The sequence below is a fragment of the Martes martes genome (assembly GCF_963455335.1).
Source record: "Martes martes genome assembly, chromosome: 3".
Classification (NCBI taxonomy): Eukaryota; Metazoa; Chordata; class Mammalia; order Carnivora; family Mustelidae; genus Martes; species Martes martes.
The window spans coordinates 183,296,613-183,418,508 of NC_137890.1; the positions used below are offsets into that span (position 1 = coordinate 183,296,613).

At 38.3% G+C, this 121,896-nt stretch overlaps 3 protein-coding genes across 14 annotated transcripts in view; 1 reads left to right on the forward strand and 2 right to left on the reverse strand.

Moving 5' to 3' along the window:
* CFLAR (CASP8 and FADD like apoptosis regulator) overlaps positions 1-12,670 on the reverse strand; it is a 59,150-nt gene extending 46,480 nt beyond the window's left edge. Inside the window, exon 1 of the mRNA XM_080799295.1 lies at positions 12,478-12,670. The gene's annotated coding sequence lies outside the window, so the exon portion shown is untranslated. The remainder of the gene's footprint in view (positions 1-12,477) is intronic.
* A 26,841-nt stretch (positions 12,671-39,511) lies between these two features.
* NDUFB3 (NADH:ubiquinone oxidoreductase subunit B3) lies at positions 39,512-48,037 on the reverse strand. Of its 10 annotated transcripts, none has more exons than XM_080798903.1 (4): positions 47,979-48,033; positions 46,869-46,966; positions 42,437-42,578; positions 39,512-40,402 (listed from the first exon to the last, which is right to left on the reverse strand). In XM_080798903.1, the coding sequence occupies exons 2-4, from the start codon at positions 46,894-46,896 to the stop codon at positions 40,246-40,248; spliced, it is 327 nt and encodes a 108-aa protein (XP_080655029.1). In that variant the 5' UTR covers positions 46,897-46,966; positions 47,979-48,033; the 3' UTR covers positions 39,512-40,245. The 10 variants fall into 10 exon arrangements, with proteins under 10 accessions (XP_080655029.1, XP_080655022.1, XP_080655027.1 ...); XM_080798896.1 differs by having other exon boundaries at positions 46,848-46,966; XM_080798901.1 differs by having other exon boundaries at positions 46,869-46,969.
* Positions 48,038-48,392: 355 nt separating this feature from the next.
* On the forward strand, positions 48,393-118,470 carry HYCC2 (hyccin PI4KA lipid kinase complex subunit 2). Of its 3 annotated transcripts, XM_080798908.1 has the most exons (14): positions 48,409-48,435; positions 49,196-49,229; positions 73,536-73,635; positions 82,131-82,208; positions 82,940-83,041; positions 88,107-88,286; positions 92,787-92,867; positions 94,465-94,580; positions 99,662-99,757; positions 103,751-103,867; positions 107,730-107,817; positions 110,789-110,948; positions 111,696-111,863; positions 116,149-118,470. In XM_080798908.1, exons 4-14 carry the CDS (start codon positions 82,158-82,160, stop codon positions 116,745-116,747), a joined length of 1,758 nt encoding a protein of 585 aa, XP_080655034.1. In that variant the 5' UTR covers positions 48,409-48,435; positions 49,196-49,229; positions 73,536-73,635; positions 82,131-82,157; the 3' UTR covers positions 116,748-118,470. The 3 variants fall into 3 exon arrangements, with proteins under 3 accessions (XP_080655032.1, XP_080655034.1, XP_080655033.1); XM_080798906.1 differs by lacking the exon at positions 111,696-111,863 and having other exon boundaries at positions 48,393-48,435; XM_080798907.1 differs by lacking the exons at positions 103,751-103,867; positions 111,696-111,863.
* The last annotated feature ends 3,426 nt before the right edge of the window (positions 118,471-121,896 follow it).

Genomic DNA, 121,896 nt, shown 5'->3' on the forward strand with positions numbered 1-121,896 from the left:
AAAACTTGCTGTAATAGACACTCAAATGAATTTATAAATTTACTAGAAGTCCAATCAAAAACTTAAAAATAATTTGCCATGGACTGTGGCAAGCTGATTTTAAACCTAGGTGAAGGAGGAGGAGAAGGTTCAAAATAGCCAATACAAGTTTGTGTTTTTTTTTTAAGATTTTATTTATTTATTTGACAGAGATCACAACAAGTAGGCAGAGAGGCAGGCAGAGAGAGAGGAAGGGAAGCAGGCTCTCCACTGAGCAGAGAGCCCGATGTGGGCCTCGATCCCAGGACCCTGGGATCACGACCTGAGCCGAAGGCAGAGGCTTTAACCCACTGAGCCACCCAGGCGCTCCGCCAATACAAGTTTTAAGAACAACCAGTTGGAGGAAGTTGCCTTACCAGACATGAAGGTTTTATAGAAATATAATATGGTACTGGCATACATAATATAGCAGCCAATACACAGGTGAGAACTCAGAAATCAGCCCACACACAGAGGACTGAGGGTGTCCTACCAATCAACAGAGAAAGGACACTGACATTCAGAAATGGTGCTGGGACAACTGCTTATTCAATACATATAGGGGGGAAATAGGGATCCTTTCCTCACATCATTTATAAGTTAATTCCACTTGTACTAAAGCTCTGGATATGGAAGTCTAAGTGAAAATCTATAACCTCCAATTACGAAAAGATTTTGTAAGACGTAAAAAGCAGGCATCCTTTTAAAAATGAAAGAGATTAAGGGGCGCCTGGGTGGTTCAGTGGGTTAAGGCTCTGCCTTCAGCTCAGGTCATGATCTCAGGGTCCTGGGATCGAGCCCCGCATTGGGCTCTCTGCTCGGCAGGGAGCCTGCTTCTTCCTCTCTCTCTGCCTGCCTCTCTGCCTATTGTGATCTGTGTCTGTCAAATAAATAAATAAAATATTTTTAAAAAAGAAAAGAAAACAAAACAAAAATAAATCAAACAGGAACCTTGTCATTTCCTTTTTATTTTCTTTTTTTTTTAAAGATTTTATTTATTTGACAGACAGAGATCACAAGTAGGCAGAGAGGCAGGCAGAGAGAGAGAGGGGAAGCAGGCTCCCCGCTGAGCAGAGAGCCCGATGTGGGGCTCGATCCCAGGACCCTGGGATCATGGCCCAAGCAGAAGGCAGAGGCTTTAACCCACTGAGCAACCCAAGTGCCCCATCCTTTTTATTTTCTTTTAAAGATTTTATTTATTTATTTGAGAGAGAGAGAGAACACAAGCAAGGAGGGGCAGAAGGAGAAGAAGCAGACTTTCTGATAAGCAGGAAGCCAGACATGGGGCTTGAACCCGAGATTTCAGGGTCATGACCTGAGCCAAGGGCAGACGCTTAACCAACTGAGCCACCCAGACACCCCACCCTATGGGTTTTCAAACTAAGAAATTTAACTTGTTTCTTCCACACTCAGTCTTCACCAGTTCAGTTAACAAGTACTGTATAAAGAAAATACAAGTGTGTGGGAGAAGGGGAGAGGCAGAGCATGTCCAAGAAAGCCTAGAGGCATCCCAAAGTTATCCTCCAAAAGAACACATCAGATTTTATTTAACATGGTTCATGGGGCAGAGTGGGTTAGCAGGGGGTGGCAGGCAGAAAGAGTTCTTTAGAAGTTCTGAGAAAAGAGGGTGTTTGCCACTTCCCAGCACCCCCTCCCTGAGCTGCCCAGCTCCGCACTCCACTCACCTCCTCAGAATTCACTTGCTTCACCTCCCTCCGCTGAAGGACAAAGGGGTAATCCAAGCCCAACTCTTTCTTTCTTGCTTTCAAATACCCAGTCCTCCTGACTGATCAATATTCTGTCAGTTGTATTTCACTCTACTGTTTTAAGCAGTTCACCTTCCCTCACCAGATAAAACTGGCATCTGGGTATGTTTTCTAAAATTTGTAAGCAATTCCCCTTTCCTTTCCTGCCCTCACTGGAAAATTCTAGTTTGATAATTGTCTCCCTTTTCTTCTCCACACCCACACAAACTCTCCACAGTGCTTCAAACTGTCCCCAATCTTCACAGGCAAAGCAACTAAACCCAAGACCAGTTCTAGTTTCATTTCTCAAGTAGAAGTCATGGAACAGTTGCTATTTAACACCAAACAAAGACAATGTCATCAGCGTTAGTATCCACGACACTGTCTAATAAAGGAGCCGTGTCAGGTTCTAGAAACAGAAAGCACTCCAGGTATTTTCAACAGAAATAAATTTAATATGGATGCCTACAAAACTGTTCCAAGGGCTGGGTAGAAAGTGTTCTTCCCTGGGCTTCTGAGAAAAGCTCCTACGGTACCCTGAAAGATCTCGTCTCAGCCAGGGCAATGGGGAGTGCACTGGGAGTGCTGGGCTCACCTGCATAAAGTGACCCAGAGATCAGAGAGCCGTCGACCATCCCACCTGCTTCCAACCTCTCCAAAGCTGGTGACTGGACACCGTAACACCACTGCCCAAATCCCTACCTCACCGCCATCACACCTTTCAACAGAGAAACTAAGAAAAGCGGTCAGCTCTTGGCCTCTACCTCACTTCTGTGTACAAATCTTACCTGAGTGCACGTAGTTGGCAGAACTTAGGTCACATGTCAGCTGCGACAGAGTCTAGGAAATGCAGTTTGTACCTTTCCATCCTCTAGACAGAGATGAGAATGGGTCCTGAGCACAGGCTGACCTTAACCACCAAAGAAGGATAATCTACGCAATTCCTGTTCAAGGACCCCAGGGCCTGACTCACAGCTGGTATTTCATCAGTATTTACTGAATGAATCAATGAATAAATGGAGTTTCACAAGTTGCTACCAGATAATGACCTCACTTCCTTTTCACGCCAGGCTAGACCTGGAGCACGTGGGAACTCTCTCTGACCAGCGTCTGCAATGGTCTTGCCCTTTGCCTCCTGACCACCAACTCTGCAAACACCTCCAGCACAGGACTGGTCCTGGCTTGCCAGAAGTCCTGTCTGTGTTCTCAGGACACTCCTCGGTCCCAGGAGTCTCAGGATGGTTGGCCACCCCAGCATCCCACCTCTGGATGCTGAGCCTCCACCACTCATACACTGAGAGTAGCAAGTCATGCCGAGGAGAGGGAGAAAGATCACACCAAACGCTGGTGGCCTTCAAGCTGAGCTGGCCCCTTATCACTACTCCACAATGGCTTTTACAGGACCTTGGTCAGCTCCTTCCCATGTCTGCCTGACCGCTCCAACCTTCATGGCTTTTGTGTACCTTCCCGGGGCCATTTCTCATGGGTTGAACTTGCCATTTATCAGAAGTAAGTTCCCACAATCTCGCACCTTCCTACCGTGGGGCCAGCACCTGCTGCTCCTCACCTTGCCAGGACCATCCCCTCCCCGTGTGCCCTCCTGTCTCCATGAGCCCCTACAACCACTGTTTCATCAACCCCTCTCTACCTCCAGCTTATCAACATGTTCAAGTCTCTCCTCTCTTAAAAAAAGAAATAGAACGAAAAAAAGGAAAAAAAAAAAAAAAAAACGCTTAAGCCTGAGATCCCGAGGCCAACCACCCTTTCACTTTATTTCGCTTCACATAAAGCTGGAACCTCATGAAGGAAGAGTCTGCACTCAGTGCCTCAACTCTTACAATTCTGATTCATTCAATATGCCCTTACTGTATCCTCCCTCTCCCCGTACCCCTTACAAAACGACACTCAGTACGCAGCCATACTGGCACTGAGGCCAAAGAAACATCTGTAAACTGATACTGTGTCTATTTTAAATTTTGATGGTTCCTTTATTGTGAATTTTTTGTATGAATGTCAATTTTTTTCAAAATATTGCACTAAAATATTATTTGTCCTGATTACTGAGTTGAGCACCCCCTTAAATGCTCTGCCTAAGGTGAGTGCCTCACTCTGCTCACCCTGGTGTCCCAGTCCTGCCAACAGTGCTCTTGTAGGGGACTTGGTGACCTAGTGGCCTCATCCAAGTTACTTGGCAGTTCTCTTTTACCTAGGCACTCTATGCCATCCGATGCTGCTGATTAATCCCTGCTGGAAACTCCTTTGGCTCACCTCACACCACCATATCCTACACAGTCCGTCCCTAACCTTCTCTGACTCCTCAGCACCCTCCTTCTGAACCTGTTCCCTAAATGAGGGTGTACCCTAGCATCTATCTCTCACCCAGACTTTTCTCCTGGCCCTTCTGTTTTTCCTGCCTATGGTCTCATCCCCTCCAAATCAACCTTCTATCAGAATGAACTTTCTGAAGTCCATACTTGAACTAAGCCATTTTCCTAACGCAAACCTTCCAACGATTTCTCATCTCCCCTTGCAGGTTCCAATTTTCTTTGCATTCAAGCCTCTCGTGGTCCAGCACCTGCCCTCATCTCTCATTAACACACACTTTGCACATTTAGTTTCAACCTAACCTCAATACAGAGTTCTTTCCCATGCCTCTATGCCTTTGCTGGGACGACCCTCTTCCACTTACCTGTCCAGAAAAACCCTTCTCAGCTTTTAGGGCCAGCTGAAGCATCTCCTACTGTGTAAAGCTTCCCTGGGAAGAGTCTACACAGACTTGGCCAGTAACTTCCTTGTATCATCACAGTATGATGGCCATACCTCCCTGGGAGCTGGCATCGGCCCCAACAGGTGACCGTAAAATGCGGTTGACGGAAGTCGGGTTTCTCAGTCTTTCTCACACAATGTCAACTTTGCCTCCAAACCATCTGGTATCCAAAAGCACATGACAGTCTCTGTAATCAGTAACACAGCCACCAGCATGACTAGTTCCCGTCACACCTCAACTACTCAAAGATATATTCAACTGCCCATCCTTTGTGTTGCTTCTCTACCTGAAGCAAAGTCACGGGGTGGAAGGAAAAACAAGCATGGCTATGGTATGAAAGCCAAGGTAACTTTCCAGGACACCACCCAACTCGGGGGTGACGGAGGACAGCCTGTCTCACCAGCTGCAGGAAGCATCAGGCGAAGCTGGAACTTTCAGGTGCCTGGAAATCCCCCCTGAGACACGAGGATCAAGTCCCTCAGAGAGTCGCCCAGGAGACTCTGAAAGGATCAAGGAGAAGGAGTTATGCGATCCTGGGCAAAGAGGATGTGGCTGTCTCACAGGAATTCCATGAAGTCATCCCGAACCTAAGAAAAGCCACCTTCCTCCTCCACGCATGTACAGAATCAGTGGAGGTGGGCTGTGCGTGTAACGATGCAAGCAGCTAATAGAATGAACCCGTCTTTCCTCTTCCACCTGAGTGAGGCATTTTAAACCTAAAAGGGTACATGAAGTGCCATTTGACATAACACCCCCCAACACACACACACACACACATATTTAACGTGAGGTTTATAAATAATCGGTCTATAAATAATAGATCATCCTGTGGCTCCTGATTTCCGGAATGCTGCAGATACCTACTCAAACGTAGTCTAGATGACTGTGTACCAAGGCTGAGCCATAAACACTTTCCAACTGGAGGTGTTACTGACCATTACTATGCACTGGGAGCTAAAAATAGACATTAAAACCTTATTTGGCCTCACAAGCCATGCATTTCAATTGTAGCAAATTGCCCACAAACAACAGATAATCTCAATTATAAAGTGACATCAAATTTGAAGATATTTTTATGAAGTTCTTTAATGGGGCTTGGTCCCATGACTCTCAGGGTAGCTCCCACAAATGCCAATGTAACATCACCTCCTATCCCTTCCCTGGTTTGTAACAGTTGCATAGAGGTGGCAGAAAATGAGGGGATGAAAAGAACCACAGACCAAGAAATGATCTAGATGGAGAGGAGAGTATGAATCATCTAATTAGATACAACAACGTAAACAGAATCACCAAGGCCAATAAAAGTAAACCCATTCAATGCAATAGCCCACTCCATCTTTTTTTTTTTTAATTTTATTTATTCATTCATGAGAGACACAGAGAGAGAGGCAGAGGGAGAAGCAGGACCCTCGCGGAGCAGGGAGCCCAATGTGGGACTCGATCCTAGGATCCTGGGATCACCACCCAGTCAGAAGACAGAGGCTTAACCAACCGAGCCACCCAGGCACCCAATCTTTTTTTTTTTTTTTTAAGCCTTTATTTATTTATTTATTTATTTATTTGGGAGAGAAAGAGAGAGCACGAGCAGGAGGAGAGGTAGAGAGAGAGGAAGAAGCAGACTCCCGGGTAAGCAGGGAGCCCGACACAGGGCTTGATCCCACGCCCCTGGGATCCTGACCTGAGCCAAATGCAGACACTTAATCGACTGAGCCAGCCAGGCACCCCATGGTCCATTCCACCTGAACCAAAGTTCAATTTCCACGAGGGCAAACTTCCCCTACCTAGCCCAAGTATCTAAGAGTATCTCCCCAAGAAGACCTAAGAGTTCTCCCCAACTCGTGATTTAACTCATGACAGATATCTCACTGTTCTCTGGACAGGGCTTTTCTGTCCCAATCTCTCTGCTCAAGCATTTGCCTCCCTTTGAAAAGCTCCTTCCCTCTTCCCAGTCTCTGCCCATCAAAATTCGATCCCAACTTTCAAGGCTTCTCTTCCTTAAGCTTATCTTGATCCCTAAGTCAGGGTCATTTCCCACTGCTTTCCGGCACTGTTTTTACTTTCTTCTGACATTTATCTTACTCTAGTTGGGTATCTATCCTAGGGAGTAAGGTCCCTGAAACCAGGTAGGTTCTCACCCATCTTCATTAGGCTGTGGTGAGCCCTGGTCAGGCCTGCCAAGTCCACCGTCCCAAGAACAGCCTGGCCCTCATTACACAACTCCAGCAGGCCCACACATGTGTGATACCTACTCATCCTTTCGTAAGCTACGATGAAGCAAGATGGAGCTGGCGTAGATATCATACCAGGAACCCGGTTGTTAGATCCAGGAAACAGATTGTGAAAGGAAGGTTTTGCAAACATAAAGGATAACAACGCTGTTGTTTAAGACTGGCTTACACTGGGATTGTAGGAGGCCTGGTGCTCCTCCATGAAGGGCTTCCTAAGAGCCAGCGCGACCGCATCTTGAAAAAGCGGAATACAACGTCTCGAGCCAAACTCAGTGGACATCCCCTGGCCTTTTAACATAAGGACCATCTCACCGTACCTTTAGCTCAAAATTTATAAAACTCTAACATTTACGCATCAGGATTTTCATTTTTGCCAAACCTCTAGGCCAGTCCTCTGCATGTGGTATAATTCTCTCAGGACGGCCTCAAAATTGCCTAAATTTAAAGAATTACTGCATCCAATAAGACATCATCAAAATTACTGACACCTTGTATGAGACGGTGTACGTTTAAGACACAACTAACTGTCTATGAGCTAGCAACATATTCACTCATGTGACTGAGAAATGGGCATAGGACAGTGTGAAGCGTTTATTGGATTTATCACTTTACTCTGAGGTTTCAATTTCCTCAACAACAAAAAGCAACAAGCTGAGTTTTAATGCTGCAGCAAAGCCTGAGTTCAAACACGAGATCTTAGTTCCAAGTAAAGCAAAGGAGGGCTGTGACTTAGCATCGGTCCTTTGTGGTGATGTCATCTTTATCACCAGGCAACCACAATAGGAAAATACACAATCCTCCTGCTCAAGGTTTTCATCAAAAGAATCCTAACGGTCTCAAGAAACAACCCTATCTCGGGGCGCCTGGGTGGCTCAGTGGGTTAATGCCTCTGCTTTCGGCTCAGGTCATGGTCCCGGGGTCCTGGGATCGAGCCCCACATCGGGCTCTCTGCTCAGCAGGGAGCCTGCTTCCTCCTCTCTCTCTGTCTGCCTCTCTGCCTACTTGTGATCTCTGTCTGTCAAATAAACAAGTAAAATCTTTAAAAAAAAAAAAAAAAAAAAAAAAAAGAAACAACCCTATCTGTCCAAGGTATCCATTATGCCACACTAAAATAAAATATTTAGCAGACATTTCTCTGCACTGAAGTCCATTTATACAAGATGAGCTTGAACTAAAAAGTCAACCTAGCAAGTCTATTTGCTCAGTTCATACAATGGATTCTCCAAGGTTGGCCCATTAGGAGACAGTCTTGTTCAAAATCAGGAGTTGTACATAAAACTGGAGATAAAAAGCCCTTGCCATTCTTTCTGTATAGCATTCTTTTTTCTAATTATTAAAGCATGCTATAGGAAAATCTGGAGAATGGAGAAAAGTAAAGAAGAAAATAAAAATCCCCCATTTGCCTCAGCCCCATCACATTCTCTGGCACCGATTTAACTGTTCTGATCTCCTTCCCACTCCCTCTTTCTTGGCTCTTTGACATTATTGTTGACAATCCAGCTGAAAAAGATAGACTCCATAAACGCAGATGCTCAGTACATGCTGAATGAAAGGATTCACTTATTACTGAATTATTTTACTCAACTCTGAATCAAGCTTTGGTCATTCTTGCAAGGAATTTGGTTCATTCACCAGATAGTATCCAAGCCAGATTTGTCATGTGTCTACTCTTTAAAACAAAAGTCACTGATTTTAAAAACTATACTTTTTGAAAGCTTCAAGTAAAATCTAAAACCAAAAACAAACAAAAGAGCTATAGTAAGCTAAAGGGAAGATCCAAAAGATTTTTAAGAAAGAAAAGAAAGCTCAAGAATTTAACAAGTAGATAAGGAAGCTTTGGTTCCCACTTGTAAAATCAGATGATAGACTGAAGCCATTAGCCTGAGGAATATTTTAAACCTTGGAGCAAGTAGCTGCAAGGGAATTTTTAAAATTATACTGAAAAAATTAAGTATATAGATATTAACGTAAATAAAATGGGTTAATTTCTCCAACTGGAGAAGACACGAACCATCCTGAATATACAGATGAAAGTGGTATCCCATGGGTGAAGGTTCGTTCTTTCATAAGCGCTGAATTACCAAAGATGACACCCAACCCAATGTAGAGAGTAAGAGGAGAACAATGAAGAAGCCATTGGTCTTTTTTGCACAAAAACTTAAATGGCCAAATAAAGACAAAGTGGCTAAAAGCAGAGACCAACAGAGAAAGAAGCAGTTTTATCTGGAAAGAAAATTATATATATATACATATATTCATATGTACGTGGCGTCAAAGAAGAACTGAGGGAGAAAAAACATTGGAAATATATAAACAAGCAAATGAATTAAGTGTAAATTGTGGATACACACATTCTCAAAAACAAGAAAAGTGGTCATTAGGAAAAAAAATCTTTCATTAGAAACACTGACACCAGAGGGGAGCAAAATTCCAGCTAAGAAAACAAGAGATGTTAATAGGAAAAAATAAACATTGCTGAGATGCAACTGAAGAAACAGCATCATACAAAATAGGAATATATATATATATATATATATATAAACATTTCAAAGTCTGTATTTGTGTGCATAAAATGTCTGGAAAAAACATTAAACTTCAACCTTCCATTATTTTAGGGAATGGGGGACTCCTAAGGGCTTTCTCTATTTACTTGGCATATATTTTAACACAGATAATTATATTACAACTTAACTGAAAAGTTTTTGAAGAAAAGCATTACAATACAGGGTTATTTATGGTAAGTGTAAAGACAGCCACCAAGTGCATGAAAGTAGAGAGGAAGGGAACGTATGGTGGTCCAGGGTTATGAAGTCTTCCTAGAGTAAGTGGCAGGAGCTGAACATAAAGGAGAAATAGGGCATTGCCCTAATGATAGTTTCTTAACCTCACTGATGTATATAGTAAGGAAAGCAAAAATGAGCGTGAGTACACGCTGCTTGTTACCTGTCATTACTTCTCCAACGTGGTCTTCCTTTCATTCTTGGCCGTCACTGGCCCCTGTCTAGGCTGCCTTGAATCTAAGTTACCCGCGGAAGTAACTTTGCTCATCTTCCCCAACCACTCTGTGGGCTTCTGGGGGAAGGAATCAAGTTCAGAAGCATCTCTATGTCCCCAGCACCCAGAACTCAGCCTGGCCCATAGGAGCTCAAGAAATGTTGGCAGGATTACACTGAATCAAAGGAAAGGAGGCAGTTCAGTCCATAAACAGAGTTTAATTAGCCTTGGCGGCCCTACAAGGAAGAAATAATCAAACGGAGTCCATTCCTGAGATTGAACAAGTGACACCCCTGGTGACTCGGGACTGCTGTAGGCAAGTCCCCCAGGGAGCCAGAAGGGCTAAAAGCGGCTCAATCCATTTCTGGCGGTGAGGGGAGGGAGGATCAGGACCAGTGCCCTTACACCCCGGGAGCCCAGGTGACTGCAGCACGGGGCGCAGGTGGAGAAAAGAGAGACGGACAGGATTCTCAGTCTACTCACGCCCGGGCAGCCCCGGCTCTTCCCGCTGGATCACGGGCGGGAGCGAGACCCACCCGCGAGGGACCTGCAGCTCCGGGAAACCGGCGTTGCCAGTACTCTGGAAACGGGACGGGAGCGTGGCACCCATCAACCAGTGGACTCTCCACGTGGCTTCCGGGACCCTCCTCCTGCTAAGCCCGGGGCGCCTCTTCCAGGCAGCCCACCGGAGACTTAAGGTTTGAGAACCCTCCGCCCCCGCACCTAAAAAACACTCCGGAACAGTACACCCACGACACTCCCGAAACTCCCCCTCGGGTAAGCAAAGGACCACGTGGAGCTCGGGGGAATTACGTGCTGCCGGCGGAGAATGAGTGGGCGCTGGGACTGCACCCCACCTCCGCGCTGCGGGCGAAGCTGTGACTCCAGCGCGCCGCAGAGACCAAACCTATTTCCGCCGCGGCTTCTAGCAGGGCCCCCGGCGCGGCGGACGGCGGACCGCGGACCGCGGAGACTACGCTCCCGCCCGAGGCCCACCGCGGTGGTGCGCGACTCCCGGACCGCAAGGGGCCCCCCCCACGGCTGCAGACTCATCTTCGAAAGCGGGTGCCAGCTAGTAAGTAATGCAGTGTTAAAGAGAAGTGCAAATGTCAGTTAAAAACAGAAAATAGAAAAAGGTTTAGTCGTTAGAAAAAGCCATTTTAATCAGGACGCCCATCCTAGAAGCTGTAAGAAAGACAGGTGTTAACATGAAAACTCCTCTGCGGCAAACGTTCAAAATTCCCCTCCAGTCCTGAGGCTTTTCTCTTTTTTTCTTTGTAATTCTGGAGTTAAGCCAAATTTTCTCCCAATGAAACTTTTTTTTTTTTTTAAGATTTTATTTATTTGACACAGAGAGACACAGCGAGAGAGGGAACACAAGCAGGGGGAGTGGGAGAGGGAGAAAAGCAGGCTCTCCGCTGAGCAGGGAGCCGGATACGGGCTCGATCCCAAGGCTCTCCCAGGACTCTGGGATCATGACCTCAGCCAAAGGCAGACGCTTAAGGACTGGGCCACCCAGGCGCCCCCAATGAAACTTTTTTGTAAAATTATTTAGGGGAACCAGTAGAGGGAAAATACCAAAAATTCTGTCCCTCTTCTTTGAAATATCTTACCTAAAGTAGGTCAAGCCCACCAGAGCCCAGTCTTAGTTTTAGATTATCCAGGTTTGTCCGTGTCCAAAACGCGCAACATAGCTCTCTCCCTATTGGGACTGAAGTCTCAGAACATAAATGAATTTCAAATGTCAACAAATGAAAATAACTGGAGAGGGCTTTAGAGCCCTTACTAACCCACGCCCTACTCATTTCCTGTTCCCTAGAACAAAAACAGACCTCCCTGGCCTTTGTTCTACTGCATTCCCCTGTTAATGTTTAAAAAGAACATGTCCTGTCCAAATCCGGACACCATCGAGCAGAACATCTTGGAATCAACTTAAGGTTTCCCCGGTTTTTCAGTTTTTGTTTTGGGGTTTTTTGTTTTTGTGTTTGTTTTGAAGGAGAAAGGCTGGGAGCCAGGAACGAGTCCGTGTTAAGGCTTTACAAAACTCTTACCAGTCATTCCAAACTGTAGCAAAGTTTCCCTGCAGTTTGCTGAAATACATCTTACACTGCTGTGCAAAACAACCCGGCACTATTTCGCCCGGCTCCCGCAGTAGAGTAAAAATTGCAGGCCTGGCCAGCTACCACCGTGGAGCAGCAACAGTCTTCCTTCTCATCAGCTTTTCGAAAGGCCGCTGCCGAACCTTTGCACAGTTTGCCCCAGGACGTGAGGGCGCCCCAGGAACTCTCAGGGTGATTTTAAGCAACGTTTACACGTCCTCCGGAGCTGCGGTGTGGGGCAAAACCCGGTGCGCGGGGGCGCGCTGGACAGCACCCAGGCTTCCTGCTGCCTCCTGGGGCCCACCTGAAATCTGGGGTGGGGGGAGCCTGTTTGTCTGGAGGTTTGTCCCGGGGCCGCCCCTCCCTACGCCTGCACCTCTCCCTGCCCCACAAACAGCAAATGAGGACCCTAGGGACTGAGTCATCATCTCCTGGAAAGCCCACTTCTCCCCAACCCCTGCCTGGCACGGCCCGCCCCAGGCCAGTTCCGGAAGAGTTCCTGCCCGAGAAGCTGGGAGGGGCGGCAGAGGCGACGCCAGGGCCCCTCCGCGAAGGTTCTGGGATCGGGGGGACGGTTGGGAGGGGAGCCAAGGGGGCAAGTCTGGACACATACCGGTCCTACTCACCGCGGGGCTCTTCTTTAGCTTCGCCGACAGTGACGCCTGAAAATCCCCGGCAGGATGGGGAAAAGGAAACTGAAAGCCTAAGCCTGCTACGGGACGTGGCGCCTTCTAGCCCAGTCCCGCCTCCCTCGGTCTTTCTCATTTAAGACTTCTCTCCGGGTTCACGCTGAGAAACGTTGATGACCAACCCTTCACTGTGTCAGGCCCAGAGATCGCCCCCCACCTCCTGATGAGGGAGGAGAAGGCTAGCTGAGGACAAAGTAGAAGGCGACACCCTTTACCCCCTTCCCCAGATGGGATTTTTGTGACGTTACTCAGACTCCTGGGTGCCCTGAAGATAAGGAAAGGAAAAACCAATAGTTGACTTATAGAGATCACAATTCTGCTAGACAGGAGTCTCCCTCACTTTACAGATGTCTTAGCAATTTACAAGAACAAAGCACTTCTACCAATAACCTAGTTTCTGCAAGGAAATGTAGGTGCAATTAAATGTCCGCATAACCTGTACCCCATTGGCAGATACTTGAAGCGGGCGGGGCAGAGTGTACTGTTCCGCCAGGAACCTCCCCAACCTTCTTCCTGTTACTGCCTCGCTAGAGGGAAAAACAACCTTGACTCGACAATGGCAAGGCCTCCGGTTATCCTGGGAGTCTTCTTTAGCGTAGGAAAATCCTTTTAAAACCCTCCTTTTTCTTAGTATAGTGTGAGCTCACCAAGCTCATAGTATATAATCAGCCACCCCTCACAACCCCGGGACAGCACCTCTCTCTGCTCACGGGGTCCTGTCCCCGGCTTTAATAAAACCACCATTTTGCTCCAAAGACGTCTCAAGAATTCTTTCTTGGCCCTGGGTTCCAGACCCACACTCTGCTGAACCTCATCTACATTCCAAAACCCCATCCCTCCCACTCACCGCATGAGTCCCTTTGAGTTAAAACACTCCTGTGCCACAGCCTCTCTACTATGTAGGAAAGAACCCGAAAATGTGTCCTTTTGGCATGTGGATTACTTTAGGTGATTTTTTTTAAAAATTTAATTATTTTTTATTTTTATTTTTTGGCTCTGAACATTTTATGTCCCTGTAACTGTGTAGAAGAACATAGGTCTAGGACCTGCTCTGGGCAGGAAGGTGTCTGACCATAGTCAACTAAAGTATAATATGAACTAGGTGTTTTAGACAGGGAAGAATTTAGCAAAGTCTATTTGTTAAAATTCCTCTCTAGGTCCCATTGTTTCTGTGCAACCAGCAAACATTTGTTTACCAAACATTTACTCTTTCAACTTCCTGTGAACCGGCTTCCTTCCCTTTGAAGTCCCAGACCTCTGACCCCTTCTCCTGACCTCTGGATAGCAGATAAGCCTCAAATGTATGATTGCCTGATAGGTAGGCAAATAAATTTTATATTCTCCTGTTAATCTGTCATGTGTCAATTTAATTCCTACACCAGACAAAAGAACCCCGAAGGGTAAAGTGAAATTGTCCTCTTTCTCAGTAACTGGATATGCTCTGAACTCAGGACGTTTGTTTGAAGTAGTTGTGGTTGTCAGGCAAGCACTGCTAGTGTTTGTTATCAATGCATGGGAATAAGAATAAATAGCAAAAAGGGGCGCCTGGGTGGCTCAGTGGGTTAAGGCCTCTGCCTTCAGCTCAGGTCATGATCTCAGGGTCCTGGGATCGAGCCCTGCATCAGGCTCTCTGCTTAGCGAGGAGCCTGTTCCTCCTCTCTCTGCCCGCCTCTCTGCCTACATGTAATCTCTGTCTGTCAAATAAAATCTTAAAAAAAAAAATTAAAAAAAGAATAAATAGCAAATGTAAAAGCACTTTACATTTTAATCTATTTATTCCTAATAACCATTTTCTTGCCTTTTTAAAAAATTTCTTAACTTTTCAATTCAATTTAAGCTTACGGGAAAGTTACAAGAATACTGCCAAGAGATTAACTACGGGCATGACAGCATGAGGAGCTCAGGTGACCTACTCCCTAGTGAAACTGATGAAAATTATTTGTTTTTTATTTTTTATTTTATTTTTTTAAAGATTTTATTCATTTATTTATTTATTTGGCAGACAGAGATCACAAGAAGGCAGAGAGGTAGGCAGAGAGAGGGGGGTGTCTGAGCAGGGGAGCCCCGCTGAGCAGAGAGCCCGATGCGGGGCTCCATCCCAGGACCCTGGGATCATGAGCTGAGGGGAAGGCAGAGGCTTTAACCCACTGAGCCACTCAGGCGCCCCTGTTTTTTAATTTTTAGAGCCAGAGCTTGCATATGCGTGGGGTCGGAGTGGGTAGAGGGAGAGAGAGAACCCCAAGAGAGAGACCCATCTTGGGGCCCCATCTCATGATGCCGACTGAGGTCATGACCTGAGCCAAAATCAAGAGTCCTACTACACTCTACCAACTAAACCACCCAGATGCTCCTGATGAAGATCATTCTAAAACAAGCAAGCAAGCAACAATCATTTAAAGCCTTAGAAATAGTCCTAGGAGAGAAGAGCAAACGAAAAAAACATCTATTCAAGAAAATCTATGAACATTTGATAAGAAAAGTGAGTGAGAATCTGTGGTATTTCGATCAAGACCACCTGACACACACACACACACACACCACCTCAGCAGAGACCCGTCCGCTACAATTAAGAACACAGGGCCTCCTCTCCCCACAATCCCAGTGGGAGAAGCAGGATGTCCGCAATTCTCACCCTGCCCCTAGCCGCCTGATACTAAGGCTAAATCCAAGGTTAAGTGCGGTTCAGAGATGGAAGATCCTTTTTCGCAGAGGACCTACCTTGGCCAAGAGTGCTGGCATACTAGGGTCCTAAATCACCCTTAACTCGGCTTCTGAGGTGGTAGTTCTGTTGCAGGATTTCTTTTCCTTTGGTGCCCTACGTTCTTGCTCCTGCCGATTGGAAGAATAAAGAGCTAGACCAGGGGAAGAGCAGTGGGCAGCAAAGCCAAGTTTATTGACAGTAGGAAGCTCACGAATAGGGAGGAAACCTGAGAACTCTTTGGTATTGGCTATTTTGATCTGATAAGCCCCCCCCACACACACACTCCTGTCACCCAATCAGGCTTTTATCCACGTGCCCATCTACCTATCAGGTAGATGTTCACGTGAGAAAAGGTAACGGGCTCCTCCCAGACCTGTGTTTGGTAGCCTGGGGGACCAAGAGGGCTGTAGGCCCCCAGATCTAGCTCCTTATTTAAGTATCCCACGGCTATTGAGCTGCTCCCCCCACCCCCCACCTGGGTTAAAAGGAACCTGGGTGACTCAGTCAGTTAAGTGTGTCTGCCTTTGGCTCAGGTCATGATCCCAGAGTCCTGGGATCGAGCCCCGCGTTCTGGGATCTAGCCCCACGTTGGGCTCCCTGCTCAGCAGGAATCCTGCTTCTCCCTCTGCTCCTCTCCCCGCTCCTGCTCCCTCTCTCATAAATAAATGAAACCTTAAAAAAATAAAATAGCCTAGGAAAAACATCCGTTTCCTAAAGCTACAAATAGGAATGGCTCACCAAACCCTGCAGTTGTATCCTGATACTAGATGGTATCTGTCTTGCGTATCCTAAACTGGTTTAAGTAAAACAGCTCTATGGTCCCAAAGGCACCACTGCCAATATTACACGTGCTGCCGCTGCTCTTCAAACCAGATGTGCATTCACTGGGTGTTAGAAAACTCCTGATTCCTTCCCCCGAACCCAACATGCCTAGTCCATCCTTTTTTCTCCAGTCACAACCTGGGATCCAATGCATAAATTTAATATTGCATCCATTGTACCGAACTGGGCTAAAGGATCTGATTCTGTGTACTATCTATGTCAGAATACAGTGTATATTGCCATATAATGTAACAAAACTATACAACCAATTATCTAAGTATCATACCAGCTAAAATACCAAATAAACTATGAACAGTGAAAAAAAATAGAAATACCGTAATATCCAGGAATTCCACTGCTGGGTAGTTACTTAAAGAAAATGAAAACACTAATTCAAAAAGAGATATATATTTATATATATTTATTGCAGCATTATTTACAATAGTGAAGATATGGAAGCAACTCAAGTGTCCATCAATACATGAATGGATAAAGAAGATGTGATACACATATATACATGCATACATATATACACGTTTATACACAAAATGGAATACTACTAAATCATAACAAAAGAATGAAATCTTACCATCCGGAACAACATAGATGGACATAGAGGGTATTATGCTGACATAACTCAGATGGTAAATATGCTTATCATGGTGAGCGTTTCATAATGCATATGATTGTCAAGTCACTATGTTGTACACCTGAAACAAATATAATATTGTATGTAAGCTATAATTCGATTAAAAACAGAAAATAAAAATAGAGAAAGCAAAAACAGTATAAATTATTTTTCTCTTCCTTCTAATGGATTTGAGAAGTAATTGCATACAGTAATATAATTGTTGTGACTATAACAATAGAAATTAAAGTATGTGAAATATATCTGCCCATAATAGCACAAAGGAGGTGGGTAGAAGCCAAAATATACCGGGATAAGGAAATTACTACAGATGCTAAAGCAATAATTGTACCAATGTACTTTGGCATGTGTAACATTAATTGATGCAATACATATAACAAAATACCACAAAGGGGGGAAAGAAGAAATAGAGCTCCGTAGGAGTAACATTTCTACGTATCATTGGAACTATCTAGTTCTAAACCCCAGCTACTTCTGATAAGTTAAGATGTGTATGGTATATCCTAGAGAAATCACTAAAACAATAACTCAAAAACATATGTTGAAAAATCATTAAAGAAATTAAGATGCTGCATTAAAAAATGTTCACTTAATGCAAAAGGAGGCAGTAAAAGAAAAATTGAGGGACAGAAAAGACACAAGGCATATAGAAAACAAAAAGTAAAAGTAAAATGCACATGCAAATCCAGCTGTACCAATAAATCGAAATGCATTAAATAATCCAGTCAAAAGGAAAGCTTGCTGGACTGGACTAAGACTCCAACTAGAACTGTCTATAGGGAAAACACTTCAGATTTGAAGATACAAGTAGACTGAAAATAAAAATATGGAAAAACCATAGACCAGGGGAAAATATTTCCAATATAGATCTCACCATGGACATAAAACTTGAATATATGAACAATAATAATAAAATAAATAACCCATTTTTTAAATGTGCCAAATATTTGAACAGACACATCACAAAATAGGATACACAGTGGCCAACAAGTACAGGAAATGATACGTGATATTAATAGTTATTAGCGAAATGCATCCAGGGCACCTGGATGGCTCAGTAGGTTAAGCATCCGCCTTCTGCTCAGGTCATGATCCCAGGGTTCTGGGATCAAGCCCCAGGTTTGGCTCCCTGCTTGGCGGTAAGCCTGCTTCTCCTTCTTCCCACTGCCCCTGCTTGTGTTCCCTTTCTCGCTGTCTCTTGTCAAATAAGTAAATAAAATCTTTAAAATAAATAAATAAATGAAAGCCTACTGGAATGGCTAAAATCAAAAGAACTGACAATATAAGATATCAGTGAGAATAGAGATCAAACGCAACTTTTTTTTTTTTAAGATTTTATTTATTTATTTGATATAGAGAGATCACAAGTAGGAAGAAAGGAAGGCAGAGAGAGAGGGAGAAGCAGGCTCCCCGCTGAGCAGAGAGCCCGATGTGGGGCTCGATCCCAGGACCCTAAGATCATGACCTGAGCCAAAGGCAGAGGCTTAACCCACTGAGCCATCCAGGTGCCTCAGATCAACTGCAACTTTAAAACAGTGCTAGCAGAAATGCAAAATGGTACCACCTGGGAAACAGTTTGGCTATTTATCATAACGTATACTTACCGTATGACCCAACATATGTACTCTTCAGTACTTACTCAAAATAAATGAAAGCATATATCTCTACAAGACTTGTATATGAACGTTCATAGCAGCTTTACTCATAATAACCCCAAACTGGGAATAACTTAAACATCCATCAACAGGTAAATGGATAAACCACTGTGGTATATCCATGCAATGGAATACTACTCGGTGGTAAAAAGGAACAAGCAACAGATTTAAGCAATAACATGGATAATTAGGTCTGATATGCATGCTGAAGTATTTAGTACTGAGGTCTTTAAAATACATAAAAAAATAAGATGGGTTGATAAAGGACACAAGGATGTATGAAAGCAAGGATAGTAGAATCTAATACAGTAAACCCTCAAACAACACCTTTGAACTGTGCAAGTTCACTCTTATGCTGAGTTTTTACAGTACTATAAATGTATTTCTCTTCCTTATGATTTTCTTAATAACATTTTCTTTTCTCTAGCTTACTTTTTAGAAAGAATGCAGCCTATAACATATATAACATACAAACTCTGTGTTAATCACTATTTATGCTATTAGTAAGGCCTCTGGTCAGCAGTAGACTATTAGTAGTTAAGCTTTTGGGGAGTCAAAAGTTATACATGGGGGCACCTGGCTGGCTAAGCTGGTGGAGCATGTGAATCTTGATCTCAGGGTTGTGGGTTCGAGCCCCATGGTGGGTATAGAGATTACTTTTAAAAAAAAAATAAAGTCTTTAAGAAAAGAAGTTGTACGTGGATTTTTGACTGTACAGGTGATTGGCATCCCTAATCCCCCACATTGTTCAAGGGTCAGCTGTAGTATAATCTAGCGGTAATTATATGGGTGTTTACTATAAAATTCGTTCAGTTTTGTTCTATGATTGAACATTTTTATAACTAAAGGCTTGGGAAGAAAACATAGTGCTGAGTGAAAGAATCCAGACACACAAAAAGTACAAATATAGTTTATTTTACAGTACACAAAGTACTGTATAGTTTATTTATATGACATTCTAGAACACAAAACTAATCTATAGTGACAGAGAGTAAACCGGTGTTTGCCTGAGAAGAAAGTGTTGATTGTAAAGGGGCATAAGAAAAATTTTGGGGTGAGGGAAATATTCTGTACACTGATTAGATGGTAGTTACATGGACGTATATATTTGTCAAAAGTCACTGAACCGTACACTTTAAATGTTTGCATTTATGTATGCAAATTATACATTGATAAAGTTGTTTTTAAAACAAACAGGCAGGGACACTCCGTTGGTTAAACATCTGCCTTTGGCTCAGGTCATGATCCCAGGATCCTGGGATTGAGTCCCACATCAGGCTCCTTGCTTAGTGGGGAGCCTGCTTGTCCTCTCTGTCTCTCTGCCAAATAAATAAAATATTTTTAAAAATAAAATAAAATTTAAAATTTTTTAAAATAATTTTTAAAAAACAAAAACAAAACAAAAAACAGGCAAACAAAAGTGGAGTGGAAGCTTTGACCTTCTAAATAGGTCTAATCCATTCTGAACATCTCAGGGGAGGATCTGGTTGAGCTACTTCCTAGGGGAAACTCCGTTGTCAGTACGTTCAGTTTTCCTTTAAATTGTTCAGATTTATCAGGGATGACTCTTTTAACCTCCCACCTGCAGAAGAAAGGCCTGGCTGCCACAGCTCCCCAAGTGGAACAGAAAAAGCTGGATGAGGTTTCCTAATCTGATAGGCAGACCTCATCTTAGTTGGTCACATTTGATCTTCCCCCCTTCCCACTTATTGAAACCCTTTGTTCCTTTCTTTCCCTTTGTTCCTTTCCTTTTTCTTCCTTTCTTTCCCCCTTTCTTTCCTTTCTTCCTTTGCTTCTAGGAGCCAACTCTCTCCAGATTAACTTCCCATCTCTCTGGTCACTCCTGGTCTCTTTATAGATAGACTTCCTTTCTTTTGTTTGCTCCTTAAGTATTGGCTCAGTCCTTGACCCTCTCCTTTTTGTTAACCAGGATTTAATTGTCTTTTGCTGCAGTGATCATGCAACCCTCTACCGTGTTTCACTAGTTTCCATGTCCATCTGATTTCTCCTTTGGTCCGTTGGAGTTCTATATGTTATCTGCCTTCATGAAGGACTAAAGGAATATGTTGAGTACAGAGTGTGACAGAGTAAGACAGTCAAGGGCAGAGGAAAGAGAATCATCAGAGCCCGAGGCCACCAGCTGGTTCAGTGATGTCCCAGGCCTGGAGGGAGATGCTGACATGACACAGATGGGGGCCAAGCCAAGGTACAGATGTGGCTATTTCCATGCTGCTGTTCCTTACTTGCGATGACCTACTTCCATGTTGTTGTCCCACAGTGAGGAGCCCTTTCCCAACACAAAGTAAATGTTTGGACACTCTGGTTTTCCTTTTTTATGAATGAACATTTTATGACAAAATGTTAGGAAGCAAAACATTATGCTAAGTGCAAGAACTCAGACATCGATGAGTACACACAGTTTCAGGGCCTAACACTGAAGTTAAAAATAGGACTAGCCCCCATGGCTCAGAGCAGACTCCAGTGGAGAAACTGACATGCCCATATGCCCTCCTGGGGCCTGCAAAATTACTTTGACAAGGGGAGCTGCTACTTGAAAATAGACATGCAGTATGTGATAGCTATAATTTTATCCTGGGCACACTAATATGCTCTTTATACACATCAATTCGTGTAATTCTATGTCGGAACCATTGTCCTCATTCTATTAATCAAAATAACAGAGGCGTAGAGAGGTGGAATGAGTAAGTAACCAGAGTTCAAACAATTGGCAGTGCTTTTGTTCAAAAGCAGGGAGTCTAACTCTAGAGCCCAGGCGGTCAGGCTTGTTGACTGTTGCTAACTAGAGGTAGCTACGTTGACAACAGAATGCCTTCTCCTCCCACTTTGTATGGAGATAGTACTACCACTGGTCTACCAGCTCCATAGTTTTGTCCTTTCTAGAATGTCACATATTTGGGATCATACAGTATACAGTCATTTCAGATTGGCTTCCTTCACTTAGTAATATGCAGTTAAGTTTCCTGCATGTCTTTTCATGACTTGATAGCTCATTTCTTTTTAGCACAGAAAAATATCCCCTTGTCCAGATGTACCACAGTTTACTTATCCATTCATCTACCGAAGAACACGTTGTTAGTTCCAAGTTTTGGCAACTACAAATAAAGCTGTTATGGACATCTATGTGCAGGTTTTTGTGTGGATATAAAATTTCAACTCCTTTGAGTAAATACCAAGAAACAGGATTTCTGGATTGTATGGCAGGAGTATGTTTAGTTTTATAAGAAGCCACCAAACTGTCTTCCAAATTGCTGGTATCTTGCATTCCCACCGGCAATGTATGTGAGTTTCCGTTGCTTCACATCCTTGCCAACATTTGGTGTTGTCATTGCTTCAGATTTTGGCCATTCTAATCAAAGTGTAGTGGCATCTCTTTGTTGTCTTAATTTGCATTTCCCTGATGACATATGTTGTAGAGCATCTTTTCATGTACTTATTTCCATCTGTATGCCATCTTTGATAAGATGTCCTTGAAGGACTTTGGCCCATTTTTAAATGAGATGGTTTTCTTTTTAAGTTTTAAATTTTCCTTTTCTTTTTTTTTTTTAAGATTTTATTTATTTATTTGACAGAGAGAGAGAGAGAGAGAGAGATCACAAGTAGGCAGAGAGGCAGGCAGAGAGAGAGCGGGAAGCAGGCTTCCCACTTAGCAGGGAGCCCGACATGGGACTCGATCCCAGGACCCCGAGATCATGACCTGAGCCAAAGGCAGAGGCTTAACCTACTGAGCCACTCAGGTGCTCCAAGTTTTAAGATTTCTTTTTTACATTTTGAATAAAAGTATTTTATCAGATGTGGGTGTTTTTTTTTTTGCAAGTATTTTCTCTCATTCTGTGACTTCTCTTCTTGGTCTCCTGGCATTGCTTTTCACAGGAAGAAATTTTTAATTTTAGTGAAGTTCATCTTATCATTTATTTATTTTATAAACTGTGTCTTTGGTCTTGTATGTAAAAAGTGATTGCCAAACCCAGTGTCACCTAAGTTTTCTCTGATGTTTTCTTCTAGGAGTTTCATAATTTTGCATTTTACATTTAAGTCTATGATCCATCTTGAGTTAATTTTTGTGAACAGTGTAAGATCTGTGTCTAGACTTAATTTTTGCCTGTATATGATCCAGTTATCTCAGCATCATTTGTTGAAAGGACTAACTGATCCATTGCATTATCTTTACTCCTTTGTCAACAATCAGTTGACTGTCTTTTTTTTAAAGATATTATTTGTTTGTTTGTTTGTTTATTTATTTGAGAGAGAGCGAGCGAGAGAGGGAACATAGGCAGGGGGAGTGGGAGAGGGAGAAGCAAGCTTCCCACTTAGCAGGGAGCCGATGCAGGGCTTGATCCCAGGAACCTGCGATCATGACCTGAGCAGAAGGCAGACACTTAATGACTGAGCCACCCAGGAACTCCCAGTTGACTGTCTTTATGGGGGTTTGTTTCTGGGCTCTCTATTCTGTTCCATTGATCTATTATTGCCAATACCACACTGTATTGATTACTGTGGCTTTATAGTAAGTCTTGAAGTCAGATAACATCAGTCTCCCAACTTTGTTCTTCTTCAATATTTTGTTGGCTATTCTGTGTCTTTTGGCTCCCCATATGAACTTTAGAATCAGCTTATCAATATCTGTAAAGTAATATGAGCTGAGATTTTGCTTGAAATTGCACAGAGTCTATGAATTAAGTTAAGATTTGTTTAGTTTTGGAGAGGACTTATAATTATTGGGGAGCAGAAGTATTGTTTTGGAGATAAAGGGATAATAAATAAGTTAATAAAAATCAGCTATAGGCAAATGGGATTTTAGCATAGGTCGTACATGAGATAATATTGTGTGTTTATCTTAAATTTCTTGGGTGTGATAGTGGTATTATGATCATGTAGGAAAATGTTCTTGTTCGTAGGAGGTAAATACTGAAGAATTTAGGGATAAAGTATCATCATGCCTGCAAATTACTTTCAAATGGTTCAGCAAAGTGTGTGTGTGTGTGTGTGTGTGTGTGTGTGTTCTCACACACGCCTGCATGTATAGAAAGAGAGATATAACAAATATGTCTGATTGTTACCAGTTGGTCACTCTGGATGAAGGTACGTGTGTTCTTTAAACTTTTCTGGTCCTCAGACTTGAAATGTTTGAAAATTAAAAGTTGAAAAAAAATCTATTTATGATTCTGATATTTTACCAATTGTATTTAAAATAAAATGCAGGATATTTTATACACATCATTTTGTTTTAAAATGTATTGTGGGTATTATGGAGGGCACATATTGCATGGAGAACTGGGTGTGGTGCATAAACAATGAATTCTGGAACACTGAAAGGAAATTTAAAAAAAATAAATAAAAATTTAAAAATATTGAGTTTGGAGGAAGGATATAAATATAAACATTTCCTATACAAATATTAGTTAAACACTGTATCAAGGGGAAAATATGTTCTCTGAAGTTTGGTTATTAAAAAGCAAGATACAGGGTGCTGGGTGGCTCAGTCATTAGGTGACTGCTTTCAGCTCGGGTCATGATCCTGGGGTCCTGGGATCAAGCCCTGCATGGGGCTCCCTGCTCAGCAAGAGGCCTGCTTCTCCCTCTCCCACTCCCCCTGCTTGTGTTTCCTCTCTTGCTGTCTCTCTCTCTCTTTCTGTCAAATAAATAAATAAAATCTTAAAAAAAAAATCAAGATATATTCTACAGGGAAGACAGGAATCAGGGAGGTGTTTTGCAGGAAGTGACTGTATATATAACTTTTTTTTCAAGATTTTATTTATTTATTTGAGAGAGAGAGACAGTGAGAGAGAGCATGATCAAGGAGAAGGTCAGAGGGAGAAGCAGACTCCCTGTGGAGCTGGGAGCCCGATGCGGGACTCGATTCCGAGACTCCGGTATCATGACCTGAGCGGAAGGCAGTTGTCCAACCAACTGAGCCACCCAGGCGTCCCGTGACTGTATATATATATATTTTTTTTTTCTTGTTTATTTTTATCCTTCATGACTAACTTTTAAAACTCATGAACCAAGGGGTGCGTGGGTGGCTCAGTGGGTTAAAGCCTCTGCCTTCGGCTCGGGTCATGATCTCAGGGTCCTGGGATTGAGCCCCGCATCGGGCTCTCTGCTCAGCGGGGAGCCTGCTTCCTCTTCTCTCTCTCTGCCTGCCTCTCTGCCTACTTGTGATCTCTGTCTGTTAAATAAATAAATTTTTAAAAATCTTTTTAAAAAATTAAAAAAAAAAAAAAGACTCATGAACCAGGGACACCTGGGTGGCTCAGTCGGTTAAGTGTCTGCCTTCAGCTCAGGTCATGATCCCTGAGTCCTGGGATCAACTCCAGCATCAGGCTCTGCTCAGCAGGGAGCCTGCTTCTCCCTCTGCCTGCCATTTCCCCTGCTTGTGAACACACTCTCTCTCCTGACAAGTAAATTAAAAAAAAAAAAAATCTTAAAAAAATAAAATAAATAAAATAAAAAAATAAAAAGACTCATGAACCAGGCACCATGGTTCCTTTGCTTCTCATCATACATCCAGCACTTAGCACGGTGCTTGGCATATAGTGGGTCCCTGTCTAAGCTAGGTAACACTCACTGCTTTAACGAAGTAGTCCCAAAATAGTAGTGGTTTAGTACCATCAAAATTTACTTCGTCATCCCCTTGCTAAACAACGCAGGTATTTCTGGCAGGCAGGGTCCTGCCAGGCAGTGATTTCAGAGACTAAGACTGAGACTCCTTTCATATTTTGGCTTCATCATTCCCAAGGGATTTGTTATCCTCAGCAGCCAGTCAGTAGAAGGGGGAAGAGTGTGAAGAAGGCATACCTGCTTCTTAAGATCCTTGTCCTAGAAATCATACACCTCATTTTCACTCACGTTCCCTTGGTGAATACTAAACATATGGCCATACTGAGAGGCAAGATGTGTGTGTCTATGGGTGGAGGGTAGGGGGTGTCTGGAAAACCACAGTGCCTGAGCTGGCAACCACTTCCCAAGGACAATTCTATAATACGGAAAGGAAGTGGATTTTAGTAGACAGCTAACCATCTCTGCCATTGTGTTTGAATGTTTGTTGAGTGAATGAATAATGTTTCCTGGACTGCGTTATTCTTGCCAATATACGACCATCTAAATCTCAGAATGTGGAGAAATTCAGATGCAGTTCAAGCAACCCCTGCTGGTTCTGTTGATTTTATAGTTCTTCTCTGGCAAGATGTAGTAGGAAGGCCTAGAGTACCCTCCCGTCTGAAACAACTTGAAAACCAGAAGAACAGGGGTGCCTGGGTGGCTCAGTGGGTTAAAGTCTCTGCCTTCGGCTCGGGTCATGATCTTGGGGTCCTGGGATCGAGCCCCGCATCGGGCTCTCTGCTCAGCAGGGAGCCTGCTTCCTCCTCTCTCTCTGCCTGTCAAATAAATAAATAAAATCTTAAAAAAACAAAAACCAAAAAACCAGGCGAACAAAATGTGTGAGACAATAGTGCAGACACTGAACATCAAACAGTGTAGGACAGCGATCTTTGAGAGAGGTGAGCCCTATGATTTTCCGAGCTTGCTGCCTGGAAAGAGTTTCCAGGTTGTGGCACAGGGAGAGAGAAGTCAGGCAAAGCCTAGTCATCTCCTCAAACTGTGGAGGCACAGTTTTGGGAGGCTAACGTGGTTCGAGTTTGCAGAGCACAGTACCAGAGGTGAGAGCAATGCACAGACAGCTCTAGGGGTCTTTAGAGAGTTCCCCTGAAGTTTTTTCCCCTGAAGTTTCCAGCTAACTCCTAATCAGTGCACATGAGGGGAGAAATCATCCAAGTGTGAAGAACTACCTGAAAGAAGCAGAAGAAACAATTCTCAAAGTTCACCCAGAGACAAGGATGAATCAAGTTTGTACCAGACAGTAGAAAATCTTGTGATTCATGGATCACTGAGTGGTGGAGGAATATTAGCTCTACACTGAAAGCTGCTCTGGATTCATATAAGTCAAGGGCAAGCCTCAAAAAGACTGAACTGCTTATAATACTTTAACAGCATCTCAGGGGGAGCCTGGGTGGCTCAGTGGGTTAAAGCCTCTGCCTTTGGCTCAGGTCATGATCTCAGGATCCTGGGATCAGGGCCCACATCGGCTCTCTGCTCAGCGGGGAGCCTGCCTCCTCCTCTCTCTCTCTCTGCCTGCCTCTCTGCCTACTTGTGATCTCTGTCTGTCAAGTAAATAAATAAAACCTTTAAAAAAAACTGCAAATGCATAAAGAACCAGGACAATACAACCCATAATGAGGATAGCAATCAATCAATAGAATAACTTCAGAAATGTCACAGATGATAGAATTAGTAGACAAGTATATTAAGATGAAACTATAACCATATTTCATATGTCCAAAAAGACAGAGGTAAGCTTGAGCATATTAAGCCAAAACATGAAAGATATACAAAGATCCACAATAAATTCTAGAGGAAAACTTCAACATCCGAGGTGAAAAATGTACTGTATGAGGGTAGCAGTAGATTAGCTACTGAAGAAGAAAAGACCACTGAATTCGAAGACATAGCAATAGAAACTAGGCTAAATGAAACACAGAGAGGAAAAACACCAAAAGAAAAAAATAAACACAATCAGGAAAACTTTTTAAAAAAATTTTATTTATTTATTTGACAGGAGAAGCGGGCTTCCCATCGAGCAGGGAACCAGATGCAGGGCTCAATCCCAGGATCCTGGGATCGTGACCTGAGCCGAAGGCAGGTGCTTAACAACTGGGCCACCCAGGTGCCCCCATCAGGAAAACTTTGATATAATTTTAATCAGTCTGGCATACATGTCATTGGAGTCCCTGGAGAAATATGTAATGGACAGAAGAAAGTACTTGAAGAAATAATGGCTGAAAACTCCAAACTAAATAAAAACTACAAATCCATAGATGGAAGAAGCTCAATGAACCCCAAGTACAAGAAGCATGATAAAAGTACACAAAATACAGTTGCTTGGGTGGCTTAGTCATTAAGCGCCTGCCTTTGGCTCAGATCATGATCCCAGGGTCGTGGGATCAAGCCCCGCATCGGGTTCCCTGCTCAGTGGGAAGCCTGCTTCTCCCTCTCCCACTCCCCCTACTTGTGTTCCCTCCCTCTCTATGTCTCTCTCTCTGTCAAATAAATAAATAAATAAAATCTTTTTAAAAATACATAAAATAACATGATAAATTGCCTAAAACCAGTGACATGCTCCTGGATACGACTGACCTCTCAATCTGTCCCATAACTTGCCCTTTGGACAGGAACTGAGCTAAAGACACAGTATCTCTAGAACATTGCCAGAATATGAAGTCTAGTATCTTCTCCATTCCAGAATCCTTAAATGCATCAGAACAGCCCTAAAATGTGAGATCCAGCCCCAGGCGATACCAGCTGTCACTAGCGTTCTTCTAGATAGCAGCCATTTACTGCCCAGAATTGTTTCATTTATCTTCTTTGCCTACCTGGCTTGGTGGTTCCCTTGAGTTTTAATCTATCCTCACATCGTTTTTACTTGCACAATTCATTTGGACAGGATTTTTTGGCTTTGGCTTTCAGTACTCCTTTCAGACCTGATTGGGTAAATACCCTCTGCCCCAGCCCTTAGGGCTAGATAGATCAAATGTCAACCTACCAGTTTTCCTGTGAACATTTCAAAGAGTAGATCTTAAAATTTCTCATCACCAGAAAAAAAAATTAGCTATGTGATACGATGATTCTGGTGATCATTTTGCAATATAAACAGATTCTGGTGATCATTTTACAATATATGCATATTGTAAATCATTATTTCATATGCTTAAAAAAATACCATGTTGTGTATCAACTATATCTCAGTTAAAAATTTTTCCAAAGGTAACTTAAACTTTCTGACTATGTGGTCAAACTCTAGGTAAAGTTGGGATCTACCTGCATGCTATGAAAGTTTTATCAAGTTGAAAATTGAGAATTTCAATTGTGTAAATATGCAGTCTGAATTAAAATAGGCCTTCACATCAATTATGTTTTAAGACAAATAGTTATATTCTTACTGCCTCAGTCAAAATTGAGTGATAACTACCATGGTTAATGACACAAATACTAACTCTATAACAAGATGTTTTTATGTAAATAAAGTTGAATAAAGTTTTCTTTTTAAGGTTTTTTTACTTATTTATTTGACACAGAGAGATCGCAAGTAGGCAGAGAGGCAGGCAGAGAGAGAGGAAGGGAAGCAGGCTCTCCGCTGAGCAGAGAGCCTGATGTGGGGCTCAATCCCAGGACCCTGAGATCATGACCTGAGCCAAAGGCAGAGGCTTAACCCACTGAGGCACCCAGGCACCCCGAACAAAGTATTTTTTGATATCTTTTGTATTACTGTAAAAATTTAATTTTGGAGGGATTGTTTGCTTGAAAAACTAACCTACATACATGGCTATCAGATCATATTGTTCTTTGTTAAAAACACTGGGACACTCTTTTGCTGTACAAACAATGTTCAAGTATTATTGTAGAGTTGTATGTGGCTTATGTGTACAATCCTAATATAAACCAGAATGGATGGAGTGAAAAGGAATGTGGGAATTCAGAGAATATAGCCTGGACTTCAACAAGTTGCTAGATGGTGAGCTTTGGAATTCTTATGGCATTGCAGCTAAACCTATGTGATTTGTGGGTTAGTCAATGGATGTAATTATGCACAAGAAGTTTAAATGAAGATTCATACTCTTCATTTTTTTTAAAGATTTTATTTATTTATTTGATAGAGAGAGATCACAAGTAGGCAAAGAGGCAGGCAGAGAGAGTGAGAGGGAAGCAGGCTCCCTGCTGAGCAGAGAACCTGATGCGGGACTCGATCCCAGGACCCTGAGATCATGACCTGAGCCGAAGGCAGCGGTTTAACCCACTGAGCCACCCAGGTGCCCCCATACTCTTTATTTAAAAAGCAAAACTGATGCATAAACATTTTTTAAAGAAGACATACAGATGGCCAACGGGTACATGAAAAGATGCCCAACATCGCTAATCATCAAGGAAATGCAAACCAAAACTACAGTGAGAAATCCACCTCATATCTGCTAGAAAGGCTATTGTCCAAAAGACCAAAGGTAACAAGTGTTGGTGAGAATGCTATATTCCCACTGTTGGTGGGAATATAGATTGGTGCAACCACTATGGAAAACGATATGGAGGTTTCTCAAAAAACTGCAAGTAGAACTACCATATGATCCAGGAATTCCCCTTCTGGGTGTTTGAAGAAAATGAAAACACAACTTTTGTGCACCCCCATGTTCATTACAGCCTTATGTACAATAGCCAAGGTGTACAAACAACCTTTGTCCATCAGCAGATGAATGGATAAAGAAGATGTGAGGGGGGTGTGTGTGTGTGTGTGTGTATTTAAATAATTCACTAAATATTTAAGTGAGTGAACAGAATTAAAAAAAATGAAACTGAGATATCTGCCTCTTTTTTGTTGCAACTCTTGTTGACTTGGATCTTCAAGGAAGCTTGGACTAGAATCCCCCATTATTTGCACTCAGGAGTTCTGTTTCTTGTGATTCTGACAAAAGAAATCAAATGACCATTATGTTAAAGGAGAAATGTTTATTCCATGCAATGGCCAGAGAATAATTTGGTTGCAAGCAGCAGAAATTGGTCTTGATCTCTGATGGTTAATATTTGTATCACCAACTCAACAAATAAGAAAAGATTATATAGCATGTGTCAGAAAGCTTAGCCCTAGCTTAGTTCTAAGGTCCTTGCCATGGGTTTGGGGAAGGGACTTCTGATCCCAGAACACCATGCCTAGGTCACCATCACAGGTTTCTTGTAAATAATGTGAGATTTCTGATAGGCAGCTGGAATCCTGGAAGCCTCTTAGACATTGGAAAATAGGTGGGTCTCCCCATTCTTCATTCCCTAAACCTTTATAGATTCATAAATGAGGTGTTACTCTGTGACGAATCTCTCCTATCACATCACTTGTATTTTTGGATCTCTAATGAATTCATTCACTCGATAGATATTTCCCAAACACCTGTCACACAGGTATAGTCCTTGTCTTCAAGGAGGCCATGGTTTAATGAGGGAGTCAGGCAAGTAAATGAATAATTATGATGCATTATAAGTGCTATGATAGAAGTATGCATAGGGTTTAGGCTATGAAAGATTTCTTTCATTGTCATAAATTTAGAAATTGATAGACTAGACTTATAATTCCTGATAAACCCAGATGAAATATAAGGAAGCATTTACAGGTTATGAATTAAGGAATTAATACCTTGAGTTTAATCCCTGTATTGTTAAATATATGGATTGTTGTTGGGTTTGGCCAGCAAACCCTGAGGCAGTGAATGAAAAGATTACTCCAGACATCTAAGTAGGAGAAAGGAGAAGGTGAGGGGGGACCAGATGCTCTAGTGGAAAAAGGTCGTCTGCCCTACTTTGCCTCCACTTTCATTGTGAATGTTATCAGTACCACAAGGGAAAAAGAAAAGCAAAAGGAGGGTGCCTGGGTGGCTCAGTTGGTTAAGCAATTGCCTCCGGCTCAGGTCATGACCCTGGAGTACCAGGATTGAGCCCCACATTGGGCTCCCAGCTCGACGGGGAGCCTGCTTCTCCCTCTGACCTCTTGCTCTCTCATGCTCTCGCACACTGTCTCTCTCTCAAATAAATAAATAAAATCTTAAAAAAAAAACAAAAACAAAAAGGAGGGAGAGGCCTTAATAATCAGGACAGTGACAGAGGGAGTAAAGTACGATTGGAGCAAGCTGTGCTCATGACACGTGTGCAGGCAAGGGAGTACATGTTGTACATGATGGCCCAAGATAAATGTTTCTCCCCTGGATGAGTACATTGGGCCATTATGAGGTCCTGTTTTCAGACCAGAAATGACAAAGGAGGCCCTGTTCTCTGGATACTCCTTCTTGGCTTTTCAATTAGTCTCATCCAGGGAGGCATGTGTTTATTAAATCTTATTTAGCCGGGCATTATGAATTCCAAAAAATTGTGAAATGTTTCTTTGTTAGAATTTAATCAGCATCTACAGATAAGAGTTTCAGTTTTAATTTTGTTTCACTAGGAAGTTCGGTCTCCACATAAGATCTAATTTTAAGACTTTATATCTGTGTTAAACCCTCACGCTTGTATGTTACTGTGATGCGGGATTCCCAGCCCTAGGTGCTACCACTGTCTGTGGACCTGATTCTTCCTCGGTGAAATGATCCCATGTGTGCTACCACAGGGATTCTTTATTTTCAGGACTCTTAGAGTTACTGTGAACCACAAAGTTGGCCTTCAGTATTACATCCCTGAACAGTTAGTATTTCCCACGGAAATTAGCAATAAATAAAATAAAATATACCATACGTATAGCACAAGAAGAGCTACAATCACACGACATTCGCTTAGTTGTGTAATTCATTGAAGTGGATAATGCAGGGGCACCTGGGCACCTGGGCACCTCGGTTGGAAGGTGTTGGGGTTGTGAGTTCCAGCCCCATGTTGGGTGTAGAGATTACGTAAATAAAACTTTAAAAAATTAATGTATGAAGCAAACATTTTTCCCCCAATCTCTTTGCTCTTTTACAATAAGGTAAAAATATCTAATTAATGTATTTAAATAACTAAATTTAGAGAGATGTTGGATTATTACCAGATCAACAGGAAGATGTAGGCTTAATGCCCTTATTATTTCCAAATCCAGTTTGGGAATTGAGTAATTAAAATTAGAGTAGGTGGAACATTTGTAGGAGGTATAAATGCTTTATTTATAATGAAATTTAATTAATTTACAACTAATGTAATTGGTAAAAATCTAAAAGCAAAATATTTCTTTTAGCCATAATTTGCTTTGAAGAGAACTGTTTGGAATATTACTAAAAATTATTCCTGGTGTGCTGGCTGGCTTAGTCAGTAGAGTCTGAACTCTTGATCTTGGGGTTATGATGTTAGAGCCCCATGTTAGGGGTGGAGTTTACTAGAAAAAAAAATTATTCTTTCAGCTTTAAAACACAGGATGAAAATGTGCGAATTTTCCAAACGGCAGAAAACCTGATTTACACTACATTTGAAGTGTATATAGTCTCCTGATTTTGTAATAAATTCTCAGAAACAGAAGTCTTTTGCAAAGACCAAAATTCTTTTCAGTTAGTTTTGTAATTTGGGGGCACATTTCAAGAGTTACTTCATTTTCCTTTTCCTTCCTTCTTTCTTTCTTTCTTTCTTCCATGCAAGATTAAGCAGAAAAACACACAGACCTTGAGACAAGAGTTTTTTTTGTCTTTTTTCTAAGATTTATTTATTTACTTTATCTTTTTTTTTTAAAGACTTTATTTATTTATTTATTTATCTGATTTATCTGACAGAGAGAGAGAGAGAAAGAAAGCATAAGCAAGGGGAGCAGGAGAGGGACAAGCAGGTTCTCTGCTGAGCAGAGAGCCTGAAGTAGGGCTCAACCCCAGGACCCCAAGATCATGATCCGAGCCAAAGGCAGAAGCTTAACTGGCAGAGCAACCCAGGTGGCTCTTATTTATTTACTTTAGAGAGATAGAGAAAGAGAGAGAAAGCAGGGGGAGGAGCAGAGGAAGAGACAAGAGAATCTGAAGCTAACTTGTCTCTGAGCAAGGAGCTGAGGTGGGGCTGGATCTCAGGACACTAAGGTCACGTTCCAAGCCAAAATCAAGAGTCAGACACTTAATGGACTGAGCCACCCAGGTGCCCTGATTTTGTCTTTTTTTTTTTAAATAACTGAAGCTATGATTTAAATTACATGTATCAAAGGTAATTCAATCTAAGACGATACACAGCATTTAATAATTTAATCTGTATCTGAGTTAACACTTTGAATATTTTATTATATATAATATTTATAATATATAATAATGTAATACAACGTAAAAATAAAATATTATATACTTTTACATATAATGCAATATATAAAATTAAGGTAAAGCTTGTCTCTGCATTATATCCTTTCTGATAGAATCATTGGCAAGTTAAGTGTATTTTCCATTAGGTGTTCTAGTCTCTTAGTTTCTGAAGCTGATTTTCCAACACAAAAAAAATTTTTTTTAAAGCAAAAAAACCCTCCAATACCAAACCCTCTTCCCCCACTTTCCAAACTGATATTGGAGGTAAGCCAAAACTCACTAGGAGGATTCCACTTCCATTAGCATAGTTATTTGAATTTAAATACCTTGCAACTCTAGGGATTTTGAAGATCTCCAGGATTATATCAAATTTTGAAGCTCATGTTGCCAACCGAATGAGAGCCATCATGAAATAACATTCAATTTTTGTTGTAAACTACCTGGGTTTTATGTAATAAGCTGTACCTTGAAAAATACTTTAAAAATTGGTGAATTTTTTGAATGCTATTTTTTTTTAAGATTTTATTTATTTATTTGTCAGAGAGAGAGAGCGAGCACAGGCAGACAGAGTGGCTGGCAGAGGCAGAGGGAGAAGCAGACTCCCTGCCGAGCAAGGAGCCTGATGTGGGACTCGATCCTAAGACGCTGGGATCATGACCTGAGCGGAAGGCAGCCGCTTAACCAACTGAGCCACCCAGGCGTCCCTGAATGCTATTTTTTAATGACAATGACTATTATAAGGAGAAATCACATTAAACGCCAATCTTTGTCTTAACATCTTATGCGTAATATGTAAATATTATCATCTATGTACTTTAAAAATACACAAATGTAGAAGTTAAAGTTAAGGCAAAGATCGGGGCACCTGGGTGGCTCGGTTGGTTATGTGTCTGCCTTAGGCTCAGGTCATGATCCCAGGGTCGTGGGATCGAGCCCCACTTTGGGCTCCCTGCTTAGCTGGGAACCTGCTTCTCTCTCTGCCCCTCTCCCCGACTCATTCTCTGTCTGAAATAAATAATTTTTTTAAATAAAAGATTAAGCATTTAAAAATATGTGCTTATCACGATGACTATGTGTTATCATTAGTTAATGTATCAGATCAGAGTACTCTTCACGTTTCAAGTTTTTACTTAAATTTTAGTTGGTTAACATATAGTGCAATATTAGTTTCAGGAATAGAATTTAGTGATTCATTACTTACGTACAACACCCGGTGTTCATTACGACAAGTGCCCTCCCTAATACCCATCACCCATTTAGCTCATCCCCCTGCGTCTCCCCTCCACAACCCTCATTTTGTTCTCTACAGTTAAGAGTCTCTTATACTCTGCCTTCTTCCCTCTCCCTCTCTCTCTTTTCTTCTTTCAGATCGATGTACTGTTAGGGCAAGGTCCATTGTACTGATAGTGGGTCCAAGTCCATATTTTAGTCTTCTTGCTTTTTTTTTTTTTTTTTCCTGGTTGGCTGTTTTCATGGTTAGATCATTGTATTTACCTAGTAATGCTGCTGACAAGAGTTCATAGCTCTGTTATTTTCTTCTTGTCTCTTGTTTCTGCATTATCGGTATTAGCTTCAATCAGCACTTTCTTTGTAAAAATCTTTCTAAGCCACTTATCTACTTCATGAAGATTAGTTTAGTTAAAACTAGTAGATAATAAATTCCACAAACCAAGCACATAAAACGTACAGTCTGTAGCAAGTTGGTGAAAAGTTCCTTTATTCTCTCCTTTGGAGGGTAGAGCTCCTGCTTTCCCTTCAAGATACCCTATTTACTATAAATTCTATGTGACCACTTGGAATCCACCAAATAAGGGAAAATCTCACTGTCAATCTGTACAATAAACTTCAGCAAAATTGAATTCATTTTTATTAAACATGAAAAAAATATATATGTAAGTTTAAATATTTTCTCTTCTCTCCCTGAGTTGTATGCCTCCCATTTGGGGGGCCATCATGTTAGAAAATGAGTCTATTCTCTGATAACCAAATTTTTAAAGGAAAAATGGTAAATATTACCAGAAACAGGGAAGAGAAAGAGAAAAATGAAGGGTAGGACTCAAATTATTTTTCCTGGAATACTTCTCTCTACCCCCTAATTAAGTGGGCCTTGCCAATGTTTTATATCTCTATGAAGCTAAACAAATTTACTTTCATATGCAGACTGCACGTTTTCTTTAAAACCCAATATAAAGCATCTTCCTTTGGGGGCGCCTGGGTGACTCAGTTAGTTAAGGATCCGACTCTTGATTCCTGCTCTGGTCATAATCTCAGGGTCATGAGATTGAGCCTGGCCTCAGGCTCCGCACCAGTGTTGGAGTCCCCTAGAGATTCTCTCCCTCTCCTCCTGCCCGTCCCCCATTCACATGCGCTCACCCTCTAAAATTAAAAACAAAAACAAAAAAGGAAAGCATCTTCCTTTCCACAGTATCATTAAAATCTACATTTGACTGAAGCAGCAAGTGGATACTGTAAATACACCCTATGGCTGTAAATACACACTGAAGTCTAGGTTCTGCTTGTCTCTACTGCTTCCATCATGCTGATATGCTGTAACCCCTTCTTTTCCTTTTTTGTTTTCTTCTAATTTGTTTCTTCTATCATATTGACCATTCACATGTATAAATACTAATTGTTCCCATGTTTTTGTCTTTACGCACATTTTCTACCCCACCTTGTCCCCTGACGTCCTCTATGTTACTTTTCTTCCTCTCATGTTTTTAAAAAATGTACGAATCTGTTTCAGTAGGTTTATCAAAATAGTTTTGTTCAAAGTACAGAAAGACTATGAAATTACTGTAAAATTACTTAGTTTTGACATAAGATCTAAAAGAATAATTTTATGGCATCTTATAGTACTTATGACATACAACATGTTAGGTAACTCAATATGGTGGTTACTATGGAGTCAGCCCTGGATTGAAAATCTAACTCTGGAATTTACTAGCTGTGCCATCTTAAGATTTGTTACTTTACCAAGGACTTGCCCTACATACAAAACGGAGCTAATAATATTTTTACATGTAATCACCTACAGTGTTTATTTATGAGGCCAGCAAACACATAATTAACATTATTTCCAATTGTACTTCGGTCATACATTTTAAGAATGAATATTACATTTAACTGGTTCTAATCCAAGTAATGGCAAGAGCTAAGATGACAGTGGTTTGTATTCTCTGCAGCTCCCAAGGAATTCAGGCAATAGTTTTCAAATAAAGAAAATATAAGGAAAAACTTAACTCCTTGCTTCCAGAAAAAATGATGATGGATAAGAAATACTCTAAAATAGAAGAGAAAAATTATTGTTATTCTCTGTTATAAATATGTCAAGCACTGCACTTTCCATCTTTTTTTCACCTAACCCGACAAATGAGTTTACTTATGGGTATTTAGAATATCTACTGTTTTTATTTAATGTTTTAACTAAGTTCTGTACCTAATGTGAGGCTTAAATTCATGACTCTGAGATCAAGAGTCACACTCTGCTGACTGAGTCAGCCAGGCAGCCCGGGTTATCTACTTCTTGAGTGAGCTTTGGTAGTTTTGTCTTTCTAAGGCCATTGTCAATTTCATCAAAATTTATTCACATAAAGTTGTTTGCAAAATCCTTTTTTTTTTAATGTCTCTAGGATCTGTAATAATGTCTCTACTTTCATTACTAACTTTTTTTTTTTTTATCAGTTTGGGTAGAGGTTAAGTCTTATTAGTTGCATCCCACACATTTTGGTATTCGTGTTTTCACTTTATTCAGTTAAGAATTTCTAAATTCCTGAGATGCCTGGGCGGCTCAGTCAGTTAAGCGTCTGCCTTTGGCTCAGGTCATAATCCTAGGGTTCTGGGGATCAGTCCCACATGGGGCTTCCTGCATCACTGGGAGCCTGCTTCTCCCTTTGCCCCTCCCTCTCCACTCTTGCACTCCTGCTCTCTTTCTCTCAAATCAATAAAAAAAAAAAAGATCTTAAAAAAAAAAGGAAAAAAAGAATTTCTAGTTTCCCTAGACCTCTTTTTTGAGCAGGGGGTATTACAAGTGTGCCATCCAATTTCCAAATACGGATGGGTTTTTCAGATACTTTTAGCCTAATTTCTTTGCGATCTGAGAATATGTTTTGTGTAAATTCAGCCTCCTAATTATATTGTTTTATGACCCAGAATATAGTCTGTTGTGATAAATGGTCCATGTGCCCTTGAAAAGAATGTATGCTCTGTTTTGGAGCAGAGTGGTCTATAAATATTACATCAAGCTATAGTGTTATCCTATATTTCTATAGGCTCGATAATTTTCTACTTTTTCCATCAATTACTGAGAAAGGAGTGTTGAAATTGTCTACTTAATTGTGGATTTGCCTATTTCTCCCTATAGTTCTATTTGTTTCATATAATTTAAAGCTCTGTGCAACTTCAGGAACCCCTTCTATCTTTTACTTCAAAATTCCTGTTGGCTGTCATACTTTATTGTAATGGCCTGGTTTCAGATCACTAATAAACAAATCTGGACATATTTAAAAAAAAATAAAGCTCTGTGCATATACATTTCTGATTTTTATGTCTTAATGGACTGAATCCTCCATTATTGAGTGAGAATAGTCTTTATTCTGAAATTTATTTTGTCAATATTCTTTTTTTTAAAAGATTTTTATTTATTTATTTATTTGAGAGAGAGAGAGAGAGAAGGAGAAAGCTTGAGATGGGAGAAGGTCAGAGGGAGAAGCAGACTCCCCACGGAGCTGGGAGCCTGATGTGGGACTCGATCCTGGGACTCCAGGATCATGACCTGAGCAGAAGGCAGTCGCTTAACCAACTGAGCCACCCAGGCGCCCTATTTTGTCAATATTCTTTTCATTACTGTTCGCACAGTGTATTTTTTCTATTACCCTATGTTTTAAAGTTTTCATGTAAACGGCTTATAGTTGGGTCTTACTTTTTTGCCCAAGCTGAAAATTTGTTTTAATTGAAAGATTTTAGAGTTTCACTTTTAGACCATTCCATATTTAATGTAATTATTCATATGATCAAATTTAAATCTAGCATCTTGCTATTTGTATTTTCATATTGTTCTTTATCGCATGTTAAACACTTTATCTTCTGCAGTCTTTTTTATTATTCCATTTTACCATATCCCATTTACCACTATTAGGAATTCTTGTCTCATGTATTTAGCGATTTCTCAAGTTTATGTTTACAAAGAAGAAATTTATAAAGAAAAAAAATCACTCTAGAGTTTTGTATTAACTTTGTTATTCAAGCAATAATATCACCACTTCACGAAGTTGATTTTATGCCTCAACTTAACTTATAAATTAATCAAAATTTAAAAACTTGGGGCAAGTAGGTGGCTCAGTCAGTTAAGCCTTCAGCTCAGGTAATAATATCAGGGTCCTGGGATAGGATCCCACACTGGGCTCTCTGCTCAGCAGGGATCCTGCTTCTCCCTCCCTCTCTGCCCTTCCCCCCTGCTTGTCCTCACACTCACTCTCTCTATTAAATAAATACCAAAAATCTTTTTAAGTTTTATTTATTTATTTGACAGAGAGATCATAAGCAGGCAGAGAGGCAGGCAGAGAGAGAGAGGGAAGCAGGCTCCCTGCTGAGGAGAGAGCCTGATGCCCACAGATCCCAGGACCCTGAGATCATGACCTGAGCCAAAGGCAGAGGCTTAACCCACTCAGCCCCCCTGGCGCCCCCCAAAAATCTTTTTTAAAAAATTTAAAAATTCAATGTGGGAAGAATGTGTAGTTTGTTGTTAGAGATACAGAAAAAAATGTCAAACTTTTCAAATCATTAGGATAATGAGGACTTTAAGGTAAGAGTAGATAGTATCACAATAAAGACAAATGAACATGATGTATGGATATGTCAGAACCGGGCAGCAAGTGTTTTACAGCATAATCTAAAAGACTTGCAGAGGATGGTTAAAAACAGCAAGGCTAATTCCCATTTAAAACTCAAGAGTACACCTATGTTCATAGTAGCATTATTCACAATAGTTAAAATGTGGAAGCAAACCAAGTGGTCACCAATGGATGAATGGAAAGACAAAACGTAGTATATATATACAATGGAATACTATTCAGATTTAATAAGAAATTCTGGCCATGCTACAGTATGGATGAAACTTGAGGATATTGTGATAAGTACAATAAGCCAGTCACAGAGAGACAAATACTGTATGATTCCATTTATATGAGGTACTTTTGAGTAGCCAAAATCAGAGAAAGAAAGTAGAATGGTGGCTGCCAAGGGCTGGGAGAAGAGGTAATGAGGACTTATTGTTTAATGGCATAGACTTTCAGGTTTTTTTGTTTTTTTTTTTAAAGATTTTATTTATTTATTTGACAGAGAGAGAGAGAGATCACAAGTAGGAAGAGAGGCAGGCAGAGAGAGAGGAGGAAGCAGGCTTCCCGCTGAGCAGAGAGCCCGATGGAGGGCTCGATCCCAGGACCCTGCGACCATGACCTGAGCCGAAGGCAGAGGCTTTAACCCGCTGAGCCACCCAGGCGCCCCTAGACTTTCAGTTTTAAAAGATAAAACGAGTTATGGGGATGAACGGTGGTGATGGTTGCACATTTGAATGTATTTAGTACCACAGACTGCACACTTAAAAACAGTTAAGATGACAAACTTTACCACACTAAAAAACTTGAAAAAGTAAACAAAACCTTTTTGAACATATCCATTTGTTCAAATATATGCTGGCTTTCTGCCATATGTAGAATGCACTACCGCTGGTACTCAGTCTCCCCACATATTTCAAACCAAATCTCATATGGCTTAACACATTTTTTAAAAAAGTAATCCCCACAGCTAACATGGGGCTTGAACGCATGACCCCACGATCAAGAGTCTCATGCTCTGCCAACTGAGCCAGCCATGTGCCCCGAGACATTTTTTTTTAAAAGAATGATAAAAACAGACTAGCACATGTATTCTTACTTTATTAAATCTTACTTGTATTTTTAAGGGAAAAACACACAGAGTAGGCTACATTGAAGAAAGCTTATTTTTATGAGAGTTAAGAAGCCTTTAAGATACTTCCAGGTACTATCTTCAGTGATGCTTCTTCTCTTTATTCTTGGACTCCAGGTAATATTCAGCCCCTACAGCTACCACAAATGCTGCAAATCCCCATCTGAATCCTTTTAATAATGCACCAACAAAGGAAACATTGTGTGCAAAGCCACCCATGTATCTCCAAGCTTCATTGCTAGAGGGGAAAAAAAAGGGAAAAATTATAATCACATACAAATTACATACATTCACTAAAACAGATTTAATTTTCATCTTTCTAATAGACTTAAATGCAACCTTATATAAGATAATCTAAGTGGATCATAGTACAAATCTTTCTGTGACATAAGATAATTAGGTCTATATGCCCACATTTCACACATAAACAGAAGAAAAAGACTTGATGATTTCACAGTCATTAATACCTAGGATTTTACAGAATTCCTAAATGCAAGACTCACTTCAGGCTACTCATGAGAGGTCAGCTGTGTGACTTTGCCCGTACCAGTCATTACAGCATCATTTAAAGAAGAGGTTAGAAACTTGGGTATTTAACCTTGCTCTGTCACTTAACATGCACAACTTTTTAGGGTAGTCAAATTACTTAACCTGTCAGGGCTTGCTTCCTCTTTTACTCAATGGTGATTACTATCTACCTTATAGTGTTGTTATAAAGATTCAACAGGGTAATGTATATTTGGCAAAGAAGAGTATGTAACACTTAATATTACTATTCTTCCAGAGAATCAAGGGCTTTTCCCTGTCATAGCTGCCTGAGTTTTAGGAGACTTCTTAATAAAAAAAAAAAGAGGACTGACTTTCTGCTCTGGCAATCATTCTTCCGAGTATCCTGAACAGAGAAGTAAACAGAGTTCAGAGAGCTGTAGTAAAAAAAAAAAGTCTACTCTCACAGGTAGGGATAAATGAGTGGAAAAAATTATGTTCTATGGAAAACCCCCCACTTAACTCTAAAAATTGACTTACTAGAAAATATGAGAGTTAATCAAATCTAATTCAGATACCAAAAGCAAAGACATTAGAAGAAAACCACAGGGTAATATCCTTCATGAACACAGATATAAATATTCTCAATAGAATTTTAGAAAATTGATTCTAGCAACATATAAAAGGATAATATATTATGATGAAGGGTTTCCCTTAGGAATGCAAGACTGAAAAAAAAAGGAATGCAAGATTGGTTTGATATTTTAAAATCAGTAAGAGTAATTCATCATATTAACAGAATGAAAAAACTATGTGAGCATCTCAATAGATGCAGAAAAAGCATTTAAAAAAATTCAACACTCAAGAGAAACTCCACAACGCCCTACAACGAATATACTTAGTCGTGAAAGACTGAATGCTTTCCCCCAATTAGGAACGAGGCAAGGGCTCCTGGCTGGATTGATCAGTTGGTAGAGCATGTGACTTTTGATCTCAAGGTCCCACATTGGGAGCAGAGATTACTTAAAGAGAGAAATTAAAAAAAAAAAAAAGGAACAAGGCATGGATGTCAGCTAATGCTTTTATCCAACATTATACTAGTAGTGTATAGTAATAGTAGCCAGTGTAATAATGCAAGAAAGAAAAAGCTTATGAATTGAAAAGGAAGAACCCTGATTTTAGACAAAATGATCATCTATTAAGTAAATTCTAAGAAATTTGTAAAAAAAAATCTGCTAGAACAAAAATGTGAATTTAACCAAGTAACAAGATACAAAGTAGATGTATAGAACTCCATTGTATTTTCACATATTAGCAGAGAAAATTGGCAATCTAACACTACCATTTACAATAGCATAAAATATGGAATAATTCGGGATAAATTTAACAAAATAGATTGGTTTTTTAAAGCAATAAAACACTACTGAGAAAATTCAACAGAATCTAAACTGTCCATAGACTGGAAGAGTCAATATTGTTAAAACGTGAATTGTTTTAAGTTTTTATTTAAATTCCAGTTAGTTAACATACAGTGTAATATTAGTTGCAGATATATAATATAATGATCTAACTTGTTAAGACATCAATTATCCTCAGTTCGGCTCTGAGTTAATGTGATCCTAATTAAAATTTGAGCAGCTTTTTTGCAGAAACTGAAAAGCTTGTTTTAACATTCAAATGTAAATACAAAAAGCCTAGAATAGCTAAAACAATTAAAAAAAAAAAAAGGAACATAGATACTGATCCTTTAGAATAAATTCTATCTAAATTATTTAATTATTCTTACCGGCCCCATGGGTCCCTTAGCCCTCGTGCAGCCAGCCTCTCCTGGACAGTTTCTAATGGTGTCCCTTCTATCTTCCATTGTCTATAATCTGGAAGTTCCAGTTTACTATGGCCATGTTCATGCCCATGTCCGTGGGCCATGTCTAAAGGATAAGATTAACACAAAAGAAAACTATGCCAATCGTAGATATTAAATACCCAAACACTGTTAATGTTTTAAAAGGAGAGCCAATATAAATACTTGAAGATTCTGAGTTAACAGGTTTTATGAAACAGTATACTATTACATAACTAGTGTATATTCACAGAGAATATACATATACAAAATACAAAAAAGAAAAAAAAATCAATAATCCTACCACTTGGGACACCTGGGTGGGTCAGTTGGTTAAACATCCGCCTTTGGCTCAGGTCATGATCCCAGTGTCCCGGAATTGAGTCCCACATGGGGCTCCTTGCTCAGCAGGGAGCCTGCTTCTCCCTCTACCTGCCTCTTCCCCTGCTTGTGTTCTGTCTCCTTCTGACAAATAAATAAAATCTTTTAAAAAAATAATTCCACCACTCAGAGATAACCATTTACTATGTTGTTCCTTTCTTCATTATAAGAACAACTAATATTTATTGTGCCCTATGTGCCAGGTGCACCAAAGGCTTTAACATGTATTAAATCCATTACTCCTAAAACAACTCTTTGAACTTTTAAATTACAGTTATTATCACCATTTTACATATGAAGACAATAAAGCTCTAACATGGTAAGGAACTTTCTGAAGGTAACAAAAAGAGTAAATGGTACAATTGGTTTTGAACTTTGTAGTTTGGTTTCAGATCCCTTGCTCCTAACTTCTTTTCTCCCCAAAGATTCTATTTATTTATTTATTTGGCAGAGAGAAAGACAGAAAGCAACCACAAGCAGGGGGAGGAGCAGGTAGAGGCAGAGAGAGAAGCAGACTCCCCAATGAGCAGGGAGCCCAATGTGGGGCTCCATCCCAGGACCCTGAGATCATGACCCAAGCCTAAGGCAGACTTGTAACCGACTGAGCCACCCAGGCGCACCTGCTCCTAACTTCTAAGCAATACTGTTTCCTTCGCTTTAGTCCTTTCACAATGTATAAATATGCATAATGAAAATGTACATACTATTTTCTTGCCTGCATTGTTAGAAGATTCTTTTAAAATGCAGTGTTACTGTGTTTAAATATTTATGATCACAAGACCTTTTTCTGTAAAGAGCCAGATAGTAAATATCTTGGGCTTTGTGGACCAGGACGTAAAATCAAGGATATCTTGTAGGTAGTTATATAACAAGACAAAAAAACTTTACTGATAAATTCAAGATATAATAACGAGTACAATTTTTTTGTGATATAGGTCAGATGAAATGCCCTTTTCTGGGGATAACGTTTTGCTTAACTGGGGCTCAAAGTTAGGGTTCCTTAGTTAGCAAATTCATTCCAAATGTTCATCTGTAAAAACCATTCTTAGCTCATGGGCAGTATAAAAACAGACAATATGCTGGATTTAGCCAGCAGGCTATGGTTTGCTGACTCCTGAACTATACCAACAGAGACCTTAGGACCCCTAAAGATCCTTAAATAAAATATGCCTGTAATGGTTATAATAAAGACTTCTGTTTTACTAAGTGCTATTTTTTAAAGTTTATTTATTTATAATCTCTACATCCAACATGGGGCTTGAACTCACAACCCAGGGATCAAGAGTTACATGCTCTACTGAGCCAGCCAGGCACCCCACTAGTGTTATTTGCACAGATAATGTAAAAGTAAATTTCAGTTCAGTCCTGAGTTAAATTGCTATGAATTTCAAATTAAGGAGGTATGAATTAAACCCCTTTTGTATAAGGTTAGCAGTAGCAAGTCTATAATCACTGCTCTCCAGAAATAAAACCAAACCAAATAATTATTACCATTATGTCTGCATTTGTAACTCTGAGCAGGCCCAATAATAATAAGGCAGGGCTCTTACACTGCATTTTAGAAGACAGAGGTAATTATTAGACAATGTATACTAAAGATACATCATGTGAAATGTTCATTCCATTAAACAATAGTTCCCAGAATATTGGAGGGGGGGTTATACATAGTAATTCTGACAAATTAACCAACACTTTATATTTAAATATATTAAGATAATCACAAAACATTATTTTGATGTTTCTTACATTTAAAAAAGAATGAAAACCAATTCTCACCAAACACAAGTTAAAACAACATTCACAGTTTCAGTGAAACATTTGATTATTATTTGGTGGATTCAATAATAGAGGGAAAAAAATTACCATTTCAGATTTCAAGCTGATTTTGAGATTCAATACATTATTATAAAAGAAATACTTTAAGAAGTGTTTAATTAGGATATCTTGGTTTCTTCAAACCATGTTTTCAAAAAAAAATTTTTTTCATGTTTCATTCCAAAAATCTTTAAAGAGATTACAAGACAAACCCTTATTTTGGCAAATGTCAATTCTAGAATGCTAACCCTAATTGAGTATCAACATACCTGGAAAATACAGAACAAATGTCAAAATCTTTTGGTGAAATAGTTTGATTTTGAGAATAAAAATGGAGGGGTTCCTGGGTGGCTCAGCTGTTAAGCATCTGACTCTTGATTTCAGCTCAGGTCATGATCTCAGGGTTGTTGGATGATGCCCTGCAACAGGCTCTGCACTGGGCATGGAGCCTGCTTAAGATTCTCTCTCTACCCCCCCCACCCCCGTTTAAAAAAAAAAAGAAAAATGGATGCACTATCTTATATGAAGGCTATTTTTAAATTACAATATTACTATGTTCAAAACATTGAGTAGTTTGGGAGAAATTTTTGAAAAAAAATTACTTTTTAAATACATATTAATATACATATTAATTATACATATTAATTTCTCCTAATTTCTTTTAATAAATTCAATGCATTTTCTCTTCTACCTCATTAAAATATTTCAGAAAGCATCCCTTTAAAGGCATTTACTAAGTAGAATATTTCAATGACTTGTCAAAGAGCGGAACACCACAATTTCTAGGGAACTTTTCATTTTCTTTTTAAAATTATTTCTACTTCAAAATAGCCATAAATCAAACAATGATATCCTGCTCACTTGAAGGAAGTTTGGAATTCTACTTCAGTGCAGACTTTGGTGCTATACAGATTGAATCCTGGATACCACTGATAGCTATAAACTTCTGGGCAAATAATTTAATCTCTCTGAACTTGTTTCCTCATACAACATGAGGATAAAACCTACCTTGCAAGGTTGTTAGATTTGTAGGAAACACATCACATTGTGTTTTTAGACCCAGGTGATGAGAATGTGACTCGGCACAACCACTGTGAAAAACGGGTCTGAACTAGAAACGTCCAACATTTGAATACCTTATGGTCTAGATCTGCACTATTCAATATGGTTTTCACTAGCACTTGAAGTGTGACTAGTACAACTGGGAATCACAACTTTTATTTAATTTTAATTAATTTAAATTTTAAGTTGGATTCTCAAATCAGTTATTGGAAAATTTTAGTGCGATTGGAACAATTTAGGTATATGGATTTATTTTTTTAGTTGCAAATTTTGCAAAATATAAACATAGATCAAGTGTTTATATTTATGAAAACTTACCATACAAACATATTTAAGTGTAAAATACATCAATTTTGAGAAAGTATAAAGAAAATGTAAAATATTTCACTAATAACTTTTAATACCGATTACATCTTGAATAATACTTTGAATATACTGGCTTAGATAAAATATGTAATTAAATTAACTTTGTTTCTTTTTACCTTTGTAATATGGCTACTAGAAAATTGTAAATTACATATGAGTCTTGCATTATATTTCCATTGGACAGCACTGTTATTAAAAACTCTAATGTGTGTAACTATATACACACACATACATATATTTTAACAACAGATCTATTTTATAAGAATCTTCTTAGACAGATTGTTTATGTGGCTAACCCTAAACTATAAACAACTCAAGTATCCAACAATAATAATGCATCATTTATGGAAGTCACGCTATGAAGTACACAATGAAAAACCACATGCAAAAGTAAGAAAAATCTCACAAATAATGAACAAGGGCTGAGTTTCAAAAATACATACTTTCATCTCATTTATATAAACTGAAAAACCAGACAATTCATTTTTTTTTTTAAGAAATGCACCACGGATGGAAAAATTAAAGCAAAAAAAGTGAATGTTTATCACAAGTCACAAGTGGTTACTATTGGTGGAAGAGACAGAATCACAGAAGCTCATACAGGGAGCATCTAAGGCTGTACTTTTCAGTATGTTTTTAATTCTTGCACCCCAAAGGAGCTTTTTCAGGTATTTTTTTCCTTATCACATTCTCACCCCCCTGCCCCAGTGAAATTTTAATACCACGAATATACCGTACTTATCTGCTAAGGTACCATGGCTCTTTGGAGGGCCACCAGCCATTGTAGTCTTTAAGATTTTTTTCACCTCACCTCCAAGAGCCAATTTTCATCTCTTTGAAGGATAATCACCTCTGCTGAGAATGCAAGTTCTAAGTTATTGGCAATGTTTTATATTCTAGCCTGACGGGTGGTTACATAGGGTCTGCTTCACTGTAACTCTTTAAACTTATTTATATTTTATACACCCTTCTGCTATGTATATTTCACAATAAAAACTAAAATCAGATAAATGACAGATTATGCCAAGGATTCAACATCGAGTAATTACTTCAGTTTCAGAACGGCTCAGACAAAAAACAGTAAGTTTCTGAGTTCAACAAAGAAAAAACATATCATCGTGAAACTTAAAAAGCTAGCTACCTGTGTTTGGAGTGAATCTCTACTTTAGTGGAGATGGACTCCACCTCCACTAGTGGGGGCTGGCATACTTTCCCTAACTAGAAAATAAGAGGATAATGCCACTCACAGTACATGTAATTCTATGGTTTACCAACGACCTTCAAGTATATAACCCAACTACCCCTCATTTTTAAAATTATGACTAAGAGCATTAAAAAATAAAAGACAAGTGAACTTTTAGTGTCTCCTCCAGTCCCTGCGCCTACTTATCGGCAATTTAACAATAGTAATCACTCTAAAAACGGATGGGATTTTGTACCCTGCTTTTTTCACTTTAACGTTACATAAACATTCACACCAGAAAAGCCTTACTTGAAACCATACGTGATTGTTGTGAGGCGGGCATTGCAATTATTCTTATTTTAGGATTTTTCGCTTTGGAGCTGTTCTGCCTTTATTCAATTCAGAGGTAAACCAGAAAACACAGGGCGGGGGTCTGCGGGTGGGAAAGGAGGAAAAAAGCCTATGGACCTAACCACAGTTACTCTCACCGCATCCTTCTACAAAGTACCCCTCACTCTCCCAGAACTTCATTGTTCTCTATTGCTACTTCTTCGATCCCCTTCCCTCGAGGTACATACTCTCAAGGCCATTTTCCATTTAGCCTCACCCTTTTCTACAATCCCCAGAACGGAGTCTCACTCTTATTCCTGACGAAGATGCCTCCCACCAACTCTAATTTACCTGACAGCAATCTGACCTCTCACGACACTCAAGAGTCAATCTTCCAGCCGGCGCCAAGCGGAAACGGAAGTTGTCTCCTGAAGTGCCTTACGGCAGGAAAGCGGAGGCGCCATTTAACGTTCCGCACTAGGTCACGGATTCCTGGACCGAGTGGAGAGGACATGAAGGGTGCTGGAAGTCGACGTTTTTTCCGCGCATCTGTGCATCGGGGGTCCGACTGAGGTAAGAATAATTGTAGAGGACAGAACGGCAGGGAAGAGGCGATGTTTTCCTTGCTGGGAGACCGGAATCCTTAGACACTGCACAGAGGGGAGGGCCGCGAACATGCTCCAGCCAGTAAGTGAGGCAGTTGTTAGAGCGTGGAAGCGGCCAATGGGAAGGCTGGTTGTTGCGCTGCAGTTGGCAGGCTGCTGCGGGAGGCGGTGGCGGTGAGAAGCCGGAGGCAGCGGGGTGACAGGTAGGCGGCAGCGCTGTCTTTGGGGGGACGCGGAGTGCTAGATCAGGAGGGATTTTCTTCTCGGGCTGCGGGAGCCGTGGAGAGGATGTGACGAGGGTGGTCTTGGAAGGCGGTAGCTGGAGTGTTGGTGGTTCCGGAACCTCGCGTAGACCAGGTAGCAGCTTGGGAGGGTCGTGAGGAGAAAGCCGCTGAGGCTGGTGGAGGCTGAACCTTGCGGGGCGACGTGGGGGCCTAGGGCGTGAGGGGCTGCGGTGGCAATGGCAGAGAGAGGCGGGAGCCAGACGACATCGTGAGGGATGGAGGAGTTCCTTGCACGAAGCTCTAAGAAAAGGACGCGGCATTGCAGGCACCGGAGAGAAATCCTGGAATTGCTTCTTATGGCCATTTCTCGGGGTGGGAAGGGTGTGTGGAGAAGAAACATAATTTACTGGCGGTCAGATCCTTCAAACTCTTTATAGCTATACATTATGTAACCCTTGGCTGTTATTTACCCAAACAACTAGGTTGTCGCCCTTGGAAGAGGAGGTCTTGCAACCTAGTGATGTGTTAGAATAGTTTTTCCCTTGGTTTGAGTGCTTACTACGTCGGCAGGCTCCTATCGGTGAAGAAGCATGAAGGATAGTCAGGAAGCTTATCCCAAATACGGACTTGGGTTGAGAGAAATGTTAGTTTGAGACTTGTAGCCAGGTTCATGTTTTGTAGTTCATGAATTTGTTTTGAGGGTGATGGCTGATTATAAATATATTTTTTTAATCTTCAGGAAAGTGGAGAGCCTCAAAAATCTATTGTAGGAGGTAAGTGCAAGTTGGAAAATGACTAGAAAATTAGTTGTTAGACCCCCCCCCCCATATTGTGAATGTTAGGGACTGAAAATAATGTGGTGGTTTGAAGAGGGATAGGGTGGGAGAAGTCATCTTTTAAGTAATTTGCTTATTAGGTCTGATAAACTAGTTACGAATTATTTCTTAGGTTTAGGAAGTATGCTCTTTGAACCTCTCCAGCTGAGGTAAAATGTATTTACAGACACAATGAACTGTAAATTATTATCTTTTTTCTGAGTTTTTATAATTGTTTGCACAATGGAATGTAGATTAAAACAGGAATTTCATTCAGTATTTGTACGGAAGGACGAACTACATTTAAAATTAGATTTTATAGCGCACTGGAAAACTTTAAAAGAAGAATTATAAATTGATAACATGTAAGCTGATTGAAATGTAGCCTTTACCTGAGAAGATGAGGACTAATGTAGTAGAGCAAGTGTGTAATTTTCCTTTTTGTGTTAATGATAATTTATATTAGTATATCCCAGAACCTAAATTAAAAGATTCATTTTGTTGTAAATATCATTTGGCAAAAAGAGGTGGAGTTTGTTCTGAAATGTTAGTAGGGAGATATTTATCAAGACTTAAGTTAAAATTTTGATACTTGGTGTTTCACTCTTTGTCTTCCTATCTTTTTGCAAGAGTGATACTATCTAGTCACAAAGAATACTTTCTGTTTTAGGTAGGATTCTGTAGTGAGTACCTGTGAACAAATCTCTGCTTTTGTGCAGGGTGGTGTGAGTGTGTGTGTGTGTGTGTTTCTGTGTGTATGTGTTTCTTCTTCTTATGTAACCAGCCTACTAGGGCTGTCTTAGAGAACTAATGGCTGATTTTGAATGGCCAGTAGGTGTCATTGTAGAATGCAACGAAGTTGCACATTGAGTGGGAAATTACCCAGTGATTTAAGAAACACTAATCAGAATTAGAGTATAATAATAATTGGATCATTATTAATGCATCATTAGAAGCCCAATTTTCTGACATATTTCAGTATTGGAATTGTTTATAAGGAATTTGAAACACTGGCTGTAAAGAAGTATCATTTTTGCTTTAAAATAGACCTTATTCGGGGCCCCTGGGTGGCTCAGAGGGTTAAAGCCTCTGCCTTCGGCTCAGGTCATGATCCCAAGGTCCTGGGATCAAGCCCCGCATCGGGCTCTCTCCTTGGCGGGGAGCCTGCTTCCTCCTCTCTCTCTCTCTGTCTGCTTCTCTGCCTACTTGTGATCTCTCTCTGTTGAAAAAAATAAATAAAATCTTTAAAAATAAATAAATAAATAAAATAAAATAGACCTTATTCAAAGCTTCTTAAATCCACCTCTTAAGCCATCTTGACATGCAGTAGGGACTTAAGATTGATTGTTTTTAGTTCTCAGCTTTGGTGTTTAACAGTAGTTTATTAAATTCTATAATGATTAAGATTTTCAGCTTGACTGAGCTTTATAATAGAAAAACCAATGCTGTTACATAATAAAAAGCTAAAATGATAAAACATGGACAGAAAGTCTCTAAACAAGTTATCAGCTGGACCAAAAAAAGTACTTTGCTGTTCTTTTAATTCAAGAACAGAGGAATTTCTGTCTTTCATTCCCTGTGGTTTCTTGGTTTTTTTGATGTCTAAAATAGCTTTTTTATATTTTTATCTGGCTAGTAGACTATGTGCCTTTCTCAGGATGATGAACTGAGTATTTGTCATTGTCTAAAATATAACATCATGAATTCTGGGAGCTGACACAGAAAGCTCTGAAGGTGGCTTACAACTGGTGTGAATATAGCCTTTAACCTGCAGAGCTTTCTAAGCTCTTAGCTCTTTGTAGCTCTGGTCCTTTGTCTGCTGTTGATACAGTGTTAAAAAATAGAGTTGGACCTAATTCAGTAATTCTCCTGAAGGTGGAGAGTTACATATGTATGAGAATAACCTGGGAGTTAAAAAAAATAGGCATATACATATACCTATTATATCACCTCCACTTCCCTTCAGAATCTTAGTGGTAGGAGGAATGTGAAGAGAGGTAGATATATCGTGAAGGGAAAAAAGATCTCCTAGGTAATATGGTTCATCACTGGCTTCCACTTTAGAATTAGTGATCTAATTTATGGCTCTCATGTTTGTGGGGTGAAATAGCAACAATATTCACTTGAAAGAAAGGGCTACTAAATCTATCAATATTTTTATAGTTCAATAAAATTTCACCATTTTAATGTCATAGCCAGGCTAGATTTTCTGACCAGCAGCTAAAGTTGTCAAAATAAAAATTGTCCTGAATGTTTTGGATTAGTTTTTACTTGACAGTTAGCTGCTTTCCATAAACCAAACTAATTTCTTCCACAATTCAGACCTGTGCTAATTGGTACAGATGTTGAGTCTTATCTTGTTCTCTTAATGTCTCTGAAAGCTATCTAGTTTTAGAATTAAATAGCACTGGAAAATACAAATTAGAAGTTTTCTTGATTAAAGTTCTTTTGGGATATTGTTATGATACAATGAAGATACACATTTATCTTTTGTGTAAATATTTACTAATATATATGTTAATATATGTTAAAACTTGAAACTGTGAGTGTGTTGAATATAGGCCCTTTTTAGAAATTCATGATCCAATTGGGAAGGGTATGTGCTATGGTGAGTGCTGTGAATTGTGTAACTGATTCACAGACCTGTACCCCTGAAGCAAATAATACATTATATATTAATTTAAAAAAATGAAAGAAATTCATGGTCCATCTTTAACAAAGTCTAAACTTTTCTGTTTGGGTCTCTGCCATGGAGACAAGTATAAGAAAAAGTAGATGAGTAGACTAATTTTGGAGAAAGATGTAAAAACTCAATTATGTAATGTATTAAGAGGTATGACTTTGATCACTTACAGAATTATAGTTCTTTCTAGGTTTGAAATATAACTGCTTAAAAAATTCATAAAATACGGTAAGTGACACCAGTTTATTGAATGGCAAAGCATGGGTTACAAAATATTTATTTTGTTCTATGTAAAACACTGAACTCCCAGAAGTGTTTGAATTCAGTTTATCTGTCACCTTTGTTATTATGGCCCCTTACCTCTTTTTTTTTTAATTGAGGTATAATTGACATAATCCTTGATTCCTGATAGTGCTTGGTTCTTAATTAATATAGACTTTTGTTGGCTACCAAGATTTGTCAGTTTACTTCTTTAAATTCCTTTCCCCATATATTTTTTGAAAAAATATGTGGAGAGAGTTGGATGCTGAGTGGCAAATGAAACTAATCTTTTTATATGTTCTTTTGTATGGAGGATTAAAAACACTTTTTAAATCAGACTTTATATTTTAGAGCAGTTTTAGGTTAACAGTAAAATTGAGTGGGAGGTACAACAATATACCACATACCCACCCTACACACATGTATAGCCTCCTCCATTATCAGTCTACCTAGAGTAGTACATTTGTTACAATCGATGAACCTAAGTTGATACATCATTATCACTTGAAGTCCATAGCTTACAGTAGGGTTTGGTCTTGGCCTTGTACATTGGACAAATGAAAAGTGACATGTATCCACCATTATGATATTAAACAGTAGTAGTGAGGCTTTTTAACTAGCAAATATTCCTTTTGTAGTTTTTTTCTTTCTAAATGAAAAAGGGAGTGGGGAGTATACCTCTGTACTTTCTACTTGATGATTGTAAAATCTAAAGTTAGTATAAACTTGCAGTCTGTCACAGCACTTACTATTTATTGTTTGTGGAAAAAAACTAGAAGGAACAAATGTTTCTGTTCAGAATTCTGTGGTCAAATCTCTTCTCATTCTGTACCTTGTTCCTCTGATTTTATTTGCTCAGTTAGCATCTAAATGTGATGATACTTAAGTCTGTCTTTAATCCAGAGCTTTTCCTTGATCTCTGGTTCCTGTTTTATAATCTAATTGCCTGCTAGATGAGGATGACTTGCAGGTCCCTCAAATACAGTATGTCTTAAAGTGAATTCATATTTTATCTTTTATCACCTAATGTGCTGAAGCTGGAACCTGGTATTATCTTTGACACTTTATTCATATATCCTTCATCTCAATAATGCTGGCTTCTGTTGGCTGTACCTTCTTACTACTTTTTAAATTTCATTTACTTCTCTCAATTTCTACAGTCTTTAGAAGTACGAAGAGTTAGGACTTAGAGGTGTACTGTCTGGATTAGAATTCTGGCTTCACATTTGTACCCTCAGTTTCTTTGTCATTAAAAACAGAGTAGTACAACTGCACAATTGCATTCTTGGGCATTTATTCCAGAGAAATTGAAACTTATATTCACATAAAAATCTGTACATGAATGTTCATAGCAACTTAATTCCTAATAACCCTAAACTGGAAACAATTCAGATGTTCTTCAAGGGAATGGTTAAACAAACTGGCACATTTTATACCATGGACCACTATGCAGCAATAAAAAAGAATGAACTGTTGATACATGCAATTTGGAAGAATCTTAAGTGAAAAAAAGCCACTCTCAAAAGGTTATATACTCTATGATTCCATTTATATAATGTTCTTAAAATAACAAAATTATAGGCATGAAGAGTAGATTAATGATTACCGGAAGTTAAAGATCAGGGAGAGGGGAACCTCTTGATAGAACAGTCTGTATCTTGATTGTGGCAACAGTTACACAAATATATATATATTATAAAATTGTATAAAACTGCACACACAAGTGAGTGGTTTTATAACTGCTGATATCTGAATAACGTCTGTAGACTGTGCTAGTGTGAATTTCCTGCTACTTTACCATATTTATGCGAGATGTTACCATTGGGGGAAATTGGACCAAAGGTACCTGGGACCTCCTGGCACATATTTTGGAAACTTCTTGTGAGTCTATTTATTTAAAAAAAAATAAAAATTTTACAGGGTAATTAGATTAAATGAGCAAATGTAAGTAAGGTTCTTATATTATAGTATTTAGTGCATCATAAATACATAGTAAATGTAGTAGTAGTGGCCCCAGCAGCAATGATAGTTCAGGCCTCTCATCTCTTTCTAGGCCTTTCACTAGGACCATTCCAGCAGTCTTATGGGTCATCCTGGAGTCAGTCTTACCTCCTGCCAGTCCATTCTAGAGTGCAACCAGAATGTTCTTTCTGAAGTACCTATCACATGTTACTTACTTCATGCAAAATACTTCAGTGGCTCCCTGTTGTACTTTCATACATTAATTTCTTTCTTTTTTTTTTTTTTAAAGATTCTTTATTTATGTATTTAACAGAGAGAAACACAGTGAGAGAGGGAACACAAGCAGGGGGAGCGGGAGAGGGAGAAGAAGGCTTCCCATGGAGCAGGTAGCCTGATGTGGGGCTCCACAGGACCCTGGGATCATGACCCGAGCTGAAGGCAGACGCTTAACGACCGAGCCACCCATGTGCCCCTAATTTTATTTTTTTAATCATAGTGAAATGAAGCATTGGAATCAGCATTACCTCCGGGATACTACAACAGGTGAATTGAAGATAAAAACAGAAAAATCTTGAGTGATTTTTCTCATCTTAAGGAACTATTAAGTATTGTTATTTTAAAGTTGGGATTTTGCTTGTTTTAGTTTTTTGTGGTTTTTGGTATTGGTGCCCAACACACTACACCAAAATTTAATGGCTTAGAGCAAAGAGATTTATTGTTTTTCATCGTCTTTAGGTTGACTGAGAAGTTCCTCTGTTGGTTTCCCTTGGTTCTCTCATGTAGTTGAATCTGCCTGGAGAATTGACTGAGTTGGAAGGTCCAGGGTGTCCTTACTCACATGTTTGCACTTGGTGCTAGCTGTCCGTTAAAGTGTGGCTTCTCATTCTCTAGTAGGCTAGTCTGGCAATCTTACATGACACTTTCAGGGTAGCGATCTTTTTTTTTTTTTTCTTTTTAAAGATTTTATTTATTTATTTGACACACAGAGAAAGATCACAAGTAGGCAGAGAGGCAGGCAGAGAGAGAGGGGTAAGCAGGCTCCCTGCTAAGCAGAGAGCCCGACGCAGGACTTGATTCCAGGACTCTGAGATCACAACCTGAGCCGAAGGCAGAGCCTTAACCCACTGAGTCACCCAGGCGCCCTCTTTTTTTTTTTTTTTTTAAGATTTTATTTATTTATTTGAGAGGGATAGAGAGAGAGAGCGAGCACAAGCAGAGGGAGCAGCAGAGGGAGAGGGAGAAGTAGGCTCACTGCTGAGCAGGGAGCCCAATGTGGGGCTCGATCCCAGGACCCTGGGATCTTGACGTGAGCCAAAGGCATACCCTTAACCGACTGAGCCACCCAGGCGCCCCTCAGGGTAGCATTCTAAGAAGGTGAAGGTAGAAGCTGCAAGGCTCCAACTCTTTAGGGCTTAGCCTCCGGAACTTACATGATGTCCCTTCTATCACATTCTGTTGGTTAAAGCAACTCACAAAGCTAGCCTAAATTCAGGGGAATGGAGATATAGAAAAAGACCTCTGTCTCTGTAAGTTTGGGCTGCTATGATAAAGTATGATAGACTAGGTGGCTTAAACAACAATTTATTTCTCACAGTTCTGGAGGCTGGGAAGTCCAAGATCAATGTACCAGCAAATTGTTTTTCTACTGAGAGCTCACTTCCTGGTTCAGAGATGGCTGTCCTCTCTCTTTGTGTTATTAGATGGCAAAAGGGGTAAGAGAGCTCTCTGGGGTCTCTTTTCTAAGTGTATACATCCCATTTATGAGTGCTCTACCCCTGTGATCTAATCACATCCCAAAGGCCCCACCTCTTAATACCATTATATTGGGGGTTAGTTAGTATTTTAATATATAAATTTTGGTGAGACACAGACATTCAAATTATTTTCTATTTTCTTGATGTAAGGATGGAAAACAGTCCAAAGAGAATGGTACATTCACTAAGAATTTGAAACATTGAGACTTAACAAGTACAAATAACATAAATATAATATAAAGTTGTTAAATGGCAAGCGAGGTAGGGCAGGTTCAAAATATTTATGAAGTACAGTAATCTGTATAATATATGGGAAATCAAACTTATTTGATTGTTGTGCATACAACAATATTACCTGAAAACTTGAAGGGTTATTCTATAGAAAGGTTACTGAACAGTTTTTAAACAGCTGATTTAACATCTTTCATCAAAACATTTATTTTTCCTAACCTCTTATTTTCATATAATTTGGTCTTGGCAGTGACAGTTTTATAAGCCATGTTACTTTTCTAGAACATAACTCCTAAATGTTGGCAAGAAATTACAGTACTGCATTATGAAATCTTGTCACTGTACCAAACTACTATAAACACCCCTCCAGCTGAGCTATAATGGTGCTGTACCTTCATAGAGTATAGGCTCCTTGTTTTATCTTGCTTCCTAGTCTGTCCCGTTTCTGTGGAAATGTCTTACATTTTATCATCATCAAGTTGAAGCATAGCTGAGATGGCTGTTGGCATCTTAGACCACAGATTGTTGCTGAGTCTCTTTTTCACCTTATCAATGAGGAATTGTGTTTAGCTGCTAGAAAAAGGTAAGCAATAATCATTGCTTAAACAAGATAGAAGTTCATTTCTTTGTCTTGTGGAAAAAAAAATCAGAAATTGGCAGTTTAGGACTAATAAGGCACGTCCACAAAGTTATCAAGGATCCAGGCTCCTCCTGTCTTTTTCCTATGCCATTTTTAGCATGTGGCTTCCATTCTCAAGGGCACAGGATGGTTACTGGATATCCTGTCATCACATCCAAGTTCATGGCAAAGGGAAGGAAGAAGAAAGGCAGAGAACAAAAGGGCACACCTCTCATCTTTTAAGAAGCCTTTCTGGAATTATTCACACAGTACTTCCTCTGATCTCATTTACCAGAACTTAGTCATTTGGCCATATTTGGTTACAAGTGAGGTTCAGAAATAGTTGAGCATATAGACTATATCAATGGGGGTGCATGTAGGCATCTGTATTGGGTGGGAACTAGGAGTCTTTGCCGTGCTTGCTTCTCTCTCTGCCGAGTCTGCTGCTGACTGCCCCGTTGTTGCTGTTAAGGGGTTCATCCAGTATACTTGAATAAGTGCTATGTGCTAGGCCTTGTTAGGAACTGGAAATGCAAACACAACGGAGGAGTAGTCCCTGCCCTAGAGAAGCTGTAGTTTAAGAATAGGACTAATAAGCCTGTACACAGCTTTCTGGGAATGAAAAGTATTAAGTACTGTGTACTGTTAGGACTAGTTACCACTGTGATTCTGCCTACTGCATCGATTTACAAGAGACTTAAGATGGAGAGGGAGAGGTCATTGCTTTGAAAGAGTAATAGTAATGGAAAGAAATCAGCTGTTCTCTGCTTCCTAGGGGAGAGGAATGAAGGATGGAGAATGTTTCCCTTCTCCATAGGCCAGAGAAAGAGGTCCTAAAGGAATCACTCTAGGGACACCTGGGTGACTTAGTTGGTTAAGCATCTGCCTTCAGCACTGGTCATGATCCCAGGGTCCTAGGACTGAGCCCCACGTCGAGCTCCTTGCCCAGCAGGGAGCCTCTTTCTCCCTCTGCTTGCTACTCCCCCGACTTCTGTGCTCTCTCTCTCTCCCTGACAAATGGATGAATAAAATCTTTTTTAAAAAAATTAAAAAATATTAGAATCACTCTTGATGTTTTGTGTGCTTAAGAAGAGAGACTGTTTTTGGAAACTTATTTTTCCAGCATGAGGCAGAAGCTCTTTAGCCCGAGATATGTGGCATGAAGTAGTGATGAGTATCAATGATATTTTGGTGTCTCAACAACTGTAATTTGATGTGAAACCACCTGTGATACCTGTTTGTGACCCAAGACACAGAAAATGCTGTGCATTTTTTTGTTTTGTTGTTTTGCTTACATTTATAATAAAATGAAATGATAAATTTTAGAGATTAATAATAAGAATGATATGGGGTGCTTGAGTGGCTCAGTTTGGTTAAGTGACCAACTTTTGGTTTTGGCTAGGGTCCTGATCTCTGGGTTGGTGAGATGGAGCCCCACGTCAGGCTCCATGCTCAGTGGGGAGTCTGCTTGAAGATTCTCTCCCTCTGCCCCTCCCCCCACTCGTGCATTCTCTCTCTCTAAAATAAATACATAAATCTTTAAAAAAATATAAAAATAGAAAGAATGATACAGTTTTCTTCCTATCAAAGTTTATGAGTTTGATTCACAGATTCCAGGGGGTCTGTGGATTCTAGGTTGAGAATTTGTGAATGAGGGGGAAAGAAGGGCTTTGGATGGATACTGGGTTGTATGCTAAGAAAGGCTTTGAAGAGAAAGTGACTGTGAGTCTTGAAAGAGTAAGGGGTTGGCTAGAGGGTAGTTGAAAGGCATTCTAGAGAGGAGGAGAGTAGCTTAAGAAAATGCATGGAGGTGTGAGATAGCTTGCCATGACATGGAATTGTAGGTTAACATTGATGAGGGACATCTTTGTCGAGCCAGGGCATAATTTCTGTTCCTACTGACTGGGCCAGTTTTTTCATGAGCAGATTAAGCAAGTACAGTGACAGAGCCTGTGTAGCCAGTCCTTAGATAGGTACCTCTGGTCGTCTTTCTGCTCAGGCATGGTGAACATGTAAATCTGCCTACTGGGAGGATTTCCCTTTTCTCATGTGTTTCAGGACCACCTCTGTGTCAGGGTAATGCCTGCATCTCCTATGGAATCATGTGTAAACCAGGCCCGAATTTTTCTTTCTTGATCATACAGGAACCTGCAAGTTCATAGATTAAGGGAACGTTGACATTTAATAGGGTATTTGAGCCATTTATGTGCCATGGGTATTTGAGTAGGGTATTTGCTATTTGTTTTTAAGGTTTATTTGTGCTTTCAGGGCCGTGCTAACCTTACATATAACCTTTCATTGTCAGAATCAGCAACTTCTGTAGTGGTAATAACCGGTTTCAAATAATGATTTAAAATTTTAAAAAAAGAAAAAAGATTTGTGTTTTCTCATGTAAAGCGTTGCAAGTCTGGATGACTGCAGGGCAGCCATTTTCCATACGATGGGTCTGCAGTACGTCTTTGTATTTTTCTCTGCTTCTGTTGTCATAGTGGCAAGGGAAGAACAAGCTGGAGAGTACCTACTGGCAATTAAATGCTTCCACAGGAATCATTTCTGCTCTCTGGTCAAAGGAAGTCATGGGGTCACATCTGACTTAAAGAAGGTAGAGAACTGTCATCTCATGTGCCCTAAAGGATAGGAAAAGCTAATGTCTGGTACAGTATCACTTCCACTTAATGATGGAAATGCTGCTAGCACATTCCACTTTATGGCTTGGTGGGTGTCTGCTAGCACATTCCACTTTATGGCTTGGTGGGTTAGAACACCCAGTTCTTTAGGATAGATCAGGTCATATGGCCACTTTGGTGCCCCATGGTCATTCTCTACCAGAACCCAAAAGCCAGGCAAGGAGTTCTTTCTCAAAAATAGCATAATCATCTATAGAAGAAGGCAAAGCTTTATTCTAAAGCAGTGATTCTCAGGGCGCCTGGGTGGCTCAGTTGGTTAAGTGTCCAACTCTTGGTTTTTGGCTCAGGTCATGATCTCAGGGTCATGAGATTGAGTCCCTGTCAGGCTCCACACACAGCATGAAGTTGACTTGGGATTCTCCTTCTTCACTTTCTCATGCTGTCCCGTCTTTCTCCCTTTCTCTCTCTCTTTCTATATATAATATTTTTAAAGCAGTGATTCTCAACCAGGGACAATATTGCTTCCCAAGAGATATTTGGCGATGTTTGTAGACATTTTATCACAACTTGGGAGTGGTACTACTTGTATCAGTGGGGGAAAAGCCAGAGATGCTGCTAAACATCCTGCCACAGGACAGCCCCTTACAACGTTAGGAGTGACCAATCTGCTAATTGTACCAATGTTGAAAAACCCTCTTATCTGTGGGGCTTTATGCCTAGTGGTTTGTGTTGTGATTCTCTTATCAGGGCCTATTGGTAGCTTCATACAGCTGCTTTATCATCTACCAGAGACATTTCAAACACCACTGAGTTTGCTGGATCTTGAGGCCCAAATAACAGAGTGTCTTGCCCTGCCACATTGGCCTGCGTCACTGCCTTGTCACTCCTGGGCCCCATTTAAAGCTAGCAGCTTTATTGGCTATTCAAGAAATGGGACAGAGCAGCGCTTTAAAATAATGGTTTATTTTGTTTCCAGAATTTAAAGAGGTCCACCAAGGACCATGTTTCTTTCTAAGTGGTGGTGATGGAGTAAGTCATGGAAGCATGTCCTTAATTTTGAAGAGAATGTCTTGGCATGTTCTAGACACTAGATCCCTAGAGACTTCATCAGGGTCTCAGGTTCTTAAATTATTTTGTGATTCTCCACTCTCTGGCATGCCTATATCTTTCCAAGGTATCTTACTAACCAGGTAAAATAAGCATGATGTTCTCAGTGTAATGAACAAGTGTAATATCCTGTGGGTTCGTGAGATGTTCAGAGTTCTTGTAGTCTAGACTGATAAGACATGGCTTCACCACTACTAGCCAAGTGACCTTGTGCAAGTGATTTAACCTGTCAATGACAGCTTCTTCATCTAGAAGTTGGGGAGAAGGACAGTGCCAACCATATGGGGTTTTTATAAACAGATGAATTTTTAAAAATGCTTAGAGGATGCCTGGCTGGCTCAGTCAGTAGGACATGTGACTGGATCTCAGGGTTCTGAGTTTGAGCCCCACATTGGGTGTAGAGATTACTTAAAAATAAAATCTCCTGGGGTGCCTGGGTGGCTCAGTGGGTTAAAGCCTCTGCCTTCTGCTCAGGTCATGATCCCAGGGTCCCGGGATCGAGCACCACATCAGGCTCCCTGCTCAAGTGGGGAGCCTGCTTCCCCCTTTCTCTCTACCTGCCTTTCTGCCTACTTGTGATCTGTCAAATAAATAAATAAAATCTTAAAAAAAAATAAAATAAAATCTCCTCTCCTAAATAAAATCTTAGAAAATAAATATGCTCTTAAAAAATAAATATGCTTAGAATAGTGTCCCACATATAGTAAATGCTGTATAAGTATTAACTAATAAAATACTACTAGTAATAATATAAAATCTTTATGGAGAAAATGTAAGCGGGTTTTTTTTTTTTTTTTTAAAGATTTCATTTATTTGAGAGAGAGCTAGAACAGCGGGCAAGGGTAGAGGGAGATGGAGAAGCAAACTTCCTGCTGAGCAGGGAGCCTGACATGGGACTCAATCCCAGACCGACATGGGACTCGATTCCAGGACCCAGGGATCATGACATGAGCCAAAGGCAAATGCTTAACTGACTGACCCACCCAGGTACCCTAAGGTGGGTATGTTTTTAACCTTAGCATAGGGAAGGAATTCATTAAAAACAAAAAGCAGGGGTGCCTGGGTGGCTCAGTGGGTTAAGGGTCTGCCTTCGACTCAGGTCATGATCTCGGGGTCCTGGGATCGAGCCCCACATCTGGTTCTCTGCTCGGCAGGGAGCCTGCTTCCTCCTCTCTGTCTGCCTCTCTGCCTTCTTTTGATCTCTGTCTGTCAAATAAATAAATAAAATCTTAAAAAACAAAACAAAATTTAAAAAAAGCATAATGCTATAAAGAAAAAAAGATTGACAGATGTGACTGTTTTCTTAATTTGTAAATCTAAAGTTTAAAGATAAACTCCTTTGTATACATTTAATTATATTTAAAATTAGAAACAGTACATCTGTTTTCTTGTCGTATTCCAAAAGAAGCAATGGTCATGATAAGAAGAAAGGAAGAAATATTTAGGCACTTAGATGCCCACCTCTACTCTATCCTCCTTTATCCAATTTCCTGCTTTTTCTTTTTCCTGATAGTAGCTCTGGATTATAGTTAAAAATGATTAACTCATGGGGTGCCTGGGTGGCTTGGTCCGGTAAGCCTCTGCCTTCAGCTCAGGGTCCTAATTCCAGGGTCCTGGGATCAAGTCCCACATTGGGCTCCTTGCTCAGTGGGGAGTGTGCCTCTCCCTCAAATATTTTTTGCCTTCAGGAAGAGCTTCTCCTGAACTTTGTCAGTTAACTAGGTAAGGAAGATAATTATTTAGAGGTAAGAATGCCACCAAACCCAGATACTGCTGCCTTCCTTGACTCTTTAAATACCAAGTATTTTTAAAAGTTATTTGTTATTTGAAAGATTTTTTCTAAAATTCAGCGTAATTTCCTGGAATAAGTTGTATTTAAGGCATGCCCATCTTTACACCCAGAATATGGTCTCTATTAGTTCCCACTGAAAGGAGCAAGGCTTCCTTAGAGAAGTGTTTGATCCTAAGTCTAGGGCAAGAACTGTACAAGATGAGCCTGTGACTTCTAGTCGTATCAGGAAGTTAGAAGACTATTGTCATTTACTAGGTTTATGTCAAAAGAGCTTTTGAGCTATGTTGGGGGTTCCCATGACCAGTTCCAAGTTTCATGATTTGTTAGAATCACTCATAGGTCATTATACTCAGTTATACTTTATTACTGTGAAATGATAAAAATCAGCAAAACAAAAGACATACAAGGTGAAATCTGGAGGAAATCGGGTGCGAGCTTAACAAGAGTCCTTTCCCAGCGGAGGAGTTGGACAGGATGCTCTTAATTTCTCTAGTAATGAGTTGTGACAACATGTGTAAGATGTTGCCTTCTAGGGAAGATCTTTTGAGCCTAGATGTCCGTGGTTTTTATTGGGGTATCAGTCATACATACCATAGTTAATGAAGTTTCAGACCTCCTAAAGAAAACCTGATTTTACCATAGTCCTGTTGTTCATATAGACTACTTCGACAGACTGATGCAGTTTGATTCAAGGCCACAAGAATGCAAAATACTTACCAGAACGTTTCAGGAGTTCATTTTCCAGGAGCTGTTAGAGTTGAATGTGTTGACCCAAAATTATGTTGAAGGCTAACCCCCATTCCCTCAGAATTTGACCCTATTTGGAAATAAGGTCGTTGCAAATGTAATTAGATAAGATGAAGTCATACTGGAGGAGGGTGGACCTTTAATCCAGTATGAGTGGTGTCTTTCTAAGAAGAGGAGAGAAGACACAGGCACAGTAAGAAGATAGCAGTGTGACAACAGAGACAGCGGTTGGCCAGGGAATACCAAGGATTGCTGGCAACTCCAGAACCTGAAAAGACAAGACAGGATTCTCTGCAAGTTTCAGAGGAAGTATGGCCCTGCTGACATCTTGATTTTAGATTTCTAGCTCCCAGCAGAACTGTGAGATAAATTTATGCTGTTTTAATCCATGCAGTTTCTGGTACTGTGTTATGGCAGCCTTAGGAAAGTAATACACTAACCAGTGGCCACAGTAACAAACCCTTTTTGGGAATGTGCAAGGTTTGAACAGATAGGCTTGCTGAATTAACTATTGCCTTGACAGGAGTCAAGCATGAAAAGGCTTCCACTGGGCAAAGATGGGACAGTTTGAGTATTGGTAAGAATAATAACTATAGTGGGTTGAAACATACCAAGTATATTTAGCCCATGAGTTTATAATGATACTTAAAGCAAAACTAATTGCCTACCAGTAGAGGATCCTTGTTAACCAACTCACTTTGGAAGCTGGTTAAAAAAATAAAGGGAAAAACATTAAGCATTTATCCCATCTTTCCTGTAAAAATGCTATTACTAAGTAACCAAATACTAGATAGAGAAATTTCTCTTTCTAGAAATATTCCAACTAATTAAAGAAGAAAGAATAATAGAATTAGGTAATTATTTATAACCATTTGGTAGTCTCTAAGGAACATTAGGCTGCTAATATCACAGACCGTGACAACCAGATGTTATGAAGCTACAGACAATATGAATGGTTCCCACTCCCCGAAAATAAACCTAATCTGGTCAAACTGCTATTATCCAACCACAATCTTATAAGAGCTACAGAAGGCAGAGGAATATATTAAATCATCATAAGGGTGTAGTCAGCCAAATCCAGACATGTGGAAAATGGTAAATAACTGTTTTCTTCAACAAATAAATTACAAGATAGACACACACACCTCTAGATTCTAAGAGATTTAAGAGATGTCATCCCGGGGTGCTTGGGTGGCTCAGTCGTTAAACGTCTGACTTCAGCTCAGGTCATGATCCCAGGGTCCTGGGATCCAGCGCTGAATCAGGCTCTGCTTGGCGGGAGGCCTGCTTCTCCCTCTCTCACTCACCCTGCTTGTATTCTCTCTCTCTCTCTCTCAAATAATAAATAAAATCTTAAAAAAAAAAAAAAAAGATGTCATCCAGTCCTGATATGTGAACTTCATTTGGATACTGATTCAGTGTTTTAAAAAATTGACATAATTGTAAATGTGAACATCAATTGGGTATTTGATTATATTAAGGAATTTAAAATTTCTTTTTTTTTTTTTTTAAAGACTTTATTTATTTATTTGACAGAGAAAGAGAGATCGTGAGTAGGCAGAGAGAGAGGAGGAAGCAGGCTCCCTGCAGAGCAGAGAGCCCAATGCGGGGCTCGATCTCAGGATCCTGAGATAATGACCTGAGCCGAAGGCAGTGGCTTAATCCACTGAGCCACCCAGGCGCCCCAGGAATTTAAAATTTCTTATATGTAATGATATTGTGGCTATTTTTAAAAAATATTTTTTAAAATTTTATTTGAGAGCGCATGTGAGAAAGCAGAAGTTGTGGGGAGGAAGACAGAGGAAGAGGAGTAAATCAGGCTTCCCACTGAGCAGGGAGCCTAACATGGGGCTAAATCCCAGGGACCTGAGCTGAGGGCAGACACTTAACCAACTGAGCCTCCCAGGCATCCCTCTTTTTTTTTTTTTTTCTCTTGTTTTTTAATGTAAGCATTTATAACTCCAAATTTCTTCATTAGCAGCACTTTTTTGTTGCATCTCATAAGTTTTGTATATTGCGTGTTTATTTTCATTTGTCTCAAGTATTTTGCAATTTATTTTGTGATTTCTTCTTTGACTTCTTGGTTGTTTTAAAGTGTGTTGTTTAATTTGCACAATTTTGTGGATTTTCCCAATTCTCTTCATTTCTGACTTCTTACTATTATGATCACAGGAAGTACTATGTGTGATACCTGTTTTTCTTAAATCTACTGAAACTCAACTTGTGGCCTAGCATGTGATCCATCCTGGAAAATGACCCAGTTATACTTGAAGAATATATCTGTTTTTGTTGGGTAGAGTGTTCTGTATACCTGTGTTAGATCTTGTTGGATTATTGTGTTGTTTACATCCTCTGTCTGCCTTATTTCCTTTTGTGGGGTACTTAAGTCTCCAGATATTATAGAACTATTTCTCTCTCCACTTCTGTCAGTTTTGCCTCATATATTTTAATGGTCTCTCACTAGGTGCATAAATATTTGTTATGTCTTCTTGCTGTATTGATCTTTTATAAGTCCTCCTTTGTCTCTTTTTTGAATGAAAGGTTATTTTATCAGATATTATTAGTATAGCCATCTTTGATCTCTTTTAGTTACTATTTGCATTTATTATCTTCTTGTATTCTTCTACTTTCAATCTGTTTGTGTCCTTGGATCTCAAGTGACTCTTGTAGACAGCATATTGTTGGATCATGTGTTTTTATTGTTCTGTAAAACTTTAGTCTTTTTGAAGAATTTAATCCATTTACATTGATTGTAATTACTGATAAGGATTTCTATAGTTTTGCTTTTTGTTTTCTATATATTTTATCACTTTTTTGTTCCTCATTTCTGTATTACTTTTGCATTTAGTTGATTTTTTTAGTGAAATGTTTACATTTCTCATTTTCTTTTGTGTATATTCTGCAGCTCTGTGTGTGTGCATGTGTGTGTGTGAGTGTGGTTACTATGGGGATTGCATTTAACATCCTAAAGTTAAAACACTGTAATTTGAATTTATACTGACTTCAATAACATACAAAAATTCTGCTTCTTTACTGGTCTGTTCCCACCCCTTTCAGTTGTTGATTGTATCTTTGTACAGTGTGCGCTACAAAACATAAGCGAATTCTTTTACTCTATGCAGTTGACAACAAAGTAAACGTCAAGGTTGGTAACTGTACATTACCTCTGAAATTACTCATATCAGAGAGATCCTATGATAATTGTCTTTCTCTGATTGACTTATTTCACTTAGCAAAATACCCTCTAGTTCTATCCATATTGTTGCAAATGGCAACATTCCTTTTTTTTTCTTTCTTTCTTTTTTTTTTTTTTTTGATGGCTATGTAACATTCCATTGTGTATATACCACATCTTCTTTATCCATTTCTCTCTTGATGGACATCTGGGCTCTTTCCATAGTTTGGCTATGGTGGACATTGCTGGGTGCAAGTGCTCCTTCAGATCACAGAGATATAAATGTTATATCTTTGGGGTAAATACTTGGTAGTGCTAGTGCTAAGTTGCACTATTTTCAACTTTTTGAGGAAGCTCCATGCTGTTTTTCAGAGTGGTGCACCAGCTTGCAGTCCCATCAACAGTGTAGGAGGATTCCCCTTTCTCCACATCCTGACCAACATCTGTCATTTCCTGACTGGCTAATTTTAGTCATTCTGACAGGTATGAGGTGGTATCTCATTGTGGTTTTGATTTTTATTTCCCTGATGCCAAATGATGACCATTTTTTCATGTGTCTGTTGACTGTTTGTATGTCTTCTTTGGAGAAATGTCTGTTCGTGTCTTCTACCCATTTCTTGATTGGATTCTTTGTTCATGGGGTGTTGAGTTAGATAAAATCTTTACAGATTTTGGATACTAGCCCTTTATCCGGTAAGACATTTGCAAATATCTTCTCCCATTCCACTGGTCATCTTTTGATTTTGTTGACTGTTTCCTTTGCTGTGTAGAAGCTTTTTTTTTTTTTTTTTTAAGATTTTATTTATTTATTTGAGAAAGAGACAGAGCATGAGAGGGGAGAAGGCTGGGGGGGAGAAGCAGACTGCCTGTGGAGTTGGGAGCCTGATGTGGGACTTGATCCCAGGACTCCGGGATCATGACCCGAGCTGAAGGCAGTTGCTCAACCAACTGAGCCACCCAGGCGCCCTTTGTGCAGAAGATTTTTACCCTGATGAGGTCCTAATAGTTCATTTTTGCCTTTGTCTCCCTTGCCTTTGGAGATGTGTCTATCAAGAAGTTGCTGCAGCCAAGGTCACACAGGTTGCTGCCTGTGTTCTCCTCTAGGATTTTGATGGATTCCTGTCTCATGGTTAGGTCTTTCATCCATTTTGAGTCTGTACAGCATATGATGTAAGGAAATGGTCCAGTTTCATTTTTCTGCATGTGGCTGTTTGAATTTTCCCAACATTACTTGTTGAAAAGATTGTCTTTTTTCCACTGGATATTGTTTCCTCCTTTGTCAAAGATTAGTTGGCTGAATAGTTGAGGGTCCATTTCTGAGTTCTGTATTCTGTTCCATTGACTTATGTGTCTGCTTTTGTGCCAGTACAATACTGTCTTGATGATTACAGCTTTGTAATAGAGGTTGAAATCCAGAATTGTGGTGCCATCAGCTTTGGTTTTCTTTTTCAATATTCCTTTGGCTATTCAGGATCTTTTCTGGTTCCATACAAATTTTAGGATTATTTGTTCCAGCTCTGTGAAAAAAGTGGATGGTATTTTGATGGGGATTGTATTGAATGTATAGATTGCTCTGGGTAGTATAGACATTTTAACAATATTTTTTCTTCCAATCCATGAGCATGGAACGTTTTTCCATATTTGTGTCTTCAATAGCTTTCATGACTGTTCAGTAGTTTTCTCAGTACAGATTCTTTGCCTCTTTGGTTAGGTTTATTCTTAGGTGTCTTATGGTTTTTGGTGTGATTGTAAGTGGGACTGACTCCTCAATTTCTCTTCTCTCTGATTATTAGTGTATATAAGTGCAACTGATTCCTGTGCATTGATTTTATATCCTGCCACTTGCTGAATTCCTGTATGAGTCCTAACAATTTTGGGGTGTTGCCTTTTGGGTTTTCCACACAAAGTAACATGTCATCTGCAAAGAGTGAGAGTTTGACTTCTTTGCTGATTTGGATGCCTTTTATTAATTATTGTTGTCTGATTGCTGAGCCTAGGACTTCTGGTACTATGTTGAACAACAGTGGTGTTAGTGGACATCCTGCAGTGTTCCTGATCTTAGGGAAAAGCTCTCAGCCTTTCCCCATCGAGAATGATATTTGCTGTGGGCTTTTTGTAGATGGCTTTTATGATATTGAGGTATGTTCCCTCTGTCCCTACACTGTGAAGAGTTTTAATCAAGAAAGGATCCTGTACTTTGTCAAATGCTTTTTCTGCATCAATTGAGAGGTTCATATGGTTCTTGTCCTTTCTTTTATTAATGTAGTGTATCTCATTGATTGATTTGTGAGTGTTGAACCACCCTTGCAGCCCAGGAATTAATCCCACATGGTGGTGGTAAATAATCCCTTTAATATGTTCTTGGATCCTATTGGCTAGTATCTTGTGAGAATTTTTGCATCCATGTTCATCAGTGCTGTTGGTCTGTAATTCTCCTCTTTGATGGGGTCTTTGTCTGGTTTTGGAATCAAGGTGATAGGAAAAGTTTGGAAGTTTTTCTTCCATTTCTATTTTTTGAAACAGCTTCAGAAGAATAGATATTAGTTCTTTTTTTTTTTTTTAAGATTTTATTTATTTATTTGAAAGACTGAGATCACAAGTGGGCAGAGAGGCAGGCAGAGAGAAAGAGGGGGAAGCAGGCTCCCTGCTGAGCAGAGAGCCCCATATGGGGCTCGATCCCAGGACCCTGGGATCATGACGTGAGCTAAAGGCAGAGGCTTTAACCCACTGAGCCACCCAGGCACCCCTAGGTATTAGTTCTTCTTTAAATGTTTGTAAGAATTCCTCTTGGAAGCCATCCAGCCCTAACTCTTGTTTGTTGGGAGATTTTTGATTACTGCTTCAATTTCCTTGCTGGTTTGGGGTCTGTTCAGGTTTTCTGTTTCTTCCTGTTTCAGTTCAGGTAGCTTATACGTCTCTAAGAATACATCTATTTCTTCCAGATTGCCTAGTGTGTTGGCATATATTTGCTCATGATATATTCTTATAGTTGTTTGTATTTCTTTGGTGTTGGTTGTGATCTCTCCTCTTTCATTCATGATTCTATTTATTCGAGTCCTTTCTCTTTTCTTCTTGATCTTGGTAAGTCTGGATAGGGGTTTATCAATCTTATTCTTTCAAAGAACCAGCTCCTAGTTTTGTTGATCTGTTCTGCTGGTCTTTGGCTTCTAGTTCATTGATTTCTACATTGATATTTATTTATTTATTTATTTATTCATTCATTTAAAAGATTTTATTTATTTGACATAGAGAGAGAACGGTCACTAGTAGGCAGAGAGGCAGGCAGAGAGGGAGGGGGAAGCAGGCCCCCGCTGAGCAGAGAGCCCGATGTGGGGCTCCATCCCAAGGCTCTGAGATCGTGACCTGAGCTGAAGGCAGAGACTTATTAACCCACTAAGCCACCCAGGCACCCCTCTGCTCTGATCTTTATTATTTCTCTTTTCCTTCTGGTTTTAGGCTTTGTTTGCTGTTCTTTCTCCAGCTCCTTTAGGTATAATTTTAGGTTGTGTATTTGAGACCTTTTCTGATCTTGACAGACGTTTGTATTGCCATATAGTTCCCCCTTAGGACTGTCTTTGCTGTATTCCAAAGGTTTTGAACAGTTGTGTTTTCATTTTCATTTACTTCCATTATTTTTTAAATTCTTTAACTTTCTGGTTGACCCATTCATTCTTTAGTAAGATGCTCTTTAAGCTCTATGTATTTGAGTTCTTTCTCTTGTGATTGAGTTCAAGTTTCAAAGCATTGTGGTCTGAAAATATGCACGGAATGATCCCGGTCTTTTTATTCTGATAGAGATCTGATTTGTGACCCTGTATGTGATCTGTTCTGGAGAATGTTCCATGTGCACTTGAGAAGAATGGGGATTCTGTTGCTTTTCGATGGAATGCTCCGAATATATCTGTGAAGTCCATCTGGTCCAATGTGTCATTCAAAGCCCTTGTTTCCTTGTGATCTTCTGCTTAGATGATCAGTGCATTGCAGTGAGGGGGTTGTTAAAGTCCCCTACTATTATTGTATTATAATCAGTGTGTTTCTTTAATTTTGTTAGTAATTGATTTATATAATTGTGCCCATGTTAAGGGCATAAATATTTACAATTGTTGGATCTTCTTGTTGGATAGATCTGCTAATTATGATATAATGTTCTTCCTCATCTCTTGTTACAGTCTTTGGTTTAAAATCTAATTTGTCCAATATAAAGATTGACACCCAAGCTTTCTTTTGGTGTCCATTAGCATGATATATGGCTTTCCACCCCCTCACTTTTAATCTGGGGATATCTTTGGGTCTAAAATGAGTTTCTTGCAGACGGCATACCTATGGGTCTTGCTTTTTTATCCAGTCTGATACCCTTTATCTTTTGATTGGGGCATTTAGCCCATTTACATTCAGAGTTACTATTGAAAGATGGGAATTTAGTGCCATTGTATTACCTTTGAAGTCACCATTTCTGTATATTGTCTACGTTCCTTTCTGGTCTGTGTTATTTTTGGGCTCTCTCTTATCTTAAAGGATCCCCTTTAATATTTCTTGCAGGGCTGGTTTAGTGATCACAAATTCTTTTAGTTCTTTTTTGTCCTGGAAGGTTTTTACTCTCTCCTTCTATTTTCAATGATAGCCTTGCTGGATCAAGTATTCTTGGCTGCATATTTTTCTCATTAGGACCCCTCCAGCTAAATTTTTTTTTTTTTAAGATTTTATTTATTTATTTGAGAGCGAGTGAGAGAGACTATGAGAGGGGAGAAGGTCAGAAGGAGAAGCAGACTCCCCATGGAGCTGGGAACCCAGTGCGGGACTCAATCCCAGGACTCTGGGATCACAATGGGAGCCGAAGGCAGTGGCTTAACCAACTGACCCATGCAGGCGCCCCCCACTCCCTAAATTTTTAAAAGATGTTTTTGCTAGGTAGTTAGAGGATATTTACTGTATTCTAGATTAGTAGTTATTTTCTTTTGTCCTTTAACTGTTATTCTGTTATATCCTGGTTTCTTTTGTTTCTGTTGAGAAATTTGCTGTCAGTCTTACTGTTTCTTTGAAGGTCAACTAAATTTTTTCTTGAATTTCTATGAATTTTTCTTTTCCTTCACTCCTTCCTTTCATAATTTAATTATGATATTGTAGGCATGGTTTTCCTTGAGTATATTCTGCTTGGAGTTGGCAGAGTATCTTGAATCTCTGAATTGATTTCTTTCATCAGTTTTGTAAAATTCTGTTGTTCTCTCTTTGAATATTGGTTATATCTCCTCTCTTGTCTGGGACCTCGGTTGTATGTATATTAGACATTTTGAGCATGTCTTCCATTTCTCTTAAGCCTCTCCTCTAACTTTTCCCCTACCTTCTACTCTTCTTTCTGTCTTCTTTCCTACTTTCTTTCTCTAGCTATAGTTCAGTATTTCTTACTGACTTAGTCTAATAATTGTATGGTCTACTGTGTCCAGTTTGCTATAAATCCAATTTATTGAGTTCTTAATTACATATATTCTGTTTTTCAGTTCTACAATGTACATTTAATTATTTCTATATATCCTAATTCATTGGTGAAATTTTTCACTTCGTCAGTTTTGTCCATTTTCTCCTCTATTTTCTTTAGTATGTTATTCAGAATTATTTACAGTTGTTGTCCTTGTGTGTTAAATCTTACTCGATCATCTGTGGATCTGACTCTGTGTAGTTTTCTCTTAATTATTGGTGATATATTTGTCACTTAGCATATTTAGTAATTTTTTATTGTATGCCAGACCTTATGTATGAAAGAACATTGAATATGAAAGAACATATTTAGTAATTTTTTGAAAGTAATTCAAAAGAATATGAAAGAGCATATTTAGTAATTTTTTATTGTATGCCAGACCTTATGTATGAAAGAACAGTAGAGGCTTCAGATAGTGTTACCTTCCTGATATGTTTTTTTCTGTTGCTCAAATGACTGAGGGGCTTATTTTTTCCAGTTTATCAGGAGTTGAGCTGTGTTAAAGTATAATAAAACTCCATTTCCTATACTTTTTTTTTTCTTTCTTAAATTGAGAACCTAGTGAATATCTGTTTCATTAACCCTGAAAGATTGTTGGAGACCCATCTCTACAGAGATTCCCAGTATAGCTTTCAAGACTGCCAGCTTACACTGCTTCAAAATCTGACAATTGTCTTGGTGGCTCAGATTTCCCAAGGTACAAAAAGAGTTTCCTTGGGGTTCCTGGCTGGCTCAGTTGATAAAGCATGCGACTCTTGATCCTCAGAGTTGAGTTCAAGCCCCATGTTGGGTGTAGAGATTACTTGAAAATAAAATATTAAGAAAAGGGAGACAATGAGTTTCCTTGAAATCAAATATCCCTTCTCAAAGTATGACCAGCTCCTGGTGTATCTTTCCAGAGATATTATATTAGTCCTTTTCAAGTTTTTTAACCCACAGAAATCAGGAAATGAAAATCGTATGTGACAGTCAGTAGATAAGAGCTAACAAGTCAGCTGCTATCATTCTATTAGGAGGCCCTAATGCATCTTTAGTTTGAAAAACATCAGAGACTTTGCAGATGACAATGTAACTTAACTCCAAGAGAATTTTATTGCATTATTTGTATTTTTTTAAATCATATTTTGTTAATGAACATTTTGGGGTATTTTAGAATTTAAAGTTGTGATACAGTTCTGAATCAAAATGGTAGAGCATAATGTCAGCAACTACTTGAAAATAGATTTTACTTTATGAGGAAACTATACTTTTAGCAATTTGAGAAGGATTCTCTCTGATCAAAAAAGCTTTTATGTATTTTGTACTCAAATTTCAAGTTAATAGCATTTTCTGTGTTCTTTTAAAAAAATGATAAAATTTCAGTTCTGTTAATCTTATCCAAAATGATTTTGTAGCCATTGATACTTCCTAAGTTTGATGTTATACTGCATATTGAAATTTTAATGAGTGTTTGTACATGTATGTATGAGAGTGATATCACTGTAACATGTTTCAAAAGTTGGAATTCATAGAATTTTTGACTGAAAAGGACTTAATTTTATAGATAATTCAAGTGAAGCTCCAGAAAATTTAGGTTACCTACTTAAGGTCTTATGGATAATGGGAAATTTGAAACTAAAAGTGGGACTCCTTTTCCCAAATCTAGTATTTTTAAAATTAGGTTTGATGATGGTACACAAGTATATGCTGGTTATTATAGAAAGTTTTTTAATCCCTCATTATTTCTAAAAATAGATAATTGTGTTATAAATATTTTTTATTAAAGTTGTTTTTGTTAAATTTCTAAGAATACCATCTCAGTATTTCATAGTTTTTAATTTTTTTTTTTTATAGCGCTGGAAAATATTTAAGTCTCAACAAATGAATTCCACACTTGAATTCTGCCGCATTCCTGTGCCACCTCCTCCTTTAGAAAACTGATCTTAGAACAGAGGTAAAATTATGGAATTTAACTTTTTAAAGGATAAAGAATGAGTTTTCCACACAATTAGACGTGTTAGAATTTTTGGTTATCTTTGGTGGGTAGCTTCTATTTATTTAGCAGTTTTACCTAAGAGACTTGAAATAATCGCATCTTAATTATTGCCCTGAGTTTTACTTTTGAAACTGTTTCCTTTTTAATAGTTGTGCCTTTTAACCTTGTTGCCAGATCTTTACAGTTATTGAATAATTGAATATATTCAGCATAATCATATTATGTAGCTACACTGAGATAAGTGCTGTCCAATAGAATTTCTGTGATGATGTCCATGTTCTGTGTCTGTGCTCTCCAGTATGGGAGGCAATAGCCACATGTAGCTGCTGAGCACTTGAAATGTAGCTAGTGCAATGAAGGAATTGAATCTTTAAATATTATTTTATTTAAAGTCATTTAAATTTAAATAGCCACATGTAGCTAGTGGCTGTCATATTGAATGGTGCACTGTAGGTTTTTTCTTAAAGAAGTTGTTATTTATAATAATCACATGTCTTTGAATGCTTAAATTTCAGAATTATACCTTGAAATATTTTCATAGTTGTTGGCCTAGTTTGTAAAACCACTTTTCACTATTTCATATGTTTCTCTGATAATTGTATAGCTTTGTTTATCCAATAACGTTGGTCTACTAGAAACTCTTGAGAGCAGTTTTCATAATTAGTTTTTCTCACTGATGTATTATTTAATCTTTAAAAAAAAACCTTTGAGAAAAATAAAATATGATGAAAACAGGGAGGAAGGCAAACCATAAGAGACGCTGAACTCTAGGAAATACACTGAGGTTTGCTGGAAGGGAGGTAGGTGGGGGAGAAGAGGTAATTGGATGATGCGCATTAAGGAGGGCACTTGATACAATGAGCACTGGGCATTATATGCTCTGATGAATCACTAAATTCTACCCTGGTAACTAGTAATAGACTATATGTTAACTAAATTACATTTAAGTAAAGAAAAAAAACCTTTAATGTAGGTACTTCTATTATTCCCTCTTTGTTATTTATTTATTTTTTTGGTTAAAATTTTATTTATTTTTTTGACAGAGAGAGACACAGCGAGAGAGGGAACACAGCAGGGGGAGTGGGAGAGGGAGAAGCAGGCTCCCTGCTGAGCAGGGAGCCCGATGAAAGGCTTGATCCCAGGGCCCTGGGTCATCACCTGAGCCGAAGGCAGATGCTTAATGACTAAGCCACCCAGACGCCCAATTATCCCCTTTTTATAAATGAGGAATTTGAGGCCATAAATCAGTAAAATTAATATAATTAATAAGTTACTTTTCCTCGGATACATAGTTTGTAGGTCATAGAATTGGAATTCAAACTCAGGCAATCTAGTGCCCATACTGTAACCATTAGGCTGTACTGCCTCTTATAATCTCATTTTCTGTAAATTGACAGTTTCTTGGGGAGAAAAAAAAAATACATGCTTACTATCAGCTAAGACATAGTCTCTACACATGTAGGCAATGGAAAGCTTATTACACTTGGGTGAGTTCTGTGATTTTACTTTCTGGCAAGTAGTTATTGACTTCTTTCAGATCATGTTCCAGCAGTTTATTATTTTGCTCCTTATGTTGTCTTCAGGGCTTGCTAATAAAAGTTGCCATTACCATGGTCACCAAAAGGATAACTATTTTCTGTGGTATCTTTTTTACTTTGTTAAATAGTATGAAATAGAGGCAGTATGGCCTGAATTGAGCTGCAAGCTGGAATATTGGCTTGAATTTTGCTTTTAAGATTTTATTATTTTTTTAAGTAGTCTCTAGGTCCAACATGGGGCTCAAATTTGTGACCCTGAGATTGAGTTGCATGCTTTACTGACTGCACCAGTCAGGCAGCCCTTAATGTTTGCTTTTAAATATAGTTTTTATATCCCAGGTAAGGGGATGGATATAATATGCAACAGAAAAAAACTTCAGAATTATGTATTGTATGGATAAGTAAAGAGAAAACCTGCAGTACATCTGTAACTGTATTCACAGCTACCTCTAGATACTAAGATACTGGGAATAGTTCAGAAATCCATATTTACAAATTTCTCTGTAACTATACAATTCTATTTTCAAATAAAGGTACTAAAATATATTTTTAGGATTTTAAATGTAGTAAATAACTTACCCTTATAGAAAACTGAAGCCCAGAGGGTTTAAGTGATTTGTCCAAAGTCATATAAGCCATGTGGTTCATTGATTAAATAAACACGCATAGTTATCTGCCATAAGTCCAGATACCTTAGTGTGCTTGTTAGCTTTGAGTACATAGTGAACATTCAGATGTGAACGAAACCGACATGGATCCTGTTTTCATGTAACTTGCTATCTATCTTGTTGGGGAAGATAGACAATAACTAATAAGTAATAAGATCTAAGAAGCAAGGTACAAAATCCAAAGCACTAGGAAATGAACATATTTGTTGGAATGGAAAATACTAGAAAAGGGAGAAAGGAATGCTGTTTAGATAAAGTTGTTAAGACTGGCCGGCTGAGATTGACAGGACTGGAAGAAGCCAGCTATGTAAATAACAGTAGTAGGACAGCATTCTAGGCTGGCACAGTCTATACAGAATCCCTATGGTAAAGGGGTGCACAAAACTATGGAAAAAACGGAAAGGTGAGTATGGCCAGGATATAGGAGGCTGTGTGGGGAATAGTATGAGTTATAAGAAAGGGACCAAAGTACATTTTTCAACTGTTGGCTTTAGAGTAGACATTAAATTAAAATCTGAGTTCTGCCAGTTAAACCATGTTACCTTGTGTGGGTCATTTGACCTCTTTACACTCTAATTTTCTTGTCTGTTATTTGGGAATAACAGAGGCCATATTAATAGTAGCATATAGTATCAGGAAAATTAAGTATATAATACTTATAGCAAACATTTATAGTGGTTATTTTGTGATAAGAACTGTTCTAAGTATTTAATAATTGTATGAAATTAGTACTGTGCTGCCGTTTTCCTTTTTGAACTGGGAGAAAGGAGGCACAGAGGAATTAAGTATAGCTAGGAAGGGGGTAAGAGGGCTTACACATAGCTGTAGTAAGTGACCTTAAACTTAGACAATCTGTTTCCAGAGTCCATGCTCAAAGTGTGTTCTAGAGATCCCTTAAGTAGGTTTGTAGGGTCAAACAGTATTTGCTGCCTTCATTGTCATTCTCTGATAAATATAGAGTGAAGGTTTTCATCAGCCAGTTAAATGCAGAAGTAATAATGAGATTTGCAAAATATGTAAAACAATAAACACTACTTTCCTTACCAAATTTGTTTTTTTTTTTTTTTTTTTAAGATTTTATTTATTCGTCAGAGGGAGAGCACAAGCAGGCAGAGTGGCAGGCAGAGGCAGAGAGAGAAGCAGGCTCCCCTCCGAGGAAGGAACCCGATACAGGATTTGATTACAGGACCCTGGGATCATGACCTGAGCTGAAGGCAGCAGCTTAACCCACTGAGCCACCCAGGCATCCCACCAAATTTGTTTTTGCTATGGAAAAATAAGATTTCGATTTAAAACATTTATGTAAAAAAATATGGGGCACCTGGGTGGCTCGGTGGGTTAAGCCTTTGCCCTCAGCTCAGGTCATGATCTCAGGGTCCTGGGATCGAGCCCTGCATTGGGCTCTCTGCTTGGCGGTGCTTCCCCACCTCTCTCTGCCTGCCTCTCTGCCTACTTGGCGATCTCTGTCTATCAAATAAAATCTTTAAAAAAATAAAAAAGAGAAATCCAGTAATAGAGATACAAGAGTTTATTTTTCAGTTCCATTTTGTCCATTGGAAATAAGTCCTTTTTGTCACCACTAAAATGAAATTATGCTTTTCTTCCTTACATGGTAATAAATTTATCATTAAGTATTTACCTCCTTTTCTGGGGCACTCTTCAGAGAGTGTGTAAAGTTCTGTTTTTCCCCTTAATCTTGTGGTCCACTGAGCTTGTTGGAAATAATGAAGTGATAAAGAGACATTACAAGTTATGTTAACAAAACAACCCCTTTTGTTTATACCTTCATAAGAGACTTGAGAGGATGGAGATGTTAGCAGGAGAAACTAACGTAGGTTTTGCTTTACTATACTTCATTTGAAGCTTAATAAAAATGTAACCCAGATTACTTATCTTCCAGGTACTTTGTAAGTAAAAAACATTTTTATTGTCAGTAGCTGTTCAGGTGTTTTAATTTCCAGAGACTTGGTAGGAACTGTCAGAGCAAATACTGTAGCAAGCCTCCAATTTTTAGTCTTCATACTATTGGGAAATTTGTATCTAGCTTTGGAAAGGGATACCAGTCCTTTCTCTGCATTGTAGCCAGATGAGCTTTTCTTTTCTTTCTTTTTTTTTTTTTTAAGATTTTATTTATTTATTTGACACAGAGAGAGAGAGCGCGCGCGCGCACAAGCAGGCAGAGTCGCAGGCAGAGGGAAGGAAAGAAGCAGGCTCCCCGCCGATCAAGGAGCCCCATGCGGGACTTGATCCCAGGACCCTGGGATTATGACCTGAGCCAAAGATAGCTGCTTAAGCGACTGAGCCACCCAGGCGTCCCAGCTGAGTTTTTCAAGCCTTGAGTCTTATTATTCATCTGCTTAATAACCTTAGCCCTGGGGCGCCTGGGTGGCTCAGTGGGTTAAAGCCTCTGCCTTCGGCTCAGGTCATGATCCCGGGGTCTTGGGATCGAGCCCCACATCGGGCTCTCTGCTCAGCGGGGGGCCTGCTTCCTCCTCTCTCTCTGCCTGCTTCTCTGCCTACTTGTGATCTCTGTCAAATAAAAAAATAAAATCTTTAAAAAAAAAATAACCTTAGCCCTTTCCACACTTAATGCAGACTACAAATTCCCATTTATACCATTTTCCCACCTTCAACTCTTGTCTCTTGCTCTCTGTGTTCTTGGTCTTCTTTTAGATTCTATAACTTCTAGGTTTCTTCTTGTGACAGGGCCTGTATATAGGGTCCTTGCCTTTTTCTAGAATGTTTTTTTCCAAATTCCTTAACTCTATTGATCTTTGTTACCTCAACTTACCTTAGAGAAGTCTTTTTTTATTCCTTCATCAATATTAGGTTCCTTTTATTATGCTTTTGTGTGTCTTTTCTTCTTCATCTCTTTCCAAAATTGGTGTTTAGTCTCCTACACTAGATAAATGATCTGTTATATAGTGAAACTATGTCTGGTTTTGTTTATCATTGTATTACCAACTATTAGCATAATGGCTGTTATAGTTGGTGTTTAAGAAATATTTATGGTATGGATCAATGAATTTCTGACTGACTCTTGCCTTTGCTTTTTAGTCAGTTGCTTCCTTGAGTTCTGAGAAACCATCAGAGGCAGCTACCTTAGGATATTTAGACAGTTGTTCACAAATTTTTTTTATTGAGGTATAATTTGCATAGAGTAAGAAGCACATTAATCATAGTTATATAATGGAATACATTTTTAGGTGAAGAACTAGGTTTCAGAAAGTATTTACTACCACTTAGTTGGTATAAAAGAAAAAGAGTTCTGACATTGATTTGAATAATCATTGTAATAAATGTATGAAACTTAGAAAATGACTTTTTCAAAGGGTATTATCTTTTGGATGTATGGTTGTGCTCTGTTTTGCGAAGTTATTTTTTATTATAATTTTTTATTTTTTTATTAATGTATAATGTATTATTAGCCCCAGGGGTACAGGTCTGTAAATCGCCGGGTCTACACATTTTACAGCACTCACCATAGCACATACCCTCCCCAATGTCCATAACAACCCCCCCCGCCCCCCCAACCCTCTGTTTGTTTTGTGAGATTAAGAGTCCCTTATGGTTTGTCTCCCTCCCGATCCCATCTTCTTTCATTTATTCTTTTCCTACCCCCCAAATCTCCCATGTTGCCTCTCAACTTCCTCATATCAGGGAGATCATATGATCATTGTCTTTCTCTGATTGACTTATTTCGCTAAGCATAATACCCTCTAGTTCCATCCACCTCATTGTGAAGTTATTTTTTTTTAATTTTTTTTTTAATTTATTTATTTGTTAGCGAGAGAGAGCGAGCGAGCACAGGCAGACAGAGTGGTAGGCAGAGGCAGAGGGAGAAGCAGGCTCCCCGCCGAGCAAGGAGCCCGATGTGGGACTCGATCCCAGGACGCTGGGATCATGACCTGAGCTAAAGGCAGCCGCTTAACCAACTGAGCCACCCAGGCGTCCCTGTGAAGTTATTTTTAAGAGTCTCATTTCTTCAGCAAGAGTCTGTAACTTGGGTGTCCATGTCTATTAATAATGGGCTTTAGTTGATCTGAACTCCCAGAAATTGCTTGCAAAATTGAGTATGTGTCGGTATGGCATTTTAATTTTTATGTAGTGTTCATTAATCCTTTTTGTCTTAAAGCTTGTTGTGGAACATTTCAAACTTATAACAAAGTGATGATAATAGTGCAGTGAAATTTGTGTACCAGTTATTCAGCTTGAGTGGGTATTAATTCATGGCCAATAGTATTTCATCTATACCTAATTCACTTTCCTTACTTGGTTCCCCTTGCCCCTGTCCTGATTATTTTAAGGCAAATCCCAGACATTATTTCACCAGTAAATATGTTAGTATGTAACTCTAAGAGACAAGCACTATTAAAAAAAAAAAAAGTAACTATAATACCATTATCAAATATAAAATAGCCTATAATAATTCCTTTTTTTTTTTTTAAGATTTTATTTATTTATTTGACAGAGAGAGAGAGAGACATCACAAGTAGGCAGAGAGGCAGGCAGAGAGAAAGGAGGAAGCAGGCTCCCCACTGAGCAGAGAGCCCGATGCGGGTCTCGATCCCAGGACCCTGAGATCATGACCTGAGCCGAAGGCAGAGGCTAAATTTAACCCACTGAGCCACCCAGGCGCCCCAATAATTCCTTAATATAATCAAATAACCAGTCATATTCAGTTTTTTCCAGTTGTGTCATGTTCTTTTTAATTGTTTGAATCAGAGTCCAAAAGAGATTCATTCTTTGGCTATTGATTTTTTTTAATCTCTCTTAATCTGTAGGTTTCCCTACTGTCTCTTTTTTCTCTGGCAATATATTTTGACTAAGTTCATCAGTCTATCTTTACAGCATTTGCTACTTGGAAATAAGGGACATGTCTTACTCTTTGTACTCCTCCCTTATACTTGGTATAGTGCATTATATAGAGACATTGAAGAATCCTTTTGGAATTGAAGGGAAGAATAAGGAAATCTGATGCCTTTTTTAAGGTAGAAATTCAGTGTGAAATTTGACATAGTCTTAGGAAATATTATCTTTTTAATAAAGAAACTTTTATTTCAGTTGCTTTGAAGATGTTTCCTTCCCCTTAAAGAAGTTCTTTATTTCATCTAGCTCTTTTTTTTTAAAAGATCTTATTTATTTATTCGACAGACAGAGATCACAAGTAGGCAGAGAAGCAGGAAGAGAGAGAGGAGGAAGCAGGCTCCCTGCTGAGCAGAGAGCCCGACGCGGAGCTCGATCCCAGGACCCTGGAATCATGACCCGAGCCAAAGGCAGAGGCTTTAACCCACTGAGCCACCCAGGCGCCCTCATCTAGTTCTTTTGAGCCTTTAAATTTAATTAAAAATGAAGACCTTTTAATTGTCTTCCTCACTTTAAAAATAATACATGCTTTTTTTTTTTTCTATAATTCAAGGTTACATGATTAGAGTATCCTCAATATTCCTTCTCTCAAAGGTAGACAATTTAATTTAGTATATATGTGCCAGGCTTTTTTCACATTTTATATGTATTTTTAATGGAATTATAGTTTATATAATTGTACAACTCGCTTTTTGTACTTGGACATCTTTCCGTTATAGGAAACATATAAATCCATTTTCTTCAAAGGCCTTATTCATATAGTACATATACATTTATAATCAGTTTGCTGAATATGTGACCCTTGATTTCTAGCTTTTCTGTCTTTGTCATTCATAATCTGTCACATGGTTTGTTCTGTGATATGTGACTAATTCCAGTTGTATATTTGGTGGAGGCTCTAAAGGTAGACTTTTCATTCATCTTGGGTAACGTGCAGTTTGATTTCACTAAACTTGTTTTTGCCACTTTGAAATATGATTGTGGAGGAAAATATAAACGTATTAGGGACTGGACGCCTGGGTGACTCAGTTGTTATGTGTCTGCCTTCTGCTCAGGTCATGATCTCAGTGTTCTGGGATGGAGCCTCACATAGGGCTCCCTGCTCAGTGGGGAGTCTGCTTCCCTGTCTCTGCCTACTTGTGATCTTTCTCTCTGTGTCTAATAAATAAATAAAATCTTTAAAAAAAAGTATTAGGGAAATAGGTTTCAAATGTACCACTAAAAATAGAATTTATTTCTTAAATATAAATTTGTTTTAATTGAGCTCCAGTCTGAAGTATGTGCTAGGTTAGTTTCTTTGTTGAAGAAAGGTGCACATCATTTACCTTTGGTAGTTGAAGTACCCAGTGCTATCCTCAAGTTCAGTGCTTTTTTCTTTCAGAAATAAAAGAGGAATAGAGGGTAGAAGATGCTGGGATCTGAACGTGGTGTTGTGGAAGAATGGTTATCAGAATTCAAGGTAAGTTGGATTGAGGATAAGAATGTGTCATATGATTCTGTATGTCAGTAATTCAAACAATAAATACAAGTGTTCTGTGAAACTGAAATAAATGCTATGATATGAAGTAGAAATGGCACAATGTGAAATAATGTGTTTCTTTTTTTTTTTGAAATAATGTGTTTCTATATTTGTAACTCTTTAAAAAGGCACTAAGGTGGATAATGACTGGAAGGTAATATATGAAAATGAAAATAGGATTACTGAGAGGTTATATGAATTTTTAAATACATTCAATAAAAGGGGAAGCTTCCAAGCTTTAATAAGGCACAGATGTAGGATTTGTGCCTTACATTTTTATTTCCTGTAATTAAAAATCACCCAGTGATTTGATTTAAAACTGTAATTTCTGAATACTATAGAAATTGTTTTGTAAACATAAAATCCAAGAATTAAAATATATCCTATACTTACTTTTTTTTAGAGTAGATTATTTGGGGTGACCTATTTTCAGCAAATCTTGATACAGTGTGTGATTTCTAATCATTTTTCATGGTTGAGTAGTTTGAAGAACTATATACTATAACATTCTAAGTTAATTTGTTTTATTAGTTCTCGTTATTTCTTGTATTATTTTTACTTTTCTTAGTTGACTCTATCATAAATCTTTTCAAGAGGAACTGAGGTAAAACAAATTTCCTCATTTCCCAAATACTAAGTTTGCTTTTGATTTCCTTGGATGTTTCTTTTAGGCATTACCTGACACTCAGATCACCAGTTATGCAGCAACTTTACACCGGAAAAAGACACTGGTACCAGCCCTCTATAAAGTTATTCAAGATTCAAATAATGAGGTAGGAAAGTTTGTAAGAAAAACAGTTTTAACATAGTGAGATGAAATATGTGTACTAAAATGCATATGTAAGTTTTGTAGTTCTCCCTTTTTAAAAATCTTTCTTATGGGACTGGAAAACTTTCTGCTGTGTTTCATTCTGATAGTTGCTTTGGCTTCCCTTTGCCCTCCCTCTTATTATTTTAAGTGTTTTGATCAGGTTTGTTTCTGTTCAGGACTGTATGTTTTGGTTCTTGATTTGAATGACCATCATCTCATTGGGTTACTTATTTAATTTGAAACTTCTCTGTTTCCTGTTTGGAATGCTTCCTTTTCTGGAATCCCAATTTTAGCCATACACTGATTCAAAGTTTTTTATTTTAAGTATTGTTTGCAGTTGTTCTATTGATGATATAGAACTGTGTATATTTCTCCTATCTGTGAACTCAAGCTGGTAACGTGAAATGATGCTGCTAGTAAATTTAGCTTGAAATGATTGGAGAAAGCACTATTTAGCGTTAAGTAGTAAAGATCAGTAAACTTAGAAAAAGAGTTTCCTATTACTCAACTTTGCTATTGAAGGGGGAAATGCAGTTATTTTATCTATATGTTAATTTATGCAAAATACACACATTATCTTTCCATTAACACAATAGTATGACACAGTTTTATCACCACTGGATTCGTGTATGCTTTAAAATGAAAATGAAAGGAACACACAGGAAAGTAGCTTCTTATCTTCCCAGATACAGCCTCCAAGAGTGCCTCAGCTGTGTACTGGAATGAGTTTGAAGAAGTTCAGGTAATCATCTCCTAACCAGCAGCTTAATTTAAAGTGCATCTTACTTTTTGTCCTACCACTAAAAGCTTGCTTATTGACCTCTTCCTCTCCTGTCTCCTAAACTTGGATTGGCTCTCAGTTAGGCTTGCATCTGTTGCTATTTGTAGCAGCAACTGCAGGATTCATTTGCTTCTTTTTCTCTTGCTGTGTATTTATGAATGTTTTATAACTTTAGGTGTGGTAATATGTATTATATATATATTCATATCCTTTTTGGTTAGGAGTTTTCAAAATTCTGTTTGAATAATGAATGTGTGTATTTCCTGCCCCTTGTTTTGCACTGTCTTAACATTTAAGCTTTGCTTGTTAAAATTTGTTTTATGCTTTCTCTTTAGATTGTAAGCTCTTCACGGGCAGTGGTCTTATATTCTATATTTATTACTTTCCTAGAATATATTTTGTCATGTACATGATAAACACTTAAAATATTAATTAGAAGAATAGTAAAACACAAAATGACATTCTAAAATGCTGTCGTATTCGTTAGGACTCATAAGTATATAAAAAGGATTGGTTTTCTTTTTTCCTTTGTACTTTAGAAGATATGACATTAAAAAAGTTATTCACATTTCTTTATAATGTAATTCTTTGCAATACTTATGTGTGAGACCTTGTCATGGCTAGAACTGGGAAAAATTACAGCTTGAGCGGTTCAGGCTCAACAGCAGTCACTGTAATCATCCAGGTACCAGAGCAGATCTGTTTTTCCATGTCTTCTCTTGTCAGTTCATAAAGTTCTAACCATGTCGTCCTATTTCAGAAAAGCAGAATGTTTAGCTCTATAGCATCACAAACCAATTCTGGACCTTAATCCTAAAAGGAAGCCCTTTTAGTCCTGATTTTGTTATATTCTGAAACACAATCAACTGTTTTATTTAGTTAACAGGAAATTATTTCAGAAAATTATCACATGCCATATATAATATCAATTGAAACATATGACAGTCTTATGAAGAGTTTTGCTTTAAAGACCTTTAAAGTTCTTCAGAAAGTGAATTTCCTAGTTTGGTATTATAAATGTATTGAATAGTTTTTCTCCTTTCCCTTGTTCCAGACCCTTTGGACACTCCAGCAGTTCTTCCATTTCAAGGAGCTCTCCATCCAGTCTGTTAATCCTATCACTTCTTCCTGATTTGATTGTCTTTCCTTCTTCCCTCACGTATCTCACTTTTCTCTTCACCCAGCTGAATTTTCATGGTACATCATCCTCTGTTTCCTTGCAAACATTCTTAGCTCCTTTGCTTCTCATTCCATTAATTTTTCTTCTTTGGGAAAATCTCAACACTGGATAAAACCCAGCTGTTCATCTTCACACTTGTACCTGAGCAGCTGAACATACTTGGAGAAATCAGCTGCAACAACTTTGTTGACTCTCTCCACTTTTATCTTTTATTTATTTAGTTTTTGAGAGAGAGAGAGAATCAGAAGCAGACTCTGGCTCAGCAGGGAGCCTGCCACAGAGCAGATACCGGGCTCATGACCTGAGCTGAAATCAGGAGTCAGATCCTTAACAACTGAGCCACCCAGGGACCCCTAGTCCTGCATTTAAAGTGCATAAAGTCGGGGCTCCTGGGTGGCTCAGTTGGTTAAGTGTCCTAACTCTGGATTTTGGTTGAAGTTATGATCTCAGGGTGTTGGGATTGAGGCTCCCCATTGGACCCCGTGCTCAGCGGGGAGTTTGCTTGAGAGATTCTCTCTTTCCATTTCCCTCTCTCTAAAATAAATCTTTTTAAAAAAAATGTAGGACTAAAAATCTCAGTCACATGATACTGTCCTGCAGTCTTGCTTTACCTTCTTGGTACACTGTCCCCACTATGGATTTTACACATTCCCTTTCCTCATTAGTCTTACCTTCCTTTCCGTCATCTTCAGCTTGCTTTCTATATCATTAAAAAAGAAGGAGGTTGGGGCGCCTGGGTGGCTCAGTGGGTTAAAGCCTCTGCCTTCGGCTCAGGTCATGATCCCAGGGTCCTGGGATCGAGCCCCGTATCGGGCTCTCTGCTCAGCAGGGAGCCTGCTTCCTCCTCTCTCTGCCTACTTGTGATCTCTGTCTGTCAAATAAATAAATAAAATCTTTAAAAAAAAAAAAAAAAGAAGGAGGTAATTGGGAACTCTCTTTTCATATCTACCACTTTACCAGCTTCTCCACCTACATTCTCCTGCCTTTTCTCCTCTGATGGATGAAGTGTCCCAGTTTGCATCGAAGACTATCTTCCACTTAGGCCTGGATCACAGCTTCTCTGGCCACCTCAAAGATTGTTCCTGCAATTACACCTTTTCTTTCCCTCATCATTGATTTCCCACCAAAAGTTATTGGATTGCCAGCTACTCCTCCTCCCCCTTTAAAAAAAAAAAAAAGCAGATTAAAACTTTTGGTTTTGCTATTCCTAATTAAAATGTGGTTTCTTACATTCCACTGTGGTTCTTGCTACTGAGGAAGGGAACTTAAGGTCTTTATAACAGAAGCAAATTGTAATTGGGGTGACTGGGTGACTCATTCGGTCAAGTGTGTGACTCTTGATCTCAGGGTCATGAGTTTGAGCCCCACGTGTAGTGTAGAGTTTACTTAAAAAGGAAAAAAATTATAGTTGTACTATGGCTAATAAAATTTAGAGACAGCAATTTTGGAGTCTCTACTGAAGAGAAAAATAATTTGAAACACGGATATATATTTTTAATAAATAAATTTATGAGAACAGTGATCTTTAATTCCCCAAAAGAGCTGATTGTTTTTGTCAGTGCTTTAAAAAGATGTCAGCAGTTGACTATTTTCAGAAATTACTTCATCACTGACACTATGTGGAATATGCTATCTGTAATTAAACAATCTTCACCTTCTACCCTCCACCTTTATTCTAGTATAAGAAATGTGGTATAGTGGGAGTCAGCTTGGTGTCGGAAGACCTGAGTTTTAAGTATCTTCTTCTACCACTACTTCTGTGACTTTGGGCAAATTGTCTGACTGGTTGAGATTTCTGTGTAAGGGGAAAATTGGAATTTTTTAAAGAGTTTAAATATTACTGGGATGCCTGGCTGGCTCAGTTGGAAGAATATGTGACTCTTGGTGTTGGAGCTGTAAGTTCAAGCCCATGTTGGATGTAGAGATTACTTAAAAATAAAAAAATCTTTTAAAATATACTATAGTAGTGATTTCAAATAAAGAGCCTTAGTAGTTACTAGATAACTGGGGTGTGTGTATTTGTAAATTTTCTTTAGCTTTCCTTAAGAGCTATGCTTAATTCCTCTAAATACATTAACTGTATGATTAACATTGTATTTGTTTACTTTTAATTTACAGTTGTGAAAATATTGACTTATTCTAGAGTGTTAGATTATTACATATATAACTGCATTTAAGCAGATTTCCAAATGTGTATGCATTATTTAATCATTCAGAATAGAGTTAAGCATATAAATACTAATGATTCATTTTTTAAGTTAAAATTTAAACATAATTTTATAGTTTCCTGTCAGTGTTTTATTTGCACTGTAAAATCATACCCAGTTTTGTATAGACTGTAAATATTTCAACAAAACCATCTAGATTGGTAGTAGGAAAAAGGGAGAGGTTTATTTAAACGACTTGTTTTCTTAGTTTTCAAGGTGATGAAGATCCTCATAAGTCATAGGGAAACTATATGAAAAATTAAACACTGGAAAAGCTGTTTCTTTATACTTGCCTTCTTTTCAAAAATCTTCAAATACATGTAATTAAAATTTAAGTCAGTCTTAAAACATAAAAGCAATTTGTTTGTTTTACTTGTATTCAAAATATTAGCTAGCATTTTGGATGTCTAAGTATTATATATTGCAAAATCCCTTTCTTGATTTTATTTAAATCATAGTCTATGTTGAGATTTAAAGATTATTTCCAACAAGAGCATTTGAAGTTATTTTCTTCCAATATGGAATATCCTCCAAATGGAGGATAGGAAGGGCAAGTAATAATAGAAAAGGAAACTTACTCAATACAAATGTAGTACATTGGTGAAATAATTAATAAATTTAATGATACAGTGTATTGAAAGATATGTTGATATGGGCACAAAATTCTTATAGCTAGTAGATTGGTCAGTTTAATATGTAGTCTGTACATAGAGATTAAGGTTTGGGTCCCATTGATTCAACAATGCAAAAATATTGAAAATTTATTTTTAAAATATACATATATATATGCATCAAAAACAAAAAACACAATGACAGCCAAAAGAATGGAAATAGCTAATGCACTTTATTTTTCTTTTAGCTTCTGGAGCCTGTCTGCCACCAGCTGTTTGAGCTCTACCGTAGCTCTGAAGTTCGACTTAAGAGGTTCACACTGCAGTTCTTGCCCGAATTGATGTGGGTTTATTTACGGCTCACAGTTAGCCGAGACAGACAGAGTAATGGTTGCATTGAAGCACTTCTGTTAGGAATTTACAATTTGGTAAGTTGAAAATGATAGTTTGGGAAATTTTAAATATATTTTATTTAAAGTCTTCTGAGGTAATAGTTTAATACTTACAGGCACCTGGGTGGCTCAGTGGGTTGAACATCCAACTCTTGATTTTGGCTCAGGTGATGATCTCAGGGTCATGACATCAAGCCCCACGTCTAGGATTCTCTCCCTCTTCCGTTGTCCCTCACTTCCTCACTTATGTACATGCACTCTCTGTCTCTCTCTCTCAAAAAAAAACCAGACACCAAAAGAATACTTACAAAAAAAATGAATTGAGAGGTTTACTGAATAATTTATTTAGGTTAATATAACTGAGTCTAGAGAGACTTAATAAGTATTTGCTGATAATGGTATTTTATAAAGTAGGTGAAATTACTAGAATTGATAGTGTTAATATTTTGTGACTTTAAGTTTCTTTATCTGACCAATGTTTCTGAGTGTGCTGCATTTAAAATTTTTGCAATTATTTCTAATAATCATTTGATAATATATGTTTTTGATACTCTACTGTTTGAAACTCTTTTTCTAAGAGATTCTTAATTACCATAAACCTTATTCTGGGTTTTTTTCTTCAAGTGTCCAGTTAGAACATTGCTATTGAAATTCCTGCTCTTTTTCTCTGTGTTCAGTACTCATGGTAAACAAGCATTCCACATAATAAAATTAAGTTTACTAGTTGAGAGGTAAAGTACCTCACAGGGGCACCTGGGTGGCTCAGTGGGTTAAAGCCTCTGCCTTCAGCCAGGTCATGATCCCAGGGTCCTGGGATCGAGCCCCACGTCGGGCTCTCCGCTCGGCGGGGAGCCTGCCTCCTCCCCTCTCTCTCTCTGCCTGCCTCTCTGCCTATTTGTGATCTGTCTGTCAAATAAATAAAAATAAAATCCTTTTTTTTTTTTAAAGATTTTATTTATTTATTTGACAGAGATCACAAGTAGGCAGAGAGGCAGGCAGAGAGAGAGGAGGGGGCAGGCTCCCCGCCGAGCAGAGAGCCCGATGCGGGGCTCGATCCCAGGACCCTGGGATCATGACCTGAGCTGAAGGCAGAGGCTTAACCCACTGAGCCACCCAGGCGCCCCTAAAAATAAAATCTTTAAAGTACCTCACAAAACATTGAGTCTCCCAGTAAATAAATACTCTTCTATACCACTGCTTAGTCTTCAAAGTATTATCCCTTAAAAAGTCATTAGAAAACATTTCTATCACTGTAACATATATCTGGAGGAAGCGGCCTTTGGAATCACTTGTATTTTGTTTAAAACCAGACCTAGCCATTTATTGGCTGCATTAAATTTGGGCATGCTACTTAATATCTTCACTTCCGTTGCTTCATCTGTAAAACAGAAATAAAACATTGTTAGTTGAATTAAAAACAAATAGAATCTGCATGTTGCCTGAGGAATTTAATAAATGTCATTAGCAGCAGCAGTAGTAGTAGTAGTATGAAAATTAAGGGTGAGTTTTTTAACATGAAAAACTAGTCTAGGTATAAAAGTCTGTTTCTAACTTGCCTGATTGTTTTTTCTTTTAAAGCAGAAAATTTAGGGGTGCCTGGGTGGCTCAGTTGTTAAGAGTATGCCTTTGGCTCGGGTCATGATCCCAGGGTCCTGGGATTGATCCCCACTTAGGGCTCCCTGCTTGGTGGGAGGCCTACCTTTTCCTCTCCCACTCCCCCTGCTTCTGTTCGTTTGTGTCTCTCTCCTTCTGTCAAATAAATAAATAAAATCTTTAAAATAAATAAATAAAGCAGGAAATTTGTTTCATATATTACCCTCTCCTCTAGTGTTTAGCACAGGCACTTAATAGATGTTTATTGATTTAATAATTAAATTTAGTGTTTTAGATTATGCTGAAAATTAAGTTATCCTTTAATTTGTTCGTGTACTGAAATTCACTAGTGGGACAAATGAAGCAAATATTTTTATAGCAGAATACTGACAAGTTCTTGACAGTGCTTGTTGGTGCTATGATTTAATTATCTTTTAGCATCTTAGAAATAGGTACTATAAAGTAAATGCTCAATTATATCTCAGAAGTGTAACCAGGCTTCTTTCTTCTATTTCCCTTTCTGTCTGTGTTCTCTCTCCTCTGTGGCCCTCAGTTTTTCTTATTGCACTGGGTTTTTTTCATATATTTCTTTCTCCTCCTGCCCTCCCCAGAACTTCTCCCTTGCTTCACATAGCCCCAGGGGAAGTTTTATATTGCCCTCAGCTTAAACAAATTTCAGAACATCCTTCTTCAGAGATATATGTAAATATAAATAAAAATTATTTGGTTTAATTTGAAATTTAGGAATAAAAATTAAAGTTTTATTGCCTAACTTAAATTAGGTCCGTTCACCTTACTGTAGACTTCCTCTGAGTCACAATGGCCCAAATGTGGTAGTAACTAGTTTGACTATACAGTCGTAAAATGACCTCCCTAAGGAATTTTTAAACCCATTTTCCTGCCAAAATTGGAGGTACGACCATTGTTCACATATAATTGGTACTCTCCTGTGACATATTAAACTCAGAAATGAGCCCTACAGGGAAGTTCTTTTGGGTTTGTGTTTTGTTGACTGTAGTTTTTATTGTTGTTTCTTCCTTTTGTGCTGTGTAACTGCTCACTCTCTCTCTAACTTCTAGGTACACTGAGGGGAGCAGCCTTTTCTCTCTGGGTTTTATGCTAGTTATGTATACTAATAAGAGTTGTCAAAGAAGCAGACTAAAATGAGGCAGTGGAGAAAAGGAGTGATGCCGGAGGATTTCAGCCCTCTATTTGCTAGTGTCTGTAGGCAGATCTTCATTGATACCTGTAGAAAACTGGAAGTGCCAGAGACTGTAGAAATGAAGGACACCAGTGTCCTTTTCATTGAATGATAGAATGCTTTTTTTTTTTCTTTTTAAGATTTTATTTATTTGTCAGAGAGAGTGAGCACTAGCAGGGGTAGCAGCAGACAGAGGGAGAAGCAGGCTCCCAGCTGAGCAGGGAACCCAATACAGGACTTGATGCCAGGACCCAGGTGTCATGACCTGAGCCAAAGGCAAACACTTAAATGGCTGAGGCACCCAGTCGTCCCAGATAAAATGCTTTTAAAAGAGAGCACAAGAATTTTTTTTTTAAAGAGCCTTTTTTTTTTTTAAGATTTTATTTATTTACTTGACAGACAGAGATCAGAAGCAGGCAGAGAGGCAGGCATAGAGAGGAGGAAGCAGGCTCCCTGCTGAGCAGAGAGCCCAGTGTGGGGCTCCATCCCAGGACCCTGGGATCATGATCTGAGCCGAAGGCAGAGGCTTTAACCCACTGAGCCATCCAGGCGCCCCAGCACAAGAATTTTTTTGCAGTTCAGTAGAAATTAACTAATTATGAACTTAATCACAGGGACTAATATTCATTATGTAAAATTTTTTTCATTATGTTAATATTTAACTTAATTCAGGTCATTAGTCTTTTGCTAAATAATTGTGACAGTTTCTTCTAGTCAGGATTCATCCTGTGTTAAAATATTCTGTTTTTCTCATTTATAAGTGTATTTCTTGGCTAAAACATATAATCTGTTTTGACTCAGATCTAATCACTTAATCTCCCTGTCCTGTCTGTATATTTAACATGAAAATTGATTTGTGTGCTTGCTTCATGTCTCTGCTATCACATTGCATTTGATTTAGCTATAGTATTGTGCTCCATATCTCTCAAAGGGTAACTCAACTACTAAACGGTGTAAATTTGGTTAGAAAAGATACACTAGGGTAGTAATACTCTTTTTTTTTTTTTTTTTAAGATTTTGTTTATTTGTCAGAGAGAGAGTGTGAGCACAAGCAGGGGCAGCGTCAGGCAAGGGGAGAAGCAGACTCCCCACTGAGCAAGGAGCTCCATGTGGGACTTGATCCCAGGATCCTGGGATCATGACCTGAGCCAAAGGCAGATGCTTAATCGACTGAGCCACCCAGACACCCCAAGCCTGAGTATTTTTATACTAGGTTTGATGAAGAGTGGAAAGTTGTCAGAAAATATGATGGGTTATAAAGGGAATGATTAAGGGTGAACTTGGGAGAAACTTAGTAAGGCCTGTTTGTTTGGATTCCTCTTAAAGTTTCTTGTTCTTCAGAGAAAAGGATGCATCTTTCTTCTTGGGGGGCACCTCTTAAATGAGGGTCTTTTTTTTTAAGATTTTATTTATTTCTATGAGAGAAGATGGGGGGAGGGGCAATAGGAGAGGAAGAAGTAGGCTCCTTGCTGAGCAAGGAGCACCTCCCCCTCCCATGCAGGCTTGCTTGATGCAGGCTCCATCCCAGGGCTCCATCCTAGCACCCTGGAATTGTGACCTGAGCCCAAGGCAGATGCTTAACCAACTGAGCCACCCAGTTGTCCCTATTCTTTATGTACTACTCTTTCTAAAAATTTTCCTTAGTTGCCAATGATATATTAGGTAAATTAAGAAAGAAGTTACTATTTTTTACAATATAGTCCTGTGATTATTTATCTTTGTATATTATTTTTTAACTATAGGAAATTGCTGATAAAGATGGAAACAATAAAGTTCTATCTTTTACTATCCCTTCTTTATCCAAGCCTTCAATATACCATGAGGTAAGTAAGATTAGAAAGGTAGAATTATTTAAAATTATATTGAGTAAGAGATGAAAGTCAATTTTTTATCAGAGATAAATGCTCCTAACACATCTTTATGGATTTGCTTTTTTTAAAGTAGTTGTTTATAACTAGTGATCTAAAGCCAAGCTCTTATCAAGAGAGGTAGAAAGTAATTAGTGGAAAAATTTTCCTCTAGTTCTTGTTTCTTATTCTTCCACCGCTGTCATTTTCGTGTTTTTATTAGTCTTTTATGAATTCTTAAAAATATTCTTTCAGTTTTTAAAGTCTCCCATATTTGGAAATTTGTTTTAGATTAATTTTTATTATTTTTTAGGAAAATATCTACTTAGAAGGATATTAACACTATAATTATTTATATATATAATATATAATTGTAGCTATTCATTGACATTATACATTATACATTATACTTCTGAGTTTTGCTTATATTTATTTGGTTGAAGAATGAGAGAACACTAATAATCATATAGGTAGGAGACTCCTGTTGAACTGAAATCCCAGATCTAAGGGTGTGTGTTTATATTTAAGGATATATGTTATCCTTTTTTATTACAGAATCAAGTTTCTGGTCTGTAGTGACCTTTAGTGTATAAAGTATAAGGAAAGCATTTAAAGAAACTTTACCAGTAATTCAAAAATTATATTCAGTTTTCTTATTAACGGTACCAGACAGTATCCAGTTGTCTTACAGCTCCATACAGCTATTTATTTTCTTAATTAATTCTCCTGGGACTTCATTTTGTATTGGAAATAGAATGCCTCCAATAGAATGGGCTTGTTTTAGCATAGAATATTTCTGAGTAATAGATTTTAATTAAGTTCTGTGTATCATGTTGTGTAATAAAATGGAGGGTAGTGAAACAGTTATGAATGGATGCTTCTAACCTCAGAAACATGAAATTAGTTATTTCACTATTAAACATTTGATCATAGTCTTCATTATTGTTTGTCTTAAATAATTCTGTGCTTTTCTTTTTTCTTTTAAGTTTCTATTTTAATTCCAGTTAGTTAACATACAGTGTTACTAGTTTGAGGTATACAATATAATGACTCAACAATTCCATACTGCACCCAGTGCTTATCATGACAAATGTACTCCTTAATCCCCTTAACCCATTTAATCCATGCATCTTTCTTTTTCATTATTGAATGGGATTAATAAGAATATCCACCTACCTGAAGTTAGACAAACTACAAAATTTAAATGCACAGTGTCAAAACTGCTGTGTGCTCTGGGGTACAGACAAAATTGATGTATTTGAGAAAAATAAAAAATAATGAAAGTGGTATATTTGTAACCTTTAGTCTTTCCAGCAACTTTTCTTATTCTTTGTCCTAAATATAGATTGATCCTGTAATCTTTCAAAAAATAAAGCAGTATATTTTTAGTTTTATATATTAAATATAATTTCCAAAAAGAACTATCGAATGTATGCAATTGAAAAGTGGAAAGGTTTTGAACAAGAAATGAGCTCAATATTAAAGCAAAATTAAATATCCTTACATGATACAGATTTTTATTTCATTTTAGAGATATTGTGTCTCTTAAAGATACTTTATCTTTTTTTTGTAGCCCTCAACAATTGGATCCATGGCTTTGACAGAAGGGGCTTTGTGTCAGCATGATCTCATCAGGGTTGTTTATAGTGATCTTCATCCTCAAAGGGAAACATTCACTGCACAAAACCGGTAATGGTCAAAACTATAGACCATAATAATTATTAATCTGTGCTTAATAGTTAACTATAATTATTTTGGTTCAAGTTTGATGAGATAAGAGGCAAGCGGTTTAAGATGTCATACTAGATAAAATCTTTAAAAAAATAAGGTGTCATAATAGTGAAATACATTATAGTGGTTAAATACCTGTCCATCTAATGCATGGAACTGTGTGTGATCATCTTGCATAAGTTAATGTAAAAACTAAAACTGTGGGCATAAAGTCAGCTAAGCCAAGGTTTGTTTTCTAGCACTACAGCTTAGAAGCTTGTCCTCTCAGGCAGTGTATCTACTTTCTACACTTTGCTTTCTTCATTGCAGAATGGGTGAATGAGAGTACCTACCTTCCTGAAGTTAGATAAACTGCAAAGTTTGAGTGCATGGGCCCCAAGACTGCCCTCAGTTCTGACACCAACTGCAGGTTTGGGGAGTTCCCATAACCACTCCTCTAGGTTTGATAACTTGCTGGGACTCAAAACTCACTGAATGAAAGCTGTTATATTCAGAGTTAAGGTTTATTACAAGGAAAGGATATAGATTAAAATAAGCCAAAGGGAGAGATGCATAGGACAGAATCTGGAGGGTTCCAAATGCAGAGCTTCTGTTGTCCTCACGCATGGAGTCAGGATGCACTACCCTCCCAGCATCAACATGTGACAGCATGCCTAGAGTCAGGTTCAGTGTCCAGAGTTCTCACTGTGCTCCGTTATTGTAGGTATGACTGATTAGACTGATTGCTTGCAAGGTTGATCTCAGCCTCCCGGTTGGTTGAGGCTGTATGACCCACCCTAAATCACATGGTAGTTTGTTGGTTGATAGTTTGTTTCAAAGATTTATTTACTTTAGAGAGAGAGAGATAGAGCACTGGGGGAGTGGGGTAGAAGGAGAGAGAGAGAGAGAGAGAGAGAGAGAAAATCCTAAGTAGACTCTTCCCTGAGCATTGGGCTCAATCCCAGGACCCTGAGATCATGACCTGAGCTGAAATCAAGAGCTGGCCACTTAACCATTCAACTGACTAAGCCACCCAGGCTCTCCGTGGTGGTTGTTTCTAGTGTGGCTAGTCCTTACCCTAAACAAAGACACTTCTGTCAGGTATGACATAGGTTTTTTCCCAGCAAGGGGGCAAAGGCCAGACTTCTTTGGGCAAGGCCAAATTCTTTACTATACTATACAGATAATGCCCTGGCTTTTGACCTGGGCTCTTTTAAACAAAACAATTATGTTTACCTAGGCATCTACTTTTAGTATAGCATTTCTGTAACAGTTAACAGACATCAGTATGATCATTATGAATGTGCCCAACATTTGAAGAACCAGTATAAGTTAGGAATAGATTTGAAGAAGCAATTAATTTGTTCTATAAAGCCACTATGTACATTTTCATATTTTTGTACCATTTTGATTCTTTTCCACCCCATCCTATCCCTCATCTACTACTGTTTGTACCTTATGATCAACTTGAGCAGAAATACTGATCGTAGAAATTAGCTGATGATAAACTAGGTCCAGTCCCTCAAGCCAGTCATTTTCTTAGCATTCATCCTAAGGAGGTTTTAACTCAATTTACCAGTACATCAATATGAGTATTAAAGTTTACCAACCATGTCAGTGTTACAGCATATCACAGAATGGCAGTAGGTGTGACCTGAAGAATGAGTCAGAGACACTGGCACATAACTGAAGTCGCAGTCATTAACTGTTATTGCAGTTTGTTCTTATCTCAGGTTACCACAATGTCTCGTAGAACAGTGCCACTCAGATTTGCAGGCTTCTGTTCGACTTTATCAGGTTTAAAAGCAGGAGTGTTCTCACCAACAAATGGTTTCATCCTTTTAAGAATCTGATGTAGGGGCGCCTGGGTAGCTCAGCAGGTTAAGCATCTGCCTTTGGCTCAGATCATGATCTTGGAGTCCTGGGATCAAGCCCTGTATCAGGCTCCCTGCTCAGCAGAGAGCCTTCTCCCTCCCCCTGTTCTGTGCTCTTGCTTGCTCTCTCTCTCCCCCCTCTCAAATAAATAAAAATAAAATCTTTAAAAAAAAAGATTTTATTTATTTAAGAGATAGAGAGCATGAATTGGGGGGAAGGGGAAATGGGACGAGCAGATTCCCCACTGAACAGGGAGCCTGACTCGGGCTTAATCCCAGGACTCTGAGATCATGACCTGAGCCAAAGGCAGAGGCTTAACCTGCTGAGCCACCCAGGCGCCCCTCTAGGTAGACCCATTTTTGATTTAGAAACTCATGTCTTTTAGACGGGAAAATTTTCTTGAATTGTTTTGTTAATTAGTTCAGCCTCTCCATTTTATCTGGTCTTTTATTATTTGTCTGTCTTTTATTTCTTTGGTCTTGTACTATCTGTCTTCTGGTGATTTTATTATTTGGATGTTGGAACTCTTGGAGTGGTCCTCTTTTCTCTCCCGTCTGTTGTATTTTTTTCCATTTGCTTTATTTTCTGTGATATTTCCTCAACTTCATCCACCAGTCTTCTTGAGTTCTTAATTTTTGACATTGTATTTTGTATATCTAGCTTTTCTGGTTTTCTAAGTGTTCTTTTAAAATAGATCCTGGTGGTTGTTTTTCCCAAAAACAACAGCTCTTATATTTTTGAGACTATTAATGATAATTTACTTTGTTTAAAGTTTTTTTTTTTTTTTTTTAATTTACATACCTGACAGAGAGCAAGAGAGCACAGCAGGGGGAACAGGAGGCAGAAGGAGAGGGAGAAGCAGGCTCACTCTAAGCAGGAAGCCCAACACAGGGCCCAGTCCCAGGATCCTGGGATCATGACCTGAGCTGACGGCAGATGCTTAACCAACCGAGCCACCCAAGCACCCTGTTGAAAGTTTTTTTTCCCTTTTTGTATTTCTTCATTTTGATCTCATTTTCATGTTAGTGGGGTTCCTCAGATGTCTGATAATCTTCCGACATCCCCGGAAGATGAAGGAAAGGAAATAAAATATGCACAGCTCTGACCTTGTGAGTGGGCCAGTTGACCGTAAACTTCACTGAGCCATTCAGTTGGAGAACTTCCCAAATCTCTGCCTCTTAAGTCTTTCCTCTTAGGGTGGTCAAATTCCCGAGAGAAAACTCTTTCTGGTCTCTCAGAGGGCTTGCCTAGCATTCTGGTGGTCAAGAAGGGAAGGAGAGCTTCAGGTTGTTGTTTTGTTTTGTTTTTTAAAAGGTTTTATTTATTTATTTGACAGACAGAGATCACAAGCAGGCAGAGAGGCAGGCAAAGAGAGAGGAGAAAGCAGGCTCCACTCGGAGCAGAGAGCCCGATGTGGGGCTCGATCCCAGGACCCCGGGATCATGACCTGAGCTGAAAGCAGAGGCTTTAACCCCCTGAGCCACCCAGATGCCCCAGGTTTCAATATCCAGTAAGAAATATTTAATTTTCCTGTTTTCAGTATGGTATCCCTTCCCCCAACCCTCACTCCAAACCACAGTTGTGCTTGGTGGTTCTCAAGTAGAAACTTCTTTTATCCTTTAAAAAAATAAATCTTCAGTAAACCTTATAGCATAGAGGAGAAGAGATCTGAAGATGTGACTGCTTCCAAGTCAGACTTTCAACTCAGTTTTTAACTTTTGATTTTGAAATAATTTCAGACTTACAAAAATGTTTCAAAAATAGTACAAAGAGTTTCCTTTTACTCTTTACCCCCTATGGGAAGCTTTTTAGAAGAACAACTTTCCTGGGTCATGCCCTCAAAGATTACAATTGGGTCAGTCTGGGTTGAGGCACAGGAATATATCATTCCAGAATACCCTTAAGTCAGTAGTGTGCATCCAGGTTAAGGAATCACTTCCTTAGAGACTGTATAGATTAAGAAATCTTTACTCAGGGACGCCTGGGTGGCTCAGTCAGTTAAGCATCTGCCTTTGGCTCAGTTCATGATCTCGGGGTCCCTGCTCAGGCTCAGGCTCCCTGCTAAGCAGGGAGTTGGCTTCTTCCTCTCCGCTCAGCCCCTTTCCCCTGCTAATGTGTGCACGTGCGCTCTCTCTTTCTGTGTCTCAAATAAGAAAAAAATCCCTGGTTTAAAAAAAAAAGAAGAGAAATCTTTACTCATTAAATAAAACATTTATTCATTCAATAAAAGTTTATTGAGCAATTATAATGTATTAGACACTGTGCTTGACACTAGAGATAGAGGTGATAAATGAGTAAAGTTGCTTATTATTAAATAGGTAAAACGTCAGTAAAGACAAAGATATGATTCCCTGCCATAAATGGTGTATCTAATACACATTAGATACACAACAAAGGGAACTATTCCCTTTAGTCAGGAAAATTAAGAATGATATTATGTCTAAGTTAAGAATTTGAGCCAACACTTGAAACTTAAGCCAGAATTTCCCAAGTGAAAAATTAAGTTCTAGTAAGAAAGGGCAGCCTCCATAAAAGCAAGGAGTTATGAAAAGTTATAATATATTCATGGAGTGGTAAGAAGATTGAGGTAGTGTGGTGTATGTGGTAGGCAGTGGAGGGAAGTAAGGTTGGAGAGGTAGATTGAGGGTGGATTTTATATTTTTAAAAGATTTATTTACTTATTTTTAGAGAGTACAAGGAAGAGGGCAAGGGAGAGAGAACCTCAAGCAGACTGCGTGCTGAACACGGAACCTGATATGGGGCTCAAGCTTATTACCCGAAGGCCATGACCCATGCTAAAATCAAGAGTTGGATGCCCAACCAGCTGAGTTGGCACAACTCAGTCCAGGCACTCACAACCAGTCCAGGCACCCCAAAGGGTGGCCTTCTATGCCATGATGAGTTTGGATTTTATCATGTAGTCAATGGGAACAGTGGATTAATGTAATAAGGAGTCATCTGTTTAAGCATAATGGTTTATTTTCGGATGAAGAAAATCTAGGTGGTAGCAAGGAATGTGATCTTTAATAAGGAAAATGAAAACAGAGAAATCATTGAGGAGGATATCATAGCAATCTGATTGAGAACTCAGGAAGGTCACTATTACGTGCATTCTTGTTATAACCACCCAACAAAGAAATCAGTTTCCAATAGAAATAATTTTCCTTTGGTTTATTTTTTTCTAGGTTTGAAGTCTTGAGTTTCCTCATGTTGTGTTATAATTCTGCTATTGTGTATATGCCTGCTTCATCTTACCAGTCTCTTTGTCGGATGGGCTCCAGGTGAGAAGAATAATTATCATCAGCTTTCATATTAATTTATTTGACAAATAGTTATTGAGCACATATTCTGTGGTTAAGTGTTGTTCTAATTTGTTGTGATATAACAGTAAACAAGACTCTGAAAGCTTACATTCCTGTAGGAATCCTTATCATCCCTCATGTATCGTGACTTTTTTTTTTTTTTTTTTTAAAGATTTATTTATTTATTTATTTGACAGGCAGAGATCACAAGCAGGCAGAGAGGCAGGCAGAGAGAGAGGAGGAAGCAGGCTCTCTGGTGAGCAGAGAGCCCGATGCGGGGCTCGATCCCGGGACTCTGGGATCATGACCTGAGCCGAAGGCAGAGGCTTTAACCCACTGAGCCACCCAGGCGCCCCGTATATCATGACTTTTGAAAATACTTCAGCATTAAAAAAGTATTTTCTAGCTGAATATCAATCCAAGATGTTGTAAGTTTAGGGTGGTTGAGTGATACACCTAATCACTGCCTGTATGCCAAGTTTTATAAATCACTTGGAGAGTTTTGAATAAATAGTCCCATATATGGAGAAAGTCTAAAGGAATGTGAATTTTTTCATTTATATATTTCACAAATAACAGTGCTTTGGATAAGATTAGCAATAGCACCAATTATCTGTATGTCTCATTTGTATTTGTGTGTTCTAGTCATTCCTAAATCAGAATTTCTAATAATTTGGACAGAGCTAAGCTGAGCTGAAAAGTAAACATCCACTATAGGAAAAAAAAGTTAAGTAATATAAATTAGTTTGGAGTCAGAGTAGCATTTGAGTTAGAGAATTTCAGTTATAGAAGGAACCCTTAGTTCATTCCGTCCAATTGGTTTTTTAATTAACATATAATGTATTATTTGCCGCAGGGGTACAGGTCTGTGAATCATCAGGCTTACACATTTCACAGCACTCACCGCAGCACATGCCCTCCCCAGTGTTCATAACCCAACCACCCTGTCCCTACCCCACCACCCGCCAGCAACCCTCAGTTTGTTTTGTGAGTTTAAGAGTCTCTTATGGTTTGTCTCACTCCTGATCCGATCTTGTTTCATTATATCCCTCCCTGCCACCCAGGACCCCCTGCCCTGCCTCTCAGCTTCCTCATATCTGGGAGATCATATGATTATTGTCTTTCTCTGATTGACTTATTTCGCTAAGCATAATACCCTCTAGTCCCTTCCACGTCATTGCAAGTGGCAAGATTTCATTTCTTTGGATGGCTGCATAGTATTCCATTGTGTATATATGTACCACATCTTCTTTATCCTTTCATCTGTTGATCATCCCGTTGATTTTTACTTGAGGAAACTGAGCCCCTCAAAAAAGGTCAAATGCTGTATTAGTTTCCTGTTGCCTCATAACAAGTTGCCACATACCATGAACTTAGCAGCTCAGATAGCACGTATTTATTATTTCCACAGTTTCTGTGGGTGAGGAGTCTAGGCATGCATTAGCTGGGTCCTCTGCTTAGGGTATTAGAAAGCTGTGGTTAAGATGTCAGCAAGAAGTGCAGTTTTATCTGAGGCTCATTTGAGGTGTTTATATGCTTTTGTTAACAGAGTTTAGTTCTTTTAGTTGTAGGATGGCTGTCTGCTGAAGGCCAGCCTCAGTTCTTTGTCTTCCCAGCATAGGCAACCTACGACGACTCCAGTAAGACCTGGCAGTACAGTCTTGTTATATAACATAATCATATAATCATGTACATGTAGTCATGGAAATCCCATTATGTTTGCCATATTCTGGCTGGAAGCAAGTCACAGTTCCCACCCATACTCAATACTAGGGGATATACAGGGTATGAATACCAGGACAGAGGGATCATAGGGATTCATGGCTGCCCCAGGAGATTGTCCACCCATAAATGCTTTGTTCAAGTTCATGCTATTGTGTTAACTGGGAAGAGAGTATGGTCCTATTTATACTAAAACTGTTTTTGCTAATTGGGGAAAAGCCAATTTAATTAGCTAAAAGTTTGATTTTGTTGATTCTCTTAAAATAGCTGTATTATTTTCACTTGCCTGTAATAACATGATTAATGACTAACAAAATTTTTGTCTCTAACCTGGTTACTGTTATCAAGAGAGTACACTATTTAAGCACTTACTGCCTATCTACAGCTAGGTCTATAAGGGACTATGTTGATTCATTAAAACAAAACCGGCCAAATCTATAATTTTTGTGGCACTTAATAGACTTTTAAAAATAGATTTTCTTAATAGGAAAAATGATGATAGAGTTTAGTGATCCTCCCACTTTTGTTCATATATCCCATAAAGAATTTTAAAAATCTGTATAGCTCTCACACATTTTAAGTTAACATTTAAATTTTTCATTTTATCTTAACTAGTTGCAGATGGTATGATTGCTAGTATGTAAATATTGACATAATAAAATAATTGCTAGGTTAGTATTTTAAATGCGTATAATGTAAATACTAACCATCATCCATATGAAGAATAGGTGAACAGGCTTTGAATAGTCTGACATTATATTATTTCTTTTTCTCTTTGAAATTGAATTCCCTACCACTTTACTCACATTTTACCTTAATGCTATATTATGCTTTACAAGTCTTTTTTTTTTTTCTTCTTCAATATAACCATTGTTGTAGGTTTTATTTGTACCTTTGGGGTTTTTTATAGGTATTTTGGTTGGTTTGGTTTGGTTTGGTTCGGTTGGTGTTGTTTTTAAGTAGACTGCACATCCAACATGGAGCTTGAACTCACAACCCTAGGATCAAGAGTCACATGGTCTACTGACTGTGCCAGCCAGATGCCCCTCTGCTTCCAAGTCTTTTATTGATCTTTTCATTGTATATTTCCGCTACAAAAATATATCTGTAAACTGAGATTTTAATCTTATTTATTTATTTATTTATTTGACAGATAGAGATCACAAGTAGGCAGAGAGGCAGGCAGAGAGAGGGGGGAAGCAGGCTCCCCGCTGAGCAGAGAGCCCGATGCAGGGCTCGATCCCAGGATGCCGGGATCATGACCTGAACTGAAGGCAGAGGCTTTAACCCATTGAGCCATCCAGGTGCCCTGTAAATTGAGATTTTTAAAAAATTTCCAGAGGGGCACCTGGGTGGCTCAGTGGGTTAAAGCCTCTGCCTTCGGCTCGGGTCATGATCCCAGGGTCCTGGGATCGAGCCCCACCTCAGGCTCTCTGCTCAGCGGGGAGCCTGCTTCCCCCCTCAACCTCTGCCTGCCTCTATGCCTACTTATGATCTCTCTCTCTCTCTCTCTCTCTGTGTCAAATAAATAAATAAATAAATAAATAAAATTTGAGGTCATAATGCACTAAACATTGAAAAATTTCTTTGGATTCACTTACCATTACAATTTTTCAAACAAATTAATTGATTAAAATAATATAGGTACATTACAACTTTTGATAATTACTCAACTTAACTTTTTTAGAAGCATCTCTGAATGAGATGAAGACAAAGAATTGTTGTGGCACTTTAATTTAAAAACGGCCTCACTGGGCTCCTGGCTGGCTCAGTTGGTATAGCGTGCAACTCTTGATCTTTGGGTTTTGAATTCAAGCCCTATGTTAGATATAGAAATTACTTAAAAATAAAATCTTTTAAAAAATGGCCTCATAGACATCGGGTATTTTGAAATGTCCCTTTATTTGTTTTGAGATTTCTGTATCTCCCACTCATTTACCCTGATGAAATTTGGGATATATAAAAGTTACACATTTTTTAAGAGGGAGAAAGATGACAGACACAGCTGTTTGAGAAAAATTATTGCTTTTATTGATATAGTTCTTTAGAGTGTATACTTTGTGAGGGCACAGATTTTATTTTTATCTTTTTGCCTGTTGATAACTATATGCCTAGGCCCAGGACAGTGACTGGTACATAAGCAGGTAGTCAATAAATATGAGGAATGAATAACTGAATGAATGAATTTATGAAAGGAAAAATGTTTAATGAATCAGGAAATCACACATGGCAAATGCCGTATTTTCCTAGGGTTTGTGTGAGTGGGTTTCCACGGCAACACGAAAAACACTGGAAAGAACTCTGTGGTCGAATAGTATTGGATCCTGAATTCATGGTGCAACTTCTCACAGGGGTTTATTATGCCATGTAAGTAGATAGACCACGAAACTGAGTGAATTCTTGTAATGTTTGGAAACTTACTGTTTCTCTTTTTCCTTATCAGCTGCACAACACTGAATCTTGTTCCATCGTGGACCCATTATCTTCTTTTTCCAATATGAATTCCTTTTAGTATTTTTTTAATGAATATATACTTGTTATTTGAAAGCAGTATGATGATGATTAAAAACAATTTTTGAATTGAGATACAATTGACATATAAAACTGTTAATTTTAGGTGTACAATATAATGATTAGATAATTTTATATTGTGAAATGATCACCACAATAAGTTTAATTAGGATCCATCACTACGTATAGTTAAAAATTTTTTTCTTGTGATGAGAACTTTTTAAGGTTTTTTTAAAAATTCATTTGTCAGAGAGAGAGCACAAGCAGGGGAGAAGCAGGCTCCCTGTTGAGCAAGGAGCTTGATGCAGGACTTGATCCCAGGACCCTGGGACCATCACCTGAGCCAAAGGCAGATGCTTAACCTACTGAGCCACCCAGACATCCTGAGAACTTTTTAAAATCTACTCTCTTAGCAACTTCAAATACACAGTACAGTATGGTTAACTCTAGTCACCAACTGTATATTACATCCCCAGACTGATTTATCTTACAACTAGAAGTTTGTACCTTTTCACCACTTTCACTCTTTATACCACCGCCACCCCCAGCTCTGGCCGCCACCAGTCTGTTTTCTATATCTGTGATTTTGGGGTTTTTTTCTTTCAGATTTCACATATAAGTGAGCTCTGATAGTATTTGTCTTTCTGTTTGACCTACTATACTTAGCATAATGCCCTCGAGATCTGTCTATGTTGTTACAGATGGCAGGATTTCTTTCTTTTTATGGCTGAATAATACTCATGTGTGTTTGTACACAATATATTTTCTTCATCCATTCATCTGTCAGTGAACACTTGTTGTTTCCATGTCTTGGTTGCTGCAAATAATGCTGCAATGAATGGACTGCAGATCTTTTAGAGTTAGTGATTTTGTTTCCTTTGGATGTATACCAGAAGTGGAATTGCTAGATCATACGGTAGTTTCATTTTTAATTTTTTGAGGGACCTCCATACTGTTCGCCATACTGTCTATACCAATTTACATTTTCACCAGTAGTGCGCAGGATGTCCTCTCTCCACATCTTTGGCATCACTTATTTCTTGTCTTTTTGATAAAAGCCATTTTTTACAGGTAAGAGATAATATCTCATTGTGGTTTTGCTTTGCATTTTCCTGATGATTAGTAATGTCAGTTACATTTTCATGTACTTGTTAGCCATCTGTATGTGCTCTTTGGAAAATGTCTATTTGGGTCCTCTGCCCATTTTTTAATCAGATTATTTTTTTAAATGTTAAGTTGTGTAAGTTCTTTATATATTTTGGACATTGACCCATTATTGGATATATCATTCCAAATACTTCTCCATTAGTAGATTGCCTTTTCGTTTTGTTGGTGTTTTCCTTTTCTGTACAAAAGCTTTTTTATTTTGGTGTAGTCCCAGTAGTTTATTTTTGCTTTTGTTTCTCTGCCTGAGGAGAGTCATAGGAGAGTGTTGCTAAGGCTGATGTCTGAGAAATTACTGCCTGTGTTTCTTCTTAGAGTTTTATGGTTTCAGGTCTCACATTTCGGTTTTTAATCCATGTTAGGTTGATTTTTGTGTATGATGTAAGATAGGGGTCCAGTTTCATTCTTTTGTATGTAGCTGTTAAGTTGCCCAATACCATTTATTGAAGAGACTCTCCTTTCCTGGTTGTATAATCTTGGCTCCTTTGTTGTAAATTCACTGACCATGTATGTATGGGTTTATTTCTTGGCTTCTGTTCCATCTGGTCTACCTGTGTTTTATATGTCAGTACTATACTATTTTGATACTATAGCTTTGTAATATAGTTCGAGATCAGGAAACATGATGCCTCCAACTGTGTTCTTTTTTCTCAAGATTATTTTTGTTATTCGGGGTCTTATGTGGTTCCATATAAATTTTAAGATTATTTCTATTTCTGTGAAAAATACCATTGGAATTTTGATGGGGATTACAGTGAATCTGTATATTGCTTTGGGTAGTATGGACATTTTAACGTTATTAATTCTTCCAGTCCATGAGTACACAGTCTCTTTCCATTTATTTGTGTTTTTCTATTTCTCTCATCAGTGTCTTTATGAAAACTTCAGGTGTACATACAGTACATGATCTTTCATCTTCTTGTTGAAATTTATTCCTAGGTGTTATTTTAATGCAATTGTGAATGGAATTTTTTTCTTAATTTCTCTTTCTAATAGTTTACTATTAGTGTACAGAAATGCCACAGATTTTTGTATGTTGATTTTTCTGTTCTGCAACTTTACTGTATGTATTAGTTCTAATAGTTTTTTAGTGACATTGTTAGGGTTTCCTGTAAATATCATATTATCTGCAAATAGAGACAGTTTTACTCTTTTCTTATCTGATTTTGGTGCCTTTCCCCCCTTCCCTTTGGCCTAATTTGCTCTGGCTAGAACTTCTAGTACTATGTTGAATTTTTAGAAGTGGGAGAGTAGGCATCCTTATCTTGTTCCTGATCTTAGAGAACCTTTCAGGTTTTCACCATTGAGTATGATGTTAGTTGTGGGCTTGTCATATATGACTTTTATTATGTCAAGATATGTCCCCTCTACACCAACTTCACTGGGTTTTTATCATGAATAGATGTTGAATTTTGTCAAAAATTTTTTTTCATCTGTTGAGATAGATGCTTTTTATCCTTCATTTTGTTAAAATGGTGTATCATGTTGATTGAATTGCAGATTTTGAACCATACTTGCACCGAAGGGTAAATCCCACTTGATTATCGTGTATAATCATTTTAAAGTATTGTTGAATTTGATTTGCTTATATTTTGTTGAGGATTTTGCATCTTTGTTCACCAGGGATATTGGCCCTATAATTTTATTTTCTTGTAGTGTTCTTGTCTGGTTTGGTATCAGGATAATGCTGACCTTGAAAAATGAATGTGGAAGTATTCCCTCCTCTTCTATTGTTTGGAAGAGTTTGAGAAGGATTGGTACCAATTCTTCTTTAAATGTTGGTAGAATTCACCTGTGAAGCCTTCTAGTCTTCTGGACTTCTGTTTGTTGGTAGGTTTTTGATCAGTGCTTCAGTTTCCTTACCAGTAATTGGTCCATTCAGATTTTTTATTTCTTCATGATTTAGTCCTGCTAGGTTGTATGTTTCTAGGAATTTATCCTTCTTCTACGTTGTCCAGTCTGTTGGTGTATAATTGTTCATATTCCTTTTAGTACTTTTTAAAATAGCCAAAATATAACTAGTCAATAAATTGGAGTCTGGAAATTGGTCAGGCTTTCTTTCTGGAAAACTGTCTTTCTACATAGTTCATAACCCAAGTTTTCATGAATGCATTTAAGTAGATTACCCTAAATATCAACACATGATAAAAACTAGTTTGTGAAGAGACATTTGTAAACGATTTTAAACATTAGTATTTGAAATCTTCACTTTGTTGTTTTTTGTGTGTGCGGTTTTTTTGTTTGTTTGTTTGTTTGTTTTTAAGTATGCTCCACACTCAATGTGGAGCCCAGCTGGGGCTTGAACTCATGACCCTGAGATCAAGACCTGAGCTGAGATCAAGAGTTGAACTGTTACCCGACAGAGCCACCAAGGGTGCCCCTCTTCATTTTGTTCTTGTAACCAAAAGTGGAATAGTTTAGAAATGAAATGATGCAAAACTTAATGTGAAAATCTCATTTTAGAACTAAAATAGTAGGACTTGAAACAATGAAAATGTTATTGTAAGTATTAGAAAAATTTGCTAAAGATAATAAACAGTTGGCTTCTCCACAGGTATAATGGGCAGTGGGACCTTGGCCAAGAAGTCCTTGATGACATCATTTATAGAGCTCAGCTAGAACTCTTTTCTCAACCACTGTTGGTAAGTTATTATATTTATTCTTTATTATTCTTTATTAAACTCTGAAAGCGGCACTAGCGAGTGAAAATATTCAGTATATAACATATGAGGCAATCTAAATCATTGAGGGAGAAAGGTTTATTTCATAACAATTGGTTAACTATTGGAGAGAAAACAAAATTGATTTAGATCCTCTACTACCACATATAAAAATAAAAATAAAGTTCAGATAAATTAAAGAATTAAGTGTTTTAAAATCCTTTAAGAAAAGAAAGAGGAAAAGGTTAGAAGCATTTACTCAAATTTCTAAAGATGGAAGGATTTTCTAAGCTTTAGTGATAGGACAAGTCACCAAAAAAGGGTTGGGCTTTTTTTTTTACCACATCAGCATCTAAATTCAAAACCTCCAGTTTGGTTTTTTTTTAGACCTCCAGTTTTTTAATTTATTTTATTTTGTTTTTAAAAGATTATTTATTTATTTATTTGACAGAGAGATCACAAGTAGGCAGAGGCAGGGAGAGAGGGAAGCAGGCTCCCTGCTGAGCAGAGAGCTTGATCCGGGGCTGGATCCCAGGACCCTGAAACCATGACCTGAATAAAAGGCAGAAGCCTAACCCACTGAGCCACCCAGGTGCCCTAAACCTCCAGATTTTTTAAAAACAAAATTAATATGTATTGCAAAAACTGAGAAAAAGATTCTCAATAGACATGACAAGAAAGCTAATTATATTTTGTTCTAAATAAAAAGATTTCATACTCTTCCACAAAATAAATATATTTCTAAAAAAATCTTTCTATTACCAGTAGCAGTATAACACAACTCTGAACATTCCTTTGCAGAAGCAGTTCGGTAATGTGTTTTTTTTCTTTAATCTGCCACCCCATGTCTAGCAACACATCCCAGAAAACTACTTTGAATTTTTAAAAATGTATTACAAGCACAACATTAGTGTTATTTCTAATTGCAGAGGAATCAAAACAAAAGGTGTTTCACAGCAGAGAATGATTATGTTTACTTGATGAAATTATATATTCAAAAATTTTGTACTAAAGAAAAATGCTAGCTTATGTTAAGTGGTCAAGCAGTTTACAACTATTTTTTAATCTGGACAAGACAGAAGCAACATACAAATGCTTACGATTATCTAGGTGGTTCAACTCTGGATGGTTTTTCTTTGTAAGTTTCGTATTTTCTAAGGTTTTTATAATATTATAATGGTATTTTAAGAATATTTATGTTTTTTCATTTGTAAACTTTAAGAGTACAATTTTTTAATCAAGTTTATTTCTAGATTTTAATTGCAATTATATTAGTTTACACTTTTTTAAAAGATTTATTCACTTATTTCAGAGAGAGCACAAGCAGGAGGGTCAGAGGGAGAGGGTGATGGATTTTTAGGCACACTCTGTGCTGAGTGCAGAGCCATGAGATTGTGACCTGAGCTGAAACCAAGAGTTGGGCACTCAAACCAAGTATGTCACCCAGGTGCCCCAAGAGTACAAGGTTTTTTTTGTTTTGTTTTGTTTTAAAGATTTTATTTATTTATTTGTCAGAGAGAGAGAGAGAGCACAAGCAGGCAGAGTGGCAGGCAGAGGCAGAGAGAACAGAGAGAGAAGCAGGCTCCCCAGTGAGCAAGGAGCCTGATGGCAGGACTCAATCCCAGGACCCTGGGATCATGACCTGAGCCAAAAGCAGTGGCTAGGCTGACTGTGCCACCCAGGCGTCCCCAGAAGTAGAAGTTTTAAAGCCATTATCTTTTTATTATTTTTTATACTTTAACTATTAGTTTATTGAGGTAGCATTTACAATAATTTGCTAACAAACAACACTCCTTTCTTAAAATCTAGAGCAGGTGATAACAGCTAAAATAGTTGGCAGGTAGAGAAACAGGCTTCATCTTTATTCCTGATGAAAGCTAAATTGAAAGACTTACCTCCCCACCCCTTGGTCTGTATGTTGGAACAGCCCTCTGGAGAAGTTTGAGTTGGCAGAGCTGGCACACTTGTCCTTTCCAAGTGGAGAGGAAAGGAGAAAGTTCTCCAACTCAAGATCTTTGCTAGATTAACACTACCCAATAAAAAACATGCATCAGTTGATGATAGTTACTTTCCAGCCAGATATTTTCCTTTTTTGTGGAGGGAGCAGAAAGCGAAATCCCAGACATGTTCAGGGAAAATTTCTCCTTTTGGAAACAAAGGAGTGGAAAGAAGGCTAATTTTTTTTTTTTAAGAGAAATAAAATTTTGCATGTTATTTTTCATTTAAAGAATCAGAAACTTCTAAATTTTCTTTAACAGAGTTCAGATGTTAGACAATTTTTCTTTCTTTGGAATGCCTTTTCTCTTTGAAGATTTTATTTGTTTATTTGACAGACAGAAATCACAAGTAGGCAGAGAGAGAGGAGGAAGCAGGCTCCCTGCTGAGCAGAGAGCCCAATGTGGGGCTCGATCCCAGGACCTGGGATCATGACCTGAGCCAGAGGCAGAGGCTTTAACCCACTGAGCCACCCAGGCACCCCAGAATGCCTTCTCTCTTTGAAAGTGAACAAGTTTAAGGAATCTGTGGGGTATGTGACTCCAAATTTTAAAAGTAAATTCTCATTTTAAAAGCCTACCTGAAGGAATACAGAACAGGGGTGTGTGGGTGGCTCACCTGATTAAGCTTACTTGATTAAATGTCCAATTCTTGATTTTGGCTCAGGACATCAGGGTTGTAAGATTGAGCCGTGTGTCTGGCTCGTATGCTGGGCATGGAACCTGCTTAAGATTCTTTCTCTCCCTGCCCCTCTCCCCCCAGTAAAAAACAAAAACAAAAACAAAAACAAAAGCAAAGGAACAGTGGAGGTACCTACTTTTCTAACACATTGTGTACTTTTATATTTTATAGTACCATTTTATATACATATTCAAAAAATTATGGAAACATGAAGTGTAAAATAAGCATACATTATATATTTGGTGTAAATATGTATAGACTTTATATTATATTTTAGGTTGCCAATGCCATGAAGAACTCATTACCATTTGATGCTCCTGATTCTTCACAAGAAGGCCAGAAGGTACTTAAAGTGGAAGTCACTCCAACAGTGCCGAGGATTTCTCGGACTGCGATTACAACAGCTTCAATCCGTCGTCATAGATGGAGGAGAGAAGGTGAGTATAAAATTCCTATGGCCCATTCATGGATTCTAGCAAATTTATCACTGTTTTTATAAACTAGGTTAACACATGATATTTAGTACTCTGTATAATTAAAGTAAATTTTAATTTTTAAATATAGTGCTAGAAATGTGTTTAAATGCCTGAATTTATTTTGATACAGATACTTTTTTTTATAAAGTAAAACGATGTTATTTAGACTGCTCTGGGAATGTTAAAACAAAAAATAAGATCAAGTTAATTTTTTTCTTTTTTTGAACTAGGAATAAGAATAGGGAAGAAATTTCTTTAAGCCTTTATCATAATGGGAAAAAAGGTGCATGTATGAGCACTGTGGGAAAAAATTATATAACTGACCAAACCAATGGTGAAATACAAGCTATCTATAAGAGTTGGTTATTGTATTTTCGATCTTTATCTTTGCTTTTCCTTTTTTTGGAGGTGCTGAATCCAGCAGTATTTCATAGGCATATGGTACTTGAATAGTCAAGCTGTCTTGCCTAAGATCTATTAATTGCCACTTTAATGATCCCTATTTTCCTGTGCTATTCATTTGCGAACCTCACATTGTTCATCTGCCGCCTTATGTGTGTGCATGCTGTGCACACACATGTAACTATATAAATAGTGTTTGTGTTTTTATCATATCCATATATACATTCTCTTATCTGCCTGGGTCAAAATGCTCAGAAAAGAATAGAGCAGCACAAAAGCACTAAAATTTTATATGTTGAATCCCAGATGGCTTTGACTTCTCAAACGAGGCTGACTCGAGTATTCCTGGCTCCCCGATCCAACACGGCTCCACTGACCTAGGGATCAAACGTGTTCAAGAGGGGGAGGTGCTGGTGCGCAGGACCCCTGAGCACGGCTCACCGGAGCCCAACTCAGCAGCAGCCACAACAGAGGGTAGGACAGAGATGAGGAGGCAGAAGTCAGTGAGGCAGTTGCTGGAGAAGGATCCTGGCTCTCTATCCCCAAGCAGAACATCTTTTCATTCTAGTGTGTGTTTCCACTATCCTAGGGTGTATTAGCTCCTCCTTGCAAAGCACACCTCCCCATATGCCTAGCGCCAGGTCAAGTACGATCTTTAGTTACCATTTGTGCTGGCCTGGAGTCTGCATTTTGTGTAATCAAAGAGCAGCTTGGCATGGCTACTAACAAGGCAGAGGCCTGTCTCCAAAAGGTCTGCAAATGCTTGGGATTTTTTCATTACTGAGCATGTTTATTCTAACATTAGGAAAGGAAAAATGCACCCAATGGACATGAGCCTTTAGTCAATATAAATTGATTTCAATTATATAATAATTTATTCCTTAAAAATACATGAAGAAAGTTTTAAAACATAAATACATTATCTTTGAGGAATTGGATTAAAGTGGAGCTGGCCAATTTATCTCTAATTCCAAGTTGGTCAGTTAACAAGAATTTCTTACTTCTTTGACAGAATAAACCAGTATTTATCGCTTTTTATAATCTGTGAGTCAAGTTACTTGGGTCTGACTAATGAACTACTAGCTTCTTCCCTCTATAAATGTGCTAAACTGGTCCACACTACATTTTGTCATTTATTGTAAATAATATTGTAAATAATTCTATAGCTCTCAAACAGAATTGAAATATATTAGAGTTCAGGTATCCTAGTAGATCCTTGTTTCTACAATGTAGGTATCTCAAAATGAGAGTTTTTTTTTACCCCCAAATCACTACCACCACCATCACCACCATCATCTGTAAAAGAATACTTCTCTCCAATAGAAAACTATTTATTTGCTGTTTTACATGTGATGCCCATTGGAGTTGACTTTGTGAAAGAGCGAACTGTGGCCTAATGGTTTTTCATTATTTAATGTATTGCTACTATGGAAACTTCATACTAATTAATAAAATATAGCCAATAGTTTAAAAATAGGTTATATATTTTTACATAAGACCAAACATACATGAAGCAGTTACCTTCCACCTTAAGGAAGTATCTTACTCTTTGGTGCATTGGAAATTTGAGCATGCTCAGTAAGAATCTAAATCTACTGTCTGTTCCCTTGCCCATTTGCCCACATTGACCTTAACTTCATTTAACAGTGTTGCATGTGCATGATCTAGGGACCCAAAGGAGTTGATGCTGTTTTACAAGATCCTGTGAAAGATGTAACCTTCCCTTTTCATTTTCTATCTTTCTCTGAGGTAGTCAGAGGCATAAAAATAAGTATGTGAATAGATGCCAAACCCAGAGTTGGCCTAAATTGAACAAAAGCCTGTTTCTCAACATTCCTGATGACTAAGTGAGCCTCTTGTTATATCCACTACCATTATTAAAATGTTGGATTATTTGTGCTAAATGTAGTACTATGTTATGATAATTAAGACTTGATAAAATTCTAGAGTGTGGGATTAGGTTGAAACATTTCTTCCAATTCATCAAAAGTTATATAGTTTGAAAAAGGAACCAAAATAGTAGTTCTTTTAAAATATCCTATTAAGGGGTGTCCGGCTGGCTCATTGGTAGAGCCATGCAACTCTTGATCTCGGGGTTGTGAGTTCAAGCCCCACATTGGGTGTAGAGATCACTTAATAAAATCCTTAAAAAAAAAAAAAAAGTAAAATATCTAATTTAATATTAAAATACCATATTTTAATATCTCCTATCACTCATAAAAATTTGAGTTTGTGAGGGTGGGGTATCACCACAAGGAAGAAGGAGTAATTTCTTTCAGTGTGTTTGAAATTTCTCAAAAACTACTTTTACTTTTAATCTGGATTAATTGTATCATTAAATCAATATTAATAGGAGCTAAATTTATAAGGAAAGGCAGACTGAATAGAAAAGTTCACTACAGGGGTGCACGGTGGCTCAGTCGGTTGAGCACCTGGCTCTTAATTTTGGCTCAGGTCATGATCTCAAGGTCCTGAGAACGAGCTCTATATCAGGCTTCCCATTTCGTGGGGAGTCTGCTTATCTCTCTCTCTCCTTTTGCCTCTCCCTCCACTCACACACTTTCTCTTTCAAATAAATAAATCTTTAAAAAGAAAGAATGAAAGTAAGTTCAATAAAGATCCTTTTTTGTTATCTTCCCTATAGATCATGAGTAGTAGTATCACCCAGGGAGAAAATTAGAAAGGAAAAAAGTTGTAAGACATAATTGCCTTTTTATTCCTTGAGGTTTTTTAAATGGAAGGAAATTACTAAAACCTATGGAAAGTTTTAGTGATTCTGAAGTCAGCTGGAGCTTTTGTATTGACGTTAATATTTGGCCTTTTAAAAGAATTTTCTAGTATGATGGTTTTAAATCAGTTTACAATTAAAATTATATTTGTTATATGTTGAAATTGAAGGGAGGCTATAAGCCTATCACCTACCTTTATCCTGATGGTCGAGTAACGTTTTATTTGTGACTTTTAGGATTTAAAATTATTGCTAAACTGAGGACAATGCCTGTGATTAAAGTATAGTCAGTATTCCACTGTATTGAAACAACATTTCTGAGTGTATAAAATATCAGTAGGTTCTTTTGCATGGTGGCTTTTATGTTACTATCATCTCTTTTATGGCCATACTGCTTGGGCATCAGACCTGCATGAGGCAAGATTTAGATGCTAGCACTAAGTCTCTCAGTCTCCTTTCCTCAGTATGTATAGATAATATATCTGATGATACATTTCTGTTCACTCCAGTTTTCTATTACTCATGCCAGTTGTGAACCGGTAAATATCTTTTCTTGGGCATTTCGGAGTTCTTTATAGTAACTGTAAGTAAATTGCTAAGATGATAACATGTAAATATAATTTAGAGTTTCATTTTGAGTTACATTATATACTGTTTCGAAGAAGGGGTTGAGAGAAGTGGTGTCGGCTGCATTTTCATATGGCTTTGCATGATGGTTGAAGATTTTAAACTGCTGGATATAACAACATGCCTTTTGCTTTAAAGATAGCCTATTTTGTTCTTTTGAAGGAAGGAAATAACTAATCCATATAAGAAAATATTTTTATTTTTCCAGGTACTATGTTAAATAAAGATTGTGTTTAAATATTTTATGTATATTTTACTTAGATAACCTGTATCTCAAAGTAATATTTGTTTAGAATTCTTTCCTAATATTTTACCTTAACTGTAATATTGATATCTGTATGTGGATTCAGATTAAACTTTCTTGCTGTCTGGCAAACATACATAATAATATAGTGAACTGCTATCCATTTTGAAAGAAGCAAGTGTATTACTTTCCAAGAGAGTGTTGATCATACTTTCGGTAAGAGAATTAGGCTTTCTGGAAAACCCAAATTGAATGTATTAGATATGTTTCTCCCCTTCTAACAAAAATCCCAAGATAAGGATTATTTCATTAACTGTAGTTTCTGCATAAGATGGAATGGGACACCATTGTATTTTGTGATCATGATAATAATGCATCTCAAGATGAAAAACCCAAATTATTACAGCTACATAATATAGAAAGTAAAAACTCTTCTTAACTATCCCTGCTAGTTACTCTCTGATAATCAGATATTTTCTTCATATTAATTGGTCAAGAAAAAATGGAAACAAGTTGAGTAGATATCTCCAAAAGACAAAATATAAGTGTGACATTACTAGAAGCAATGTACAGTTTTTTGAGTTAGAAAATCTAGTAATTTCATGTTAAAGGTTTTTAAGCCGTGTAGAAGGACTTGGTTGTTGAGTAAATGTAAAATTGTACTATCCTTAAAAAGGGTTTGGCTTATAGGGATAATAATGAGTTTGGCATTATTCTGGGTGACTGCAGTCAGAAGAGGGTCTCTTTTGTATGGTCTTTTTTATGGTAGGCAAAGGAAGATATGAGGAAACTTTTTGATTTTTTTTTTTAAATAGATATGGTCACCTCAAATAGACAAGGGTATATTATAAAGATTTTGTAACGAATTGTACTTCACCTAAAGTTGTTTTATATGCCTAAATATTGCGATACTAAGTTCCTTTGTGGATAGTCTTACAAAAGCTGGACTAATTAAAGCTGAACGAACACAGTGAATAACATACTAGGATCTGTGTAGATTAAGCTTTCTTCCCCTAAGTTATTTAGGAGAAACGTTGACAACAGGGCCATTGCCAAACTATAGCGAAGATTACCCAAGAGATAAGGTCAGTTGAGTTTTTATTCACAGTTCCTTCTTTTTTGATTTAGCTATTGCTGAGTCTGTCTGATTTGTTTTTTAGGTGCTGAGGGTGTAAATGGAGAAGAGTCGGTAAACCTAAATGATGCAGATGAAGGATTTTCATCAGGGGCTTCCCTCAGCAGTCAGCCATTTGGGACCAAACCATCCTCCTCTTCTCAGAGGGGAAGCTTAAGGAAAGTAGCAACGGGGCGTTCAGCTAAGGATAAAGAAACAGCTTCTGTCATCAAATCCAGTGAGAGCCCTCGAGATGCAGTCATTCGCAGGCAGTATGTACAGCAACCAACTGATCTTAGTGTAGATTCAATCGAGCTGACACCGATGAAGAAACACCTGAGCTTGCCTGCTGGCCAGGTGGTGCCAAAAACCAATAGTATAAGTCTAATCCGGACAGCCAGTGCTTCCTCAAGCAAATCATTTGACTATGTAAATGGCAGTCAAGCAAGTACCAGCATTGGGGTTGGCACTGAGGGAGTTACTAATTTAGCAGCTAACAAGGTTAATCGATACTCAACTATCAGTCTACAGGAAGACCGGCTAGGTCAAGCTGGAGAAGGTAAAGAGCTCCTCAGCCCAGGAGCCCCCTTAACCAAGCAGTCTCGATCCCCAAGTTTCAATATGCAGCTAATATCCCAGGTGTAGTTCTGACATCCTCTCTCATCTTTCTGCTTACCCTTTAAACTGAACATTTCATTGTGTAAGACGACACTTCATCCCACATTGTGAAAATATTGATCATCGTAATCAGATCTGATTTAGTTTAGGTATCTTCATACTGTATTTTGTATGGAAACAGCAATAAGGTTTTCTTTTTCCTCCTTCCTATATCTTCTCTTCACCTTATTCCTTGTAAATGCGTTTGTGAAGCAGTATAAAATGTATGCATTTTCCATGCCTTCCTTTCTTCTTGGGTGATGTGCAATCCATCGTAGGCTGATCGGTCCCATTTCAACACTGTGAGACTGAGGATATGTTAGAGGAAATGGTGTATATGATCCCTATGAAATGATTCTTTGGCTTTCGTTTTAAAAAAAAAACGGGTTTGTTCTCATAATCTATAGAATTATGGAGATTACTGGATCATATTTTTTTCTCTTTTAACCAGGAGTGCCTCAGAGATTCTGCTATGACTTTGGACTTCTCTGAGTCTGTGCAATCATTTTCTTGAGAAGCATGGGGAAAGGTGGTAGACTGCTGCACTTTTTCATTAAAATGTGGGTGGTTCTTTTTCCCCCCCATCTCCTTTATTTCGAGGACGCAAATGTTCAGTTACTGAGGCATTTAAATCAAGTTGTAGCCCCCTCCTTTGGAGGGCAGGGCTCAAAGTTGTTTGTGTAATTGATAATGCACTTTCTCAATGGCTCTACAGTCATTAACATGTCTTCCCTCCTCCCCTCAAGGACATAGGTCATTTCTGTCCTTAAAGTTTGAACAACTAACAAATCAGAGAATCCAAGGGGCATATTCTATTTCCCAGGAATGATTGACACTTTGGTGCTGGGGTTTTGTGGCAGGGGGGGAGGGGGTGGTTTCTGTTTAGCTTGTGTGGGACTGTATGTGTGAGGGGAAGTTTTGATAGGTTTTTTTTCTTTTCCTTTGTGAGCTGATGATGACTGAAGTAGTACAAGTACGTCTTCAGGTAAAGAGAGGGATTTCTCAACCCACTTTCTGTGATGTCAGACTATTGGAGAAACCCTTTCAGCTGCTTTCTAGATGTACCTAAATTCAGTCAGATATTTTGGATTAAGAAACCTGAAGTCCTGATAGATCATATACTCCAAGGAAACACATCAGGGACAGATAATTGGCTGAAAACACTGATGCTTCAACGTGACACACTTTTTTAGAACATTTCTACCAGGGGGTACTGACTTGATTTCTCCTACAAGGACCACACTGCCTTTGTGTTTAATGTAATGCAATTTGTGTACCTTCTAATCATATATCTGCAGAAGTTTCTCATTTTTATAAAACTTTGAAATCATGCCAGTAAGCTAGATGTTGAATGTATGTAAGTAGCATTTGGTAACTGTGCTAAGAGGCTACAAAAATGCATTACTAGTAAAAAAAATTTTTTTTAGTTCTGATTTGATTGGGTAAGATTTCATTATAAGTTCTTTTGGGTCTCAGGCTCTAATGCTTGATTGAAAAAAAAGAAAATATATCGGTTTTTGAAAATCATTTTGTGACTTGAACTGCTATACGTTATCCTTCCACAAAATACATCAGAGGTATTAGTGCTTTGTACATTTAGACATCTTTATTTTATTATTGTGAAAGAAAAATACACTGAATTATAGAAAGCAAGTATTCTCCTAAATTAACAAAGTTTAAAATATCTCTATCAATTAAAATTACAATAGATTTTGATAAATAAAATAACCAGAAAAATGCCTCTTGTTTTTTTCCACATCGAGAACCTCCCCTCTCCTCCTCTTATTTTATTGTAAGAGGGTTTGTTTTGTTTTGTTTTGGAGGGGATTTTCTTTAGAATCTTTTTAAGAACAATGAGATGCTTATTTGAATTTGGTGGTCTGTAACACTTTTCAGCTCTTAGAAAATGGAAAACTAGAACCTGAACTAGTACAACTAGTACTACTACTACAACATTGCCAAAGTCTGGGATAAAGTGAAAAGTTTATAAATAGAAATGTATTGGAGTGCGTGTGTGTGTGTGTGTGCGTGTGCGTGTGCATGTGTGTGTGTGCATGGTGTGTATATGTATATATCACAAAAACATATGTTAGATGTCCCGTTTAATTTCAGGGATGTCAGATAAATGAGTTTGAAAGCAGCCAAAATAAATGAGGTCTAGAGATCTCTAACATATTGAGAAAAGCAAAGTTTCAGGTAGGAAAAGAAAAGAGCATTGTTCTTACCAAGGGGTAAGAGCTTGGCCATGGCTGGAGGTCATTCATTTTATGGCAGAAATGCCTGGTTTATTTAGGAGGCTGGCAGGTTGTTTTGAATTCAAGTTGTGGTTTATTGGCATTTAAATCTAATATGATTTAGTTAAAACATACACAAAAACCCCCTAAAATAATACCAAATTACAGCAAAAGCTGTAATAAATAAAATAAATCTCTCTTGTTTTGTTAAAAATCTTAAACTTGAAAAGTTGGTTTTGGAGAACTTTCAACTTAGAGGATATCATTTATCTGTGTATATACATACATATTTTGTATGTATGCATACCCATTAATGTTTCATAACCCTGTAACATTTTGTTCTTTTAAGTTATGTGATTTGGCCTTAATGAAGTAACATTTCATTAAGCTCAAACTGTGCATTCAGGGTCTTAGAACAGGTTTCCTATGTAAGATAACGTTAAAATTTAGTTCAGTGAACCATAAGTCAAATTTTTAAAGAATTTTTTAATATTCATTTGCATTATTTATTGTTATTCAAAATAGTTTTCAGATCTATAACAGCTGTTGCAAATATATATCAGCAATATTCATACTTTATTTTTTAACAACCTGTTGTTCTATACCTATAAGAAAAGGTCTTTCCCTCTATGGAAAAGCTTATTACAGAGAAAATACTTGTTTTCTATAATAAATCAATTTGATTGGTTCCATCTATGCCAGGTTGAATTAAGAAATACAAAGAAATACCTGAAGCTTTTGGTAACTCTTCTCTATTACATTAATTTTAAATTATGTTACTAGAAATCAACCTAAAATGTAAAGTGTGCAAAGCTAACCTAGAAGTAAGATTTTTAAATATAAAAATATTTTGAGAAGCTGAAGGGGGAAGTGGTTATAATTTAAAACCCTGACCCTTGCCACCACTCTTATTCTCCCAATTACTCTTCAGTGCCTGTTTATTATAGAGTCAGAATTTTTGTGCTAGATGAGACCCTATAAATAATCTAGCTCGTCGCCCAGTGCTCCCTCCCCAAATAGCTGTCCTCAGGAAACTGAGGCTCAAAAGGTTGTGACATGATCAAAATCACATAACTAAGAAGCAGAGCCAGAATAGAACTCCTGTCTCCCGTCAAATGCATATTAACACCCCACTGCCTCCCTGTACTCATACTATGGTAAATGTGGTATGTAACACTCTCCATTTCTGCAGTTTCTTTACAGTTCTGGCCTAGTAGTTGGTGAATACAGCACATTAAGAAAAGTACTTAATCCAGAAGAAATGTAGAGTAATGAACAGATGGGGAAGTGTTAGAAATGTAGGTATCTATACCACAGATGTAAGGATAGATACATTTTTCTTATTCTAATTTATGCCTTACTATTTTCTGCCACATAACAGTTGTATGCTGCCATTTTGTAGTTGATTATATTTCTGGGGATTTATTTAAGTGCAAAAATAAACCCAAAGAAATGGCTTTGATCAGTGTTTCTAGCTATTTTAAAAGTAATTGAATCAGCCAGCTTTCACAGTCACCTGGGTAGCAAGTTAATTGTGTTGCACAGTGGAGTACTGCAAAGTAAAGATTAAATAAATTTTATTCCATTAATTTCTAATGTTGAAAAAATTGAACATTACTTGTTCTTTAGAATAGATAGATACAAGCAATATTTCCTTATGTGGTTGATAAAGGTTATAGTGTGAAGCTTATGATTCCAAAATGGAATGCTGACCATTATGTCATTTAAAGTGTATATACCATATAAAATGTCTTAAATGGGGTAGTCTCAGCTATATAAGCTCAATATTTCCGATGTATATTCTCAAATTCCACTTAATAGCTTTAAATTAATTGTAACTATTTATTAGACACTGGAATACTGAGAATGACTTTCAGATTTTTTTTTGCACTATTTTGTGACTATTTTAATGAAGTGAGGTGTTTTCTGCTACCTCACTTTGTGAGGTTTGTATGGGTCCATTTTTGAGTACTTCAGTTGACAATCAATTGTCTCATTTAATTCTCTGCATGTTCATTTGTAAATTGAAAAAATTAGTATCTGTCATTAGGTGGTAGTTATACTATTTATATAAACACTGGCAAGGAGGAGCTCTCCATTTCTGATCTTGGATTACAAAGTAAGTTTTTATTTTAATCAGTATTCCAGTTATATTTTTGTTTTTCAGGTTAAAAATGTTTAATAGGTCATACCAGTGGTCAGAAAATCTGTAAGAATTTTAGAGCAACTTTTCTATACTATGGCTGTGTGAAAGTCTGAATACGAAACTTTCTATCTTTCAAGTTGAATGATTATTGTCATGTTTCAAACCACTAAGTTGGTTGAGACACTTATTTGTAATGCTTGAATTTTTTTAAAGTGCTTTCTAGAAACAAGTTGAGAACCTACTAGAAGTTACTGATAACTTAAACTCTCAAAAATTATAATATTTGCCAGATTATAAAATGGAATGCAGTGTAAAATTGTTGACAGTGCTCATAAAATCATGAGTCACCAGATTGGTACAATTTTCCATTTCTAGTTGGTCATGTTGATACTACAAGGCATAAATTTTAGTATTACCTGCATTGTGTACCTAACGGGTAGATTGTATTGGCACTGAATATACACAGGAAATAAATTCATAAAATCAACCAATGTGTACTTAAACTATATTAGATTTTTGGTGGTGCCAGAAATCTGTATGATGATCCTGCCATTAGAATTAGAGGAGCCCTCATTATCCAAGCCTTCCCTACCCGTATAGGCACATTCCTTCCCAACCTGTCCACACAACTACAGACTTTTGGAAACTTCAATCATTTCAGTATTTCTTAACCACTAGTCACATGAGAAATACACACAAGAGCAAACAATTCAGAATAGAAGTTAACAGATAGCTGGGAATGATGTGAAATAACTGG

Excerpts from the sequence above, each read along its gene's own strand:
- NDUFB3 (XM_080798899.1), bottom strand. The coding sequence starts at position 42,882 with ATGTGGGACTCAATTCCGGGACACTGGGATCATGACCTGAGCCAAAGG. Across the intron at positions 42,579-42,794 it reads CCACCCAGGTGTCCCAAGTG|ACATGGCCCACGGACATGGG; the intron begins GTAGGATTATTG and ends CTTATCCTTTAG. Across the intron at positions 40,403-42,436 it reads CTAAGGGACCCATGGGGCCG|CAATGAAGCTTGGAGATACA; the intron begins GTAAGAATAATT and ends TTTCCCCTCTAG.
- HYCC2 (XM_080798908.1), top strand. The coding sequence starts at position 82,158 with ATGCTGGGATCTGAACGTGGTGTTGTGGAAGAATGGTTATCAGAATTC. Across the intron at positions 82,209-82,939 it reads AATGGTTATCAGAATTCAAG|GCATTACCTGACACTCAGAT; the intron begins GTAAGTTGGATT and ends TGTTTCTTTTAG. Across the intron at positions 94,581-99,661 it reads ACATTCACTGCACAAAACCG|GTTTGAAGTCTTGAGTTTCC; the intron begins GTAATGGTCAAA and ends ATTTTTTTCTAG.